This window comes from Myodes glareolus, chromosome 14 (assembly GCF_982192425.1).
Source record: "Myodes glareolus chromosome 14, mMyoGla1.1, whole genome shotgun sequence".
NCBI classification, from domain to species: domain Eukaryota; kingdom Metazoa; phylum Chordata; class Mammalia; order Rodentia; family Cricetidae; genus Myodes; species Myodes glareolus.
Genome location: NC_142039.1, coordinates 13,965,320 through 14,109,498, shown reverse-complemented (window position 1 = coordinate 14,109,498; position 144,179 = coordinate 13,965,320). Strand labels below are relative to the sequence as shown.

Sequence of the window (144,179 nt, the reverse complement as noted above, 5' to 3'; positions counted from 1 at the left end):
TAACTGGCAAACAGAGATGTTTTACACCTCTTTCTTTTCAATTCCAAATGCCTAGAGAAACACTAGTCATGAATATTGCATTTTCTATATATTTTGAGAGTACTCAGTGACCCAAATCCCTGGCTTTACAATTTTTGCCTAAACATAGACACTAGTACCAGAAGAATTGAGTTAATTCCTCGTCTACAAATAGATAAATTTATAATGCAATGATGTTGGCTGCAAAGAACTAATTTGAATATCAAAAGCCTATGCTGTGTCTATTTTTCTCAAAGAAGCCTGAATCTCTTCTCTGCCCATGCTCTCCTCCCTAGAAGATGGAGGTTGCCAGATGATAAGGCCACGTTCACACACTTCAACCACCTTTGGCCAGATTATACATTTCAAAATAGCAGCACTGCGCAATGTGACCTCATCCAGGGCACTCACATCAAGTGGCAGGACCAGGTTTAAATGCAAGGAAGGCTCCTTTGCTGCATCACACTGACAGTCTCAGTCCAGTCAGGTGCCGCCTGTGAATTCTTCAATCAATGGCAGACCACATAAATGGCTATGACCTCATAGCTGCCCTAGTTCAAGTATACTATGTGAGTATGGGACTTGAAGAGGAAAACAAATACAAATGATACATTTTATGACTGTAAAAGTAAAACTGGCTGTAACCAGTTCTTCTGTTGTTCCCCCCAAATCAACTTTTGTTCCTCTAAGATATTTGGAGCTTGGACTATAACTAAAGATGCTCAAGATAGAATCATACAGATTATGGCTCACCCTAATCCCCGTGATTGTCATCTTTAGAAGATGTATGAGGCTTGCAGATATATGGAGATACAAAGGAATTACAGCAAAATGAGGCCATGTAAAGATGGAGCAGAGGGCTGGGCAGAGGGCTGGGCAGAGGGCTGGGCAGAGGGCTGGGCAGAGGGCTGGGCAGAGGGCTGGGCAGAGGGCTGGGCAGATGGTTTAGTGAATAAAGTACTTCCCTTGCAAGCATGAGGAACTGAGTTCAGTCTCCAGCTCAACATAGAAAGAATCTGGGCTTGATGAATGTACTTCTATCCCTGGTACCAAAGTGACAGAGGCAAAGGATGCTTGCTTGGCACCCCCTGGCCACTCAGTGCAGCCTAATTAGCAAGCCGCTTCTCCTGCCAGAACAGCTAGGTAAATGGCTCTCAAGGCACAACACCAAAAGGTGTACTCCGATCTTTAGATAAGTGTGGACCCACACACATGCATGCACACAGACACACACCATAAAATAATAAAATTTGATTAAAATTACACTGAAATAAAACTTAAAATGGGCTAGAGATTAGAATGATGTTTCTAAAGCTAAGTGACATCAAGAACAGCTGCACCTACCAGACTCCCAGAGGCTGGCAGAGGCATGGCACAGGGTGTCCCACAAGGCACCGACTCCAACGTGTCCATTTCAAATTCCTGCCCTTCGTACTGTGACAGAATATATTTCTGTTGTTTTAGAATACCTAGGGTTGGGGAGGGGGTGGAATTTCTATAGCAACCCTGGGAAACTAACACAATAGCTTATCCTTTCTCTTAAAAATAACCAACGTGAGGGAAGCAAGGCAATTTTCTGGTTGATTTTTTTTTTTAGCTCTCTAATATTGACATTAATAGTGACTTGCAAGGTGGGCAAGGGATTCCTTGTTTCTTTGCATGTTTGTTTATTCCAGATAATTTTAAAGGAGAATCACTTCCAAGTGCAGAAAGAAAACTAGTAAGTAAATAAATAGTAGAGACACCAAAGGACTAACAAAATTCTTTGCCTGGAAATCTGGGACAATAAGAAAGCATTTAATGATATTAAGTAGAGAACTAGCAAGATGGCCCAGTAGTTGAGAGCACTGATTGCTATTGTAAAGGACCTGGGTTCAATTTTCAGCATATACATGGTGGCTTACTATCTTCTGTAATTCCAGTTACTGGGAATCTGATGCTGTTATCTGGCCTTGACGAGCACTAAGCAGGCATTGTATGCTAACATTCATGCATAGAAAACACTTGCACACATAAAATTAATCTTCAAGATACTAAGTAAAGGAATCTCTTTGACAAGGTTATCAGTGGCGTAGTGAATGGCTGAGCGCATGAAGACAATGCTCACTTAGGCAGAAATAACACAGATATAAATTACTGCTAATAATAATGATGCCAGTTATTAACTCCACTGGTCTTGCATCATCTAAATTATTCTTTTACATTTATTTATTTTTTTATTTTATTTTTTTCTTGTGTTCAAACAGAGGCGATAGTCGTATATAAGACGATTACTCAGCAAGCACTCCACAAAGACCCATTGTGGTGTTTGTGATGGTGTCCAGAAAGCAGGGAGTTGAAGAACGTTGTTTAATGCTTGGCTTAGACCTTGTGACAGACCTCCAGAACAACCCTTCTTCCGCGAGATGCAGAATGAGAGCTACATCTGCAGAACAGTAAAATTTCCCAGGACCAAATGATTTAAGCTTTGTTATTCTTTTCACCTTTTTACCTGCTCACTGTTGTTGTCAAAGATGCTTCTCTGTTAGTGCATGCTCAACCTGTTTTATGGCCATAATTAGTTCCAGGAATTCAGCATAGAGAGTGGTCAAAACTATATGTTTGGTTATGAATGATTGTCAATTGCTAGTAAAGCAAGTTAATTAATATGGGTCTACTTGGTTAACAAGTATAAGAGAAGAATTTGGGATTAAGGAAAGAACCATTGGAACTGCAGAGATGGCTCAGTGATTCAAGAGTTTGTCACTCAAGCAACAAAACCAGAGTTCAGATGGCCAGACCATCAATGCCAGGTGGAGACAGTTATCCCTGAAGCGCATTGGCTAGTCAGACTAGCCACTTCACTGAGCTCTGAGTTTCAGTGCAGGACCCTCAGACTTCCACCTGCACATGTGTGCCCAGAGAAAAGGCAACACATCTATACATGCATGGACACTCCACACACATTACCTGGTGTAACCGATATTGTTGATGTCTGCATATGGACTAATGTCTAAGGGTTGGGCTTCTGCAGAACTGCTTAACTGAGAAGGAGGTTTACATGACCCAAGATTTCACTCTCTTTTCTGAGGAAACTCCCTGGCACGGTCTTAGTTTTGATACTCAAACTGCCCTGGGAGCACCTTCATGCCAGACAAAACTGGCGGTGGGTCACGAGCATGAGTCCTTTCATCCTTTGGGTACTGTGGCGGTTGGTCACGAGCATGCATCCTTTCATCCTTTGGGTACTGTGGCGGTTGGTCACGAGCATGCGTCCTTTCATCCTTTGGGTACTGTGGCTTTCACCCTCAAGCCCGTATCTTTATTGCTAAAAAATGACCTCATGCAAATGTATTTGGAGACAGAAAAGGACTTTGTGGGCCTCTACTTAAAAGCCATAAAATGTCCCAGATAGTGTCCAGCATGCTTCCAAATATGCCATGTTGGCTAGAATGTTATTATTTCTTGTCTCAACCAGTCACTGGCAACAGAAAGGAAATGGATGTAACCAGTTCAGCCTAAAGAAGATTCAGCCACCTGAGCTGTGACACTCACCTTTCCTTAGCCCCGTACAGTAAGAAGCCAAGAAGAATTTCTGTAGCAGATGTCCATCAATGCGCCGTTTCATCTTCTGCTTACCTCCCTATTCCATATGCACACCTTAGAGAAGGGAGGTCCTTCCTGTCTACATTTTAGGATACCCAGTGGAAGGAAGGAAGGAGACTTTGCAGAATTTAAAAAGAATTTCCAGATGATTCTGAGATTCTCAGTCCCTTCCCGTTCTGATGAGGAAGAACCCGTGGACACATCTGGGCTGCTGTGCCTGCAGACATATAGCCAAAACACAAAGAGAGTATCCACTCCTAATGAAAATCAGACTGCATCTTGACAGTCCTAGTTATGAGTGATGGGTTTCCTCACATTGCATCCCTCACATTTGCATAGTCAGGGGTGTGTCTATGCACCACCCACCCAGCCCTGTCTAGCACTGAATGGTACCACTTAACGTGGTGCCAAAGACTGTGTGGTGTGGTGCTCAGCAGAGGTCATTTTTATGATCTGGTGCTTATGGAGTGAGCAGCTTTAGTGTTCATATCATGGAAAGCGATTCCCTGAAAGAAACACCAGCAGAATCGCCAATTTATCTATGAAACAGTCCCCATGGGAGGAAATGCTCTACTTTGTCCTCATAAGCCAGCAAGACTCATTTGGAATTCATTTTCAATTTTTCCCCAGATTTTCAAAAGCCAAAACATTGAATTTAAGCTTTGGTATTCTTCAGTTCCAGCGTTTCAAAGATAGTCTGAAGCAGCATTTGAGCTCTAGGTTAAAAAAAAAATTAAACAAAAGTGTCAAACATTAAAGCAGGTCATTTTTCTGCCCAAACCGGTAGATAGCATTGGGAGGTTCTGGAATGACTGAAGTAACACCTTCAATATTGTCAATTGACGGAAGCACAGTGACCCTATTAGTTGCCTTTCCAGGAGATGTGTGCCGAGGAGCTTAATCTGCACTGACTCCCCCTCTCCAGGGCATCCCACATACCATATTGCATCACCAGACTTGAATGCCCTCTACGGATGCAGATATTGGGTGAATATTCTCTGAGTAGGGCAGGAGCCGAGATGGCTGATGGTTTTAAAATAATTAAAAGAGCCCTGTGTGCAAATGTCAAAATAGAAAAAAAATAATAGCGGAGAACGGGTCAAAGTGACAATACAAATGGCCAGATCGCCCTATTATCACTTGCTGTACGTCTCACAAGACAGCTGATTCCTGCTCTGTATGGGTTCCAGCATTCAGTGATTTATTGGGTAATTCAGCATTTGCCAGTATGTCTTGTGCTAATTAAATGCATCGCACTCTATTCAGAAATGTCACAATTGATTTGTCTTCTGCAAGCACTGACTTTATTTCAATCTCTGGAAAAGATTTTATGAGCCTCAGATAACTTATCCTGGCACATTCATCTCCCAGGATAGCTTCTGCAAGTGAGGGCAGTGAGAAAGGGACCCCTTCCTGAACGTTCACTGCAGATACCTTTCGGACATCTTATTTATCCACTGTATGCTGTATATCTGAGTAGTGTGTAGGTTTCGTGAAATTGCAAACTGCTCCATTAGCCTGTAAATACATTTAAACATGACAGAAGTTAACTTGAAATGATATTGGCACAACTTATGGGATAACGTTAGATCAATCCTGAGAACATGCGCTTTGAAAGTATGCTGTTTATTAGGGGTGTTTATTCATTCACAAATTGATTTTGACAGGATTTAGCTGTTAACTAAGTTGCATGCAAGAGGAAGTCACATAATACCATTTCAGGGGTACGAAGAGGAAGAAGTGGAGCAGAGTGGGGGTTTGTGGGGAGTGGAACTCATCTCATACTCTTACAGAATAATAATGGTGGGGGCTGACCAAGGATTTGTTGCCCTGTGAACCCGACAGATTTCCCACTGCACTTTACCCTCTCTTCCCCGTGCCTCCACATGCCAGATGCTCTTCCAGGATGAGCCACTGGGAAAGAGGAGGAAGAACTAACAGAGCCTAGTTCATAGGAATTTGGAATTCAACCACAAATTGCCACGATTTATGAATTGATAGTCTACCTTACAGAAAGAATTGTGTCCGTATCTATCGCACTGGAAAAGAGAGTCACTGTGTCACGGAATGAAGAAAAAGATCGTTCAAAGCAGAGTGACTGCAGTCCGGAGGGAAATGCTCAGAGGCTACTTTTCTCAAAATTGGTAACATGTTAGCGTATGGTACTTCTTTTATCTCTTCTTTTATGTTACTACCTGTGATTGAGTCGGGGGTGCACTAAACAGGACTAATATCAATGAAGTCTGTCCGATCTTCCAATCAAGCCATACTCTTCTTTTAAAATGGAGTATGATGTTAGTCATAAGACCAAACTCTTCACTAGTAAGCAGGTATCTATTGTCTTTTGGTTTCTGTCCGATGTAGGGAAAGTCAATTCCATGTGAGACTAATTTGGATATCCAGAAGGACTTCAAAGCATCCATCACCTGGCTACTCAAATAAAGCAGCCAGGTTTTAAAAGCTATTCTCTGTTGATTTAGTCTCAAAGTATTTAAAAATAACCTTCATGGCAGCTGAAAGATTTTTTAACAACACTGCGGAAGAAAGCCATGACCTAAAGTCTGGGATTTCCTCCATGGTAAACTTGAAAATACACTCTTCCTTTGAGTTCATAGACTAAGTTATCAGGATAAAGATCCCTTAAGGACTATATTCACAAGTGTACAATGTCAAAGGGTCAGAATGGAAGCCATAAAATGCTTTTGGAAGTATAAATTCTGACTCTTCATATTACCATTGACATTGTGTTATAGGATACTCTACAGACAAAGTCCAAGAACTATCAAGAAAGATGGATTAACCCAGAACCAAGTTATTCAGCTTAAAGTAGCCTATTCTTTTTGTTGCTGTTGTTGCGATATTTGGAGACCATCCTAAGCATCCTATGCAAGTTTCCATGACTGAGCCACACCCTGCACACTGGAGTATGATGGGCAATGCAGTGTGCTACCCAGATCTTTTTTAAAGTGTCTTTCATTCCCCAGCCCAATTGCACCGAAGTCTTGCTGGAACCTGGATACCTGTCCAGAGGGCAGCCATGTGAAGAGTTAAGACTTCATACCTTGCAACACCAGCTTGGCCTTGGAAGTTTCTGTGGGCATCACTATGGGCTCTGCTTTGTATTTCTATTTGTATTTCTCTATCTGTCGAGTGTGGTTTCCCTCATTTCCTCACATTTATGACCCCTTGCGTACCTCTTGTGACCTAATCTCCAAAGGGAGCCTGTTCTCTCAACAGTGTATCCTCTAACTATAAACATGACATTGATCCCAATATTCAGAAAGAAACCGGGTGATGGTGATGCACACCTTTAATCCCAGCACTCTAGAAGCAGAGGTAGGCAGATCTCTGTGAGTTCAAGGCTAGCCTGGTCTATAAAGCAATTCCAGGATAGCTAGGGCTGTTACACAGAGAAACTCTGTTTCAGAAATCAAAACAAAAAGTCAGAAAGAACGTCATTCTTTGAGCATATAATAAATAACCCTGCACATGTAGTTTTCTTAGCATTTTTATCTACCATACATCACTGGGGTGGATCACATATACTTTACATTATTATTTTGTTAATTTTATTTGTTTTATAATTAGGTGTGATATATAATTTCACAAGAAATGAAGCAAATTTTTGGTATTGTAATAGGTTTAAAAATTAATAAGTATGTATAAAGTTTGAAACACATGTTTGAGAATAATCATAAATAGCATGTAGAGTGAAATTATTTTTATCAAATTTCACAAAAAAATCATTAGATACGAATTGAATAAACATGCATTCTATTTTTGATTCAAAACTATAATAATGTTTTCTTCAAAGTTTGGGAAATATACAAATAAGTATGACATAATAAAATTAAATAATTATCCGATGTAGAAGATATATAAAATAGCAAGAAGTTCTTCTCTCTCTCTCTCTCTCTCTCTCTCTCTCTCTCTCTCTGTGTGTGTGTGTGTGTGTGTGTGTGTGTGTGTGTATACACTTGCTCATGTGTGTTTGGATGTGAATGTCAAGTGCAGGTGGATGTGGGTGAATGTATATGGTTTGGATTTGGATGCCATAGGTTGATGTTGGCTGTCTTCCTTGATCAGTACCCATTCTATTTTTTGAGACAGAAGCTTCTACTGAACCTGGAGCTCACTTATTCACCTGAACAGGCAGCTGCCAACAAGACTCAGAGCTTTTCATGTCTCCAGCTTTTTAGCATTGGAGGTACAAATAATCAACAATATTTCTTATATTTCTTTTTAAAATGGAACTGAGGCTTGAACCAGAGTCCTCTTGTTTGTTCAACAAGTACTTTATCAACTGAGCTATCTCCCCAGATCACAAGAGTAGGTTCTTTAAAAACTAAATGGAAGCTAAGTAATATATTAAAAAATTGTGAGGCAATTGTTTAAATAAATCTCCCAACAGGTATTTATGATACTTTATTGCTCATTCATGTCAACAAAGACATAGCAAAATTTAAATAGAAAGTATATTCTCTATTTGATGACTCAGTAAAATTTAATCTTAATTGTAAAATATTTAAACGTCCCCAAAATTGGGAAAAAGATAAGGCTATCATCAGAAGTTATATTCAATATCATATAGTTCTAGCAGTCATGCATATGACAAGAATAAAATGAGAATTACAGACTAAAGACATACAAAAGAATGAGAAACAATTATAAGATTATCTAGGCTATTTCTTCTGAGGTTGGCCCTATCAGAAGCTAGCACTTGGGAGGCAGAAGCAGAAAGATCTCTATGAGTTCGAGGCCAGCCTGGTCTACAAAAGCTAGTTCCAGGACAGTTAGAGCTGTGTACAGAGAAACTCTGTCTCGAGGGAAAAAAATAAGTAGCAGAGATTGTGTTGACCTCAAGACTTTACAAACAGTGAGCTCTTCTCACACAGGGTCAGAATGTTTGTGGTCTTGAGTTTATTACATCCCTCTCATCCTAAATCTAGACAAGGTACATCATAAATCTGCCTCACCATTTTATTTACAAATGAAAATTCTTCAGGGGTCTGGAGAGATAACTCTATGGTTAAGAATGTTTGCTGCTCTTTCAGAGGACCTGTGTTCTCAGCACCTACATGGAGTATCACTCCAGTCTCAGGGCATCTGACACTCTCTTCTGGCCTATGCAGAGATCAGGCATGCTCATGGGGCACATATACACATGCATACAAAGAAAATAAAAATATTTATTTTTAATTTTGAAGAAAATTCTTTAAAGGTATATCAGATATATTTCAAATTTGAAGATTTGCTCAATTTCTAAATTCTGCATAGTCTGTAAACTTTGACATTATATTCGTTGACTAACATAATTATGTAATTTAAAGAGCCACAGAGTCATATGCACACAGAACCATGAACAACAACAAAAACATTGTTACAATTGTGACTCTCCATGTAGGTGCTGGGAATGTAGGTCTCCTGCAAGAGCATGCACACAGCCACACAGAGTCACTGTGGAGAAAGTTAAAAGGGTCTCTTTGTCTCTCTAAATGCCTCTACCAAACTTTAAAGCCTGTTCTACTGCTACTTAATAAACTTGAAAACTCTGTTTTTAAAAATTCCATGTAAAATAGCATCAACAAATATAAAAGTCAAAGATAAATTTAAGGAGAGCTATTCAAAGTTTAGACACTAAAACCTCTAAAACTTTATTGGGTAGAATTAAAGCAGTGGAAAGAAGGAATGACACTTTGCAGAATTTAAAAAGAATTCCCAGATGATTCTGCGATTGATGAATATATTCATTGCCTACAGGTTCAATATTATATAGATTTTATTTAATGTCTGCCTAACACTAGACCAGGACCTTCTGGCTTTCATTGTCTCCATTGAGAAGTCAAGTGTAATTCTGATAGGTCTGCCTTTATATGATACTTGGCCTTTTTCCTTTGCAGCTCTTAATATTCTTTCTTTATTCTGTATGTTTAGTGTTTTGATTATTATGTAGTGATGTAATTACTACATTTTCATTGTGCCTAAAACTTGATGCTTTCATCCCAAATATAAATTCTTGTAAAAGTGAAACTTAAAATATTTTCATAATAATAGGATCATGAATAAAAAACAAAAATGAATTGTATAATTAATATAATATAATTATATAATAATATAAATTTAAAAATATATATTTTAATTTAATTCAATTCAAATTTAAGCAAAATTATTCAACAGCCATTTAGTTTTGTAATTTTTAAAAAGCTGAGTCTTAAAACTGAAATTAAATCTCAAATCTACTCATCAAATTAAAAAATTGCAATTTATTTTATTTCATATATGATATCTTAATCAACATTGTAAAGCACTGCACTTATGCTCAGCACACACAGACCAGAAGATCTAGCATGGGGTAGATGTGGGAACTAGGCAAAGGGTGACATAAAAGACAGAGATGGACAAACCAGCCAAGCACATCTGTAGGCATTTGAATCTAAAAGCAGTTGTAAACACTTTAGAAACCTACCAGACCCTATGCTCAAGCCAAATCCATTGTCAGTGGCTGCTCAAAAGCCGCTTTCAACTGTCCTTTGAAATTGTTGACCTGTGCACACACTCTCCGTGCTGAAACCCTTCTGATTGTCACCGTCCTCGGGCTCTAGGGCAATAAGCAGGAAATAGAAAACTGTCTCTGTCCCAGCCTAAAAGCATGACCAAACCCTATGCTGAAGCTGGATTTTGAGAGGAGCATTCTCTTAGTATTTAATGAATCTCTCGCTTTAAAAATTCCTGTTTTAAGGGAGGCTGCAGTGGTCATTACCCCTCTCTGAGTGCCATCATGCTGTCCAAGAATGACAAGAAGAAGAAAGATGCTGGAAAGTCGGCCAAAAATAAAGAACCAGTGAATAAGACTGGTGGCCAGGCCAAAGAGAAGTGGTCCACAGGCAAAGTCTGGGTCTAGCTCAACAATCTAGTCCTGTTTGACAAAGCGCCATAGGGCGAACTCTGGAAGGAAGTTCCCAACTGTAAGCTTATTACTCCAGTTGTGAAGATTCCCGGCTCCTTGGCCAGGGCAGCCCTATAGCAGGACATATGCAGTAAAGGACTTACCGAGCTGGTTTCAAAGCACAGAACCCACGTGATTTTCACCAGAAACACAAGGGGCAGAGCTGTCCCCAGCTGCCGGTGAAGATACGTGAACAGGTTCAATCAGGTGTACATTTGGAAAAGTAACACTTTATTAAATCAAAAAAATGTCTTATTGCTTGGTGAATGTGAGCTTTCTGGGCTATTGCCCCAGACGCTGCTACACTTTCATAGATGTTGTTTCTGACATTTAGGATCATTGTCATCGGCTAAGAAACAGAGCCCCATTTATGAAACCCTGTTTCTAACAACCGAGCATCTGACCAGAATATGTTCTTTTTTTCCTTTTGTCATCTGTGGACTGTCTCTTCACTTATTATAGAATATTATTGGTGCTCGAAAGATTTTTAATCTGATAAGTCCAGTTGTCTGATTTGAGTTTGTGATTATCATTTTGCGACCATATCTCAATAGGCCTATCCCAAGGCATCAAAGATTTACAGCCATGTTGTTTTCTATGAATTTAATGTTTTAGCTCCTTTATTTGTCTAAGCAATATCTTTTAAAATTTCAACTTCTCACATTCAAACTTACATAGGGCAAGATGGTATTTAACAGTATTTATTATTATAGGCTCAGAGTCAAATAAAAACTAATGTATTTTTAACTGTTATTGATTTTTTAAATATTGACCCTTGTGACATTTTCTGACTTGAGAAAGATGAACTTTTCTAATTTACTCTACAGCGTCTCCATGCAGGATTAATCAAGATTTGTCTTACGTTTCACTTAAAGTAGGAAAAACATTGCTTCCTTTATAGCTCAGTCCTGCCCCAGGCTGTCTTAATTTTTCCCAGGCATGGGAACACCTTGAGGCGCATCTCCCTCCCCACCACGCTGCCCTCTGGGCAATCAAATGCCACTTATCTAGTCTCTAAACATAAACAGAAGCAGGAAGTCAGTGACTTGGCCACAAAGGACAGAAGTTCTTAGCACACACCACGAGCTAAGCACGCGGTTAGTGTTCCACTTGTTTATTCTGCAGAATACACTGAGGACTAGAACACCTTTCTACCTCCTTGGATTTAACAAGGAACACTTTCAATCCATTAACTCACCTGTCCAAGGCCATACAGCTGGGTAGTGACTGGGTCACCCCATCCGACTCTGCCTGTGAGACACAAGGCTCCTTATCTTCATCTCTCCCCTTCTTTGATTGCTGTGCACAATGGTACCTTATAAACTGCCATCTCCTCTACTGACTCCATTCCTACCTCAACTCTATATATCCAAAGTGGTTTTTTTTATACTTTTTTTTTAATTTTACATGCAATGTTTAGACCCATTGAAACCTAATACGGCCTTGACATTGACATACTTTAAAAAAAAAAGACAATGAGATACTTTCTCTGTTCTAACATTTAAGCTCACTTCATTAGAAGTTACCAAGAAGTTTAAGCAGGTGGATATTATTTCTTCACAGAGAACGGATAGCATTAGTTCTTATCTTCTATGAAGATCAGGGGATGACTTGAAAGATTAATAGGATTAACTTTAAAAAGTGATGAAATTTTCATAAAGTAGAGTCTCATAAGATGTAAAACAGACTTAAATGCAGTTTAATGAAATTTTCAGTGTCATTTGAAACTGCTCTACCTGAAAAAATTCTCTGGGAAAGAAATAGGCAAAAATCTATGCAAAAAGAACAAAAACTGAGTGAATAGTGCCGAGGTCTAGAATTATCATAACTAATTTTTACTACGCTGATTAACTATTTGATCTTCAAAGTTAATTTCTGGACTTTGACTCAATAATGGTTTAACCTGGATTCAGTGGTTAACCTTTATTTGACAAGTAAACAACGATCCACAGAAGTTGTTCATTTCGAGATGACTCAGTGGTGATCGCTGTCCATTGCATTGCCCTGCACAAAGCAATAACTGTCTCATGATTAACTGCTTCAGGTCCAGTTGGCATAGATACCAAGCAAATGATTAATGAGTCAAGAATTTTCTTTCTTGGTTACTTACAGTTTCTGCGCCAAAAGAGAATGCTATGGCAACCAGAATGTAGAGAACTGGTTGGAGGATGTTGCTGAATTCTGACAAAAACCCCTTTTTAGGAAGTACTAAAGCTATGGGGCAAGAATATGAAAGAGAAATTGAGTCTTGAAGGGAAAAAGTAACCATAAAAGGAGAGAATCAAAGAAAGTTTATAAAACCTTACAGATATAATAGAAAATAAGAAGTTACTTTATGATGCAGAAGTAATAGTAATTCAAAGGCTCAAAGGATTTTGAAGACACAACTGAAATTAGGTAGTTTCTCAGTCACATTCTGGGCACATATGATGTGCTAACCAATTGTCATGTACTATCATCATCACCTTTGAGAAGTGTCTAGGACATGTTAAGCTCACATGCCTGGTATGTTCTGCCTGCTTCTGGCATTACAGGTTTTGGTTTCTGCAATAATTCCTTACTTCTACTTTCTCCCTATCACATTATTCCCTTACACATTGAGTGCATGCGTTTTGTTAGGAAGACAAAGATCATCCAGCATGGGAACATGAATGAGAACAACAATCAGAAATGGTCTTCAGTCTATTACTTAGTAGTTATCCAGAGAATACATCCTGGTAAATAAGCTGAGATGTTAAAATTCAAGATAGCACAGAGGAAAGTTGCTACAGAACTTAATTGACTTATGATAAAGAAAATTCATTTTCATCTCTCGAAAGGCGTACAAGGAGACACAGAAAATTAGCACACTGCTAGAGAAGAGAGGAAATAAGCAAGAATAAACAGAAGGATTTGGGCTAGACCCAAATTTCATGCCACCCTTTGCATATACTAGAGATATGTGGAACCATGGCAGAGTTTATGGGAAGACATTGACCAATAGCAAGGGGAGGTCCAAAGAAATAAGATTGAGTTGATTCTGAAACCCTACATTTGACAGAGAACAGAGAGGACTTTGTGACTTTTAGATTAAAGCATTCCAGAGTGTGATGTTTTCCTAGAATTGCTATTTTCTAAGCATAGAAGTCACAGAAAGGAGGACAGCATTTGAATTTAGGAGTTTGCATAGTTGGGCTATGGAAGATTAGTTCAGTGAACACTAAAGTCAGCATCCAAACAGAAAGAAGCACAAAGAGAAACAAATCCAACTCAATAACCTTAATATGTGGTTTATTTAACAAAATATTTTAACCTTAGTCTTACTCCCTCCTCTAATGACCTCAGGGTTAGAGAACCTGACCACTTATGCTTTAGGGTTCTCTGGAAACAGCACAGTGTTGCCTTCCTTAATGGGAGAGAAATTAACCAGTTGAACAAACCTGTAGAACCACACAAACTCTCATTAATGGCTTGAGTATTTACTCAACAGCCAACATTTAAAGACCAAAGTAGGAGCTTACAGAGCTTGAACTGAAGAAAGGCTTCCTGGTTCAGAACAATGCTGATTAGAAAATGTCAGCAAACAAAAGACTGGGGTTCCTAAGTTTCAGAAAGGACCCCAAGAATGGCTGGTTTGCCTATGGCAAAATACCAGCTAGAACTGGGAAAGGAGGAAGCATGGATATGATTTCCAACTGGGCTGATGTCTAGTAATTGGTCTCTAAGAAGCAACAATTACTTTCCAGGTGTCTGGCAATGAAGACCTAAATGCAGGCTGCACTCTAAAAATTTCCCAACTATTTGTTATCTGCAAATCCATTACTTGAAAATAGCCTATAGCTTCTGGCCCTGAAACACAGAAATTCATCTCCTTCCTGATAAATACCTGAAAAGGAAAGAAGAGGGGATGGAAGAAATATGACTAACCATCACTCAGTCCACTAGGGTGACTATTTCTCTAGACCCTTTGCCGCCTCTCCATGAGTATTAACTACACAGGCCAATTAAGCCTAGCTCGGGATGTCCACAGGGATGCTTTTCATACAAAAATGCAATTCTTTCCAAGAGTCTCAGTATTACCTAATGGCCTGCATAGAATCAGTGTGATGGTCTCTGGCTACTTCCCAGGAGACAAATTGATTACCATGGTAATAATCAGAGGCTCTCATCCTATAGAGGGACAAGGTAAAATCCACCGACCCTTGCAAGAAGCATATTTGATTATCTCAAGAGCTGCCTCCTCAGAGTAGGCTGCTGCCGCCGATTAGGCTGTTCCCACACACGCTGTAGGGTCCGTGCCAAAGTGTGGAGGGAGACATATGGTTGGAAACTGAGCTGGGAAAACATGCCAACTTCTACTGCTGCCCAGCTGCCTCTGCTCCGGTGGTCTGGGTCAACACTGAGTAAGACATGCAGCCCCAGGAAAGGGTCCTGATGTATATTACCAGAAATACAACTGGACAGCAATCAGTCAGCTGCTCCCCTGCCAATACAGTTGGAGGGAAATCTAGGCAAGCAGGTCTTAACAAAAATGCTAGGAAAAGCAGCACGAGTCTAAATCTCAACCTTCCTCTCATTGTGAGGTTACATTTATGATTCTTTTGTGAAGGTCATGACTGCTAAGGAGCAAACTACATTTAATTAAATGTTTTCTGCTATACTGACCCCAAATAGATTATTGACTTTTATTTGAAGCATCCCTCTGCAAAGAATAACTAACTAAAACAGAGATAAGCAGGATAAATGTTTAAGAAAACATGCTCCTTTTGTTTAATCGCTATAATAAAACCTAAATACGTGCCACATAGGACCAAGGGCATTTTTTGCTACTATGGTGTGAAGTCAGTGAGCTCTCAATGAATAACACTGGGCCAGACACAGTAAAGGTGTGCATTCTCATTACTATCATAAGGAGTAACACACACTTCCCTTCATGACTCCGAGTACAAAGGCCTTCGGGGCACACACACTTTTCCTTTCCTTTGTCACTGAAAATTATCTAGGAACAGTTTTCTATAGATCAGCCAGGGAGCAAAATATTTTCTAATTTCTCATTGAAACTTCCTACTCTTGTAAGGTCAAAGGTTGACATACAGCCCCATAAGGCATGGGAGATGTGGACCAGCAGTCAGACCACTTCTCAGGGGGCTCTGTGCAATGAGCTCTGGGTAGAAAAATGGATGCTTGCAGGACTTTAATGAGCTTGTTGGAAGCTGCTGCACTGAACCTAAACACAGAATGGCTTCACAATTAGAAGCTGGAATTGTCTGTTCTCTTACTGTTCTGTCACGGTTTTTGTATTGGGTGTTAATAGGTCTTTCCAACTCATTCTAACTAACACCTTAAATAGACGGCAGTTAAATAATTCAGTGATGCTATGCTGTGTAGGATAGATCATACTCTATATTTCCAAAGCTAAAACCCACCCTTGTCCTCCTTTGTGTTCCACTAACTTGTACTCAGTTAAGTGTAGTGTTGACAGAATGATTTACAGATCTGTGCTTTGCTTAAAGCCATTGCTATTTGAAACACATAGCAGCCAACTTCTTTGATGTGATAATTGAATGAATTTAATCTACATTCTTGATTTGTGAGTCTCAGCTTCCTCAATGCTCAAAGAAATTGAGAGGTGTGTGTGTGTGTGTGTGTGTGTGTGTGTGTGTGTGTATTTCACAGGTTTCTGGTGGGAATTGCATGTTTGCTGGAGTCCTCACTCAGAACCTCAATGGCACTGATGCCTTTCTTCTCATTCACTGAGAATCTTTTTGTCAAATTTTTGTGTTCCGTGTGCTTAAATCATATTGTAAATATGTATAGTAAATGTCCTATTTACTAGATTGTTTTTAAAGTATAGAAAAAGTAGTTTTTAGGCCTTTGGACTTGTGTTTTATTGAGTCCTGTAGAAGCTGAGAAAGACTGCAACCATTTTCACATCCCGGCTGAGACGCACATCTTCCACATCAGCTGAAAGCATCTGGAAACCAAGCCAAGATACACGGTCTTTGAAGAAGCTCACTGTTACTGCATGTGTTCTCAGCTCTTGCACACTCGCTGTTTGGTCCCAGGAAAGTATTGAAACTTATGGGAGTCCCTGACCTTTCAGCAAGCCACAGATAATGCACACCTGTCCTTTAGAATTTTCAAAGACCTGGTTGGAATTTCAGAAATAATGGGATAATGTATGAATCTCTTCCAAGGCTCCATAACCAATACCTCTTTCTACTTTTTCTTAAACAAGTCTTAATTTGTATAAACTTTAGTTCTCATAAATACTGCATATGTACTTGTTTGACAGTTGAAAAAAAGAGCAATTACTCCATAAATAGTATTATTGTCAGGAAACTAAACTAATAAACTACATGTTTAAATCTGGTTTAAACTATAGAAAATAGTACCATATAAAATGCCTATAGTCTATGCAATGTTTAAATCATCCTAAAATATGCCATACCTCAGGGCAGAAATACAAGAACCAACCTCTAGAAATTTGTGCATTTAAATTTTAATCTTAAATATGGAACCACATTTATCTGTGTTGAAAGTTAGACTATAATGAGTTAGGTAGTGAGGTAGTTTTTTTTTTTTTTAAAGAAAGGGTGCAAATGGGAGGGGAAATCTCAGGACAGTTTGAGGAGTGTGTTACCAACATGAGTTTTATTTAACAGACCATGAGACACCATTAATTTAATACTCTTCTTTCTTACTTATACATTCATTTCCTTGGTTTTGGGAATGAACTAATCCTACTCATTCAATGTTTTTTGTGTTTTAACAGATTTATTTCTGAGCAATTTTTTTTTTAAGAAGCTACATCCTTAGATCACCAGTGAGACAAAATAGACTTAAAAAGGCAGTAAGGAATCTAGAAACTACCTTGCTTAATTTGGAGGGAAAAAGCTTGTCTTTCTTCAAAATCAGCTGTCTGTAGGCTAGCTCTGTGTCCCTTAGTAAGACTACAGACATGTGAGGGCCATAAGCAGGCTTATTAAGCTAAATATAAGGATAGATGATTGAAGCTGACACTTCAGTCACTGCAAAAATACAACTGAGAATCCTGGATGGAAGTGAATTCCAGGGAGGGGTCGTTATCAAGCAGAAATTAAGTGGCGATGCAGCCAATCCTGTTACCAGATGAAATCTCTCTTTTGAGAGCAGAGGATAGAGCCGATAGATCTGAGATCCTTTCATCACCACAGAAGCCCTTCCATCCTTCCTTTAACTGAGCCAGCTCAGGATTCGGACAGCAAGTTAATGCAAGAGAATAGGCAACTATGAGGGGACTGTAGACACTCGGCAAATATGCGTGAGAGAGACGTAGGCAAACATACAGTTTCCACTGTAGACCCTGGAGGCATAGGGGGCAGGAGACTCCACCCAAATCCTCATCTTCATGCTGTTTATTTCCTAGAGGGGAGTCATTGTGATAGGTCCTTGTCTCCTGCTGTAAGAATAGAGCATAAAGGGAAAAAAAATGGGGAGTAAAAAGAAAGCATAATTGTGCCAAGAAGGACTTTGTAGAATGAATGCAATTCAGCCTGAATACATCCCTAGACTACTTAACAGTGAAATTTATTCCACAATAAGATTTCACTGGTTTTCTCCAAAGCTCTGCAGTCTATTCATTCCGAGGGCAGCACCTTTCTGCCCCAGTCCCTCTCTAAGTGCCCCCAAATGACCATCTAACTCCATCAATATTGATTGCTTCCCAGGGTCACCACTTACCAGATGTTACATCCATCAAGGCAAACAAGTACCCCTTGACATATTGATTATTTCATCTTTCTTGTCTTTTGGCCAGAACCTCCCTTCTAATTAATGTATTGCTCATTCTATCAGTGTGGACACAAGACCATACTGTCTCCCCAATTACAAATTCAGCTGCCTGATTCTTGCAGCTGCTCTTTCCAGTGCCTGCTTCAGTGGTCTTGAGCCCTGGTTCTTAGAGGCTCACTTTAAGAAAAATGTGACCCCTTTGCAGAGTCCCTATTACCTTATCTCCTGAGCTTGTATTCATATTTTTCAAAGCCATCGTTGGTTTCATCACACATAAGCATCTTTGGCAGTGAATGGCTCTGCCTCCAAGGGCCTGCAGTATCAAATAACCTCTCACTTTCTCTGCGCTTTTCTGCTTAGTTTCTGCTTAGTTCTGCTCACCTGCAAGAATAGTTGCTGGGCTCTGGAGGTCAACTGTATGGGCGTTTGTGTTAATAACCTCAGCAAGTCACCACACATTGATCTCTGGTTTCCTAGAACACTCAGATTTCTCTCCCTGGAATTAGAAGCACAGCTATCTGCCAGGGGACCTCTGCACGGATATGCTGATGTGAACCAGCTGAGGATTCTTCATCATGTTATTATAAAGGACTGAAACCTCAGTGGCTCATAAAGTGCTATCTTGGTGAGAGTTGCTACAGTCTTGCCGTCCAGTCGAACCAGAACCTCAGCCATAGATTGATACCACTGTGCATATCCTTGAAGGGTAAAATTTGTTGTTGGGGTTCTCTCTTTCACAAAGGCTTCAATTCAGTAAGTGGTTAAGATTAAATTATGCAATCACTTCATCTATCTGTTCGAAAGTCTATCATTCCTTTGCCAAATCTGTCAAGTTGTCCATTTCACAGAGGGTCTCGGTACTATGAGGAGTAGAGAAGGGAGCGAGGTGATGCTGGGTAATGCAATTCAAAATACCATGAAACCCGTAAAATGGAGAGTAAGCAATAAATAATTTATATTTATCAGAATGACTGCATCTTATTACAAGTTCCGCAATATGATAGCCTCTCTCAAAGCATGCTGGGGTTGGCAAAGGGATGAGAATTTCAATGCTTTACCAGAGCTGTGTTGAATTCCTGGTGAAAGACGTTCCAACTTGATATGAATCTGGGGTGGGGTTTTATTTCCCTTATCCCTAGAATAAAAGGGGGTGCTTCTCTTACAAATTAGGGGGTGGCAAATAGGAAAAAGAAATCTAATGCAATCTGGGGAAGGTAGTGAAGCGCAGCAATAAGTAACAGCGATAATTACTGCTGACATTTCTCTTCTTGTCTTGCTCCCAACTGTCCCTAAATAAAGACGACTGTCCCACTTGTTCCTTTGGCTTTAATCTATTTCATCAACATTTACCGTCTTGTGTCCTAGATCATATAAGATCCTGGGTGAAGAACCATGCAAGAGGCAACAGTGAGGACAAACTGTGATTTGCTCCTTCAAATAACTTTGTCTCCAATGCAGCACATGCTCTGGACTAATCTTTGGGAAATTGAAGTCCAATTTTACAGAGAAAAAGTGAGTCTGAGGCCAAGCAAAACACTCACTGGTTTGACACATCATCTGTGTTCGAATCTTTCCTTTCTCTCTGTCTAAATCAAACTCAAAAACAGTGAAAAGTCTTCCAACGGAGTTGGGTTCCTGATTCCAAGAGCATTTTTTTTTTGTTTCTTGCAAATGAGCTTTTATTTAACTTAGGGTGTCAGTCAGACACTCCAAACACATATTCCATTATTGTATTTAAAATTCCTTTACATGCATTTGTTAATACATATTTTATAGGGTAATGATTTGAAATCATAATACAGATAAACCAAATTCAAAAGTTGGTTATTAGGCAGTAAGCTGCAGTTAAGTTACAGCTGAGATATAACAATCTGAACTTTAACCTATTTGAAAATTTTTGAAATTAAAAGATTGCAGCATAATATTGCAATTGTCTATAAGTTTCATTAAAATGGGAGGAATTTCATTGGCCTCTTTTACTTATTTATTTTTATTTATTAGAGGAGAGGGTGCCTGAACTGTCCTTGACCCACCATCAAACTGATGATTATCTCGAATATCAACATAGAATCTTTGTCCAGTGACGGATGGAGATAGAGACAGAGACCCTCATCAGAGCAACAGACTGAGCCCCCAAGGTCCAAGAGCAGAAGGAGGCAGAAGACAAGCAAGGAAGTCAGAACTGCAAGGGGTTAGTCCACCCACTGAGGCAGTGTGCCTGTTCTAATGGGAGCTCACCAAATTCAGCTGGACTAGGACTGAACCAGCATGTGATCAAACGGGACTGTCTCAATGTGGCTGACAAGGGGGACTGACTGAGAAGCCGTTGATAAAGGCACTGGGACTTGTTTCTGCTGCATGTGTTGGCTTTTGGGACCCTAATCTATTTGGATGCACATCTTCCTAGGCCTGGATGTAGGGGGGGAGGGACTTGGACTTCCCACAGGGCAGAATTCCCTGCCCTCTCTTAAGGAGGGAGTGTGAGGGAGGAGGGTGAGTGGGGGAGCGGGAGGGGAATGGGAGGAGGGGAGAAAGTGTAAATTTTTGAATCGAAGACCATTTTTAAAGCAATATAACCAGAGGGAAGTCTTTTTTTTTTCTCAAATGAAAAATTGTACTTTGCTTTTGATCTATCTTTGGAAAAAAAATAGAGATAACCAGAGACAGTGGCCTACCTGTCTGAAAACATACCTGCCTGATCTCTTCTCACAAGGCCTAAAAAGTTCAGATTCCCTTTCTTGGGCAGGAAATGGTACTTAGAAAATGCTTGATGAAGCTAGGCCTGGTAGTGCACTCGGAGGCTGAGGCAGGATGGTTATAATGATCTTTCAGGCAGTGGCTGCAGAGAAAAACCCTGTCTCATAGGAGGGGGTGGGGCTGGCAAGATGACTCAGATATTACCGCACAGATCTGAGGACTTTGGGTCGGTTCCCCAGCACCCACAAAGAAGTCAGGCACAGCAGCTTCTTTAGTTCCAGAGCTGAGATGGCTGAAACAGGAACATCGCTGGGGCTTGCTGGCCCATTGGCATAGCTGAAAAGATGAGCTGCAGATCCAAAGACCTGGGCTCAAAACGCAAAGAAGCAAGCAGCGGAGGAGGACACTCAATGCCAACCTCAAGTGATGCACTCAATTAAAAGCAGCCGCCATTTTTTGTCTTTTGTGTATAAGGGGCAGCGGCCCGCTTCAGCAGTGGGTCACTCTGTAAGCACTCTCTAGGCATGTGGCTGCGTTCCCTCTCTGGGTGAGTGCCCAGGGCTTGTTCCAAAGAGGTTATTAAACCAATCATCCTCCAGGGCATGACTGCATAACTTGGAGCATTTCCCTCTATTCCTTCTGCAAGTGCCTTTAAAGAGGTGATCCAAGCAGAAGACAGAGACACAAATGTACAGGCTCGAGCTACTGGATTATAGTGGCTTAGCAGAGCTGCTGCCCTGACCCCTTCCTCCTGTGTGAGTGGAGCATTTGGGCAGTATGTTCTACTGTCTATATCAAAGGTATCGATCACACCACAGTGACTTACAGTTTAATCCCTTCTCCCCTGCACAATCTTGTTAGAATTTCTCAATTTAGTCCTGCTTAAGAAAAGCCATACAATAAAAATGTCACTAAAATTCCCCCCAATCAACAAGCTTCTGTGCCTAGCAAGAAAGAAAAAGAGCAGAGTGTTTAATCGTGTTATTATTTAATAAGAATATAAGATGAATACACATTTTATCTACATTTATAATAAAACAAATGGTTTTAAAAATGAATTTCAAATAATGTTTTGGAGGTAATGACTCACAGATAGTCCCAAAACATAATCTAACCCATCTAGATGAAAAGTCAGACTGCGGCTTCTTGTTTTTGTGAATAAAGCTTTACTGGAAGCAGCTTCTCTATCCATTTGACTGTGGCTACCATTATGATATATAATGGAAGAGTTGAACAGTGGCAACGGGGACGATGTGTATTGAAAGCCTGGTTAGCTTACTAACCTGGCCCTTTTCTAAGTAATACCTGCTCGTCTTTGGTCTAGATCCTTAAACTGCTGATGCTCTGTTGAAAGTGGTTGGATTAACTGCTCTGAGAGCAGAATTCGGATTTGAATGTCCAATTGTTCAGCTGTCACTTGCCTATTCGATTAGACAGCCTGTTGGTGTTTTGATCCATAGTCACCAAATCATATTGCCTCTCCATTTGTTTGCTTTAAATGTCTTCAGAGCTCAGATAACACAACGGCACATAAGCTGCTTAAGCAATAACCAAGCTTCCCACTCCCTAACTCTTTCATCGTGAATACGGACCAGACCGCCTTGTCAGTACAGAATAGCAGTACCTTTAGAAAATTGCCTACCCATTCATGGACTGTCACTTCCCCTTCCTGCTTGCCTTGTCTGAATGTATTTATGGGTATTAGAGAGAAAATAGTCGCTTGGTTCTCTCTGCTAGACATTAATAATTTGTACGGGGAAATAAAATGAAGAACGGAAATCAGGAAGCCGACTTTGCTGATAGAAATGGCACTTTGACGAGGATGGTTTTGAGTGTGCGAGTCTTTTGTTGACTAGGTGGCTGTTTTGGTGTTGTGTGATGGTTCAACGCTGGCTTAGAACTTGCAGTTCTCCTGCCGTTGCCCCCCCAGTACTTTAGTTGTAAGCACACCCTCCCGTGTCAGCTGCTATTGTTTTCTTTTCTTTCTTTTTTTTTTCTTTTGGTTTAATTGGCTAGGCTAAGTTGGACTGGTTGGTTTGGGTTTTTTTATTTTTTTTTTAATTGTTTGACAGTTTCACACTTTTTTGAGACAGGGTCTCACTGTGTAACCCTAGCTAACCTGGAACTCACTATGGAGACCAGACTGTTTTTGAACTCACAGAGATCTGTCTGCCTCTACCTCAGCCTCTTGAGTGCTAGGATTAAAGGTGGATGCCACCATAATCAACTGTTTAAATATATTTACATAATGAATTTACATTATAAAATTAGTCACTTTTACTCCATTCCCTTTCCTCAACCCTTCCGCCTGGCTCCCTTCTCACCAAGTTCTCTTCCTCCTTCACAGGTTTTTCTGTAGGCAGCCCACCCATTAAGTTTGATTAGAGTTGTTTGCCAGAGCATGCGTAGGAGGCTGTTCAGCCGAGAAAGGGCAACTTATGCATGTCTACACCTCTGAAGAAAGTGACTCCCTTTCCCAGCAAGTGATAATTCTGAGAACACATGATAGTGGAATGCACCATCCCACTTGGGGCAGCTGTAACAGCTCCTCCAAGCCTTGGGAAAACTGAGGAAGAGGGAGCAGAATGAATGTAAGAGAATGGTGTGGGAGATCCTTCTGTCTATGTGTTGCTTTTATTGGTTAATGAATAAAGAAACTGTTTTGGTCTCTAGCAAAACAGAACTTAGCTAGGTGGGGAAAACTAAATGGAACGCTGGGAGAAAGAAGGCAGAGTCAGGGGAAAAGCCAGGGAGCTGCTGCCAGAGGTAGACATGCAGAAACTTTGCTGACCATGTGGCGGTACACAGATTAATGGAGATAAGTTAGTTTAAGATATAAGAGTTAGGCAGAAATACACTTAAGCTATTGACCAAACAGTATTGCAAATAATATGATTTCTGTGTGATTATTTCGGGACTGAGCAGCCGGGAACAAGCAAGTGGCTTCTGACTACAGGAGGAGGAATGAAAGGTGTGTAACAAAACTGGACCTCACCCAGCTGCTGCACTCATGAGGTCACCTGCCCGAGATCTGACCGAGACTGGGCCTTGTCACTATTGCAGCATGAATGCGGGGCCGGGGGAGGGTGTGTGAGTATCCTCATCCCAGAAGGACAGTAACTTGCATTTTTTCACACCTCTGTTTCATATACACACAGAGTCAGAACTTTTATCATGTTTGAACAGAGAGCAAATATTTATTGCACAAGTTACCTTTTAAATGGCTACTATTTGCTCCTTGATAAGCTCACACTTGTATATGATGCCTTTTGATCACATTCAACCCCCATTACCTTTTCTTATGCCCTCTTCTCCTTCCCAGCAAATTTCGCTCCTACTTTGTCTTTTGCCAAATCTTTTTATGTAGGACCCCTTTCACTTAACACAAATGTAACATTGAACCTAACATCTAAGCCCAGTGACATTTAACATGGCTTCTGATGTGCAGGAACAGCAATTAGAGTATTCCGTCCTGTCCCGATTTTACTTGCTAACTTGCTGTGGAAACTTAAGTCATGTATTTCCATGCTTTCAGCTTGCCCATATGTATAAAATGGTTCCACCAATGCCTTCTCCATTCAGCTCACAGCCCGATGTCATGATAAGAGAAGGTAATGTTTGCATTTGTCAGGGTGCAATCTAGTGAAAGATAGTTACTATATAATTTCCGTCTTGACTTCTTTCCAAACTATGATGATATTAAAAACATGACGGTCATGAACATCTACAGCCACACTCCATAGTTAACTCTGAAATTCTCCTTGCAAATTTCAGAGTTCAGATTTTATTTTGATGTAATAAATGAGTATAATTAACTTTTATTGTGTGCATTATTTGTGAGAATGTTTTACCTCCTTAAGTATGGTCATATTTTTCAATGGTATACAAGGATTATCAAGCTGAGAAGAACTGTCATTTAAAAAAAAACAAGATGATTTCAATTTGTGATTTGAGTTTGCTTTTATTGCCGAGATTAATAAAATGTTGCTGTTCAAAATGAAATTGTTTTCTTTCCAGTACTTTGTATTTTTGCCTGGTTAAAGAAACAGCAATAACATGATTAGATGTCAGTAATTAAATATCTCTGCTGAACAGTTTCTTAATAGCATATATTTAGAACACAACCATACTCCAAACATTCAATTACATGGATACAGCTTTAATATTTAACAGCTTGTTTCCTAACTACCAACCTTCTGGTGAGCCGATGTTGACGGTGGATGAAGGAAAGCAGGCAGTTTAGTGTCAAATTAAGGGAAGTAGAATATATTATGATGGTACTTTTTATGTTTTGCTGTTCTCATATTCGCCTTAGCATAATGTTTTTATTTAATATATCTAACTATCAATTTATCTTTCTTGTTTTTAGCAATAGAAACCTTCAATTTTCTCTAAACAAAATGAAGGCCTACCCAAGGACCAAGACATAAATAAAATAAAAGAAGTCGTTTTGCGTAAGCATCATGAAAAACAAACAAATGTTAAAAGGCAATAGGTATTAAGTAGGAGAAGCTAGTCCAGTGATAGTCCATGAACTCTTATCTCAAGGTTGGAGACCCTTGTTGCGTGTAACGAGTGAACTGAGGAACCTGGAGGATGAGGCTTGGTCTGGTATCCTTGTGATGATGACCTGAGACCCCCAACTAGACATCTCCAACCTTTGAAAAAACCCCAAGTGGAAAGTGTGATAGATGCTGAATGGGGGTGAGACAGTGAATGAAGGAGTTCTGAAAATCCTGAAAATCCTGCCACTTCCAGGGATGGGACTGGAACACCAACCCAGCAATAAATGCATTCTGCCTGCAAGATGTGTTGGGACTATGGTGGCTCAGAGCTTGTGGGAGTGGCTGACCAAGGACTGGTCTAACTTGAGGCCGATACTGCAACAGGGAGCCCATGCCAGGCATTGCCTGGATAGCCAGGAACCAGAAATTAGAGAGCCCAGCGATCCAGAAAAGCATCAAACGTGATTGGCAAATAAATAAATGAATACTAATATTTTAAGTCAGTGAAACTATTCCTAATGATAGTCCTAATACTAAAAGATTAGTGTTTAACTGAATTGTCATCAGAGAGGCTTCCTCCAGCAGCTGAGGGAGCCAGTGAAGAGACCTACGCCCTGCGGGGGAGCTCAGGGGAATCCTGCAAAAGAGAAAGAAGGATTGCAGGAACCAGAGCAGTTGAGAACAACAGGAGAACACAGCCCACAGAATCAGCTAAGCAGGGCTCATAGGGAGCTACAAAGACTGACGTGACAATCACAATGCCTGCATGGGTTTGCACTAGGTCCTCTGCTATATCATGTAATTGTTTAGGGTTTGTTTTTTTTTTGTGTACGTGTGGGATTCTCAACAGTGTGAGTCGGGGATGTCTCTGACTTGTTTGCCTTCTTTAGGTACCCTTTTCCCCTACTGGGTTGCCTCATCTGGCCTTGATATTAGGGTTTGTGCCTACTCTCATTGTACCTTGTTTTGTGTTTATCAGTTGACATCCCTGGGAGGCCTAAGCTTTCCTGAAAGAAAATGGAGGAGCAGTGGATCTGGGGGATAGAGGAGGTGGGGGTGTGCCAGGACAAGTGGGGGAGGCTGTGGTCAGGATGCATTGTATGAGAGAAGAATGTGTGTGTGTGTGTGTGTGTGTGTGTATGTTTGTGTGTGTGTATGTCTGTGTGTATGTGCATGTCTGTGTGTGTGTGTATGTATGTCTGTGTGTGTATGTGTGTGTATGTCTGTGTGTGCGTGTGTATGTGTGCGTGCGTGTGTGTGTGTGCATGTCTGTGTGTGTGTATGTCTGTGTGTGTATGTGTGTGTGTGTGTGCATGTATAAATAGAAAATAGAAAATTCCAACAAAGTAGCGCTGTTAGTTAACTAAGCACTGACTTGTAGAAAACCATAGTATAATACATCTTGGGAAAGAGAAATGATGGATTTACTTGTTTATTTTTTTAAAGAAAAAAAAAAACTCTGTCTTTTCCTATGGGAAACTAGAACCATCTTTCCTGTCCTTTTTAGTCTCAAACAGGATGACTGGTTTGGAACTGGAAGACCTGGATGCAGCGATAGAGTAGTACTTCAAAAGGCAGTCTGGCCTTCGCCACTGAGCAGAAAAATGGAGCCTGGGTCCTGAGTCCACTTTCACTGTACCATTGTGGGTGGTAGTGTGCATGTGATGTAGAAGGTGCATGGGGGATTTCACAGTCGTGTGTGTGTGTGTGTGTCTGTGTGTGTGGGTGTGACAGGGGTGGTACCCACATTCTCAACCTCCAGTCACTGCAGCTTCTTTTTCCCAGAAAATAGAGGGGTTTGGTGTTGCACTTCATAAACAGAAGTTCTGACTACTGGTACAGCACACGAGACATGTTTCAAAAAACTAATAAGAACAATAATAAAGGAGGGATGCTCTTTAGGTTTGGTTTGGCTTCATTTTTAATTATTCTAAGGAAAACACTGATAAATGGTCACATCACTGATCCTAATATTTTCATCAAGTTGCCTTTTCTGGTAATACGGTTCATATTGTTTAGCTGTAGAGAGAGGAGAGAAAAAAGGAGAGAGAAACCACATAATATGGTTATACTGTAGAGCTGTAGAGAGAAGAAAGAAGAAAGAAAATTCGGGAGTTAGAGGATATAGGAAATAAAAGTAAGCTATTACAAATTAAAAAATACAGGCTCCAAAGACAGAAAAAGCCATAACCCAAACCAAAATTTAAATGCTTGAAAATTGACAAGACAAAAGCAAAGCTCTCTTGTGATTTGTATTGTAGCAGTCTCAATGCCCCCAGAGCATTGTATCAAAGAGTGTCGAAAACAAATATATAATGAAAGCAAATTCACAGTCAAAACCGCAATTTTTAGGTAATTATTTTGAATTGCAAATGGAGAAAATGTAATATTTGAGTGATCTGATAAGAAAGAGATTTGGAAACTGAAAATAGTAAATAAATTAAATGAAAGCAGTCATTTCATATAAGAGTCATGAAAAACAAGTGTTAAAAAGCAATGGGTGTTAACTAAGAGCGCAATGATTGATGTGGGAAGTCCTTTTATATATGTGTTGCTTTAATTGGTTAACGAATAAAGTTGTTTCAGCCAATGGCTTGGCACAGTAAAGCCAGGCTGGAAATCCACACAGAGATATAGAGAGAAAGTGGATAGAGTCAAGGAGATGCCATGTAGCTGTGAAAGGAGACAGATGCTGCCAGAACCTTTACCGTTAAGCCACAGCCTCACGGTGATACACAAACTAATAGGAATAGGCTAATTTAAGATGTAATTGTTAGCTAGGAATATGCCTGAGTCATTGGCCAAACAGTATTGTAATTAATACAGTTTCTATGTGATTATTTTGAATCTGGGCAGCAGGGAAATGAAACACAGCCTCTGCCTACAAAATGGCACTCAACATGCGACCATTGGCTGAAACAGCTTTAGTCATTAACCAATAAAAAGAGCACATATGCAGAAGGACTTCCCACATCATCTGATGGTGTCTGAAAATCAAATGTTTGGACCACTTGGAAGGACACAAGATATCTTGAAAAGTACACAACAAAACCACCCACACTTCTCTTGATGATGGGAGGAATAAAGAATTCAGAATCAAATCAGAGGTCCATGCCTCCATTCTATAAAGGTAAGTGTGAAGGTATAAATACATGAAAATATCCCTAGCTTATACATGTTTACCTTGCTTTGAAAAGATTTACACTTTCCCAAAATTTTTATTTTGATTTCAATTTTCATGGCTGGTTTTTGTATTCATCGGCCTCTGCCTGGGACATTTAAGACTTTTTTTTTTAACAAATGAAAGAGCTAGGTAGTTACTAGACTCCGGAGAGTGAGGACCTTCAAATATCTATGAAGGCAGAAACTATTTCTGGATCCCCATGGTAATCACGATGGGGGGTGTCTAAAGACCAATATGTTCACCAGTTACTGATTCACTGCTGTGGTAGAGAGCAATAAATCAGCCTGCCGGGTACAGCACACAACGCTGAGGCCAAGATCAAACCACCAGCCTCAAAGAGGCACTGGTCATTCCTTTCCTGGGTGACTCCAAGGCATATATCAACTGTCCAGTTTTCACCCTCTTACCCATGGGATGTAAAGTGATCACAGTTTCTAATTCCTGAAAAAAAAAGTCACAGTATTTAAGCCCAGAGTGCATTCGATGCTCAGTAAATATCAGAACAAAGTTAAAATGTTGCTGAAGAAGAATTAAGCAGGACCCACATGATAGCTCATTTGATAAAGTGTTTGCTGTGCAAGTACAAGGACCCAAGTTCGATCTACACAACCCACATTTAAAAAGCCAGGTATAATTGTGGGAAGTGGAGACAGCCAAATCCCTGGGGTTCACTGACTAGTCAGCCTAATCTATTTGGAGAGTTTCAAGCCTAGGATAGACCCTGGTCTTGAGGGAAAAATCAAAGTTGAAGAGTCCCAGAGGAAAGACCCTCAAGGTTGTTCTCTTACCGATGCAGATGCACACTTCACCTGCAAACATGCTTATACACACAGACACCTGCACAAACACAGGAAAGGAAATCAAATGGAGAGGAGGCTGCATATGAGAAAAAGGAGAGGAACTGCCTTGTTTGGATTGCTGCGGATCTTCTGAGGAAGTAAATAAAGAAGAGTGTAGAATAGGGGCTTTTACTAAAATTGAGTGCAAGAGCAAAAATAAGCCACCCCATGACTGACAGGGTGGCACTCCTTATATTCATTACAGTAGGGGTGTGAGCCAGAAATGAGAGGTTCAGTCGACTTCCATTTCACCTTTGAGCTTTCAAACAATGTTCACAGCATGTGGTTTTGATTTTGATGATGATGATGATGATGATGATGATCAGAAGCAGTCAGAGTACATTCAACGAGAAAAGTTGTTCTTAGACCTAAATCGTCTTGTTATTAATTAGTATTTGATGACTATTTGCAAATAGTTGGTATTCTGGTGATCCTGTAACTATTCCAGAGCATCCTCCATTGAGCACTGAGCTCCTCACATACAGGTTAAGAGAGGTCAGAGGGGAAGTGCTTAATCTTTGCAGCATGTGAAGACACTGAGGCCCCAAGTGAGATACCACTGAAAGACTGCATTGTGCAAGCTTCAGTTCATCTGGGTTAAGATGAGCCATGGAGCAGAGGACTGCTCCCTTCTGCCCCTCAGCTGCATTCTCCAGCCAAGATCATAATCAATATTCCTTATCACTGAATGGCCTATCAATAACTGAAATGGAAAAAAAATAGTTTACTTCTGACTTGTCTTTCAAGCTTCGTCCCAGAGCTGGGGCTCGTGATAAAGACGAGCAGTAAACATCCTTGCTGTGCTGAGGCTACAAGGAGACAAACACTGCGTTTTCCCAATCTGTTAGGAGAGAAAACGAGAGCCTGTTGCAGAAGCAATGTTTCTGTTCAATCCTCTCTGATCATTTCCGCCAGGGTCTGCTCAGCTCAAAAGGCACGCTACTTAAAAAGAAAGAAGAGGGGACAGCATTGCTGTGAATAACATGTAAAGGGAAAGGCGCTGGGGAATAAGTCAGAGAGATAGCATTAAAACCCCTTTTCACACTTGACACAGAAGAAACCTTATCTTCCAAAGCAGAACAAAAATGCCTGATGAATATGTGAGCTGCTAATGCTACACCAGAGCTGAGATTCCATCTTGGAGGCAAAAGGAATGATCTCATTGTGGTGCTTTGAAAAGAAGCCTCCAGAGAGTGAAGAGCAACTGTCCCCACTCTAAGATGGGCCACCGTGATACCTCACTCTGAGGTGTCTCTGTTAGAAGCTCTCCTAGCATCCTAGATTTTCATGGGATTTGACAGAAATAGAAGGAATGTGTGGAGATTGCAAGGCGATTGTTGTTTTTATAAAACCCCTGTTTGAAGAAAGCAAACAAACAAAAAATATAGTGGGAAGACGTTACTTCAAAAAGTGGTTAGCTATTTTAAGTGGGTAGTTAGAGCCAAGTCATGATGATCAAACAATGCTGAGGGAAGATGGACTACCTAAAAGTCTGGATCTATTATTTAACTAGCTGTCAACCCACTAGAAATAAACAAACTGAAAACTGTTCAACTTTCACAGAGTATCTTAAATGCAACGCTTTAAAAATACTTTAGTGGGGGCTGGAGAGAAGGCTCAGTGAGGCATTTACTACCCAAGCCCACAGTATTATGGAAAGGGAGAACCAACACTACAAAATTGTTCTCTGAACTCCACCCACTAACTGGAGCACTATAGCATATGCACACACACACACACACACACACACACACACGTTAAACATATATAAAGATCCTTGTTCCCACAAAGAAATATCAGTGCAGTGAAATGGACCAACTAGCTCTCACTTAGATATCTTAGCATCTCCCTTGCCCAGGGTTTCTTAACCATTAGAAACTTGATATCACTTCCCACACATGTTATGATAAAGATGTCCCTAGAACTGTCAGATGTCTCTAGGGAAAGGAATATGTAAAATCAGTTCGGAACCACTGAGGCCCACTTTCCACTGAGCAGTATACTGCTTTCTACACTGATGGCAATACCACCAACTTTTGGAGTATCTCAGGACTCACTTCTCCATAGCTAGTGACTCTGGTCATTGTGGTCCCTTAGACGACCCTTGTACATACAACTTCTGTTTTCTTAACCATATGGCTGACAACTCCAATACCATCCTCTGGGCTTCGGTGTCCCTCTCCAAGTCACATGTTGAAGCCTAACTCCCAGGAAATGATATTAGGAAGTTGAGTCATTGAGGACAACCAGGTTGTTAGTAGGGACCTTACATGAATGAATTTGGACCTTAAAGGAGATCCCAAAGAAACCCCCCCACACACACACCTCTTCTGTCAGATGAGGTAAGAGGATGCTATCCCAAAGGAGGAAATAGGTGGTCATCAGACTCTAAGTCTGCTGTTATCTTTATCCTGGTCTCCCTGGTTTCCAGAGCAGTAGGACAGGCATTTCTGTTGTGTACAATGGTAGTTCATTAGAGATACAGCACAAACTAAGATATCCAGCTAACTGATGACGCTCTCTAGAGAGAGTGCCCTAGTGGAAAATAGACAGCATTCATTGCAGATGGCTGCCTGGGGTTCCGATTTGACCTTTAGAACTCAAAAGACATGGAATTTTTAGTCATTATTTTTCTTTGAGTCTCGGTTTCTTATACAAATACTGTAGTTTTTAAATATCTCTCTCTGTTTCCTGTGTATTTATGTGCACTTGTGTGTGCAGGTACCCACAGAGAACAGAGAAGGTATTAGATCCCCTGAAATGGGAAGCACAGGTGAGTGTATACAGTCAGCCTTGAATGCTGGGAATCAAATTCAGGTCCTCTAGGGGAAGCAAGTGTTATCAACTGCTGATCCATCTCTCCCACTTCACTCTTCCTCAATATTTTAGCTCTACAAAATGTTCTGGATATAATAATCATAACTACCCTATGGCAATATTAATGATTGCTTGAGGTCAAGAGATACTAATCTCATGAAGAATTGAAACATATTGGTTACAGTTTAAGGTTGACATAAAGGTCTGTTTTGAGAAGATTTGAAGAGCCAAGATGAGAATCAAAATCATCTCTGTTGAGAAGTAAGGAGTGGCCAGGAAAGGTAAAGTGGAGCACAAGGGGACTGAGACTACCTGGGCATCTACAGGGAGCTCAGAGACCTCAGCGAGGGTTGGAGGGATGGCTCTGTGGTTAGGAGGATATATGGCTCCTACATAGGACCTGAATTTGGACCCAGATTGAGCAGTTCATAACTGCTTTTACGTCCATGTCCAATAAATCTGCTGCTCTCTTCCAGTATCCATGAGTACGTGCACACACACACACACACACACACACACACACACACACACACACACGCACACTTCAAAATTCAATTTAAATAGTACAATGGGCTAGTCCAGAAAATAAGTCATGGATGTACAAGGATGGAAATAAAAATGGCTGGCACTGAAAGTGAACTCTCATGAGACCCAAATAGATGTAAATTAATCAAGCAACAACAATCCTTCTCTGTTCCATTGTATTTCCCTGGCCAACTCTTTTTACCTCATTGATTTTTTGCTAAATTTTAATTGTGTATTTTCTTGTAAAAGAACTGTCTATTTTCATTAGATTGTACTTGTTCGTTGTTTCGTGGAGTGGCTTGCTATTTCAGAATCAAAACATACTATTGATGAAATCTGACCTTTCCATTGCACTCATCATTGTAACACATGAAAAGGAAAAGGTGCCTGGAAAATATCTTCACTGCATGGAGAGCCCGTATCACTAAGGGAGAGGAAGTGTTATAACCTCAACTTGTTTTAATAATTAGATTCCCAAAATATGCATCGCGTCACTAATTTCATTTAAATAGTGCAATTCTTTTTGTCTACAATAGCACACTTAAAGTAAGAAGGTAAAAGTTGAAAAGTACCCTAGATAGTGTGTTCTTTTAACACAGTATACGTATAAAATCTGTTATTTAACTGGGGCTGTGGTAGTAGGTGCCTTTACTGTGACAATGGTCATGAAAAATATGATTGTAAGGCATCAAAACTGTAAAGGGGTAGCTGACAACTGAATTTTTCTTTCTCAGGCCTTCCTAATAGTCCTGTACAAGCACTATCAGGCCAAGCTTCTGTGAGGAGTGTTGGGGAAATTAGAGCAGACAGGTGTCTCTTTAAGGCACTTGGTACAATTTAGTTTGACTTAATAGGCTCTCTCTCGGGGAGTCGGCCTGGTTGCAGAAGCAGTTTCACCACGCTTCAGGATGGGTTAGTGTGAGAAATGTTGGCTGCCTGGGATCGTGTTGGCTGCTGTGCTGTCCGATTTGCTTTGGCACCAGGCAGGGCTCCTACCTGGCAGTATCCTGCTCCGCTACTCGCTTTGGTCGGTTTCAGCAAATGGGCATCTGACGGCGACTTCCTCCTCCGTTGGTGCGTCTCTGGTTAGTCTGCACAGCTCTCCCTCGCCCCTCTCCTCTGCATCTCCGTGTGTCTCCCACCACATCCATTTTTAGGTGTCACGTATGTTAGCATCTAGTGCCACTCTATTTCCAAACACCTACAAAAGAGAGCTTGTCTCTAAAAATATGGCAAATGGCTCAACTTACTTTTCATCTCAATAGACAAGAATCCTATGCCTTCTGTTTTCAAAGGCCATGTTGCTTTAAATATTCAGAATTATAAAGATTTCATCCACTGTCTATTCTGTTTTTGAAAAAAGATTAAGGTGCATATACACACTGTAAATTGCTCCATGGGAAAAAGATATAAGTGGGGGGATATGGCTTTCTTTTGAATTTTCCATGATAAGTGGTCATGAGTTTCTTTGACTTTTGTATTTTCAATGCATTTCTTTAACACTCAGAAGACACCACCGAAGTTTAGAGTGCTCTTTTCCAATCCAAGCAAATGATATCTACTTTAGTGTTGTATTTTTAACTATTAATGTTAGGTATTAAATTTTAGAAAGGTAAGTTTCTATTTCTGTTTGCTAGCATGAGACATGAGAGTCATTTATTTACAAAATCTTAAGGATAGAGAAGTTATATGTGTAATGAGAGACATTGGTCACACAGGCAGAAGCTATATGATCCCCGGGTTGTCACTCATGGGAGAGTTTTGGTGAAGAAGAAAGTGACTGTATGCTTGTGTATGAGTAAACATGGTACCATTGTTAACGGTGAAACCCCTTAGAGGTAGAAAAAGATTTGCAAGTTCTAAAATCCCAAAGATTATTGCTGTTTTGTTGACTTCCTCACATTCCTGAACATTTTGTCTCCCATGGCATCCCTGACTGCCCGGCTTCAGTAAAAGGATTTTTTTATAAAACCTTGAAACTACCCAGCTACTGACAGGAGACTGCTAGTTTCAACATTGTAGCCAGGAAATCCAGACTCAACTTTTTGTTTTGTTTTGTTTAGTTTTTTCCAGATAGGGTTTCTCTGTGTAGCTTTTGCAGCCTGTCCTGGAACTTGCTCTGTATCCCAGGCTGGCCTGGAGCTCACAGAGATCTGCCTGCCTCTGTTTCCGATTGCTAGGATTAAAGGCGTGAGGCACCTCCACCCAGCTCAACTTTTATTCCATCTGAAAATCTTTTGAAAAAGCTTTTGCAAAGCAGTTTGTGGGTAACAATTTGCTTTATTTTTTCAATGCTAAAGAGTAAAGTCAAGATCATACAAACATTAAACAGGTACTCTGCCTCTGAGCTACATCCCAGCCCTGGAACTTTTGAAATAAAGACGTGTTATGAAGCCCAGAGTGGCAGGCCTTGGGACTTGCTATCTAGCCTACCCTGGCCTCAGATCTGCATCCTCCTGTCTCATTCACTTAAGTGCCACAGGCACGTACCACCATGCCACAACCTAGAAAATGACATTTTTTCTACTTGAACAATTACATTTATGATCAATAAAAGAGGGAATAAGCCCTGGTTTCTAATATTATAAATAAAAAGAATTCATGTCATTTGAACACAGGAACTAATAATAGCTCTCGAAAGTGGAGAGGTGGAAATCTGGTCCTAACGTTCACTGTTTGTGTAAACGTCTGCCTTTTACAACCCACGTTTATGCAGTTCTGCCTTTCTCCCGGAAAGGTGCCCATGGTGCATTCACTTTACCTTGTGATGTTCATGTTGTTTAGCGTTGTACAGGAAGAACTGCTAAAGTCAGAGTTTCTCTTCCTGTTTCTCATGCAGTATCTATTAAAGACGAAATGAGGGTCTGGGGAGATGGCTGGGTCAGTAGGAGCTTGCTATGCAAGCACGAAGACCTGAACTTAGAGCTCCAGAAACCTCGTAAGACTCTGGGCACGGCGGCATGTGCCTGCAGCCCAAGTGCTGGGGAGGTGGGCTAAATGGATCCCTTCAGCTCATTGGCCAGCTAGCCTAGCTGAACTGGTTGGCTTTGGATGCAGTGAGAGACCCCGCCTCAAATTTAAAGGTGATGAGCATTCGACCTATAACCTCGGTATTTGGAAGCAGGAGGATCTGGATTTCAAGGCCAACTTTAGCTACATAAATAGCCTGAGACCAGCCTTGCTGTGTGAGACTTTGTCTCAAAAAACAAACAACAATAAAATAAAGGTCCCAACGTTAACCTCTGTTCACCACATACCCACTTGGACATGTGTACTCACCAACATAAAGTATATGCATGCGCACATAAACTGAAAAAGGTGAGAGAATACTTATATGTAAGGTATAATAAATTACAAGGAGATTGGGAACCTGGATCCACCATCCAGTTTAGGAAAGTATTTGGAGTACTGCTGAAGATAATTTTTGATATATATGATAACATGACATCACTTGGCTTTGCATGATGGCACACCCATCCTCCGCAGAAGAAATCACTGCCCTGAAGTTTGGTCTGCTATCTGATTTCCTTGTAGTTTGGCATATATGTAGGATGTTTTCGGTCTCTATAAATGGAACCACTATCTGAATTCTTCCGCAACGTGATTTGTTTCACACAATACTTTTCCTGTTTCCTGACTGCATCCAATATGATTTATGTTGTAGTTTTTTTCACTGTTATGTAGTATTTTTGCGGTTATAAACATTTAGTGTGTGTGTGTGTGTGTGTGTGTGTGTGTGTGTGTGTGAAAGAGAGAGAGAGAGAGAGAGAGAGTTGTTCTCACCTTGCACTTTTATATGGACTCTAGATTTCACACTCGGGTCATTGGGCCTCACAGCCAGTGCTTTAACCACTGAGGCATCTTTCCAGCCTGTATTGTTACATTTCTATTTTCAAAAGAAAAATTTTAGTTGGAAGCAGCCGTATGAGTTGGAGGAACCAAGAAGTGAGCAGTTATCTGAGAGGAGTTAGGGGAGCAATGGAAGATAAATATGATCCAAAAACATTGCATGCATGTATAAAATTCTCAAAGTAGTAAAACTGTGTATTTTGTTTTAAAAGACAAATTGAGAACATGTGAGAGATTGGCTGTGTCTTCATTGTTGTTTTAGAAAGTCCCTAACTTTATTTGTTTTCGCTTTAGCTTCTGACTTGATTTTATGCTTCCACTAGAAAACACAACACATGTTGATTATTAGTATTGAAAGGGAATTTAGAGATAGCTTTGCTCACTGGTTTTCCCCACCTGCGTTAACAATGACCTGGTCCCTGACTCAGAGAAGGTTCCAGAACAAATAAACTTTGGAGCATCTCCAAACCTCTGTTCCACAGGGCCTCAAAGGAAAGAAGAGCTCACACTCTGCCAGTCCCTGGCACCTTCTTTATTTTTCAGAAGTAACAGAGAAGCACTGTCCAAACTTCCTTCAAAGCCGCTTCAGGTCCCAAGTCTTAGGGAAAATAACAACACGGGAATCTTCACTGCATGATGTGTTTTCGTGCTTGAAGTCAGTTACTTCATTCTATCATTGCTGTGGATTTCCAACGTGTTCTTCGTCCTTTTCTCTGAAAGAAACTAGTGGTAAAAGCTAGTTAAAAAAGAAAAAGAAAAAGGGAAAAGTAGCATTGCATAAAAATCTCCAAGACATCCAGACATGGAAAGCAGACATTCTGGGAGACTGACTTAGAAGGGTGCTGAAGGGGTCAGCATCAGTACTTCCAACAACTACGGGACAGAGGGGAACCAGTCGTTCAGCCACATTTTTGGAGAAAACGTACAAAGAAAATAAAGTGATCTTGTACATTGTCATGAGACACTAATGTTCAAGACTGTTCTTAGAAGCCATGAATATGATTTTAAAAAAAACAATCCAATATAAGTGTTTTGAAGATGCCTGTGATCTGGGCACTTATAAGACTGAGGAAGGAATACTGAGAGCTCAGGAACAGCCTGGCCTACAGAGTGAATTCAGTCACCCTGAATTATATAACAAGACTCTGTCTCAATAAAGAAAGAAACAGGGGGGAAGTGAGGGCTAGAGTGAGAGAGTAGGGGAGATAAAGGGTACAAGAACAAGAAAGAAGGTGTTAGAGAGAGAAGGAGAGAGAGGCAGAAAGAGAGAAAGAAGGAGAAAGGAAAATAGGAGAATTTTGAAAAAAAGAGATTGGAGAGATGGCTCAGTAGTTAAGAGCACTTGTGGTTCTTCTAGCGGACCCAAATTTGGTTCCTAGAGTCCATACTTGGTTGCTCACAATCACCTGTGTTCCAGCTCCAGGGAGCTCCAACCCCTCTGTCCTCCATAAATATCTGCACTTTTGTGTTCATAATCCCTCACACACACATACACACACACACAGCCACACACATACACACACAAGGCACACACAAATACTCATATTTAGAAATAAAACAAAAAATTAATAAAAAGCAAGAAAATTTTACTCAAAACACAGCAAGGAAATGATATGACCAACAAATATTCTGAGGATAGAGAATAGCCAAACATTACAAAATGTGAAATCTGCTTTCAGTGATAACAAACTCAAGTCTTCTGGTAAGAGTGTTAAGAGAAAATTATTCAGTTCCGAAATACAAACCAATATCTCACATAGCCAGTTCTATTTTTAGAAATGTAGGTAACTACAGGAGAGTTGTCTTGACATCTTGCTTTGGCTCGCTTTTAACTTGCCAGCATCTCAACCTTTTCTTGTATTTGGACAATATTCAGCCAGTGGAAATTGGTGTGAATCCAAGTCTCCCTTTTACTACTGACACTCAAAATACCAAATACTTAACCTTATAGCCTCCCTTGCAGCTAGGAATTGGCCATGAGCATCTGTGAGAACTTACAATCTTGATTAGAATTGGGAGGAGCAGCAACATCTAGCTTCCAGAAACAATATTGTACGAGTGGAACAACACATACAGACATGGAAAAACAATGAATTCGGAATACACAGTTTTCCTTACTTTTCATGTGTAATTGTAGCAAATACCACATGAAGCCACAGACATAGAACCTTAATGAACATCAGTAAGAAGACAAAACCGAGCATCCAAAGAGATGCTCAGCATTGATGAGGAGAGTAATTGCTCTATGAAAGGATATATTGATAAATAATATCTATCATGGATCCATAAACTAATTCTTCTCTTTTATATATCCAGTCCTGCTAAAATTCTTTCTGTGCTTAGAAGTACTGTCTATCTCTAGGGTTCGCAAGGATGTTTCCCACAGATAATCACAGCATTAGCTCTTTTTTTTATTACTTTCTCTTTTCAATGACACTGAGCAGCAAGAGAGAAGGAGAGGTATTTTTCTAGGGTTTGAATGTGTTTATCTCTGAAACAGATGCTTATGGTCATAAGCATAATATATATGATCATAATATCATACCATGCCAGCACTGGGTGCCAGATCCCAAATATCAAACATGTCCCAATGTATATGCATGTGGATCCCTCTAAAGAGCAGGACCCAGCACTCTGGCCTAGATATAGTGCATCAAGAATAGAAAGGTAGCTTGTCCCAGAAGCAGTCATGTCAATGATTCCTTTTCCAAACTTGTGCTGAGGTCCTGCCACTGTGTGGTCTTCCTTCTGTTTCTCTATCATCTTCTTCCTCCCATTCTTCCAAAAAGACAAAGCTACTTGATGCTTATTAATGTAAACTAATTCTTTGCTGCTTAGCTCCAACAAATTCCTTAGCCATCCTTGCACAACACAGGTGCTACAGACATTGCTAATTTGCTAAATGAGAAGGCTTAATGACAGACTTGTGTAGGCTAAAGCTTAGATCAACTAAGAAGTTCCTTTCTTGTTCTTCTTGGAAAATAGCTTTGTATAAATAATTTTTTTTCCAGAGAAATTACAATGTTTCTGTAAAAACCGTCCATCCCGTGGCTGTTTCTGTCCCACTTTGCAGTCTGTCAAAAGCTTATTTCTAGATGACAGAGGATAAGACAGCGAAAGAGCACCGTGCACTTCATATCCGAGAAGCCAAGGTTTGGAAACTTGACAGCCTCTTCTCAAAGCCCATAGCTCCGCTGGATAAATATTCACCAGTTCAAAGTTCTGCTGAACATCCTTGGTAATTTTTAACAATAAACTTTGGGTCCGGAAGAAGACTCTTTTTATTACCATTCTTACTGATGAATACTTGTAATTGTGTAATGCATTATTAGGGGTTTTTTTCTCAGATTTTGTGGTTTTCATGTGAAGCGCCCCTTAAAGGCTCATCATGTGTTTGAACAACTGGCCCCTGGTGACATGCTCATAAGTGGCACTGACTGTCTTCACATGGTGGAAGGGGCAAGCTAGCTTGCTCTAGCTTCTGTTACAAAAACCACTAAATCTTTTAAAGGCATTCCTCCTGGCCTAACCACATCCCATAGACACAAATATTCAAATCATAAAACTTCACAAACACCTTTGTGCAAGCTTGTGTGTGATGGGGGAGTGCAAATATCACAGAATAAGTGTGAGTCTATGATTGTACAAGAACACTTGAATGTGGATTTTATTTTTTTTAATCAAAATAAATGGCTTTAAAGAACACAGGCTTGAAACAGTGGGGGTTTTCATTTTGGCTTTAATGGAACACTGAATGACACGTGGTGTGCAGAGGATGGGCAGAGTGCAGTTGGGCGAATGAGCTCAAAAGCAACACTGTTCAGTCAGTTGTGAGAAATCTCCCAGTGGGGCTGGACTGACGACTTAGCAGTTAAAACAGCAGCTAGGAGCACTGGCTGCTTTTCTGGAGGACCTGGTTAAATTCCCAGGAGTCCCATGGTGGCTCACAACATCTGTAACTATAGTTGCAGGGGATCCAACACCTGTGTGGTGCACAGACAAACATGTAGGCGAACCATCCATTTACATAAAATAATTTAAATTTTTTAAAATAAATCATATAGTAAGGGAGAGTATATAATAGGGATTCCCAAGATGGTGCATGAGACAAAGACCCAGATGGAGGTGAAGGCAGGAGGCAGTGAAGGCAAATTTTGTTCACAGAGATCTTTTGCCTGTGAACAGTCTAGCCAGGAAAGAAAAATTTCAATACTTATTATTTCTGTGAGCCATTAAATTCCTCACTTATTCATGGAGAGTTACGTAAAATATTTTTTTCTCAAGTCCAATGTAAGTGAGCATAATTTCAAGGAACAAAATAGTAGAGATGTTGAAGAAAACAATCAGTGCCTATCACAAACGCTCCATGACTCTCCAAATGTATTTAAGTGTGTGTGTGTATGTGTGTGTGTGTTTCATGTGCATACATGTGCAGGTGTGCACCTCCTTCCATGCCCATGTGGAAGTCAGAACAGGGATGCTCAGTATTATCCATTAATATCTGATATGGGATTCCTCCTCTGTGTGCTGTGATTATTATTAATGAATTAAAAAAAAACTGCTTTGGACCTATAGCAGGGCAGAACTTAGCTAGGAAGAAAAAACTAAGCTGAATGCTGAGAGGAAGAAGGGTGGAGTCAGAGAGAAGCCATGTTGCCCTCTGGAGACAGATGCTGGGGGCTTTACCCCGTAAACGGCAGCCACGTGGCAATACACAGATTAATAGAGAGGGTTTAAATTAAAATGCAAGAGTTAGCTAATAAGAAGCTAGAGCTAATAGACCAAGCAGTGATTTAATTAATACAGTTTCTGTATGATTATTTCGAGGGTAAGTGGCCAAAAACCAACAAGCGGTCTGCCTACTACAAATGTCCGCATTTATGACCTTGAGGCAGGTTCTCTCTGTGGACCACAAGCTTGCTATTTTGGCTACTATTTTGGCTACGCTTCTAACCAGTTGCTGCAGCTGATTGTCTCCATCTATCCTCATGCTGGGGTGACAGGTACACATAGCCAGGCCCAGTTTTTAAGTGGATGCTTGGGTACTCGAACTCAGACCCTCACGTTGCAGAGAATGCACTCTTATGTGCAGAGCTATCTCCCCAGGCCCCACATCAAACATTGTTTCCCTTTTTATCAGAAAACAGATTCACTTTTTTTCTGGTTTTTAATACCATTGCTCGAAAGCACACACTTTTAGATTCTCTGTGTGGAGTTTATTCTTTTAATGGGAGTTGAAGAGTTTTCCTCTGAGGAGCACCCTCAGGGGTCCCCATCTTGGAGCATTGATTTGCTCTGCTAAGTAAAGCTTCAGTGGAGACTGGTGGCGTATATACAAATACCACTGTCATTTTTAAATGCAGTGTGTTTGTTTTAAAGGTTTTGGGGTTCACTGGATGCTAAGAACACTTCCAGCATCCCTTATCTCTAGAACGGGAGCAGCAGTAGGTCCACTCAGTTGGGTAGAGCACCTTAATCCAACAAAGACCCCTGTGACTTTGCAGCTCGTAGCTTTCTGACTGAGGGGACAATGGGTCCTGTTCTAACCAGATTTGTGTTTTGTTTTCCTTCTTCCCACCCACAGTCATGTTTTCTGCCCTAACACTCACATTCAATGAAATATTTTCACAAGGAGTTTCCACTACCTTGTGTCAAAAGGCTCAGTCTGTCCCTTACAGGATGCGCTAAAATATTTGCACCTCATCAAGTGTTAATTAACACGGCAGCTCGCAGCAACTTCTTCTCTTAATTCACTGAAGCTACTTGGGTTTGGGCTAAGGTTAAAAGCATAGGCTGACATAGCCACCCTCCTTTTACACTTACTCCATGTTCTCTGGATGCTGACAGAAATATTTTTTTATGCTGAGAAGTCATGCTGTCTTGTTATCAGAAAGAGGAGAGGAGGCAAGTAAAAAAAAGTCAGGGAAATGAACATTTCCAAGAGTCTACCCTTGCCGAAAGGAAGCAACAACCCTATTTCTGAGGTGTCTTGGTGAAATCTTATTATTGTAAGATCTTGAAGTTGCCCGGATGTTCAGAAAGTAGAAAGTAGGGTCTTTATTACTCTAACCAATGATGTGAGGGGAAGAAGCTTGCCCTTCCTAAAAAGCCCCTGATTCATCTCAACTGTTGTCTTTCAATTTTTTTTCCCTCTTTGTCTGTCTACCCCCCACTGTTGAGGAAGGTATCTTTAGATAAGTCTTTCTGGGGACCCTGAATCTGAACAAGAGTCTCTCAGTGCAGGTGTGACCCCAGGATCAGGCATGGACAATGAACAGACACCTAAGGTTATGTAGCAGATCTACACAGGAGTCTGTGCTCAAGCAAAGCAAGTTGCGGTAGCAACTCTTTCATGAACACCCAGCTGCTTTAACATAAATCACGGTGTATGTTGTTGGAGCAGACATGGAACAGCCGCCAGCATGTCTATTCTGAAGCTCTGAGTCTAGAACACAGAAGCAGAGGCTGAGAAAGATGTGTCAAATTTAGCCGCAAAACTAGAGACATTACTTTCAGACCCTGGATGTCAAAATTTGCTCCCCTCGAAATAGTAAGATGAGTTATTGAACATCGTTGTCTTTCTTTACTGAATTTGGAGAAGGAAAGACAGAGGCAGCACTCCCTTACGTCATCCTTTTATCTATTTCGTTCCCATTTCACGCTCTGACAAAGTCACCAATCTTCTTATCATGAAATGTAATTGGCTCCAGCAGGTCTCTCGTACCCATGACTGATGTCAGCACATTTCCTTGGGAGAACTCAAGTCCTGTTCAGATGGAAGACCTGATACCAACGCCTTCCTGCATTCCTCAGAAATAACAGAGGCACTAAAGGCCACGTGGCAAAGTTATCTCAACCTTAGTTTTCATGTGCATGGAAAATACTATTAGCTGGGGTGTGTGTGTGTGTGTGTGTGTGTGTGTGTACAATACAGGGCTAGAGGAGGGTGACCTGTGTCCTGCCCCATGACCCTCTTACTTGCTTCCTTGAGACAGGACCTCTCACTGAACCTGGAGCTAGGCTGGTGTGCTGTTTGGAGGTTGTTTTCTTTTTCTTTTTCTTTTTCCTTTGTTGCCAACTTGGCACAAGATAGAGATAAGAAGAAGGAAACTCAATTAAGAAAATGCCCAAACCAAATTGGCCACTGGGGCATTTTATTGATAGATGATTAATGTAAAAGGACCCATACCCCTGTAAGTGGTGCCAGCCATAGGCAGCAGGCCCTAGGGTGTAGAAGAAAGTAAACTGAAAAGCCCAGAGGAGCAAACCATTAAGCAGTATTCTTCCTGTAGCCTCTGCTTCAGTTTCTGCTTCTGGATTCCTGCCTTGAATTCAGCCCCTGTTTTCCCTTCAAGGATGGACTGCAGGCTGTAAGACCCTTTCTTCCCCAAGCTGATTTCAGTCATGGTTTTTATCATAGCAATAGAAACAGACTATGAAAGATAGCAATTAGCAAGTCCCTGTCCTCCTGTCTTTGTCCCCGCAGGGCTAAGCTTACAGACCATGTCTGGTGGCCACACCTGAGAAATTCAACAACTCAGGTCCTATGCTCACAGGCCAGGTCGGTTTCCCACCAGATCATCTTCTTAACCCCATTAACAGATTTTAAAGGGAGGTTAAATAAGGGGGGAGAGGGATTTGAGAACAGAGTAAGACAAGTTGAGGACAATAAAGTTGGCAGAAGCTTCATGTTTCATTTTAATAGTGGGACTTGTAACCTATTTCCTGGGCATTTGATATATCATTCTGTCTCATTTCAGAAACAGGATTTCCAATATTCATACATGATTGAATGTTAAAGCATTAACTTATTATATGTCTTATATTAAAAAACAGAATTTTATGAAAATTTCCAAACCATCATCACATTAAATTACTATCTAAATATCACAATAGCAAAAAACAAACAAAAAAAAAACAAAAAAAAAACCTGTTAAAAAAATCTTAAGAAAAATAATGTTAAAGTCTCCCGATTTCTCCAGCACCCTGGTTACCCTGGCAGGCAGACATCTCAGCTCACTCCTGCACACACGCCCTGATTATGAAGTGCCTCCTGGCTCACTCTGCTTCTCCAAGGTCAAAACCTTTCTTGAGACTCCGGGCTCTTTGAGCTGAAAGCCCTGTAGAGTTTGCTTGTTTCTCAGCAGCTGGCCATTTTTTTTTTCTTTTTCATCTCAGAGATGTCCTTTGCCTACTGACATGAGGAGAGGCCCAGACACTAGGTTTCTCTTTTACCCTATTCTTAAAATCTTCTTCTGGCTCTGAAAGTGACCGACTCTGGAGCAATCAAGGAAAGTGTTGGCTTGCCTTTCCAACACCCTTGTTATCAAAGCCTCCAGATTTTTCTCTACACTAGTGGAGAGGAAGAATACTTGGGATTCTGAATCACTTGGCCCCTTGACCTCTCGCTTCTTAAATGTGAGTCAACCTCACTCACTGACGGATTCCCGCCTCCCCAATCCTTTGCCTCCCTCCTTCCTCTGCACATTTGCCACTCGACACACTGTGTATCAGGAGCCAGGCCTCACTGCCTCCAGGTTAACTCAGCTCTCACCTTTCTTCTCGTCTTCCCTGCCAGACAGTCAACCGCTTGTCTAAACACTAACACATTTTTACTGAACCCTCTGCTGTGCATTGGACTGAGCACATTATTAGAGTGGCTGCCTAGCTCTTATGGTTTTACCTGTGGTTTCAGCAAATCCCAGATTTGAACCTCAATTTAATTACAAGATTTTAAGCAAAAACTTTTCACATCTTTGAGAATCTGTAGAATGCAGGCTTTAAAAGTGGCTATACTATACTCACAAAGGCTATGGCTATTAGAATCGGGAGTGGCATACCATCAATAAATGATAATTATTTTTGTTACTATTATTGTCATAATGCAGATCCCACGGCCCTGAAACCATATTGGCCACTGTAGTACAGCAATGTTAAGGAGGAGAGGGGAAAATAAATTTAGCCGTCAGGTAGTCACCTGATAAAAATTACATCATTCTTACAAGCTCCAGAAGTTTTTAGACAAAAAAAAAAATCCATTTAGTTAGCAAACATATTTATAAACAATGAGACACAATTTAAAATCATATTTTAAATAAATATTTTAAAATTGTACGTGTGTAATGTTTGTCTGTGTGAATGTATGTACACCAGAAGCGTGTATTGCCCTCAGAGAACAGAAACGGGAGTCGAGTACCCTGGAGCTTTAGTTCGAAGCTTTCTTGTGCATGCTGGGCACAGAACCCAAGTCTTCTACAAGACTGATACATGCTCAGTGGATGAACTATCTCTGCACCCCAAAACAGACAAGTTAGCCAAAGTGTCCTAATTCACTTGCTTATGGGTTATCTGCAAGCAGCTGTTTGGGGTCGAGGACTTTTTGCTGACAAGAGATAGTATTTCACCATTATAACTTTTTGAAGTGTACGTTCAGGGGCAGTAAGAGCATTTGTGCTGCTGAGCAGCTATCACGCATGCTCATCTTTCTGAGTTTCTCATCATCCAAACTGAAACTCTATGCCCAATACGCACTTCTGCCTCTACCATTCCTTTTATCCTATCACCTAGCAGCCACCATTCTACCTTCTGTCCCTATGATTTTAGCCATTCCAAGAAAATCATACATGTAATATATGTCTTTGTGTGTCTAGTTTACTTCAGCTTGAACAATATTTTCACAGCTCAAGGTTTAATCTAAGTGTAAATAGCATTCCACTGTGTGCAATTAGCAGTTAGTATGCACTGTGTGTACATAGCAGTTAGCTATCCACTGTATATAAATAATAATTTGTTACTCACTGTGTGTACTTAACAGTTAGCTATCCACTGTGTGCACATAGCAGTTTGCCATTCACTATGTGCACATAGCAGTTAGCTATCCACTGTGTGCACATAGCAGTTTGCCATTCACTATGTGCACATAGCAGTTAGTATCCACTGTGTGCACATAGCAGTTAGTATCCACTGTGTGCACATAGCAGTTAGCTATCCACTGTGTGCACATAACAGTTAGTATCCACTGTGTGCACATAGCAGTTAGTATCCACTGTGTGCACATCCAGTTAGTATCCACTGTGTGCACATAGCAGTTAGTATCCACTGTGTGCACATAGCAGTTAGCTATCCACTGTGTGCACATAACAGTTAGTATCCACTGTGTGCACATAGCAGTTAGCTACCCACTGTGTGTATATAGCAGTTAGCTATCCACTGTATATAAATAATCATTTGTTACCCACTGTGTGTACATAGCAGTTAGCTATCCACTGTGTGTACATAGCAGTTAGTATGCACTGTGTGCACATAGAAGTTAGTATCCACTGTGTGCACACAGCAGTTTGCTATCCACTGTGTGTACATAACACTTTGATATTCACTGTGTACATAGCAGTTTGCATTCACTGCATGTAGTTAGCACTTTGCTATCTACTGTGTGAACAGGCCCAATCTCATCTGATATCAGAAGCTAAGCAAGGTCAAGCCTGGTTAGCACTTGGATGGGAGGCCAAAATATATTTTGAGACAAACTGGCCACTGATCCCTAAGAAACACTGTATAATTACCTGTATGTTTTGCTCAGTAAAAGTTTCACTCAACTGTAAGTTTATGTTTTCAATTTAATTTTTAATAGTCAAAATAATTTAATTTATTTTTCCTTTATTTTCCTTACTATGATTATTATTATTTGAAGTGCTGTTGATTGAATTTAAGGCCCTGCACACACAGCCTTACTTAATTATTAGAAAGGAAGATAAAATATGTTAAACAGTTACTTTGGGGGAGCAGTTATAGAATGGATAGGAATTTAACTGAAAAATGACACAGTGAGATTTGAGGGTCTGGTTCTTTTATGAAGTGGTCTCTAGTATGCATCCTAGAAATGACAGGAATAGTGCACCACACTATGATCAAATTAGAACTAAGAAGGTCCCAAGCCCCCTGTAAATGCTGGCATCCAAGTAACAATTAAGCCTGGCAGTAACAGCGTGTCAAGCTCTGATGTTGTTGGGTGTGCTTCCCATTGTTATCAACCTGATGCTTTTCTGGATTACTCTGGGTTTCCTCCTCTAGACGGTTTCTATAAACTGTGTGTGTGCATAATTAAAACAGCTAACGAGGACTGTGGAAAACCTGCGCATTTTTTGCATTTTAACCCAAACAGCAAGGGGCTATGAAGGTCTGGGTTTGATTTCATCCTCTCTCTGCCAATTTAGCATGTCTGAGTACAGGTATGGTTGAAATTCAAAGACCCTGTGAGAACGAAAAGCAGACGCTGTGGAACTCAGAGTGTGTTTGAACTAAATCCTTAACTGGGAGGTTGATTTAGAAACCTTTGGTTTCTTAATAACGTGATTTTCAAATTCAGCTTTTCGCCATTGGCATTGTTACCCCAAGATTAAAATATATCACCAAACTAAGTTTCCCCAGAAAGATTTAACAGTGAAGTGGAGCACAGTCTGATGCTAGAGTATCATTTCTGTCTGTTAAATATCACAACACTTCCTTTTCAGTCATGCTTTTGTTTTGTTATATACAGAGCTAATAGATTCTGAGATCAGCAGGAAAGTTGTTTTTTTTTTTAATTTGAGATTTTTCAAAAAGATTTAGGGCATCTGCTGTGACATAGTACCTTCTACACATGACAGGGAAGTTATACCCACTCAATCTCAACAATATGGCTGCCTAAACAAGATCCAAAACAGACACTACCAACTAACATGTCAAAGTAGATGGGAGGAAGTGTAAGCAGAGGCAGAATTTTTCTTTTGTCCTGACCACTGGTCTCAAATAATCACATAAAGAGCTTATATTAATTACAGAATGTTTGGCCTATAGCTCAGGCTTAGTATTAACTAGCTCTTAAATTAACCCATTAGCTTAAATTAACTTAGCTTAAATTAACTTAAATTAAATTAGCTTAAATTAACCCATTTCTGTTCATCTGCATTTTGTCACCTGACTTCGTGGCTTTACCTGTTCTCTAGCACATCTTTTTCCTCTAGCAACCGCCTTGCATCGTCTGACTCTGCCTTTCTCCTCTCTGTATTTCTAGTTTGGTTTTCATCAAAGGCACTGATGGGTGAATCTTGAATAGACGAGGTGGGAGGGCTCCTGTCCCAGGATATCTCTTGTTAATGCTAGGCCTTTACAATGTTTGTCGCTGCCATTTTTACTCTGGTATCTGGCATGATGTGCATGGGCATGTAGAGATCCTCACCGCCTTTAATGTAGCGTGATTATCTCATGGAAGTATCCCGTTCCACTGAGCATTTTTACCTGTGGATTATTATGAAGATGGTTTCCTCCTAAGTTACACTGTTTAAATGGTGCAATGATTTTCTACAATAATAGTGTTCATTTAAATAGGATTTTGATGATCGAGGGGCTTTGATAAATATAGTAAGGGATTATAATAGAGGTTAGTTTAGTGGAAAAAATAGTATAGGTAAAAGCAAGATATATAGTATAAAAAGATATATACTATAAAAAGTATAGGTAAAGAGGCAATAGTGTTGCCTCTACCCCTGATAAAGCAGGAACTGCAGAAGAGGAAAATGAAAAAAAGGAAATGTCACACAGCTAGTTTCTCTTGAGGAGCTGATTAAACTGTGGCTTAGGTTAATGATTAAGAAAAAAAAAAAAAACAATTGTGTCCCAGAAGCTAAATTAGCCCAAGTTCTTTTGTTTGTTTGTTTGTTTGTTTGTTTCTCAAGACAGGATTTCTCTGTGTTGCTTTGGAGCCTGTCCTGGAACTAGCTCTTGTAGGACAGGCTAGCCTGGCACTCACAGAGATCCATCTGCCTCTGCCTCCCAAGTGCTGGGATTAAAGGCGTGCGCCACCACTGCTCGGTGTTCAAGTTCTTTTCATCTTAGTGTTGAAAGGTATGTTCACAGGCTTCTGTGTGCACCGCAGCTAAAACAAAGCTTTAAGTAATGACTTAAAGTTGGGTTAAGATGTCTTTGTTAGTAACTGTTGTGTCTGAGTTCCCAGATCCCCCAAGAAGACTATGTCAGAGTCACACTTCTGAATGAAAAAGCAAGGTTTTGTTTATTAAGTTCAGGCTAGCATGGGTCCTCTGCCTCACAGTCTGACACAGCAGATGGAGGGAGAAGGACCCCATCTACTTTTGTAAAGGCTTTATAAAGACAAAATCCACAAAGCAGTTACAAGGTTATAGTTACAAAGTACAAAATTACTTATCCTATATCATAATTAGCTAAAGGTTAGGTAAAGCTTAGCTGTTGTTCTCTGATAGGCTGTTGTTGCTTAGGCAGGTTTCTTTGCCCTGGTCATGTACTCAGGACATCTGTTGACCCCTTGCAAACATAGGGTCTGCCTGGAGACTTATCTGATTGGTCCATAATTACTCAACCAGCAGGGAAAATTAGATGGTCAACATTCTATGTATAACTATGGGTGGGGGAATGGGCTGTAGTCAGAAACTTTGTGTAACCTAGGCTTTCCATTAGTGAATACTTACCCAAAAGCAAGGGTTCCGTGGCCTTCAACTTATCCTGAGGGCTAGGATGCAGTTTCAAAGTTCCAAAAGGACTCAGCACAGACATGGAATCCCTCCCAGCCTTTCAGTAACTTTGAGGTTAAAAAAAAAATCTTGGAAAACAATTTGAAGGCATGCTTTTAATAGCTGAGCAAGGACTTGTTGGGGTCAGGGAGCAGGAACAATGGTAGTTTGACAAGCGCTGACTAAGGCCGCTTTTGTGTAGTGGGTTGGTGATCAAGGGTGATGATTAATTCCTTGAACCTATTTCTGTCCTCAGCTTCCTGATTTAAGAAAAAAAAGAACTGTTTATGAGTGGGTATGTACCCTAAGGAATTAACATGGAGCTGACACCTTTTCATAAATGAATTCTTTTAAAATTTTTTATAAGATTACCTTTTGAGATAAATAATAAAATGATTGGTCCTTTCTTTGTAACCACAAAAATGCAGCCTGTCTGTAAAATAACTGGCTGAGAAAAACACCTTGCTTGCTTACACTTTGTTAATCCGTAACAAGTTGCTTGGGTGTGAAAGCATGTGGGTTCTTGGAACAACTTGTTTTCCATCTGTAATACATAAAATGTTTAATCATGTAAGGGATATGGAAAACAGGTTGATTTTTTTACTTGTATTCATTGTAATCATTGACTTAAAAAGTAGATTGTAACTATGTTCTAACTTTTTTTGTTATTCTGTGTTTTGTTTTTCAAGACAAGGTTTCTGTGTAGCTCTGGAGCCTGTCCTGGAACTAGCTCTGTAGATTTGGCTGGCTTACAACTCATAGAGATCCACCTGCCTCTGCCTCTCAAGTGCTAGGATTAAAGGTGTGTGCCACCACCACTTGGCCCTCCACTGCAATTTTCATACTACTTGAAATATTTTACTGAGTTATGTAAGATGTAAGGGAAAAAATAGAAAGAAACATCAAGAGAGACAAAAGAGAAACACCAGGCTGGAAAAACAAAGAGAAAAGGAATAGAGTAGAACAAGAAACAAATAAAATAATAGGTGTGAGTCTGGGACTCCGAAGGTGTAGACTGGAGCCAGAGACCTTTGCAGGACCAAGCCCAACCCGGTGACCTCCATGGGAGTGGGCCCAGACCAGGGACACCTACAGAAACAGGTCTGAGTCAGCAACCTAGGCGGGAGCAGGCCAGAGACACAGAACTCCACAGGAGTAGTACAAGGGAGCAACCACCGAGGGAGTAGGCAGGAACCAGAGAACTTTGTGGTTCCAGGTCAGAGGTCTTTTGGACCTCCAAAAGAGTAGACCTGAGCCAGGACCTCTGTGGTCTGGGTTCGAGTCTGGGACCTCCAAGAGAGTAGACTAGAGACAGAGACCTTTGAGAACCAGGCCCAAGCCAGGGACCTCCACAGGAGTGGGCACAGTCCAGGGCATCTACAAAAACAGGTCTGAGCTAGCGACCTAAGCTGAAGCAGGCCTGAGACAGCAAACACTACAGGTACAAGGGAGCAACCACTGAGAGAGTGAGCCAGAACCATAGACCTCTGCAGGTCCAGGGACAAGTCTGGGACCTCTGAGGGAGTAGGCAGAAATCAGAGACCTCTGCTGGTCTGGGAATGAATCTGGAACCTCCAAGGGAGTAGATCTGATCCAGGACCTCTGCCAGAGCAGGCCCAAGGCAGTAACCTCACCAGAAAGAGCCCCAAACAAGCAATTTCCACTGGAGCAGGTCCGAATGACTCCTGGTATTGCAGAGCAAAGCCCAGGAGCACCAAGCAACCTCCAGGAACACAGAATGATCAACGGGGTAACTGGAACAGTGGCCCTGACTACACCATGAGGAGCAACCATCTGAGCCTTGGATCCACTGGCACCTGGTAGATTGATCACAAGAGTCACAGGCAACCCCCAATTACACCAATCAGAGGGAAAGATGGGTAGACAAAATAAGAACACATACAACACCACTAAGCAACACAACACTAGTAAAAACTAGTGGCCCTAAAACAGCAAGACTTGAACAACCAAATATAGATCAAGCAGAAGAAAATGACCTAAAAAATAACTGTAGGAGAATGTTTGAGGCCCTTAAAGAGGAAATGAAAACTTCCCTCAAAGAATTGGAGAAAAAGACAAACAAAAAAATTAGAAGACAACAACAAATTCCTTTAAAAATTTAGAAAAAAACAATCAAACGTATGAACAAAACTATTCAAGACTCGAAAATTGAAATAGAGACAATAAAGAAGACACAAGTCAAGGGAATTATAGAAACAGAAATCATAAGAAAACAATCAGGAACCACAAATACAAGCATAAACACCAGAAAACGAGATGGAAGAGAAAATCTCAAGCGCTGAAGATACAACAGAGGAAATAGACTCAACGGTCAAAGAAAACATTAAATCTAATAAAAGCTTAACACAAAGTATCACCATGAAAAGACCAAACCTAAGAATAATAGGTACAGAAGAAGGAGAAGTTCAACTCAAAAGCATAGAAAACATATTTAACAGAATCATAGAAGAAAACTTTGCCAACCTAAAGAAAGATATGCCTATAAAGATACTAGAAGCTTACAGAACACCAAATAGACTGGATCAATAAAAAGTCCCCTTGCCACATAATAATCAAAACACTAAACACACAGAATAAATAAAGAATATTAAAAGCTGCAAAGGAAAAAGGCTAAGTAACATATAAAGGCATACCTATTTTAATTACACCTGACTTCTCAATGGAGATAATGAAAGCCAAAAGGTCCTGGTCAAGAGTTATACAGACATTAACAGATCATGGATGCCAGCCCAGAGTACTATACCCAGCAAAACTTTCAATCATCATAGACAGACAAAACAAGATATTCCATGACAGAACCAGATTTAACCAATACCTAGCCACAAACCCAGCCTTACACAAAGTACTAGAAGGAAAACTCCAACCCAAAGAAGTTGGCTGCATCCACAAAAACACAGACAATAGATGATCTCACAGCAGCAAATCCCAAACAAGGGAAAAACACACACAAAATAACATCACCAACAACAAAATCTAAGATAACAGGAGATAACAATCACTGGTCATTAATATCCCTTAATACAAATGGACTCAACTTATCTATAAAGAGACACAGGCTAACAGATTGGATATGAAAACAGAATCCATCCTTCTGCTGCATACAAGAAACACACCTCAACCTCAAAGATAGACATCGCCTCAGAGTAAAGGGTTGGGAAAAAAATTTTCCAATCAAATGGACTTAAGAAACAAGCTGGTGTAGCTATTCTAATATCTAACAAAATAGACTTCAAATTAAAATCAATCAAAAGAGGCAAAGAAGAACACATGTTAGTCACAGGAAAATCCAATAAGAGCAAATCTCAATACTGAACATCCATGCCCCAAATTCAAGGGCATTCTCTTATGTAAAAGAAACACTTCTGATGTTTAAAGCACACACTAGACTCCACACACTAATAATAGAAGGAGAGCATTCCCCTCTCACCACTGGATAGGCCAGTCAGACAAAATATTAACAGAGAAATAAGAGAACTAACAAATGTTATGACTCAAATGGACTTAACAGACATCTATAGAACATTCCATCCAAACATAAAAGAATATAACTTCTTCTCAGCACCTCATGGAACCTTCTCAAAAACTGACCACATAATAAGTAACAAAACAAACTTCAAAAGACACAAAAAATTTAGGAATAATCGCATGTATCTTATCGGAACACCATACCTTAAAATTAGAATTCAACAAAAACGCTAATTCCAACAATTCGTGTTCAAACATAAACACATGAAAATTAAACAATGGTCACCTGAAGCATCAATGGATCAAAGTAGAAGTAAAGGAAGAAATTAAAGACTTCCTAAAATTAAATGAAAATGACCACACAACACATCCAAATTTATGGGACACAATGAAAGCAGTGTTAAGAGGCAAGTTCACAGCACTAAGTGCCTACATAAAGAAGCTGGAAAAATCCCACAGTAGTGAATTAACAGAACATTTTAAAACTTTAGAACAAAAAGAAGCAAACTTACTCAGAAGAACTAGACAACAGGAAATAATCAAATTGAGAGCTAAAATCAGAAAAATAAAAAAAGCAATACAAAGAATCAATGAGACATAGAGTTGGTTATTTGAGAAAACCAACAAAATAGACAAACCATTATCCAAACTAACCAAAAGCAGAGAGAGAATATCCAAATTAACAAAATCAGAAATGAAAGGGGGACATAATATCAGACACAGAGGAAATCCAGGGAATCATCAAGTCATATTTTGAAAACCTGCACTCTACAAAATTGGAAAACTTAAAGGAAATGGTAACTTTCTTGATAAATATCACTTACATCACAAAAATTACATTAAGACCAAATAAGCAAATTAAATAGACCTATAACTGCTAAAGAAATAGAAACAGTCATCGAAAGGCTCCCAACCAAAAAACTCCAGGACCAGATGGTTTCAGCTCAGAATTTTACAAATTTTCTTTTTTTTTAAACCCTTAATATCATTTTATTTAATGATGACACCATAGTGATTGTAAACAGATCAGTGACTGCCAATCATCTCAGGTTCTGGTTAGGTGAAAGAGGATAATTTATTATTATAGAGCTACTTTGTATGACATTTAAAAACTAATACAACTATACAGCACATAAATTTAACTTAATGTATGTGAATAAAAAAATTTCTGACTGGAGTTAAAACTTCTGAAATCACTCTTTGTAGCAGATGACGATGGTATGTCCTGATGATGACACGTGGAAGAGCAAAGCGTGTTTACTTTGAGCCTAAAAACTGAGAGAGAGAAAATAGAGTGAAATCTCAAAAATCCAATCAATTTGAAACACTAATGACCTAAATTGTCATTCCACTAGGCCCTGGCTCATAAATTTTTTAGTACCTTCCAACAGAACTAAGATGAACATCAAAACATACTGTACAGGCCTTTGATGGGAGAGGCATTCCAGATCTAAACTGTAGTATAACATGAGAAGACTGAGTCATGAAATCACCATAAAGTCAGTTCCACAAATTTTCAAAGAAGAACTAATACCAATACTCCTCAAATTGTTCCACACAATAGAAACAGAAGGAACATCGCCAAACTCTTTTTATGAGGCTACAATTCCCCTGATACCTAAGCCACAGAAAGACATTACTAAGAAAAAGAATTACAGATCAGTCTCACTCATGAACATTGATGCAAAAATACTAAATAAAATACTGTCAAATCGAATACAAGAACACATAAGAAAAATCGCCCACCGTGATCAAGTTGGCTTCATCCCAGAGAGGTAGGAATGTCTCAACATATGTAATCCACTATATAAACAAGCCAAAAAATAAAAACCACATGATCATCTCATTAGATGATCTTCAACAAAAAACCAACATCCCTTTATGATAATGGTCTTGGAGAGAGCAGGAATACAAGGAACATACCTAAACATAATAAAGGCAATATACAACAAACCAACAGACAGCATCAAACTAAATGGAGAGAAACTCACAGTGATCCCACTGAAATTAGGAACAAGACAAGGTTGTTCATTTTCTCCTTATCTATTCAGTATAGTTCTTGAGGTCCTCACTAGAGCAATAAGACAACAAAAAGAGATCAAGGAAATACAAATCAGAAAAGAAGAAGGCAATCTCTCACTATTTGCTGATGATATGATAGTTTACATAAGTGACCCCAAAAATTCTACCAAGCAACGTCTACAACCCATAAACATTTTCAGTAATGTAACAGGATACAAGATTAACTAAAAAAAAAAATCAGTAGCCCTATTTACACAGATGATAAATGGGTTGAGAAAAAATTTGGAGAAACATCACCCTTCAAAATAATGACAAATAACATAAAATATTTGGTCAGAGTAACTCTAACCAAACAAGTGGAAGACCTGTATGACAAGAATTTTAAATCTTTGAAGAAAGAAAGTGAAGAGGACACCATAAAATGGAAAGATTTCCATGCTCTTAGGTAGATAGAATTAACATAGTAAAAATGGTAATCTTACCAAAAGCAATCTACAGATTCAATGCAATGCCCAGCAAAATCCCAGCAAAATTCTTCACAGACCTCTAAAGAACAGTACTCAACTTCATATGGAAAAACAAAAAACCCAGGATAGCCAAAACAATCCTGTACAATAAAGGAACTTCTGGAGGCATCACAATCCCTGACTTCAAGCTCTACTACAGAGCTACAGTACTGAAAACAGCCCGGTATTGGCGTAAAAACAGACAAGAGGACCAATGGAACTGAATCGAAGCCCCAGATATCAATGCACAAACCTACAAACACCTAATTTTTACAAAGTAGCAAAAAATATAAAATGGAAAACAGAAAGCATATTCAACCAATGGTGCTGGTATAACTTGATATCAACATGTAGAAGAATGAAAATAGATCTATCACCATGCATAGAACTCAAGTCCAAGTGGATCAAAGACCTCAACATAAAGCCAGCCACACTGAACCTCATAGAAGAGAAAGTGGGAAGTACACTTGAACGCATTGGCACAGGAGAGCACCTCCTAACAGTAACCCCCATAGCACAGACACTGAGAGAAACATTTAAAAAATGGGACCTCCTGAAACTGAAAAGCTTCTTTAAAGCAAAGGACACAATCAGCAAGACAAAATGACAACCTACAGAATGGGAAAAAATCTTTACTAACCTCACATCAGACAGAGGGCTGATCTCCAAAATACACAAAGAACTCAAGAAATTGGTCATCAAAGGAAAAAATAATCCAATGGAAAAAAATGGAGTACAGACCTAAACATAGAACTCTCAACAGAGGAATCTAAAATGGCTGAAAGATACTTAAGGAAATGCTCAGCATCCTTAGGCATCAGAGAAATGCAAATCAAAACAACTCTGAGATTCCATCTTACACTTGTAATAATGGCCAAAATCAAAAACACTGATGAAAACTTATGCTGGAGAGGTTGTGGGGTAAAGGGAACACTCCTACGTTGGCAGGAGTGAAAACTGGTGGATGTCAGAAAACTGGTGATTTCTCAGAAAATTAGGAAACAACCTTCCTCAAGACCCAGTAATACCACTTTTGGGTATATACCCAAAGGATGCTCAATTGTACCACAAGGACATGTGCTCAACTATGTTCATAGCTGCATTGTTTGACATAGCCAGAACCTGGAAACAAATGCCCTCAACTGAAGAATGGATAAGGAAAATGTGGTACATTTACATAACGGAGCACTACACAGCAGAAAAAAGTAATGACATTTTGAAATTTGCAGGCAAATGGATGGATCTAGAAAACTTTGTATTGAGTGAGGTAACCCAGACCCAGAAAGTCAAATATCATGTGTACTCACTCATAAGTGTCTTTTAGACATAAACCAAGAAAATCAGCCTGCAATTCAGAATCCCAGAGAACTTAGACAACAATTAGGACCCTAAGAGAAACTACAAGGATCTAATCAACATGGAAAGTAGAAAAAAACAAGATCTCCTGAGTAAACTGGGGGTGTGCAGGATATGGGAGAGGGTTGAAGGGGAGGGGAGAGGCAGGGAGGGTAGCAAAATGTAGCACTCAATAAAAATCAATAAAAATAAAATAATAGAATGAAGAACAAAACTCTGACCCTCAGAAAAGTCCTCCTGTGTCTGTTTGTCTGTCCAGTAGTTTACCTGCTCTGCACCTCTTCAGTTTCTCTGACCTGCTAAAGGCTTGCCAATCCTCAGCACCCAAGGCAGGTTCCTGACATGTTGAATTACATGGTGGTGTGAGTTGTCCAACCTGGGTGTTAGAAGCTGAACTGGGGTCTTCTGCAAGAATGATAGGTGAATCATCTCTGCCCCTATTTTATGTATTTTTAAAATCTAATGGTACTTGTCATTTAGCTAACATTAGTATACAGACCACTTCTAATATACAGCAGGATAACAATATACATCTTGACACAACATGCTAAGAATGTGTCCCTATTGTCCATGGTCTCACTTTGCTGGGGGAATGTTTTAAAGTAAGTAAATATTTTACATATTGATTGGAAATTTCTTTGTTGTTTCCTTCTAAGATAAATAAAATACATGGTCATTTTTCTTTAAAACTCTTTTTATGGAGGGAAAGCCACAGAAGGAAGAGTCTGTCTGTGAGTTCCAACATGAATACTGCTCTATGGTTTATGTGGGCAGCAGAGAATTTAGTAACTTCCAGAGAGACAAAAAAGTGAGTTTTTAACATGAACCTCGTGCATAATTTCATCTCTGGCAGCATGGACTGATAAAACACATAACATTACAAATAATGGACTTTTAGGCTTCTCTTTAACAACCATGGTCAGGTACATATTTGGCTTCGTAGTTACAGAACAGGCAACGAAAAGTGGCAGACAGCACTGAAATCGCTCCAGACGCCTCCCTGGGTCCATCTATTCATTCCAGGGGCTCAGTGTGAGCCCAGCTCATTCCAGCAAGGGCCAGCCCTCCCAGTACTCACAGGAGGGCACCCTGCACTTCCTTACCTCTACATTTATTTTTGTCTCTCTTATTTTGAGGCCCTATGTTTTTTCTCTTTCCTTCTTCTAGAATTTCCCCAGCCACATTGTTCTCAATGTTCGTCCCTCACGATCCCTTTCTCAAGGGCTTCTACTGTAACACTGCTTTTAAAAGTGAATGGGGAAAGAAGCAAAAGGGACTGTGTAACCTCTTCTTCTTAAGTTGAGGTTCTAACTTGAGTAAATTTATTTCCTGCCCTCCAATCAGGGGTCCCTATGAAGAGGTGATAATGTGGTTGATACCAACTAAACTAGACTTTACTATTGGCCTTGAACTTGAAGGCAGCAAGCAAGTTCAGGTTCAAAAAAAAAAAGCAAAACAAACAAACAAAAACCCAACAAAACCAGAGCTCTGTGTTAAGCAGGGGAATCAAAAAATGCAAATTGGAAATGCTCAGGCTCTCTTAAGTAGTTTTGGAGGACACAGAGAAGTCTATCTTTCCAGGCTGTTTTATGAAGAACTGAGACCTGGGGGAAAATTCTGCTGCTTTCTCCCCCCTTGGGTGGGTGGGCTGCTAGCCCAGCCTTCGAGAGCAGCTCCTTAGCTGTAAGGCTGAAGCTTGCACACTAACATGCCCTTCAGCCCTGGGCGGGTGAGCCCAGCCTAGGCCTAAAACCCTGCTTGGTAAAGCAGAAACCTAATGGGCGTGTTCTCAGGGCAGGCTAGAGCTCACTAGGTGTGGCTTTGGGAGGGAGTAGGGCGTGACTTAGGGTCAATGGGCGGGGAAAAGGCTAGCGGAAAAGGCGAAGTGGGAGGGAGGGGGACAACTAGGGGGGGGGAGGGGAAAGCCGACCTAGCTCAAGTTCCCAGGGGAGCAGGCAACGCACGGCAGAAACTTCGGAGCTGGTGCAGGAGCTGTGGGCCGGGTAAAAAAAGGTGGGGACCGAGGCCTGGAAGTCGGGACTCGCCTTGAAAGGCGACACGTGGAGCCCCGAGCAGGAAAGCTGCTCTCTGGCTCCGCCACTTTTCTCTGAGAGGTTTCAAAGACTAGGGGGCCTGACTTCAGGCGCCCCGACCTTGGGGAAATGGCCTGGACTTAGCGGGAGCTGATCTCCCCAAGTTTCAAGTCTCCCAAAGTCTTATTTGAAAGCTCGCGACCCTCGGCGGGTCCTGCGCTTTGCTTGCTCTGCTCGAGTTGACTGCTGTGCTCTAGGGACCTGCTGGGGCAGCTGTGCTGGAAAGGGAGGGGGAAATGGAAGCTGGAGGCCTCCGTTCCTTGCTCGGGTTTCTTTAACAAGCTTTGACATCAGAACCCTCAGCCTGGAGCCTTTACTTTCTTGTCCATATATTCCAGCACTTAAGTGTGTCTCCTTAAATCTCTTAGCGACGTTTCTACAGCCCTGATATTGAGTGGTGGTTATAATGACTTGGGTATAGTGATACCTACCAGGGAGAACATCTTCAAATCTCTACCGACATAGAGGAGGTTGAGAAGCGCTTAATTCCTGTCCTTAAGGTTCATTTACTCACTGCTACAGAAAAGGAACCTTTGTAAGAAGAGGTCCGGGACTGGACACTCATTTGGTTCATTCCTTTACAGTTTACATAGAGAGAAAGGATGTCCAAAAGTTATCCTTGAGGTGTGTTACCAGCTCCCTTCAAAGAAAAGAAAAAGAACCAAGGAAGAAAGAGAAATCAGGAAAGGAAGAAAACCACAGTGCACATTGAAAAGAAATATTTCTTACCATTTCTGACTGTTGATGGGTCAGATAACAATTTTCAAAAAGATAATTTGAATTCCAGATTCACCAAGTGTGTCTTTATGAAATTATGTTTTTATTTGTGGAGGCTGGATATTGCTTTAGAGTTATCAAAGTTACAAAAGCATATATAGTTTTGGAATAAAAGAGCAATGGATTTTTTTTATTTCTATTCCAGGATTCTGAATCCTAGGGATGTTCAAGTGCTTGTTTTTTTGACATTTAGTGGAAGTTACCTACTCGGGGTGGTACCTGAATTTCTATACTCTGATCCATCACACAGCCTTGCTAGTTAGCTTCTTGAGTATGGATGAGCAAGATTGGGCACAGAATGTTCCAGCCACACTGCTAGAAGGTGTTAGAAGGGGGTCTGTTTTTCTGAATCCAAAGTCTATGCTCTCCCTTAGACTGTTTCCACCTTGTATATTATAGTCTTGCCCCACCTCCAACAGAGACTTAGGTCATGACCTGGAAGACAGCATAAGAATCAATTCCAGTGGCCTGGTCTGGTGGCATACACCTTCACAAGCTATTCACGAGGCTAAAGAAGGAGGATTTCAAGTCCCAAGCCAGCTTGGGCTACAGAGTAAGGACCTGTGTTAAAATAGAAAAATTAAAAAAGGACTGGGACTTAAGCTCAGTGGCACAGTGCTTGCCTGGCATGTACAAGGCCTTTTGTCCAGCCCTCAACAATAAAAAATAAAAAATCTCATTTCAAAGAGAGAGAAAGCGGTGGCGGGTTTGAAGGACTTGGACCTAGAATGAGTCTGTCTCCAGCTCTCCAGTCACAGAGCGACCTAGAATGGGTCTATCTCCAGCTCTCCCGTCACAGAGCTTTGTAGAAGTTACTTAGGCTTCCTAGGCACATCGAGGTCATTGATCTCTAAGTCTTGACTCAACCTAACAATCCATGGATTTATGAAAATAAGACACTGCTTTTAGTTAATGATATTTTGGTCACCTCTGGTGTTGAAATTACAAGGTGGTCAGGAAGGGTTACTTTATTCAATCAATAAATATGTACTCTGCGCTTGAGCACTCTCAGGAACTGTAATGAGAGCAGGACAAATAAAAACACCAGATTCGTAAGATTATGTTCTGTTTGAGAGGGAAGGAGCCAGCAAGCAAATTAATCTACAGATACAACTTATAAGTGGGGGTGGGGGGCTGGGATAGATACTGGTGGAGAGGGTGCTGGCTGAATTTGGTGATGGAGATGGCTCACCAATTTAAATCCTGATGTAGGAAGATAAGTAGGATCTAAGGATATTCCTTTCGCTGGCACCTTGTGGGGCGGGGAGACATGAAAGAACTTGATGCATCCTAGGGACTTCTGGAAGGTTTCAGTGTCCAGTTCAAGATGAAGTTGGAGATCTGGTTGGCAGAGGTTATGCCGGGATTTGTGCCACTTGGAAAGGACTGTTGCTTTCCTTGCAGGAAACAGGATTAATACAAAGGTGGGTATGATGAAACCCAATCACAAGCTGAGAACAGGGCTGGCGGCATCAGTGGCAGTGGAGGCAGAGAAATGTCACATCATCAGCACATCTTTCCGATGTGTACCATTTGACTTAGTATTCATTGTATTCATACTCTCCCCATCCCCCCCCCCGATTGCTAACTCCCATATAGCACACTGTATTTATAACTCTGTTATCTATTACCTATTATAATAATGTCTTGTACTTGAGGACTGAAATGTGTCAGAGAGACAGAATCTCCAGATGTAGCCACTGATGGTTTGGTACTTTGCTCTGTAGCCCAAGCTAGCCTCATGCTTGAATATCCTTCCGGCCTATGAGCTGGAATCTCAGGTATGTGCCCCCACAGGGAGCCAAGGCCCTGGGTCTTTTGCCTGTTGCCTCTGCCTCTGTTTCCCCCAGGGGCTGATGCTCTGCTGTGTGTGAATTAAGCTCTTTAGGATTTGCTGAAGGAGTGGGCTTTTTGAGTACCTCAGAGCTGGATTCCGTTGCCCTTGCTGTTGAATGTGGTCATGACAGAAAAGGGGAGAATCAAAGGTGAGTCTCAGTTTGCTAGCTTGAAAACTGAGACGTCGGGCTAGTAATTACTAAAAAAGCAGGACCAATTGGGGGAGAAAATAGAAGAGAAGTTCTATGTGGTAATATGTGGGTTTCATCTTTTCTTTTCCCTTTGTCCAAATACCTGACAAGAAGCAATTTTAAAGGAGGATGCTTTATGCGGGAGGGGTGGGGGCTCACGGTTTGTGGGTGCGGTCCATCATGACAGCGAAGGCATGGCGGTAGGAACATGAGGTAACTGGTTATGCTGTGGTCACTGTGAGGAAGTAGGAAGATGAATGCTGGTGTCAACTGGCTCTCCCCTTTCTTCCTTTTACCCACACTGTCCAGGATCATAGCCCATGAGATGCTGTTGCCCACACTTGGGGCAGGCTTTCCCATCAGTTACTCTCCTGTGGAGACACCATCTCAGAGCAAGATAAGATGAAAGAGATTAATTAAGCTCCATCTTGCCCTCTGAGAATGAGTTAATTTCACTGTGGCTGCAATGAGACACCCTGGCAAGGATAGCTGGGCTTCTTTTGGCTCAGAGTTTAGGATTTTTTTTTTCTATCCTGGTGAGCCTGAGGCAGCCGGTCGCACCGCAACTACAGTCAGGAAGCAGACAATGATGTTGTTGCTCAATCAGCTTCCTTCTTATATAGCCAGCATCCCAGTCAAGGGAGTGGTAACACTTGTAAGGTGAGTCATTCTGCCTCAGTTTACCTCATCAAAATAATCCCGTACAGGCATGGCAGACAACTAATTGGATCAAGATAATTCCTTCTAGGTGTGCCTGGAGCCTTGCCTTCTAACCAAGTCTCTGTTCTTGTCAAGATGACAATCACACGAACCATCATCACGTGGTGTGGACGTATGAAGTGGCCTAGAAATACACTTTGGTTGCCTTTAGTCTCGGAAACTGGAGAATTTCTTGGCGCATCCTCACTTGGGCTGCCTTACAGACTCCAGGAGGTCTGAGTATCATGTATCCAGGAATTCCTGTGTCCTGTTCACCAGATAACCTGAGAGCCGTGTGGAAGGTGCTGTACAGGGCTTTTATTAATTTTTTTTAACTAATATCCATTTCACTGTTGGGGGGATGACAGGCACACTGTATCCCACAGTGCCCCAGTCAGCTTCACGATTTTAAACAAAGATAAAACGAATAGCAGTTAGATCGACGATTCTCAACCTGAGGGTCGCAACCCCATTGTGGGTTGAGCAATCTTTTCGCAGGGGTCAGCTAAGACCATCAGAAAACACAGATGCTTACATTACGATTCATAGCAGTAGCAAAATTACAGTTTTGAAGTAGCAGTGAAAATAATTTTATGGTTGGGCTCACCACAACATGATAAACCCTGTTAAAGCATTATCACAACATTCAGAAGGTTGAGAGCCACTGTTTCAGATGCTTAATTACAGTCTGCAAGCACAGCCAGGGTCGAAGTAAAAATACATACAGACTCAATACCCAGAAAGGGTGGAGATCAGGGCTCCCATTTTTAATTGGAAAAAAGGGGTGTGTGTATGCACTCGTGTGTGTATGTGTGTGTGTGTGTGTGCGCGCGCATGAGTGCACCCTTGTGTATTGCATGCTACCAAGTTTTCCAATATGGAGAAATGATCATGGATGAGTTTTGAAGAGACATTCCTTCCCAAATGTAGTTATCAGTGAATGCATTTCCAGAATTGATTTGTCACCAAAGGATGTTTGAAGTGAATCATGCCTATTTACCATTGACTAATATTTTTTTCATACAGCTTAAAGGGCATTTAAAATACAATTTCCTGACTATCTTACTTGGCTATCAGAGAATCAGATTTGGGCTTTGCTCACTGAATCCTGTAGGCATCATGCTCTCTTTGACGGTGACTTAAACAGAAGTGAAGCAAGGAACATTTTGCTTTGGGCAGAGCCAGGATGCATTCTGAGGGGCGCCAGCTATAAATCCAACCTCCCTAGAGGTTAACAATCAACGGTCTCCCCTCCTTATACTCAAACGAGTAATGTGATGATGATAAATCGCTTGGACATGACTGCCCCGAGCACTGGTGTGATGAATTATGTTGTTCAGGGCATGACCAAAGATTCTCGATTGTCAGTCTGTGATACTCAGTATTGACAATATTCATAAATAGCCTTCTGCCAATTTTGATCTCTGCTTTGCATATTAAATCCTCTGTCTACAGGCCGTGACTCTTGGTTCTTAGGCAACTCTGTGTTCTGATGAGTTCATGTAGATAGTCAGTCTTTTGATTTTTCTGCTCCCTCCTCATTAAGACGGTGTGAGGTGTGCTCAGTTATACACAGTAAACACTGTCTTACTTTTCAGAAACTGTTATAGTAATTATTATCAGTCTTTTTCACTAAATCCGCAGTAATAACAGCTTATCTTCCAGTGGCTTAATTGGGTAATTATTCGGTGTTTGAAAAGCATTTTGAACAGAATATTGGTAAATATTGTTAATTTAATGCTCTTTTGTGTAATTAAAAGCCCATGCCTCCACAAAGTCTTCAGTATTATTGAAAAGGCTTCTATCCTGTTATTGGTTACTACTACGCAAGCTATCCATGTATTGATCTTTAAAATATTCTAAATGTTTTCATTAACTCTTAAACCTATCTCTTGTTTTCCCCGCCACACTGCTACATGTCCTCTCCACTACATGGCTCACATATCTGAAAAGTTAAAGGCTGTCAGTCTTGGTCTCTACAATCCTACAAGCCCCCACCCCGATTCAGGAATAGTTCACATCGCACAGTTTCTGCATACACTGTGTGACATCTGTTTAATTTTTCAATTAGCGTCCTGGTTTACTTGGTCTAAGGCTATGCCCACAACTGTCACCTGATGTCATCAAAATCTGTCACATCGTGTTCTGTTGAATTGCACATGCCTGGCCCATCTTTCCTATAGTTTTCCATTTATAGAACCCTGAGACTAAGGGGCATTTCTGGAGCTTGGTTTAGATGGCCTCCGTTACTGGTTTACATTTGTTTGTTTGATCTACTGTAACAAAATACCACAAACTGAGTGACTTAAAAACCAGAAATGAATTCTCTCACAGCCGAGAGATTTAAAGTTCAAGACGGAAGTGTCAGCTACCCAGGCTGTCTCTTCCTGAGGCTTCTCCCTTTGGCTGGCAGCTGGCCATCTTCTTCCTGGGTCTGCCCTTTGCCCTCCCTCCACCCAGTCCTGTGTGTTAGCGCTACCTTGGCAACCTCATTTTAACAAAGTTCCTCTTAAGACCATTGCAAGAAGCAGTTCTCTTCTGACATGCTGTTAGGACTCTAAAAGCAGGGGTAGCGGGGACAGGATAATTCCAGTGTACTATGATAACGGTCTCTCAAAATGATCACTTTCCTAGTAATTTTCTTTATCAAATATGAGCTGCTAAGTCAGGGATGCAACTCCCTGGAGTCTGCTTTAGTCAAGAATTTCTCTTGAATATTAAAGGAACTTTGTGCCTGTGACTTAACATTGAAATAATTAAATTAAAACTGAAGTGACATCATTCAGTGAATGAGGCAGGATTTATGAAACAACCAAAATATGCATAGTCAACTCTATACCTTATTATCCAAACTGCAACCATTCAAATATCGTACTAATTTGCAACATTTTTTATTCAAGAATATTCACTAAATCAAAAATATACTTTTGTCTATATAGTAAATTCTAGATCAGGTTGGGCTGGTAGTAAACAAATAAATAGAAAAGAAAAAGAGATAAGAAGAAATGAATAATATATACAGCCTGTAATCATGCAAAATTTGATGCTTAAGGGCCAGAAGGAGATGAAGTTTGCATGCACATGTTAAATAATTTTTATGTAAGAAGAATCGTTTTAGTTGTATGATTGTCAGTTTTTGTTTGGAGCTTGATTGAATTTGGGATCACCTAGTAGACTTGCATATAATAAGCTTTTCTCTGAGGGAATTTCCTAAAAGGTTTAGATGAGGAGGGCTCACCCTGAACGTGGGCAGCACCATCTCATGGGCTGGGGTCCTGGACTGAATAAGAAGAGGAAAAGGAGTAAAGGAACTGAATGCCAGCATTCATCTCTCTCTGCTTCCCGACTGTGATGCCATGTGACCAGCCGTGTCTCACTTCCCCTGGTATGCCAGCTCCACTGCCATGAACTGTACCCTCAAACAATGGCCCTGAACAGCTTCTTCCTTCTTTTTATTGTTTCTGGGCAGGTCTCAGCAATGAAGAATGTAACAAATACAAACTAATAGTTGATCCACTGCAAAAGTATTGCTGAAACTCTTATGCAAGACTTCTATAAGAATGGCTTTCCTTGCTAAATGTGTTTGCTTATTTTCTGTCGTATGATATGTCTATTGCTTCCACAACTCAGTGTTTTTCTACTAGCTTTCTGGACTCTTGGGATACAGTTTCTTGAATTAAGCCTTTTATTTGGGAGCCTGTTAATTTACTACTACACTAACCATTGAAAGTCCTGCCCAATGCTGTGTCTAAAATCTATCCCCTGCTGTCTCAGGAGCAGTCTTAGAGGTTGACATTAGGCAAGAGCGTCGATTTTCTGAAGCCCCGTCTCCTTCTGCCCTTGACAGTGCCTGTCCAGTTCTCCCATGTGTAGGACGGGAAACCCCACTGGACTTCACTAGCCTCGCAGCTCTGGGGCCCGGTGTAGGTTTCCATTGATTTCTGTGCTGCCTTGAACTTGACTCAACAACACTCAGCCAAAAGCATTTTTCAAGGGTGGTACTCTTCCTCCTCTAATGGAAAGATCTTGTAGAGACTCAGTTCCTCAGTAGCACAGCATCTTCTACCTCAAACAGTGATGTCACTGAGACTTTGCCGTGGTATTGATGTGGTGGCCATGAGGCACAAAGGGAAGGCTCTTACGTTCAGTGTAGCAGTGGCCATCTTAGTCACCCTTTATTTCTTCTCTGCAGGATTTTTCAACTTTTTGTTTACAAATGTTTTGGGGTAGACAGAGGGAAATATTTCAGAGTTACAGTTCCGGGTATAGAATGCTCTTCGTGAAAAGTCTATGCAGTTCTGTTAGTTTATATTTTTCACTGTTAGACGTGTGCCAGATATATGAGCATCCTCAGCTTTGTTACAGTACATATCTTCATGAGTCTATGTACCACTCGTTCTCTCTGTAGTATGCTCAAAGAGTATATGGGATTTTGCAGTGTATTATTGAAAAATACAATACAGTGTAATAAATGGCATTGTAGGGTACATGTATGTGTATGTATAAGATTGTTTTCATTTTATAACATTTTTGTTTGTAACATCTAACCAAAATAAATTTATATTATTTATTGTCTTTAATGAAATACCTTCACAGCAATTTTGTTTGATTTTTCTGTTTGATTTTGTTTTTAGTACTAGGGATCAAGTTCAGAACTATGGCTACCGTTGTGCTAAACTCCCACCCTCAGACATTATGGAGAATTCTTAAATGTTGTTTCTATACAGAGAATAATGCACAAAACATTGGAGTTTTAGTCTATAAATATTGCAAAGCTCACAAAGTGGCTTAGTGTGTCTGACAATAATGCCTATATCCATATTCTTTAAACCATATATCATATATATATGTCTTTAAACAAACATTGTTTAAAATAATGTCCACAATTATAGGATCAATAAACAGGTCTGAGGGTTGAAATTGGATAATAGCTTCTCTGCCTAGCTAGAAGTCAAGATTATATTTCTGATGAATTAGGGGCAAGGCTAGTAGTTACTTCTCTAACAAGCTTGAAAACGAAGCTTATAAGATGTTGTGGACAGTTGACAATCCTTTCCATTTTCACAATGTAAGTTTTACCCATCCCAGTGAAACTTGGTTCATTGTCCTATCATCTTCAAGAGTATTTGCTATTCTTGTATGCTGTTTTTCAGACAACCAACTATTTAACTTAACCTTTACCTTAATATATATGAACTTGAAACACAATGGTGTTTATTATATTTTTCCTAGAACAGAATGAAATAAGTACTTGATTAAAACATTTTAAAATTCCCATGTACCACCTAAGAATAATTTGAACGAGTAATGAGAAATATATGAACACTTTTAAAACCTTAGCAAAACCAAAGTGGATTATTGGCTTTCTAAAACTGTACATCACTGTCCACTAAATAATAAAGCGTGTATTGGTTGTTTGGTTGACACCAAATCTTCAGAATAGTTACTGTGTTTCTACTATAGTAATTGGCAATTTCTGTTCATTTATGTGTATACACACATACTCATGTATGTAGGCAGATCCTAGGTTACTCTCACAGTTCTTGACAAATAATAGTGTTGAGCTGCTTCAATGGAGCATTTATTTGCGGGCTATGGAATCCATCATGTGTACTGTGCTTTATTTTACTCTTTTGAGCAGTAGTAAGGATAACGAATACTTAACAGTCTGGAACTTCTCGGTTATAAAGTCATTTGATTTCATTCATCTGTTAGTACTAGTCTATGATGACAGTAACTTAAAACTACATACTGTAAAACGAGAATTTAGCCTCATTCATATTCCTAGTGTCAATAGTCTGCATATTCCTTGGAGAGAAGCTTTACAGTTTCTTCTACATACATATCTGTTTTCTCTGTCTGTGTCTGTGCCTCTCTCTCTCTCTCTCTCTCTCTCTCTTTCTCTCTCTCTCTCTCTCTCTCTCTCTCTCTCTCTTTCTCTCTCTCTCCAGGGTTTCAATGGCTGACCTGAAACTCTATATAAATCAGGCTGACCTTAAATTCCCCAAAATCTGCCTGATTGTTTACCTCCTTAGTGCTGGGATTAAAGGTGTGGTTCACCACACCTGGTAATATTCCTATTCCAATTCTCTTAATGTCTAAATAGTAAAGTTGCAGAAAAGCTATAGAAGGCACATACAAAATTACTCTTCAGATACCACCTTAGAACTTGGATCTGTAAGATGCTTCTTATACTTTTTCATTTTGTTAATGAGAAAACTGAGGTCCACAGACTGAGGTCCAAAGACAAGGACCTCATTTAGCATAGTAACTTTCTTTATAATGTTTATGGAGTTGTTAAAGTTCCAGATTTCATTCTTCTTGGGTGAAAGTGTGATGTATGCAGAAGACCATCATTTTCCCAATCTGTGTCCGTTTTCTCATCTTGATTGGTTGTGCTAGTTAGTTTTCTGTCAGCTTGACACAAGTTAGTTACTGGAGAGGAGCCACAATTGAGAAAATGTCTCCATAAGATTGGGCTGTAGGCAGGCCTCTAGGGCATTCTCTCAGTTAGTGATTGATGTTGTACTGACCTGCACATTGTGGGTGGTGCCACCCCGGGTGGTCCTGGTCTTTATAAGAAAGCAACCTGAGCAAGTCAGTAAGCAGCACCCCTTCCATGGCCTCTGCATAAGCTCCAGTCTTCAAGTTCCTACCCTGTCTTGAGGTCCTGTCTTGACTTCCTTTGATGATGAACAAGCCAAATAAATTCTTTTCCCTTCATCTGACTTTGATCAGGATGCTCCATCACAGGGATTAAAACCCTGACTAAGATATTGATTAAGTATATTAAGTTGACAGTAGCTTTTGCTAACATTCAAGATATTTCATCACTATCATTTAATATATCTTATATACCATAACTTACTGAATTGGGAAACTAATCTAATAAATCAGGAATTATTTCCATTCTAAATGGCAAGATATATTATATATAATAAATGTGATTTCTGTTCTTCCATTGACTATGTATGGATTTAAACATCCTAAATTGTTGATTTAAGAAAATTGCATGTATTTATTTGTTATGTGTATATATTTGTGGATATGAATATTGCATGGCATGCATGTGGCTATCAGAGGATAGCTTCCCATGGTCAATTCTGCCCCACTATGTGGATTCTAGGGACCAGATTCAGGTCCTTAGGTTTTGGGGGTAAGCACCTTTACTCATTGAGCCATCTCATGACTCCCCCCAAATTACTGATTCTTTTAACTTGCTATCATATCTAGTAATAGAGCAAATGATAACCAAGTGTAATAAAAGCACATTTTTATACCAGTACATTATGAAAAATGCATGAGATGAATTTACTGGAAAGAATTAGCCAGGAAATGAGATTAAATTTCACAGGATGCCTATACAAGAACCCAAAGCAGAATAGAGTGGCAAGGGCTGTAAAGACTACCTATGAAGTTAAAAATAGCTTCAAAGGAAGGACAGCTAATTCTGTTTATGTAATCGGTTTATATTGCTCTGCAGCTTGTTGGTAAAAGTAACTTTGAGTACTTAGAGAATACATCTTTATCCTTACTGTGTTCCAATTTAAAAAGTGTTATTGTTTTTTGTTTTTTGTTTTTTTTTTTTTTTTTGCTTTTGGAAACTGGAGTCTTAGAGTGATTCTGGGGTCTTCTGGGTGCACACAATCGCAGAAAGGGAAATTAGCCACCACCATCCCTCAGAAAGCTGCAATGTGCCATGACCAAGAAGACAAGCAATAATCTAAGAAACATTGCCAGTTGGTAACTATTCTACTGTTAATGTCACCAGAGACTACATATCTCAAATCTGTTCCCTGTGTTTTCAGACCCACAGTAGCTCTGAAACCCGCACATTCTTTCCAGTCAAGTTAATTTATTCATCCATCCATAAACATTTATAGAATGCCTGCTTTGGGCCAGGCATGGCGCTAAGTGCCGCAGTGACGTCGTTCCCACTTCCACATCGAGCAGGGAAAATTCCTCATGAGTTATGAGAATCTGTTTGCAATTCTCCTGTGGGGTCCCCCGAGAGTACTGGGAGATTAGAGGCCCCTCCAATGAACACAATATCCTGCCAGTCCCTGCCATGTGTGCCATTTGTCATTGACACGATGATCGTCATTTTACTGTGGTTCCAACTCAGGAAACCAAGGAAACCAGTGGGGGATGGGCAGCATTTTTCTCTGTTGGACTCTCCTCCTCCTGGTGCTTGATCTGAAGCAGCCTGAGGAAAGCTGTGCTCTTTCTTCGTCGAGCAATCAATCCAGAGCAACGCGGCTTCCGTTCTCTGCATGGAAAATACTAAAGGAGCATAAAGATTTCAAAAAAAAAAAAAAAAGTTTATTTGGCTTGTGGCACGGGTGACTAGAAAGCCCAAACAGCATGGAAGCAGAATCTGGAGAGGGTTATGTTACTGTGTGTGTGTGTGTGTGTGTGTGTGTGTGTGTGTGTGTGTGTGTGTATAATTTAAAAGTGAAGAGTTAGGGGAAGATTAGCTTGCTTGATTTGTTTATTGATTGATTGATTGACTTAATGTGGATGTGTGTGGCTGGGAGTGCTTGTATGTGCATCGCATGTGTACAGAAGCCTGTGGAGGTCGGAAGAGGGCATTAGATACTCTTGCAGTAGGGGTTACTGTCAGTTGTGAGCTTCCATGTGGGTGCTGAGACCCAAACCTGGGCCCTCTCTAAGAATAGTCAGTGCTTTTCACCACTGGGCCATCTCTCCAGCCTCTGCTCACCCCTTTTAAATAACCCACTTTCACTGAAACTAACCTACTCCTGGGAGATGCAATTCGTCCCACAAGATCAGCCAGCGTTAGCCCCCTCTCAGGATGGTCGTGATTGGTCACCTCCAACAAGGCTCCTACTTGTAAAGGTCTTAAACCCATTTCCGTATTTTTAAATAAGAGACTATGCTCTAACGTGAGTCTTCAACCCACAGCACTGCTTCTATCCTGTGCTTAGGTGCTACTGGGGCCGTGGATCCTGTCCTGTTAGAGTTCTCTTCTCTTCCCAGAGTTAGTGAATACAAAGAAACCACCCTGATACTTATTACACACATTCCATTTCTACCAAAATAGTCATATTTCCTCTGTCCAACTCCTTTCCTAGTTATGACATAGTCCTTCTAGTTGGGGATATGGCTTAGTGGTGGAGCAGTTGCCTAGCATGCAGAAGGCCTTGGGCTCCATCCTCAATACTGCAAATAACAATCAGTTCCTCAGTAGTACCCAGCCTCTAGGTGTTGCCAATCTCTTCAGAGTACATTAATTTTCATGAAAGCATTCAACGCAAGCCCAGTCAAATAGGAACCATGTCTACTTTCACTTTGTCTGTCAGAAAGGCGCTGACCCAGTTCATCACTATTGTTTGAATCCTCACGAACAAACCCCAATCCTAGCATTGGGCAGGACAAATATTGAGTCAAGGTCTGTCTGATGACCTATTGCAGAAAGCTCTGCCCTTTGGAGAAGGTGAACTCCACATGGCTGAGCGTCACTCTTCCCTTTTCTAGCTCGGATACCACAACGACTTGGCTCCATCACAATTAATCTTGTGTGGCAATGCAGTGACAATGAGATGATTTCTCTAGAGAATCTATGCTAATACTATTAAAATGCTCTTACGATGTCAGAATGATTGCGGCGGAGCATGAGGGGACTGCGCTTATGTGATTATGATATTATAGTGATGGGCGATTACCATAGGAAACTACTAATTCAACCCTGCAGGGACTTGCATTATGAAGCCATTATAACATGAGATTATAATGACACAATAACTTGGATGCATATTCGTGATGTGAAAACTAAAAGCTAATTGGAATGCAAGTACTATTTCCATTAAATTGTAATTAAACACTGAGAGCAATGCTTGTTTAAATTTGAGATGGAGGCATGCAATTCAGAAAGGAAAACTGTAGGCTTTAAGAAAGAAGGCATGTTGAGTATAAGCTTAAAAATGGTTAGAAGCCAATTTCAACCCTGCCTTTTAGTACTTACTGCATGGAGTGCTCCCCTCCACCCTGAGAGCATCTCCAAGAACTAGGACCAAGAATCCAAAGTACTGGCTCCAGTTCCCATTCTGTCTCCTTCACCAACTCATGTTCCCAACTCTCTTGTTTCATTTCTCTTACGAACATCATACTTTAATTTGCCAAGTAGAAGAGACTGAAGCAAATTATTTCTCACATAAAAATTGCATGCGTGCATATATTCACGTGTATGTGAAATCAAAAGAAATGCATGTTTGCTTATACTTATTTTCTTATTTTTAAATTCTGTGGATTGAACCCAGGATCTCAGGCATACCAGGTAGGATACCCCTAACCCCAAAGTGATCCATTTTTGGAAAAGATAAGAACAAAGGAAAAAAAGTTTCTAAAAAGTTGCTTTTAAAAGAAACTCCCATCCCCAGAGAAGACCCCCATCCACCTTGGTGCTAAAGATGGAGCCAGGGAGTTTTGCATGTTAGACATGCATTTTATCACAGACCTTCCCTCATAGCCCTATTTTCTATACCTAGTATACTCATCTTTGCGCGGAATTTGCATTTACAACACTTTTATAATATAATTATTGATACTTCCCACTCTTTCCCTTCGCAGAATCAATTTCTTATCCAAGACAATCTAGTTGGTAAATTTTTGTTTGTTTGTTTTAAAGGTCAGCTCAGGCTAGACAATCTCGCATGTCACCTGGAAAGTCATATTTTACTCTTAGCAAATGACGCTTGGCAGCGCTGCTGCTCTGTTACAGGAGACATGCAGGTGGATTCTTCAGGGTCTATCAGCGACAGCAGAGGTGCTCACTTAACACTGCCTCCTGCTTAGGAACTCTGGCTCCTGTGAGGAGGCACTGGATTCTAAATTCGGTGTCAATCCATAATTGTTACGTGGCTTAGGTAAACACAAAACTGAATTATGGAAAAGTAGGAACATTTAGGAGCCACAGAGCCTCTTAGATCTGCAGCCGTGTTAGCTTGCTCGGGTGTTACAGGGACACGGAGTTGCTCCTCTCTGCTCATTCCTAATTATGACTCCAAGTGGTTATTGCTTCTCGGTTTAAATATAGTTGAGATGGGTTTTTGTTATTAAGCATTTAGTTTGCATGTAGCTATGCTGTATGCTTTAGGGTAATTTTTTATTATTGCTTCTTGCAACAACCAAATTAAGTAGGTGAATCCAAATTACTGAAGTCCTTGTTTTTATAATTAGGAAAAGGGACACACTGCAATCCAGTGGCCACTTTGTGTTGCCCTAAGAACAGTGCAGCTGGGGTTAGGTTGTTGTAGCAGTGTTTCTAAAATAATAAATGGTATGTTCTTTGGAGTAGCACTTCCATATTAAGACGATCATGGGAGCTCATTGTGATATTCATATGGCTTAATAAAGCAATCACAAGGTTGAGAAGTTAAGAGACTCAGTTCTGGTTTAGATTTCTGGACCTTTGAAAGAGAGAGGATTCAGTTTTCACATCTGTAAAACAAAGACATGGAATTGAAGGACCCTCATAGTTCCTTTCAGCTTAAAAGCTCTTGGGCACAAAACATTTAACATTAATTGAAACTTAAACATCTTCATTGTAAACACAACTTTTTAAATATTTAATAAAAATATCCAATATTTTAGTTGCTTTAAAATCATTGATCTAAATTCAAAACCATACTTTGCTTGGATGGCATTTCAGATCTGACATGTTTTGGCAGTAGATTTGTGATTTGACTTAAAATGACTTTTTATTCAAGAAACTGAGTAAAATTCTTAAAGTTACAGACATAAATCAAATCTCAAAAAAGAGATTAAAATTATAGTCCTTGGGTATTTTGGAAATTTTGATAAACTGTATTTTAATCTATAATTAAAGGAACTTTCTGTTTAATAATTGTTTAAAAATGAAGCTAAATAATTATGTCCAGTAATCTTAATAAATGAATATATGATTTAGAGGGTCTTAGGAGGCAGTAATAGAAATGCACAAGATAAAATAATTTGCTCAATAAACCTTTGTTTTAAAGGTGTGAGTGTGTGTGTGTGTGTGTGTGTGTGTGTGTGTGTGTGCACATGCGCACATGCAGGGAGACCAGCAGGGGGTGTTGGATCCCCTGAGCTGGAGTGAAGGCACAGGTGGTTGTGAGCCGCTAGGCTCAGGTGCTGGGTTTTCTTTAGGATCAGGATGCATTCTTCTGGGCCATCTGTAATCCCTAGAAAACCCTAACTCTGGTTTCTCCTCCCTCAGCTTCTCCAATCTCCTTCCCACCTCCCCACCTACCCAACTCCATTTCCTTTCTTTCTCACTTTCATGACAAAACAAATACTTGTAGTACATCAAATGCTCGTCTTTCCTCCAAATCCATTCGTGTATCAGGTGCCATGTTCTCTTAGGATAAGCAGATTCTGCCACCTAATTTCTTTCCTGTACAGTTAGTAGCATCCTTCTTGAAGCAGATCTTCCTTAAGCTTGTGCTTCCACAAATTCCCAGTCAGGTTTTGGGTTTTGCGTTCTCATTGTTATGATAACTCAGTACAAGCAGTCACTCTTTAGGGTGCCGCATCCATTTAATGTCAAAATGTTGCCATAAAATTTCCTTGCTTGTATCTCTGTGTTTTTTTTTAAAGACCCTGATGGTGAAAAAAAAATATTGTCACAAAACAATAACGTTTGTCTTCTTTTTGACTGAGGTCTTTATTTCCCTGGAAGCCACAATTTTCTCCTGGGACATTAGGGGGAGTTGAATTGAGTGAATGCTCTCAGTCTGATGAAGCAGTTGGGGTTCTTAAGTTTCTTTATGAGAAATCGAGTTGATTTATCCAAGATTGTATATGACAGTGCACGTAAGTTTGCTCTTCATAGACTGAATTAGGGTCTATACCAGTATAAGCAAGGGAAGAAGCAAAAGAAAGGACTTGTTCCATTTTCTAGTTTGCAATAATCCATCTTCCTGTTACTATAGCAAAACAACTGAAACTGGGTGATTTGTAAAGGAAATAAATCTACATTTGTAGATTTGGAGGTTCAGGCGCATGACAGCATATTCGATTAGTTTGGCCATGAATGTCCATGATGGTCACGTCATTGTGGGTGACATGACATCATTCTAACAGGGAAAGATCCGTAGTCAGAGAGAAAACAGTAGAGACTAGGAAGGGACCAGACTTACTTGGTGACATAACCATCATATACAGGTTAACCTGGATCCCAAGAGAACTCCTCACTTGGCTCCAAGGGCAGAATCCACAATAAGCCAATTCTTTTCACTAGATTCCATCTCTTACCAGCCATCCCACTCCTCACATTGTCATAATAAGGACCTGGCTTCCAATCCTAGGGGTGTACATTTAAGCCACAACCAAACCATGCCATAGGTTTTTCAATATCTAGTCCTATAGTCGGCACTGTATCAACAACATAATCAATCCTACTCATAACATAGCCCCTAACAACTCATCTCTCTGGAACTGAGGTTAACAAGAAATATAGGGAGGATAAGAACTATTCTAGACAGGGAAGTCACACAAGCTGCTTGTGCTGGTTAGTCTAGGTTGACAATTTGACTGGATTAAGTATTGCATAGGTGATTGGTAGAGCACACTACTGGGGGTGTCTGTGAGGGCCTTACTGGAGGCAGTACATCTTAAGCGCCTTGACACAGTGAGCGGGTTAATACCTTGTTGGATTCATAATGCAATGGTACTAAAGGGTGGTGGTAAAATGTAGGAAGTGAAACTGAGTGAGAAGTAACTTGAAGTTACAGTTTGCCCTGCCTCCTCCAGCCCCCTCACCTCAATGCAGTGTGGTGAAGAGCCACTCTCTGCCACGTACTTCTGCTGCCATGATCTACCCAAGCACACAGGACCAACAAGCCATGGAGGGAGTTCTCTGAAATCAGGAGTCCAAATGAATCTCCACTTCTGTATATTCTTTTCTGTCTGATATTTTGTTAAAGGAAAAGGGGGTATTTAAGACCCTTCCCATAAGCAGTTACATGTCATGTACCACAACATGTTGGGATTTGCGTCCTCTGTTTCTTCATCAAGAGCAAAATGATGTATATTTTCGTTGGCACACATTTTAGGTCCTTTTTTTTCTTTTAAATAAATGTTGGTCGACTCTGAAAAGACAAACCTCAGAGGCCAAGGGTGTGATACTATTTTTGAAGGTCTCCCAGGGGATGCTTCCAGAGGCCACAGCAGTGTGTTCTGCCTTCAGTGAAAATGGACTGTAGTTCCTCACCCTTGTCTGAACAAGCGCTCCGTTCCTTCATTGCTGAAATGGGAGCAATAATAAGTGGATTTCATCTCAGAGCACATCCTGTGGTCTAGTCTTCCACTGCTGGGTCCTTTCCGATGACTCACCTCCATCCCTTGCCTGCTTGTCCTGGACATTAGGAGACTTAATTAAAGTGTGCAGAGTGTCTTAAGGTCTTCAGGGAAACACCTGAAATTATTATTATTATAGATAACTATTTTGATGCTCAGTGATCTCTTGAAGGTAATGAAACTAGCTCTATAAAAAAAAACTGGGACTATGATACAGGATTTTATGAAAATACATTCATTTGTACAGTGCTATATTAATGACTGGGTTTTAAGAATTCAGAGTTGCATTGCTGGGGTCTTTTTGGTCTTTCTAAGTGCTTTAACTTTTGTCATCACTAAGTGACATATTTCAGAGATCAGCTAACTATTCAAGTAATGCTGGTTTGAGTCAGCTTTCAAGACTTAGCAGTTTTTCCTCATATGGTAATCTTTTTAACACTTTTCCATACTACAGGAAAAAGAAGAGGGTGCCTGTCCAAGTTGGCATGTACCCTGAAATGTCCCTGAGGTACAAAGGCAGAGCCTTTCGCTTCTTTTCCTAACTCGTCACTCTTGCCTTCCTCTCTCCAGGGTTCGGTCCATGCCCTCCCTGCCCTGCCCATTTAGTTATCACTCTAACACAGGACTCATCTTTGGGTCGTGCCCATGTGTCACTGTGTTTCATAATGAGTGAGTCATGCAGTCCATGCATGAGGCCTTCCAGGGTGCTTGCAAGTCCTAATATGCCTTTTGTTGCCCATGCCAGGTTCCTTCTCCTACTCCAGGAACCCTTCTTGGTGTCCTTCATGTTGGTGATTGTGGCCCAGGCCTGCCCAACAGGATGTCTACCTTGCACTCTTTTCCTGGTGTCACCATTATCCATGATCTCATGAATATCTTATCAATATAGAAAACCAACTGACCTCTCATTGGTGTTCACCCTGTGCTAACACTGTGTCATGGGTTCTGTGGCTTCCTCGTTTGTCACCTTTTCATCTTCACTTTCCTTAATATCTTCCCCTGAATGTGGCAGATCCTTGGCAAACATCGACTACACTGAGTTGAAATGTATTCAGGTAAAAATGGTGTGGCCCTGGAAATCTTGGCTTCCTCATGTTGTCTTCCTATCGCTTCTGAACATAGATGTCAAGGTATCTGATATAAATTATAGCACGATTTCCTGTCTTAAGACTAGCAATGATGGGTTACAAGACTACGTGGCGTCACAATGCTAAAGAGAGCATATGCCTAAAATGCATTCCATTGCAACGGAATTGAAGGATGGAAAACACAAGACTAAATATTAGTTCTTTGGTTATTGAGTGCCTGTTAGCTGTCAATCACAGTAATAAGCGTTGGCATCTACATCTCTGAGAGCAGACATCAACTCTCGTAGTTAATAGTAAAACTAGTTTCTCCCGTTCTTCAGGCATGCTATGTTGGTTGCCACACAATTGTCGAGTTAGGAAGTAGCCAAGCTACCGGATCAGGAGGACAAGGGCTAGAAGAAGGCTGGCACTATCTCTAATGTGCCCTGCTCTGTCTCTTGGGCCTTTTTCTGTATAACTACCCTGTTGTTGTTTTTGTTTTGTTTGTCTTTGTATTTTTTTTCCTCTTTATACCAAACAGGCTCAGCCTGACTGTCTAAAACTATGTAGCTGGCACTGGTTGCTTATTAAACTCTAAATTAGCTAAGCAGAGTAGCAAATCTCAAGCCTTTTTAATCTCAACTTCAAATTAAAGGATGTGGGAAGAATTTATAGGAAGTATCTTTTAATACACAGCTGTGCGATTGAAGCTGTGTTTCAAGGAAGACCTTAAAAATTAAACTGCCTTAAAAAAAGATTCTACTGTGGATGGTCTAGGCTCAATACATTGAAAAACATGAACTGAGGGGCATTTGGGAGATGGCTCAGTCAGTAGAGTGCTTGCCATGCAGACATGAGGTGCCAAGTTCACACACAAGCACCCACATAAAAAAAAAAAAAAAAGTCAGTCTGTAGCATAGACATGTAGTCACAGTACTGAAGATGTGAGGACAGACAGATCCCCACATACTTGCCAGCCAGACTTGCCTAATCAGTGAGCCTCAGCTTCAGTGAGAGGCCCAGTCTCAAAGACGAAGGTAAAACATGATGGAGAAAGACCAGCAGCATCAGCCCCTGCCTCCACATGCACGTATGCACATGCCCACCCCCGGCCACGTCCACGCAAGAAACACAAGCCTGAGTCACTGCTTCATTGTTCTCTCGGTAAAATCATCACGGTGGCCAGGCCCCACTGCTGTGACTTTGCTTGGTGTTCGTGCTTTTCTGGTTTACAGTTGGCTTGCACTAACTTAGCTGGGAATCAGGATGAAGTCACTTACTGTTATTTTTAAGTGTACAAAAGTCATGTATCCCTATATAGTATTGTGTGGGGCACCGAAGAAGAAGCTCAAAAGTTGTGTTCACCGTCTTCCAAGAGCCTGGAGTGTGAAGATACAGGCAAATTGAAGAAACAAACCTGGTTTTCAAATCTGTCACCCAGAAACTGATGGAAAACGTTTTCCATGCTTTTAAATAATTTTTGACATTATGATTCAGGGAAATCATGCAATTCTCAACAAAGAGAATCTTTTACCTGAGATTTCTCTATTGTCAGTTATATTAAATGCTCATTCTAGAAAAAAGTGTGATGTTTTATTAGCAGCTTTTAACATCTGAGGACTATATATTTATGTTGGTGCTTTGTTTCATTTTGTCTTGTTTATTTTGAGATCGGGTCTCTGGTGCAGGTATAGCTCAGGCTGACCTGGAGCTGATTATGTTGCCAAGGCTGGTCTCAAACTCCAGACAGTCCCCTTGCCTCACCCAAGTGTTAGGATTAAAAAGCCACCACAATAAGCTTACAACAGCTTTTTTCTGATCCTAAGTCTACATCTATTTATAATTCTCTTATTTGGGCTTTAATAAAATTTTATTTTTTCCTTATATTTCCTGAATGCAAGCCATTTCTAGACTACGGCTTGGTTATAGCAAAAGCATCTCGATACCAATTGCTCCTGTGTGCAGGCACTGAAGAGAGCTGAGGACAGATAAGATACATGCATGTAGAGGTCAAAGTACAATAGAGAAATAAAACAAGTGCATTGTCGAGATTCTATCCTAGTACCTAAAACCAGCACACTACCCAGACTGCTTGAGCAATATAAAGAAATATCAGAGCAGCTTTTGATTAGAAACAACGCCCAACCCCGTCGTAAAGATCAGGCAGGCTAACCAGGAAGGGTGACGGATATGAGTGAGTTGAGTTTCCAAACTGATTTGAAAAAGGGAGACAACCATTCAAAACATCGAACCAGGTGAGAATTTGTGAAGTCCAGAGGCAAGCAGGTAGCTTAGGGAGTTTAGGGTTGGTGCCCAGAGCATAGATATGAGCTGCAGGTGGGGAAACTATCAAGCTCTAGGTTAGGATTTATTGGGGGGCCTGGAGAGATGGATCAGTGGTTAAGAGCACTTACTGTTCTTTCACGGGGTCAGAGTTTAACTCCCAGCACCTATAGTAAGCAACACTAACTCTAGTCTAGGGGATCTGATGTCCTTTTCTGACTTCTGTAAATAACTGCACACAGTAAAAAAAAAAAAAAAAAAAAAAAAAAAAAAAAAAAAAAGTCTATTTTAAGAGAATGGTATGTGTTCACGTTCCAGAAAGCTTGACAAGACGGGCTGTAAAGACGGAAAAGTCATTAAAAGCTCTCACCTTAGTCCATGCCTACTGTGATGTGACGATGGCTCTCACTGGGATAGATTTCCTACGGCAAGATTAGGAGGAAAGGCTGAACTAAAACCAGTTACCTATGCATTCATAGATGCAGTATCAGAGGGAATGTACACATGTAAACTGTTTGGGGACTAAATTTGATGTCCATGTAAGTACCAAGGACTGAATTTGACACAGAGTGATCATTTGGTAAGGCTGCTATGGTGTTCATTATAGGCTAACCCTTGATTAACTATGAGCAAACTTTCTGTGAGCTACTCTTCAGAATTAATACCGGCATTATTCAAAATAGGCCCTAATTCATCTGGCCAGCCCTGTAGCAAATTTCTTAAATTTCTTTGGCCTCAGTTTCCTCTTGTCACACCAACCCAGAAGCATTAGCAATAGTTAATTAAAGAGAAGAGAAGTAGTGGGCTCATAAGGGTGCTTGGCTCTTGGAAGGAACTCTGTAAACATGGCATAGAAAATGGAGAAGAGTCACTACTGTTGTCTCTTGGCATCGGCGTGAGGGTGCAAACCCCTCTTGCATTTTGTCAAATCTCCCGTTCTCTGTCTACTATAGCACATAATAGATGATAAATATATCTTTATCAGTTCTCCAACAGCTGTCCCTTTATCATCTTTTGTGCTTTTCTGCTGATCTGCCAAGGATTCCCCATCCTTGGGCAAGATGCTCTCTGTGGTCCTTGTCTTGACTTGAGATTTCTCTTGCTTGATTTCTCTTTCTCATTTACACTTGATCTTTTCTAATAATTTTGTTCAAAAATGTCTCCTTGACAGCCCCCATTTCTACTGTTAGGCCCACACAGAAGTGTGTTCAAGTAGAATCTTGGTTCCTGACTGTGTCGATTGTGATATAAGAAAAAATAATATGAAAATTAAAAAATAGCTTCAGAAAAATAATGGTGGTCTGTATTAGAGTCAGAAATTGATTAAAGTGTATGATAAACAAGTTAAAACTATTTTTATTATCTGGCCTTTAGAAGAAAAATAAAAAAAGAATTCTCACAGCCTTGGATATTTTCCAAATTTGTGATCAGAATCCAGAATTTCTACCCTGAGTCTCAGACTTTCATGTCAAGCTGATCCCAAGGTCAGTCCACTGAATACTCAATGAAACCACTTGAGTTTAATCAGTCTGACCCACAGCCGCTGGAAAGGTGGGGATTCGGTGTGAAATATTGCATAAGAGACAATACAGAACATGAGACAGGACTGGCTCTTGGGATCATTTATCACTGTCGGCCTTTGTGTTTACATTGGTGGTTCAAACTGTTTGATTTTTACATGTGATTTTAGTATAGGTGTTGATCTTTTCCTGTTTTATTTTCTTTTACTGATTATAAATATAAAGATGAACATAAAAAGCTAGGGAAAATTTTGTTGTTTTGAGAAATATATGACCTATCTTTGTTTATTCTACCAGCCTACAATCAACACAGTATTTCAGTATGTCTAGCTTTACGTTCTCATGTATATGTATATACTGGGCATGCTTTTATCATATTTTATATGGTTTGTTTTGCCTTTTCGTGTTACAGTACGATCATCTTTCTAAGTGATTAAATAGTCTTTGAAAATGTGAACTGAGGAGATGTCTCAGTGATTACATTGCTGGCTGTACAAGCATGAAGCTCAGAGTTCAGATCCCTAATCCCTGTGTAAATGCTGGGTAGTCATGGTGGCCCACTTTTTAATTCTGGTCTCAGAAAAAAAGATAGAGCAAGTTAATTAGTGAGACTAGCTATATCTGTGAGTTCTGGGTCTGACTGAGAGACCTTGTCTTAGTAAATAAGGAAGAAGAGTAATAAAGAATGACTGTTGGCATTGACCTTGAGCCTCCACATGTACATGCACATACACTACACAAGTGTGCACTCACATACTTGTGCCTACACATATGCATACCCATGCACATACCACACCAAACACACATCACACATGGAAAATATTATTTGAATTTTTTTTCACTGACTATATAAAGTTTCGTAGTATATATATCTCTTCTAAGGTATTTTTGTTGCTTTAAAAAATACATTTATTTAATGTGTATGTATGCTGAATATGTATCTTATGTTGATTCAGTGCCTAGAGAGACAAGAAGAGGCTTAGAAGTTACAAGCAGTTGTGAGTCTCCATAGGCTGGAGCTGGGAACTGAGCAGGGTCTTCTGCAAGAATCACCAGTGCACTTAACCACTACACCATCTCCTCCGCTCCCAAGACCTTGGTGCTGTTCTAGATAATGACAGAATGAAATCATTGTATGTCAATGTTTTGCATGTGCCTAGACATCTCCTTAAAACAGATTCCTAACATCAGAGTAACACATTTCGAACCGCGATTTAGCTAATATTGCTGAAGAGTTTTTCTTTAAAGCTGAGGAACTTTCACTTCTGTGGCTTTCAGAAAGAGGGACCGTGGCATTTCTGCCTTCATTGTGGTGGTGTTTATCATCATAAACTACTCAATGAATTGGCAGATTTGTTGTGACTGTCACCCAAAGGGATTTTTCTGAAGGAACCCTGCAGTGTCAGCACGTCTGCCAACTCGTAAGGACTAAGTTACCATTGCCAATATACAACTTTTCCCTGGTGAGTGGAGCAAGATTCGACCCATGGAAACCACTGGCAGTCATTTGGTAGTGCTGCTGCTGATGTAAGTTAGGGTCTTATAATGATAGACCTTTAAACAACTTTGTACGTTACATAGTACATTTTATTTATTTGTGTGTACATGCATGCATCACAGGGCATAAGTGGAGTTCAGAGGGCAACGTTTAGAAATCTGCTATCTCCTACCTCATGAGCCCCAAGGATCAGGTGGGGGTCATGGGGCTTGGCAGCAAGTGGCTTTCCTTGCTGAGCCTTCTCAGTGATCTGTATCTTTATTCTTTAGAAATGTTCACACCAAACTGAAATGGCATAGCCTTTCCTCTTGTCATGTTTTGGAGTCTTATCTGGTGGCAACAATCCCAAATAAATGCCCTACTTATCTGTCAATGGAACATTTGGACAGCTCTTTGAAATAAAGAGGGGGATTTACATAGTGTTGTACCCCTCTTTGAAAGTTGTTTGTAATATAGCCTGTCTCTTAAAAACTGCAACAATATTTTTGTATTGTTCATAGTCTTCAAAATTGTCTGTCCAGTCAGTGCAACCCCTTTCAAAATGACACATGACTTCTACATGGACCTTAAAAAGACATCTCTAAAAAATGATTACCTTTGGTAAAAGGCTGATTACCAAAACAGTCCTGAACAAAAAGGACAAAGCAGGAGGCATGACACTGCTTGGTTTCACACAGTCCAAAACCACAGTAATTACAGTGGCATGCACAGCATACAGCAGACAAACAGACCACTGTGAGAGCCGGCCTGGAAGCCCACGCGTCCACAGCCAGCTGCTCTTCCTCCAGGCTGCTGAGAGTGTATCCTGGGGAAAGGAAAGTCTTCTGTAATCGGTGCTGTGAGAACCAGATGCCCAAACATAGAGGAGTCAGAGCGGATCCCTCTCTCCCCTCATTCAATCAGCACCTGGAAACGCAAGGCCTGAAATTAGAAAATACACGGAAATTCATCAGGATACTAAAATGGGAGGGCATTTTTTTATTACATTCCAAAAGCACAGAACAAACGCAAACATTTACGAGTAGGATGACATCATCTGCATAGCAAAGGAAATTGACCAGCATAAGGAAGAGAAAGTTTTCCAAAAAGGAGAACATATTTGAAAACTGTGTGTCTGATAGGAGTTGATACCCAGAATGTATAAGGAACTGAACATGGAAAAGATTTGATTGAAATTGTGTGTGCTAGAACTCAACTGGTGTTTCTCAAAACGTGATGTGCAAGTTGCTAATAGATACATGAAAAATGTCTCCTAATTACTAATCATCAGGGAAATGCAAGTGAATTATAATAAAATACTACCTCTCTCCAATGAGAATACCTATTATCAAAAAGACAGAACAAGAGCTGACAAGGATGGGGAGGAAAGGGGACTCTTGTTTACTGTTGGTGAAACAAAAATTAGTCAACCATGATGGAAAACACACAAGTAGCCCCAAGACTAGAATGAGCATTCATCTTACCATTGGACACATATTCAGTGGAAGTGAAATCAAGATGTCAGAGACATATCAGCACCTCATCTTTATGGCAGCACTATTTGCAATAAATGAGATATAGACACAACCTAAGTGATCAATGGGTGAAGGCAAGTCATAAGTACACAGATGTATGTGGACATTCAGTGAAACTCACACGCGCAAACCCAGGAGAATCAGAGTACTTGCCAGGCAGTGAAAGGAGCCAGTCCCTGTCATTTGTGTCAACAGAGGTGGAATCATTGTGTTAAAGCCAAGAGCAAAGACAAACACCACTAGATCTCACTTGTATATAGGATATAAAGGAATTGATCTTGTGGAAGTAAGATGAGAAAGGTGGTCACCATAGACTGGGGAGACTAGAAGGGAGGAAAGAGAAGGGAAACACTGATATTGAAGTCTAGGCCACAGTGAGATGAGACCCAGAAGCTGTGGATGCCATTGCATAGCAGTGTGATTGAGACAGCAGAATCTAATGTGTGTTCCAAACGCTTGAAAAAAAGGATCTTGACATTTTCACCATAAAGAAATTAGAAAATGTGCCTGATTTAGATACTAGCCTGATTTAGATAGTATACAATAGACATATCTCTCAAATGGTTATATGACTCTGCATTGATGTCTGTATTTTATAATTTTTTAATTTTAAAAATATTTTGTGTATATGAGTGTTTTGCCTGCATGGATGTATGTGTGCCACGCGTGTACCTGGTACCCAAGAAGGTCATAAGAGGTCACCAAATCTCCTGGAAGTAGAGTTACAGATGGTCACGAGCCACCATACAGGTGCTAAGAACTGAACCCAGGTTCTCTGCAAGAATAAAAAGTGTTCTTGATTGCTGAAATATGTTTGCAGTCCCCCATTTTTATTTTTAATGTCATTTGCAGTATTTAAAATATATATGACACATGCGAAACTGTACGAAGCTAACCTTTTCCATCAACGGGATGGCATAAGAATTGAATATCACAAATACTTATCAGAAAAGCTACCCAACCATTTTTCACATCCAACATTCAACTAATCCTCTTTATTAGCAGGAAATATTTATAATTATGACTTAATTTGAATAGCATTTTTATTTTTCTGATTTGAAATATTTTTCAACTCTTTCGTTGATTTGTTTTGGGTTTTGCAACAAGCTTTTGCTGGGCAACCCGGGTTGTCCTCAGTTTCCCCAGAGTTGGAATTCTGGATAGGTAGCTTGATTAAACTTTTTAAAATTTACTTATTCAGCATTGCCCTCCACATGTGTTATCTTTTGCAGAATGGCATGCTGCCTGTCTCCATCCACGTGGTGTACAGGAACAAAGTATCGCAGACTTCCTGTATTATACGACAGGCATGCAGTCTCACATGCGACCTCATAGTATAGAAGCCTAAAGTATAAAACAGTCCTTGCGGATTTTTACCTCCTTTGTGGATCATAAAAGGCCCGTCATCTTGTTCTGTCTCTACATGGTAACAGGGGCAACGAAGCTCGGAAATCAACTGGTCTCATTGCAGAGGCCTCTGCTTCCGTAATCTCACAGCTTCTCCAAATCTCCCATATCGTACCGCCACCACTAGTGATAAGGATTTTATCAATAGGGCCTGGGGAAAGATGTCACGTTCGGTTCACAGTGATACCTTAAACCAGAGGCTTCAAACAATAGCTACCTTATAATCTCCCACAACTCTCTAGGTGTACCGTGCCCTACTGAGTCGCACGGTGCTGAGCTTGCAATCATTTGGGACCTCTGTGGACAAAACCACTGAAGGTGGTCATGCAACTTCTGGTACCTCCACAGGGCTGAGTTCACAGGGACTTTATGGCTGGAGCCTCCTCTTTCCACATACTCTCAGGACTGCTTCTTCACACGCAAGCATAGACTCCTGACGCTGTAGCTCGGTTCCCCAAAGCCCAAAGGAAGCGGCCGCTTCGGAAGATTTTGTCTCAGATTGCCATCCGATTGGTCCATCACTTCGCCACATTGTTTTGGCTACAGCGGGTGGCAGGTGAGCTCGGGTTCAGGGGGCCTGGGAACTGCACAGGAGAAGTGACGTCAGGATGCATGCTCACTGAAGGCCATCTGAGAAGACTAACACGCTGTATTACGTACATTCATTTTAACCAGCGTTTCTAGTCGCAGTTCCCGGTGGCTAATGAGGACCTCCCGCGGCTTTAATCGCTTTGGTGGGCATTTCCAAAAACCTAACGAGCTCTGATGTCAATCGCTGTAGTCAATCTACTTTTAACAATCCCGGGTCTCAAGTGCAGGAATTCATTTATAAGCAAATTAAAGCCTCGCTTTGATTCATAAACTTCAACCCCCTATTGTTAGTTTTTAAAAAGAACAAGTTCAAGTCCATTTGGCTGTGGGTACTAAGCAAATATTTGGGAAATAATTCAAGGTTCAAGGTTCATAATAATTCCAAACATTTAGACGGTGCTTTATAATTTGGATAGTGCTTTGGGGTATTCTCTTCCTTGTCTTTCCCCTTTGATCTTTGTGGTAATTCAGGGAAATGTTGGAGTTTTCAAGTGATGAAAATAGCTCATCAGAAGCTGTTAAGTTTTCCTCAGAGAATAAACATTCGAGCCAGGCCCCATTCTCCTGGTGTTCTCTTAAATGTTGAAGGGGCCCGAACCTGAAACCCATCTTCCTACTGTGTGTGTGTGTGTGTGTGTGTGTGTGTGTGTGTGCAAATACATATATTTTAAAGTATTCTCCTTAATGAATAAACTTTGAAACTTGAACTGCACTGGAAATCCGTCTTTCCAACCCTTCATTTCACAGTTAGGAAAACAGATTCAGACTGGTTATGCCACTTACTTAAAGTGATACCATTATATAGTGGAACAGCCAAGAACGGCGGACTCTGAAACCTGCTGTTATTCCAACTTCATTTGTGCCCTTCAAGAATAGATTTCTAAGTAAAATTCTGTGAAGATGCTGGGTGTGATGGTTAATTTCTGTAATCCTAGCACTCAAACACTGAGACAGGAAGATAGCCATGAGTTCAGGAGCAGCCTACACTTCATAATGAGTTTCAGGCAAGCCTGGGGTACTAGGATTCTGTCTTGGAAAACAAAAGAAAGAAGAGAAAAAAGAAAGGAAGGGAAGATGAGAGAGAGAGAGAGAGAGAGAGAGAGAGAAACACATTTCAGACACTAATTTGTGGTTTTCAGGAATTAAATGTAAACACCTTAGTTTTCTATCGATTGAATACAGGTCAGAACCGGCTTTAATGTTTGTTCAGATTATTTCAACTTCTGGGCAACAACCTCTTGCTGCAGAAGCCATCTCTATATATAAAACTCTGAGGGCTAAATTTAATGCAGAGATTTTTTTCTTTCCTTTCCTTTGTGTGTATGTGTGTGTGTGTGTGTGTATATGTGTGTGTGTGTGTGTGTGTGTGTGTATGCACCCACGCACGTGCACGTGTGCACACACACTAGGGAACCACAGCAAGGGCCTTATGGCCTTCTTGTGTAGCTCCCAGTATGAAATATGCTCCGTGATGTAAATAAAGGTGTCACTGGCCTGTCTGGCGCACGTTTTGCTTTCAGGACTGTGGTTAGTATTGAAATCAAAGCATTTCCCCAGTATCCTCCCAGTATCCATGGTGGGGCCTGCTTCTGAAGGAAGGGTGTAAGTTGAGACTGCTAGGTGGCATGGACCATTCCATCTCCCCAGACTCTAGGATGTCAGTGGTGCACATTACACTTTGTTTTGACTTAAGTAAAGACACCACTTTGCTCCCCCTTCATCCTCTCCTCTTCTATTGCCCTCCCCGCCCCACTTCTCCCCTTTTCATTTTATCTTCTTCATGATAAGAGGATGGCTTTAGTTGGTTCACTAAGCAGCCAGCTGACAAAAACAAGGCAGTTACCAGAGTCTGCACAGACTGTGATAGGAAGAGTTGGCCCCATGGCCTACTTTGATGAACCTAGGGTCAATTAGGCCCCAAGCCACATCCTCAGTCATGCACCCTGATATGTGTTTTTATAATATTCTTATATTTACAAATATTTTATAATACTTCTACATTGTCTGTCAACTTTTGAAGTTTAAAGGTTGCCAAAAGATGAGCTCGTGAGTGAAACCATTTTCGTCCAGTTATTACATATGCGCTGTCCTTTGGTCCCTAAATCACTTTGCTTCATGTGTCTCATAGGCTGAAGAATGTACTGACTTCCATTTACATCCTTGTACGTCTGATAGCATCTCTTTCCCTTCCCTGCCCCCACCTCCTGTACTGGACGTGATACCCAGGCCCTGTTCTTCTGCATGTTAAGCAAGGGCTCTACCATTGAGCTACCTCTCTAACCTTTTTTGATTGTTAGTTTGAGACAGAGTCTCACTAAACAAGCTGGTCTCGAACTCACGCTGCAGTCCAGACAGGCCTTGAACTTAGGATCCTCTTGCCTCAGTCTCCTGAGGAGCTGAGATAGCAGGCTCGTGTCACCATGCCCTGCTCCATCTCTCCTTATTCAAGCATCACTACATGGGCTAGAGGAAAGGCAGGGGCTATGTGCAAGATGGACTCCTGGGGTCGCCATTATACAACAGCCCGTTCCGCGCTATTTGGGAGAGGCTGTGTCACAGATTTGAACTTTTAAATGATGGAAGTATTCAAACAAGCTTTAAAAAATATTATATAGCTGTTAAAATATTTTTATCACAAATCAAATGTCAGCTTTAAGTGCAGTGTTTATAGAGTACTGCTGTACTGTGATGTAACACATAAAAAATAGAAGTGTTGATATATTTGGGCCATTTATTTGCAGGGTGTTTTTTTAGTACCAGCAAGTCCAGTTAGAAAGTCCCATCTGCTCTTCTGCTTTTTTGCCATCTCAACTGGTGTCACTTCAGACCAAGCCACCATCTGATTTTTTTTTTCTTTTGGCATTATAGCAATACGTACAGGTCTCTTCAGGGACATGGCCTTGGTTCCATCTCTTCTACCTCATCAGTAAGGGTTTATTCATGGAGAAAAATGGGAGAAATGTAGCAAAGGGGTTTATAAAAGGCATTAGACCTTTCACTGTTGTAGGGGAACTCGGGACAGGAAATTTTAAATCATCTCAGTAAAAATGTCAGTTTGCCAACTTGACCATTATATCTCAGCTGAAGTATTAGTGGCTTCAGTCAGCTCTAGGGCTGGCACACCAGTGTATAAACAGGGCAAGGTATGATGCCTATGGCATGCAGAGGATGTGTGTTTAAGATCCCACTTGTCTGTACGAAGTTTCCAGCCTTCTGGGTGTCCTCTCTCCTCCGAAATGTGAGATTACCAGTGTTCATGCCTTTTCTCACCAATGTGGCAAACTAGGGCATGAATCACCCAAAAAGGCAAAGGAGAGCATTAGTTGTGACTCATTGTTTCAGAGAGTTCAATCCACATAGCCCCTGGACTCTTGATTTGGCTCCAATTGCTGACCATCATGGCTGAGGGAAAAGCGTGCCAGAGGAGGCTGTTCGTCTTATTGTGGCCAGGAAGCAGAGAGGTCAAGTTGTGGGAAGGGGACAGGATAAGCTATGGCCTTGAAGAATGTATAGGCTTCTTCCATGTCGGCCCCACCTCTACCAACTCCCCCAAATGCCATCATTCGTAAATCCTTCAGGGCTTAATCTGTTCACTGGGTCAGAACCCTTATGATCTAATTGGCTCTGAAGCTTCCTCACAGACACACCCAGGTGTGTGACTTACCAATATCCTCAGTGCATCGAAGTCCAATTAGAGTGATGAATTGACCATTCCTGTAACTGAAAATGATATTCAACTTAGGTAAACAGAATAGGCTTAATCATAATGGCCAGATCAAACTAATGGTCAAAATTTCAGTGAAACCGAATGGAAACCAAAATTATATCCAGACTTCTTCCTCCCCATCAGACCTTTGTTCATGAAGCAAATTTTTTATATATCTTATAAAAGTTAGTGTATATATATATATATGTATGTATATATATATGTGTGTGTGTGTGTGTGTGTGTGTATGTGTGTGTGTGCGTGCGTGGGTGTGCATGTGTGTACGTAATTAAATTCCTCCTACTGTCTCTGTTTTCAACTGTGGTGTGGCAGTTTTATTCCATTCTCTTACTCTCTTCTTGTGTTCACTTTTTTGCTCAGTGTTCTCTGTTTATTCAATGCCCAGACTAGATGGGTTGACAGACATGGTGGCTCACACCCGTCTTTCCAGGACATAGGCATCTGAGGCAGGAAGACCATCATGAGTTCAGGCTTATGTAAACTACAGAGTGAGACCTGGTCTCAGAAAACAAAGACAAAGTTTTAGAATGGTTGGAAGGGTTCTGTATTAGTTACTTGTCTTGTTGCTCAGACCGAGGACATGTTAAAAGCAATCTGAGGAAGGAAGGACTTATTTGGGGTTCGAGTGATCCCATTCATCAAGGCAGAAGCACCTGGGCTGTGTCGGGCCAGACTGCTTCCCCAGCAAAGGAGAGAAAGATGAATGGTGGTGTCCAGAGAGCTGCCCTCTGTCCCATGAAGTAGCCCAGGTAGTGTCCAGCTAACTTTCCTCTTTCCCGTGTGATAGCCCAGCCCATGGCATGTCGCTACTCACATCTGGGCTTGAGCTTCTCACCTCAACTAACCTAATCTAGGTAATGCTTTAGCCGCATGCCTGGACCTCGACCCTTGCATGATTCCAGACCCTGTCAAGATGAAGAGCAGTATGAACTCTCATAGGCTGTTGGTTCCTACTCGCAGACTATCCTTTTACACATTATTCAGATCTCACAGGTGATGCGCAACAAAGCTTTTGTCAAATGCGTTTATAGATGTAGCTATCCGTTTTCGGTGCAGGTGTGTGTCATACTGAATTTCCTGTGGGAAGCTCTGGAAAATGCTGGAAGCCTCCTTTGTCGTGGGCGGTCATTCCCCTCTGCACAGATGTGCGCCGCCACCCCCAGCCTTTATCTGCCATTCCAGCTTCTACGAGTGCTGAGTGCCCATCCTTATAGCGAACGACCAGGAGAGCCCTCTGCCTGTGTGCCGGGAGTGACTTCCAGACAGAACACAGGCGAAAAGGGGCTCCTTAGCCACTGGAACCACCAATTCCTAGTCTGTGCCTTGCTCCATTCAAAGCCACATTCCTGCTTAAAGCACTGCTGCCTCCTTTTTGTTCCTTAATCTTTTCTTATCCTCGACGAGTGCGTTCCATTGTATGTGATCACAGAAGAAGCAGCCAGCTCTGTTTGAGAGCATTAGAGGGGTTTCCCAGAGGGGATGACATTTCTTAAATTTTTTTTTTTTTTAAACAAAGACTCACAGCTTGTAAACTTGAAATATACCAAGTTGCTCTTTCAAAGACACATCAATTAAGCATGGAGTTTGGTCCCTTTCTGGTAGACGTGGTAGTGTTTTATCAGTTTATCCTAATTTCTGCCCCCTTCTGTGACTCTCCCAAACTATCTGTAATGCTGTCAGCCCGAAGGAAGGACCCAGAAAATGAACCCATATGGAGGACTGACTGTATTATTAATGGTGCTGTGATCTCATCAACCAAAGGAGTAACTACATACTGTTTATTTTTAGTAGCAAAGAATAAGGCTTTGAACAGTAAGTTCCAGTCTATAGGCAAACCTTTCATGCACCTCTCTTCAGAGATCTCCAATGGAAAACACAGCCTGTGTGGGGACCGGCCATCGAATGGTGAATCTCTGAGCAGCTACCATGCATTCCTCGTGGCCTCCATGTGTGCAATCTAATGTCGGAAGCAGGGCTTGCACAAGGACACTATCAAACAAAACTCATCAGTCACATTGGTCACGGTCCTGAAGTTCCCAGTGAAAAGTATAAATTGGTCACTTATGACTGTCAGCAAATTTTCCCAAACATTCAAGTTCAAGGTCATTGAAGTGCCTGGATAAAAACTGACCCATTATTTGCAAACTTTTTCCTCTGACCTCTGACTTTGTTTTCAAAGTCTGTACGGTACTCATAACATTTTTAAAGTTTTTTTCTTTTATTGAAAATACATTTTTTCATATCATGAAACATATTCTGATTATGGTTTCCCCTCCCCCAGCTGCTCCCACCCAGCTCTGCCCCCCACATCCAGATCCGTACCCTTCCTTTTGCAGAAAGAAGTTGTCTAGTCAAAGCGCAAAATAACTCGACTCTTTGCTGACCACAGACCGTGTGTCATGTGTACCCGTGTTTTGTGTGTAGTATCCTGTCGCATCTGACTTGATTCCTGTGCAATGTAGAGTCTCTGGTTTACTTATGAGAAGCAAGACACCCAGATAATCATAGAACGGGTCTAGAGGATGCTTCAGTGAATAAAGCACTTTCCTTGTAGACATGAGGAACTGAGTTCAATCTCCAGAGCCCACATAAAATAGCCGGGTGTGTTAGTAGGCCTTAGTAATCCCATAGTCAGACTTTGTCATAGGAGGATCGCTAGAGCGTACTATCTAGTTCTTATGTGAGTTCCAGGCCAGGGAGAGACCTTGTCTCTATAAACATGGTGCATGGCTTCAGAGGAATGACACTTGAGTTTGCCCTCTGACCTCCACAGGCTCAAAATTGTGTACTATTCCCACACATACAGAGTAGGCTTCCAAAGATATGGCGGCGGGGCGGGGGGGGGGAAGATAATTTTAGAATGTTGTAGGAACACTGAAAGCTTTCAAAGCTACTATGTTCTCAGTTCCCAGCCTGTTTCTTCCAGTCCCGTGAGCATGGCTAGCCCGTCCTCTGATTGGAGCTCCTGCCCTCAGCTGTGGGGTCACTGTTGACCAAGTTCAGTGCCATCTTCCTCTTCCTCCAGTTCCTTCTGTTAGAAATGTACATGGAACACGGAAGTGCTGAAATTGGAGTTCTTGCTGTCACTGAGAGAAGCTTGGCAAATCCTTAATCTGTGTCTGAAAGGAAAGTATGTAGGGGACAAAGTTGTCTTTGCTCTTCTAGGAACGGCAGCTGATTTCTGTTTCCATTGTGTTCTAGCTTCGTGTCTGTTGCTGTGATAAAATACCTTGACGCAAAGCATCTTCCTTTAGCTCTGGTTCCAGGTGACAGGCTGTCACTGCAGAGAAGTCACAGGGGCGGGCGCTGAGACAGTCTGTCACATTACACCTGGTCAAGCGCAGAGAGAAATGAACACATACACCTTTGTTGCTTGCTTGTGTTTACCTCATTTTCTCTGCTCTGTTATGGTTCAAGATTCCCCTGCCTGGGGAATGAATGTTGCCACTCATGATGGACTGGTTCTTCCTATATTTATGGGCATAATTGTGATAATTCCCTACAGACAAACACACAGTCTAAGCCTGTTTAGACAGTTCCTTACTGAGACTCTCTTTCCAAATGATTCTAGGTTGGGTCAAGCTGACATTTAGCTTTTCACCATCACAGATAACCTTGTTGTCGCTTTCATTAAAAACAATGACGTTTTGCTTTTAAGTATTTTAAAGGGTTACTTTCAAACTCTTGAAAGTGAAATGGTTTGTTTCTTCTTACTTTGGACTTCTAAAAAAGGCAGCTATGCATTTCTCCCTCCCCCGCTTATTCATTGGGTCCCCCCAGTGAAGTCATGCAGGTTGAGGATTTCATGTTATGCATCTGGTGCACGACAGGTTGTCAACAGTAGTCCATCCACTACAGTAACAAGTGGGTAGCACCGTGAGTAGAAGCCCCCGTATATTTTATCTGGGTTAAAAGTGATGACATTATCGTAATATTAATATATGGCTCGCTTTGATGGAAGTTATCGATTATGAAGGAGAATGGTTTTCGTTGACGTACCCAAGAAGCATAAGCTATAACTGGAACAAAAAAAGTGAAATATAAATATAAACTGGATATCAGGAAATTTCTCCAGTAAATAGGGTTGGAATTGCTCTATCAGAAGAGGTCTGGTGGAAGCAGAGAGGACGTCTAATCGAGGCATTTCCCCTTAGAGCAGATGATAAATGAGGTTTTATCTCTAGTATCATTGATCCTCCAGACTGTCACATGCACAACCCCGCTCTCACAGACAGTGTGCATGTTTGTGTTAAATGGTCTAATTCTGTTTTCCTATTTCCTTTTTAGAGCAAACACTTGTGACACTGTCAGAAATGTCTTCCTTAAGTGGGAAAGTGCAAACCGTGTTGGGCCTGGTAGAACCAAGCAAACTGGGCCGCACCTTGACCCATGAGCATTTAACAATGACCTTCGACAATTTTTACTGCCCGCCTTCTCCATGCCATGAAGCTACCTCCAAGGAACCTATCATGCTTAAAAATTTATTTTGGATTCAGAAAAATCCTTATTCCCATCAAGAGAACCTTCAGTTGAATCAAGAGACAGAAGCCATAAAGGAAGAACTGTTGTATTTCAAGGCTAATGGAGGCGGAGCCTTGGTGGAGAACACAACCACTGGGCTCAGCAGGGATGTGCAGACACTGAAGTGGCTAGCCGAGCAGACTGGAGTCCACATCATAGCAGGAGCTGGGTTCTACGTTGATGCAACTCACTCAGCAGCAACCAGGGCCATGTCAGTGGAGCAGGTAAACGGTACTACTTATGACGTTGTTTGTATATAAATTCAGAACAGTCTGAACCCTGGAAATGTCATTGGCTCAGAAGGAACTGGATATGTGACAAAAAATAGCTAGCTCACAAAGACAGCTGCCGGCTAGGACCCAAATTAGTGAGATTCTGTGTCTTTCAAGTGTTGAGGGAGGGGCTCTCGACACACTGGTCATTGACAGCTTCTATGTGTTAATACTTGGTTTGTACAAATTCCATCAGAGCTCAATGGTTTCCCCTTCAGTCTGCTTGTAAACTTCGTTTTTCCAGCATGAGCTTCCATGGTGCAGCTTCGGCATTCCCCTCAAGTTTTATAATAACCAGCAATGAAAATTCACAGTAGGGTGAGACTTGGCAGGCATAGACTTGGTACATTTGCAAATACGGCTTCTTCTCTTATTACAAGCTGGGAGGGGTGGGAGAAGGTCTGTTTTCTTGTTTGTAATATTAAGTAAGAATGGGGAGAATAGAAGGAAGCTAAGCTTGCAGGGCTCTGTTGGACATGTGTGTATTCTCTTGTTAAACACGTGTCAGTTTACATGTGTTTACATATAGTATATATCCCTGTATACTTCCCATAGCCTGTACAGAATGTCAGGTAGACACTTGGTGAAACATCTGCTGATATTTAAAATGGTTTAATTTAAATTTTCATCTGCATTATGTTCCAATAAACTTTTAAATGTCTACATTTATGTTAGTTGAAGACTAAGCTAATAACAATGATTATAAACTTGTCAAGCCATGCTTAAATGCTACTGGACACAGGAACCAAGTAATGTACATATTGTGGGAATAAAGGAGAGAACTATAGAACTTGATAGAGTTGACAGATTCAATGGCATCCATAGCTGCTATATCCAGATTAAAATAAGGACCCCTCTTCTCAGTCTGAACACAGTCTTTTTCCTTGTCCCTACAGAGTGTTAAGCTATGAGTTTCTCAATAGTCTCAGTAAGATACTTAGAATAACTACGTAACTAAATAACTAGCTGAATTTACAAATTAGTCAAAAATGTGTGATTCATTACTCAATCTTAACTAAATAAATGTTGGGGTGTGTGTGTGTGTGTGTATTTGTGTGTGTGTGTGTGAGAGAGAGAGAGAGACAGAGACAGACAGACAGACAGACAGACAGACGAAGGAGAGAGAGAAGAAAGAATGAAGGAAAGGAGGGGGGAGGGAGGGAGGAAAGGAGAAAGAAGAAAGAAAGAAAGAAAGAAAGAAAGAAAGAAAGAAAGAACGAAAGGAAGGAAGGAAGAGGAAGAAAGAAAGAAAGGTTAATGACGTGTGTGTATGTAAGTTGGAGAACAACCTCAGATGTCATCCTTAAGAAAACTACCTCTCCTTTGAGATTGGGTTTCTCATTGACCTGGAGCTAATTGGTGATATTAGGCTAGACCAGTTGGCCAGTGAGCCTTTGGGATCCGTCCATCTCTGTCTCACCAGTGCTGGGGTCCCAAGAATGTACCGCCTCACCCAGCATTCATATGTGAGTGGGGGTGGAACACAGATCTTCATGATTGTGAGACACACTCTTTACTGACTGAGCTATCATCTCTGCTCCCTGACTCAGAATACAGTTTTGAAAGAATACATTTTTAAATAAATACCTCTGTACAGTATGAGTTTGTTTGGATGTATTTCACAATCTATAAAATAGGCTCATTCTCATTCTTCCTCAGCTTACAGATGTCCTTGTCAATGAAATTCTCCACGGAGCTGATGGGACCAGCATCAAGTGTGGAGTTATTGGAGAAATTGGCTGCTCCTGGCCTTTGACCGACAGCGAGAGAAAAGTACTGCAGGCTACAGCTCATGCCCAGGCTCGGCTGGGCTGCCCGGTCATCATCCACCCTGGAAGAAACCCAGGCGCACCATTTCAGATCATTCGTATACTGCAAGAAGCAGGTGCAGACATCTCTAAAACAGTTATGTCCCACCTTGACAGGTAAGTGGGGTACTTTACAAATCGCTGTATGCCACTGTACATTGGAGGGGTTATTAGAGAAATCACCGGTGATGCGGTAAATGAAATACTAATAAGGAGATACAGTGGCTACCTTGAAGATATTTTTTTCCAGTTCTGAGTATTGAGCATAGGGCCTCACACATACAACTGTGACACACACTACCACTGAATCATACCCACAGTCCCTGGAAGGCGGTGTTTATGAAGTCTTGTAATGAGCATACGCTGAAATCAGTGCGGCAGTGTGCATATCCCTCTTGCGTGCCACCTTCTGTCTGAGATGTTTTGTAGAGGGACTTCCTTGATCTTCCATAATTTGTCAGCACAGGTCACTACTGACTGCTCCATTTCTTTCTCTTATGATACACTATCGTGCATGTGCCAATTTGACTTGTTCAGTATTTGCCAACAACTGGGGTGATAAATGCATCTATAAATACAAATAAAGAGAAAACAAATGGTTTCACCCTGAAAGGAAAACCAAAAATGTTCCTGCCACCTGTTTTTTCTTTGCTTCACGTGAATTTTGGAAACTGAAATTATCAAGATAATGTCAAATATGGCTGCCGTAACAATTATGACACAACAACTAACCCAACATGGTGGGCTTTGATTCTCTCATGGTTCTGAAAGAGGAAGTCTGAAACCCCAGTGTCACAAAGACTGCGGGTGCTCAGAGGCTGCAGGAACCCTCACTTGCTTATCCCATTGTCTGGCAGACCTTGCTATTCCTCAGCTTGTGACTGGAAACCTAGTTTCTGCTTTTGCCTTCCCAAGGCCTTGGGTTTATATCTGTTTTCTCTTCCATCTCTAAGGACATTGGATATTGAATTTATGACCCACTTGTAATAGCATGAACTCAAGTTAAGATCCTTAATTATAATCTACAAATCCCTTTTTTTCTGAAATAAGGTCACGTTCAGAGATTCCTAGGGTTAAAACACAGACATGTTTTCAGAATGCGCCACTCAACCTAGTACATGTCTTACGAGAGGCTTGACTTTATAAACAATTGCTTAGCCACTGTTAATGCACAAACATGTAACCAATGCTAATCCTAAACCTTTAGATTAGCTGTATTGAAATTAGCATTAGATTGACAAGATTTATAATATAATTCTTTTTCTTTTTAAATGATTGCACTTCTTCTTTGAAAATGTCATACATGTCTATAGCCAATCTTGATCACACCCATCCATCACTCCCACTCCAACACCTACTTCCAAGAACATTATTTTTAATTCCTTCAGTAAATGTCTGTGTTATAATGTTTAGCTTTTGTTTGTCTAAAAAGAGCCTTATTCTGTTTTTGTGTGTGTATTTGTGTGTTATGGATACTAGGATAGAATCAATCATTTCCAATACTCTGTTTGCAAGTTACTTTCCTAAGCCCACAGTGATCACCCATTTTCAACCACCGTGCACTTTTATTGACAACCAGCTGAAACAAGGTGTTCTTCCTTTAAAATGCTTTCTTTTTTGTTTGTTTGTTCCTTTGCTTATTTGCTGAAATCTTTTACAGCCGTTGTTTTCATTATTCTGCATTTTTTCTATGACCTGACTCATTGTGGTTTTTGCTTGTTTGTTTGATTTGGCTTTGGGTTTTTTGAGACCAGGTTTCTCTGTGTCGTCCTGGCTGCCCTGGAATTAGACAACCCAAGCTGTCTTCAAACTCAGAAATTCACCTGCCTCTGTCTCCCAAGTGCAGGATTTAAAGTGCACACCACCACTACTCTGTTTCACTGTGTCTTTTCTTATTGTGTACTTAAAAGTCATTGATATTCCTGGTAAAAAAAAAAAAAAAGATGTATCTTCCACTACTCCTGAGAAGCTCCACACATTGTCTCTCCAAATATTGCTTATTGTTCATAGCCTAAGTTCCAACCCAGTTCCAACAGGACCTTCACACCTGTCCTCCTTCTCTCTCTCTCTCTCTCTCTCTCTCTCTCTCTCTCTCTCTCTTTCTCTCTCATTGTTCCTCCACTTCTCTCTCTGAACTGTAATTTCTTCAGTTTTAGCTCTTCACTGTGGTCTTCCCAGAAGAATTCATCGCCTTTTGTGCATTTTCCTTACAATATTAACATAAAGTTTTCTTATTAAAATCCACTTCATTACTTTTCAAATCTGTGTTGTTAAATTTAAGAACTTTTATTTCCTTCAACACATTTTCAGTTTGTTCTTATTAAAAAATAATAAGAAGAAGGTCAGGTATTATGGTGTGTGCCTTCAGTCTTATCAGAGGTAGGTGTATCTCCATGGTTCATGGCCAGCCTGGTCTACATAACAAGTTTCAGGCCGGCCAATGCTATGCAGTGAGATACTGTCTCAGAAAAAAATTAAGCCTGCAATACCTCTCTCATAATTGATTAACACAGTTTATTGTCTTTTTCATTGGTGTAGTTTGTAGAAGGGTCCTGCATAGGAAGTGCTTCCGTGTGTCCTAAAATAAAATGTTTTACGTGAGCATATCCCACACTCCTGGAAAATTAATATGACAGGTGAATTATCTTTCCTCTTCTTTAAGCGGGTTATTTATTTACCTATTTTTGAGGCAGAGTCTTAATGTGTAGCTAGGCTAAGTTAAATCCAGACCTTCCCACCTTGACCTTCCAAACATTAGGCTGCAGGTACGCACTCCATTCTTGGCCCTTCTTTTTTGATTTTGCTGAGGTTTGTTTGCTTTTGTTGTTGTTGTTTGTTTGTTTTGATTGTTTCTGGCAGGGAGTTAGGTGTCGTTGTCGACTTTAAATTAAATTTAAAAATGTCTCCTCTTATTTATTATGATAAAATACATGGAGCATAAAATTTATCATCTTAAATATTTGAAGCGTTCCATTCAGTGCTGTTCAGGACACTTTCTCCCCCATTCTACTTTCCCTCCCCATGAATCTGAATGCCAAATACTTCCAATGAATGGAAACACACACAGCATTTTATGATGGTGCACATTTCTGACAGGAGAACCTGTCGAGCATCGCACAGCCACTGTGAGTTCTCACCCTTCCAACAGTTGTGGCTCTAGAGTCTCAGGATTTCTCTCCCATCTTTTCCCACACATCGGCTGAGTTGAAGACAAGCACTGACTCCTGAGAACTCTTTACCTCAAGGTTTCTCCCAACTCCCTTTTCCTGGTGGGGTATGGATCTTGTTTCTGGTGTTGGGGCAGCTTTCCCTGCATCTCCAGACTGATCTTGCTGCCAGTTCAGTCCCAAGCCCTGGCTCCCCCAGTTCCCCAAGTCTGCCATACAGTGCTTGCATTGCCCAGCCTTGCTGCTCATTTTCTCACTTCCCTTGTTGTTTCTGCCCCTGAACAAGTCCTAGCTTTGCTGCAGCCCCAACCAGGCATTTAAAAACATGAAGCTTTTTTTCTGTTCAGTTCTTTTCAGTGTTTTACATAGACTCTGTTGGAAAGGTTTTCTGTGAACGTTTAGTGTGTCACACTGCTTGAAACTAGATCAAGATTCTCCTTAAAGCAGGATCTTACCTTCTTTCTTTATTCACAGTTAGACATTAAGTTAGAAAAATTATGCTGGGAACATATAGGGAATAAGTTTTCGTTGTAAATGGCAAAATAAACCTGAACTAGTATAATAATATTTCCTGGTTTGTAAAAAATCAAACAATATTAAAAGCTACTAGTATTTATTTTCTAGTAGTTGGACTATGTTTTTTACTAGCATAAAACATATATATAATGATAATTTTACATACATATATATATATATATATAATGATAAAGATGTATGAACTGATTTCCATTGGCTACAAGTTCATTACTTTCCTCTTGGATGGCTCATGACTGAATGGAATTGTTGACCTGACACCGCACAAGCCCCAAGCAACAGGCACATCCTGAGACAATTGCTCGAGCAGTCACCCACTCTGCGCCCATGGTATGACTCATTTGAGAGTCTAGTGTAAGAGAAAGAAATACATAGGAATATTTCTATGGGGAAGCAACCAGAGAAAATGGCTTTTGAAAACAAACCAAATAAAGCAACAGAAAAAAGTCAGGAGGCAGATGCAGGAAGCGGTGGCTATTTGAAGTGACTGCTCACAGCAGACCCGTTGCCAGGCTGGAGTTTGCTAGGTCAGCTTCCACAGGCTGGCTGAGCTCTGCTGGGCAGTACGTACAGTCTGATCTGTGCTGGCAGAGCGGGGACTTCAGCTCTTTGTAATGGGGACAGCTCACAAAAGAGCTGGACACAATGTGGAAGACATAAAAAGGAGAGCGTTCCCTAAAACACAGCCTCTAAAGCTTCCCAGAGCAAACATAATGCCATTTCATTCTCCCACCGTGTTTCTGGGCATAGTATAGAGAAGGTTCTAAAGCTGTGCTCTGTTAAGTTTGGGAAGGGGTAGCTTGGGGTAGCCGCTGTGTCTTTTACCTCACTTAGGAACACAGGGGTTTGGAACTGAGCAGGGTGATCTTCAGCCTTGACTACATGCAAAATTACTTTAGGTTTTCCCTTCAAATGTAGATTTCATTTGGGAGAGCACAAACATGAAATATTTTAGTGTGCTTGCAAAACTATGGAAGCAGTGAAATATTCCTGAAGCTTTATGAAATCTGCATGAGGATTTACCCAAGATAGGCAGCCAGAGAAGCGTGTGCGCACACGCACACGCACACACACACACACACACACACACACACACACACACACACACACCACTGCAACAATAAGAACTCTTCTCATGGTTATCCAAAGGGGGTCATTGAAATGCTTAAAAGAAAGAGTTAATAGATGACCATCTCCTTGAAGACCTCCAAGCCACACTGTTACCATGTGACCATTGGTTATCAGCCTAAGGTCATTAACAGGCAACAACTTGATAAAAAGAAATCGGCCATGTTCCAAGCTCTCCCCTAACCATCTGTTTCCCTAAGGCACATGAGTCCGTGGACGAGCAGTTTGAATGCTATGAATTTAACCCTTACGGACATCAAAGGGGGCCGTCCTTGACAGTGGCTACCCAAAGTCAACGTGTATTAGAGAATAGCAGTATCCCTGTGCTCTTGTTTGGGATTTTAATGGGGATTTCTTTGAACCATTAAACATTTAATAATAATTTTACCACCTGCAGAAACTCTAGCCACACTTCCAGGTAGAACCTATCAGCAGCACCACCTTGGGGCAGATCTAATATGGGCTATGTGTGCTTTCAAGAATGCCCCCCACAGTTCTTTTTGTCAAACCTGTTCAAACAGAATTTACTGTCGATGCCCTATTAGAGTAGTTGTAGCCATGCATATACAACAGAATTATTTCTTGACCAGTGAGAGCTCAATGGGGAAAAAATAAAAAAACATCGTCCAAATAACAAATACTTGGGAACTATTTGCCAATTCAAATTTTGAGCCTCCTGGAGGCCAACAGACAGGTGCTGTGTCGAAATCTTTTCTCATCCTGGATATCTATTTAACAAGCCAGAGAGATTTGATGGATGTCCAGGGTCTGATTAGGGGCTGGATAATTAAGTGTAGGAAGATAGCACATCACTCTCTTGGAAAACTGCTCCCTGGGGAAGGGAAAGGAATTTGACCCAAGGGTATCTGAAAGACCAGAAGGGAAAACTCAGGAGTGCTCCAAAAACATTTCGTTCTCTTTGCCTTTGATCATGCATGCCAAATTGGCTGAACTCTTGGAAGGATACAAATCTGACACTTTTTTCCCATGCTGCTAATTAAATGAAAGGAGTGGAATATCACTTCATTCATACAACAAATATTTGAGTGACTGATTACCATATGTATATATCAAACATTAGGCTGCAGTGCTGTCAAAGTGATTATTGAATTATAATTATGGTGACTTTTCACCTTAAGATTTCCTTTGAAAAGGCACAAAAAAAAATTCGGCAGGATCCTTGAAGCTGTACACTTTTAATTCCTACAAATTCTAATGAATTAATTTGAAATCATTGAGAACCAGTTCCAAGCAAATGTCTGGCAAATAGGAATTGAACAAAGCATCTTTGTATTGCTAAATAGTACAGTAGCATTCTTAAAGAAGAGTAATTGGAGCGTTGTGCACCTACAGTGGTGTGCAGTGTTCTAAGGCCTTGTAAATACATCTCCATTTCTTAACAGTTTATAGTTAGGAGGATGCATGCACATGCATTGCAGACATGACATACAAAATGCATTACGACGATGAGGGTGCATTTTGTAGCATGTGCAGCACATGAATTTAATATACAGGAAAAACAATGTTAAGTCTATTTGGCTGAGATCCAACCAGAGTGAGAAATTAAAGAAACTGGTGCAGGCAACAAAGGAGGAGCAAGTGAGAACTCCTAATAGAAAATATTTATGAATAACTCTTTCTTTCCTACAATGACTAATGCTCACTGGCATGGCCTCTATTTTCATTACAATAGAAGATTCACTGTGTAGTATGTGTACGTATATTACATATATGATAACCTAGGTACTTTTTAACATGGCATCTTTGTTGCTTTTGTGTACATGTGGATTCTGGTAATGCATTTCATATAAAATATACATTTTAATAGAGTCCTTACTGATGCAAACCTTGAATATATTTTAAGTGAAAGTTAAGTGATGACATTGGCGACAGTGATTCTTTCATTCATGCAGCACAGATGGGAACTAGAGAGAAGAGATGAAGTTGGGCTCCCTGGTTTCATGTTTCGTTTGCTTGCTGTGACTTTCAAAAAGTTTTTTTAAGCCTCCAAATTTGCTTGTTCAAAGGGGTTAAAGAAAAACATTTATGTATGTGCACATGCCATGTGCACATGGAGGCCTGAGGAAGACATCAGGTACTTCTTGAGACAGGGTCTTTCACTCAACCTGCCGCTAGGCTGGTGGCCAGTAAATCTTAGCAAGTCTCTCGTCTCTAGCTCCCACAGCATTAGAGATAGAGATGTGTTGTCACACCTCGCTTTTACATTGGTTCTGGGGATTTGAACTCGGGCCCTCTTGCTCACACAGCAAGTACTCTTTCCCACTGACCTTCTCCCCAACCAAGAAACATATTTTTAGCCCGTAAAGTGCCTTGTAACTGTCCTTCTATTATTGCTTACCATGGGTTTCCTTGTAAGATGGAGCCTACTTAAAAGATAGAAACAGAGATGGAAAGAAGAAATCCAGCCAAGCCTCTCACAAACTGAAAGACAACTTAACTTCTATGTACAGATACTGTCCAATAAAATGCAATTATGCTATAATGGTATTTGATATTTTCATGTACCCCAAATTGCTGTTTGTGGAACTGCTGGTATCATGGCGAAAGGCTGCCCCAGTCATATGTTCTTCCCGGACCGTTCTACCCACCCAAACCTTGCACTATTCATTTTTTTTTCCTGAAGCAATTTGTCATGACGCTGACACCATTCACATGAAAGGTGACATTTTAACAAATAGGATTGTCGTGTCTGTGAGATTTATCTTCGCTGTCCTCAACACTGTCATCCCCTGAACCGTGGACTGGCGAGCGTGAGAAGTGTCGCCTCTTTAGTGCTGCGTGGCAGCTGCGAGTTCATGGCGAAAAGTCCTTCCTGGGGTGTATAAACTGTGAAGTGCCTTCCTGGGCTGTATAAACTGTGAAGTGCCTTTTCAAATAAAGGTTTAATTACACTTTGCAATTCAGAGCCACCTTCTGGTTTTAGTCTAATTTAAACAAGTGTTTTTCTTCCTTGTGCCCTCTGATCCTTTTACTGAAACCTTAAGTCATAATATTTAAAGTGTGACTACCTATGATGTCATCAAACAGGGACTTGCCCAGCCAGAACTGGCAAGTGTGGAAGATGTTTATCAAAATGTAGAAAAATGGCAGTTGAAATTATTTCCTTCTTAGCTTTTATTCCCAGTTAATCACTAACATTGAAATACTGGCCCATAAAAAGATGTCAAAAAGAATCTTACAAGATATGTACATTGATATTTTAAACACCTCAAATACAGTCATGAGAAATATACTATTCTAATAATGTGCCATGCTAAATGATAAACTTGACTGAAACTCAAATTCTTGGTAAACATTGAACTGAAATACAAAATTGTCTTAAGATCTGGTGGCAATATTTACTCCTCATATTTTTGACATTTACTTTTAATTAATTAAAATTCATTAACTAGTATCTTCCATCCCCATGGTTACAAAAGTAGAATGCAGACCACATGTGAGGCCCTTGGTTCAATACCCAGAACCTTGTCCGAAATTAGAGGGATTTTTTTCAATCTTTTTATTGAAAAGATTGAGGCTGGCGTGAGCAGTGTAGAGCATACATAAGGAGAGTATTTGGTAATTATTTCCATTTCTTGAGACAGGTCTCATGCTGTAACCCACCCGAGTTAACCTGAAATCAACAGCGTATCCCAGAGTAGCCTTGAAATCCTGAACCTCCTGCCTTAGCCTTCAGGGTTCTGGAATTATAGACATGAGCCACCAGGCCTGACTTCAGTATTAATTAGTGGATTATTGTCATTGGATTATAATGAGTTATATATTTGTGTAAAATATCATCAAAGTTGTTAAAATACATTTTAGGTTATTAAATGAAGAATTCTAGTTGAGTTTAGTAATTTAAAGTAGTTATTGAAATTTTTGTTACATAATTAAACATTCCACGTACTCTATCTGTGCAAATATTCCTTGACTTTAAAGTGAAAAATTCAAGGGATCAGGGGAATAAATAAATTACTTTTTTAGTATTTAGTTTTTATAGTGGGCATTTATCAAAATTCAGTTTTTACTAAAGTAGTTGCATGTATGAATGTCTATGTTTGCATGTATGCACCAACTTTTAAAATTTCACTTGATCAAGAGTATACGACTTTGTAGGAAATGCAGTCTGTACTTCCTCCTGTGCTGGCTCTGTGAGTGAGACAGAGCTCTCTCTCCACAGTTCCCAGCCTCTAGCCTTGGGAGTCCATAGACCTAAATGCCTGCTGACTTACGCACAGCAGAAGAGGAGAACACTGGACCCAGGTACTGGACGACCAGGCTTGTCTATGCTTCCTTTGCAGGATCCATGCTTCGGTTTCCTACTTCAGTAATGACATTTTCATGTGTCGTAATTATATATTCAGTTCATGGTGTGCTTCGGAACCTGCTCCTCCCATATTCTTGAAATCACTTACTTCAGCTAATTAGTTGCCCCAAGTTCATCCCCCATCCCTGTCACTGTACTGACGGGCCCTCATGGTTCACCTCAGCAGCTTGCTGCTCTCCTTATTCTCACCGGTTGCAGTGCTATTCACACCAAGACTTTCTCTCTTTGAAGTCCAGCCATACTACCATGTACCCGCCTCACAGAGATCTGCAAACACAGCTTTTCCTATCCACTCTACTCTTATTGCCTGAATCCAGGTCTTCATTTGTCACCTGAATGAACTACTGTGAGTCTCCCCAAAAGGACTCAATTCCTTGACCTTCCTGCAGAATCTGGTCTCTAGAATCAACTAGACACATCTTCCCAAATACATCCCTCAGTATAATCCTTCCTCTGACTTCAAACCCTTCAGCTAGTACCCTTCTGCTTAGATACAAAATCCAAACACTTTGGTCTAAATACTTTGATGCCCACTTCATGCTCTACCCGATCTCCCATAATTCTCAAGAAACTGTTTCAAGTGTCCTGTGCCTCCAAGCTCTCATACAAATGTGACACTCTACTGTAATATTATTATATTTCTTGTGTCTGTTTGGAAGAGTGTTCCATCAACTTGCAACTCACCAAAGTTTTTCCTGAACCATTCAAGATGCCTTTTTGCCTTTCTCTATTTGCTAACCTCATTCTTAGAAGTACTGTTATCATGATACTTGCTAATTCTGTTTAGGTGTCTTTTTTCCTTAGTAGATACTAATTTTTCTGAAGGACAGGACTATGTGCCATTTGTCTTTTGTTTTCCAGCTCATGGGTTATGCTAATAGAAGGCCAACAATATCTTACTAATTAGAGAGATGAATGGATGCTCTACTGGGCACATGGAGAGATGGATAGTTGGATGGATGGACGGATGGATGGATGGATGGATGGATGGATGGATGGATGGATGGATGGATAAGAGAATGGATGAGTGGTTGGATGGATGAATGGGTGGGTGAGTGGATGAATGGATAGATGTTTCCTCTCTCGTGAACTTCATCTCTGATAAGTTATTGCCTTATATTCAAGAGCAATAGGCTCCTTCTTAACTCTCAACAGGTGTTCCTCTGGATGAGCACCTCTTATGCAACACCTGAATCCCACCTAACTTTATGTAAATGAGATACTTCAAGACTCAAATGAATCCCTTCTTTCACTATTCTTTCATGATATCTTGTATTTATTTGCACTACAAAAACTCTGGAACGTTTAATTATAATTATTACTTTAAAACATCTGTCTTCTTCCACTCACTTTGTTACATTGGAGGACTGAAGGTTTTTATTCCTATTTGCATTCCCAGTATAAAAGATAACAAAACAGGTGACAGTAAATGTCTGCTAAGTTAATTCACAGGACATAACTGGACCATGAAATGACAGTGTGCTTGGGAGTTCTGTGACCCGGGAGCCTCCAGACAAAGAGCAGGTGCTGCTGCCTTCTTTGTGGCACCCATGAATCACAACCTTTCCTCTGACTCTTAGCTCTTCTACACAAAGGCCCAAAACCTTGTCCAAATTGTCATTTTATGCAGACATCCCTACCTCCATGCAGGGTATATTTTGACATTATATTAAATCCCTCAGGACATGACAGATACTAGAATACAGAGGGAACAGAAAGAATAAGAAAATCAGTGTTCACATGCATGTTGACTCCAGCCTTGAAACGCTAGGTAAACTGTAAGTATGTTCTGGAAATGAAAAGAGATCACTCCAGATGCCACCTCCTAGGAGGATGACAATACATTCTTTATTTAATATATATTTTCATTAAGTTAATGTGTGTCCCTTCTATAGATATGTTATTTTGTAACTTATAGTATCAATCTACTAGCTGAAGAGCAAAAGTTTAAAGTATACAGCATATGAAATTATATCATAGGAGTGGCGAGAACAAATACTTAGGTCTGATTTTCATGCTGGGATTCCTGAGATACTTCATAAATGGCAAAGAAGTCATTTCCTTCATCAAAAGATCTTGACTATTGAATTTAAGAACTCTTTTAACAATTTTTATTTTACATATACAGAAATATATGTGTGTGTATATATGTAGGTATACATATTTATAGACATGTGCATACCATGGTCTGTGTGAGTAGGTTAGAGGATAATTTGTGGGGGCCACTCATTTCTACAACGTGGGTCCTTGGTATGGAACTCGGGTTGTCAGGCTTGGTGATAAGTGCCATTCCCAGGAAGCAATCCTGGAAGACCAGAAGTTCTTTACATATCATAGATAAAACCTTTATCTTAAAATCTATGGATTCTTGGAGTAGATAAGAATAGAGTTCTTCATGGATATGAAATATGGAAGGCAGAGGACTCTGAGGTTAGCACCTCCACTTATATAAGTTGTCCTCTGAAGTCACTGATGGCTGGAAGTCTCACCTGACAGACTTCAAATAGAGTCCATTTTTCCCATATTGACCTTTGAGAACAACCCTTCTCTGAGTGAAAGCAAAATCATTTGTGTAAACAAAACTGCAATAGTCCAACTCCAGTCTCTGGAAATCATCCAAATGAGTGCCAGTCTCACATAGATAAATGACCCTGTTAAAGTTTAAGGAGCTGTGGGTGGGTGAGTCTTTTAGATGTCATGTCAGGAAGTCTGTTTCTCCACAGAGTAAGAGTCAGTGGCATTGAACAGAGCTTCTCTGGTGAGCAGGTATTCTCAGCATGGATGAGGCTGGTAGACGTGGGTGCCTCCTGAGCACAGACCAGTCTGTGTTTCATAACATAACACGTGTTTCTGGGTATTTATCTCTTCTGAGATTTACCTTTTCCATCTGTAAAATGGAGATATACATATTATATATATTTTATTAAATACCAAGTGTTCTCCCAAAGAGCTCATGTGTTGAAGTCTTGCTCACCAGCTGCTGAAACCATTGAAATGTAATGGAGTCTTCAGGGGAACAACTTCATCCATAGTCTGATGATGAGTTTACAACTGGATGGATGGACAGAAAGTGGTACCTGGTTAGAAGAACTAGGTTGGTGGGTCATCTTCTAATGGATTTATCTTGTCCCTCAACCCATTATCATTCTCTTTATGCTCCATTCTATGATGACAGTCAGACTAGAACAACAGCGTGGAATGAATCAACTTGTAAAGAATTTGAACCAGCCAGTTGTAGTGGCGAAAATCTTTAATCCCAGCACTGAGGAGGCAGAGGCGGGCAAATCTCTGTATTCAAAGCAAGACTGGTCTGCCTAGTGAGTTCTAGGACAGCCGGAACTATGTAGTGAGGCACTGTCTTAAAAATAAAATAAAAAGAAGAGGAAGAGGAGGAAAGAGAGAAAGACAGACAGAGAGAGAAAGAGGAAGAAGAAGAAGGAGAAGGAGGGGGAGGGGGAGGAAGGAAGGAAGGAAGGAAGGAAGGAAGGAAGGAAGGAAGGAAGGAAGGAAGGAAGGAAGGAAGGAAGGAAGGAAGAAAGAATGAGTTTGGGTCATAGTTGTGGAGGTAGAGTCTGAGATCTGGAAGATATATTACCTTGAAACCCTTCTGTTAGAATTCTGAATGTGGTGGGATAATTTAGCAAACCAAATATCTTCAACTCATGAGCAAGCTAAGAATGGAAGAAGGGACTGACAACCAAATACACTCCTCTCAAAGGCTTCACCCAGTTCCTGGAGACCTTCTGCTGTCTTCTACTTCTCTAGGGTTCTCCCTGTTTAGAGTGCCACGAGCTGGGGTCTCAGGCTCTAACGCGTAGGGCTTTGATGTGCATGCTTCCGAACCAAACCATAACATAGTTGATATGAATGGAAGTAAAGAAGGGTGTGGGGTCAGCTAATATTGTGGTAGATCAACAAGTCATCTCATCTGACCTGGCGAAAGAAGATGCCTGTGTTCCCCTTAGCATTTATGAGGAGCATAGGGCAATACGAGGCTCATGTGAAGAATGAAAGCAATCATCATGACTAAGGTTGTTCCTTCTCCTCCCTTGATCACGTTATTAATTTTGTCTAAAATAACTGGGAAGTCTTAATATTACCTATTATACTTATCAAATTATATACCTACTTAGGAAGTAAAACACTCTACAAGCTAATCTTGTCTTGTCCTTCTGGAGTTTCCCCTTCCTTACCCACATACTCCTATTGGTCCCCATTTTTTCACACATAGTTTCAGGATAGTGTGGGAGGAGAATCAGGTGCCGAGCTTTAAAATGACTATACTATACCTGCACTCAGTCCACATAGTTTTCCATTGAGCTAAGAGAGGGTAATGGGGCAAGCTGTGTGGTGTGATGATGATGCAAATAGTGGCTTCCCACTTAGAAATGAGTTCAGCATATTACCTTGATATCAATTCTCTAGTTCATCAATGAAATCAAGAACCTATGGATTGTGGGAAACATCAAATGAGATAACAAAACAGCACAACATCCAGAAGTGCACGTGTGGGTTTGCATGTACATGCATGTGGAGGCCAGAAGTCAGTCCTGGGTGCTGGCCCTCAGGGGCTGCTCGCCTTGCTTTTTGAAACTGGTCCCTCACTAGGACTTGGGACTTGCCAGTTAGACCAGGCTGCCTGGAAGGCCAGCTCCAGGTATCTGCCTCCATCCCCTTCCTCAGCACTGAGATTACCAGCTTCTGCCACAATGCTTGGTTTTTGATGTGGTGCCGGGAATCAGACCCAGGTTCTCGTGTTTGAGCAGCAGACACTTTACCAGCTTGACCCTCACCCAGTCCCTAGTTTTTCTTTCAATTGAAACTAAGACTAAAGATTTTCCTGTGACTTGATACCTACTGTATTTTCTGTTGTTGCCTAACGTGTATGCCTTAATACATTACTTAAAATGTAGAAAACTTTGTTTGGGGCATTGGGCCAAAAGAAGAAAGGAAGAGTCTAATCTGACCTCTCAGTGTCTCCAGCCTCCCTGGCTCCCCTGCACACATTGGGTAATCCACAATTCAAATTTGACTCAAAAGAGAAAATACTAATCTTAATCTCTTCTTCTCCCTGTTATTTTAATTGTGTATATTTTGTTTCTAAACTTAGTTCTTTGGGAAAAACAGAATATGTTTACTACAGAAAAACACATCCTTTTAGCTTAGTAAGTTTGGAAGCAGAAGTCTGTCTCCATGGTGAGAAGATAGAGAAGGAGTGGTGTTAATAGACCTTACCACAGTGGCGGTTCGGGTTTTGAAGCATGAAAGAAAGCCTCCTTAGCCTCCCCCTAAAACAGTACCCTGAGCTATAAGTTGAGTTAAACTGGTGAAAGAGAAAGGAGCCAGTCATACCATGATAACTCAGAATGGCCCGGAAGCATGGGAAGCAGGCACGCCTGACCCCCAAACAGTTTATGGAAGCCTAATGAGTCCTCCACTGTTTAGGAGAAAAACTTTGAAAATATTTCTGAATGCTTAGTAACAGAATCACGGACTTGTAACCATGCGCTAATCCGTGGCTCCTGAGGTTGCCACAGTGGGACAGCATCAGTGTGCATAAGACCCTGCAAGGTAAGAATCAGCTGTCATTTCTGTTTCTTCTCCAGGCGAATTTCGGGCCCCAAGCAATCACTTCCTCTCTAGCCCTTCATGCCATGTCTAACAGAGTTTCTCTCCCTAGATTATTTTCCACACTGTGTTCTGGCAGGGTCTATTTATTCTTTCCTGTTTCTCCATGTGACTGAATGTCTACAGAGTTATTCAGGGGTAATATAATTTATTCCTTTTTAGTGGTTATAGTCTAAATTTCTTTAGCTATCTTTTGCTCTGTCCTTTGTTGCCCTGTTTGTATTATCTTAATTTTTTCTTTCCATTCATTTAAACGGTTGTTCCCTAAAATAAAAAGACTTTTAATATGCCTATTAATCTGACAAGATATTGATAAATATTAAATTTTATTTTAAGAATACATACATATATTTATATTAGTGGTATATTGCTTGTTCATATGAGTATGTAAGTGTAAGTGCATGCATGGACATGTGCCTCTGATGCCAGAGGTTGATGTTGAGTGTCGTACGTGTCCATGAATATGGGCACATATGTGTGTAAGCTCATGTATGGACATGTGCCTCTGATGCCAGAGGTTGATGTTGAGTGTCGTACGTGTCCATGAATATGGGCACATATGTGTGTAAGCTCATGTATGGACATGTGCCTCTGATGCCAGAGGTTGATGTTGAGTGTCATCTTCAGTCACTCTCCGCCTTATTTTTTGAGTCATGTGTTTTGTTTTTGGATTTTTTGTTGTTGTTGTTTTTCCATTGGGACTGGGCCTCATCAATTCAGACAGGCTGGCCACTGAGATCCTGGAGTCTACTAATCCACTACCCCTTATTCCCCACCCCCTGTTCCGGCCCTAGGGCTACAGATCCACTGCGTCTGCACTCAGCCTTTTCTGTTGCTAGGGATCTGAACCCAGGTCCCCATGCTTCTGCTTCAAGCACTTCACAGACAGAGTCATCTCCCCAGCCCTAAATGTATTGCTTTTGTGGATATTTCCCCTTTCAAAACAGTTGCAATGACACTCACCTCACATAGGCTTTGGAGTTAATTTCGGAGTCATTTCTCATGAAAATCACCCTACTGCTGCCATGCAGCAAGAGCTTCCTGTTTCAGCCAGACTGGCATTTACAAACCTAACTGGTCTGGTGAGAACAGATACCAAATACATTTAATAGCTTTCATAGCTCAGTACAGGCTAGTAAAGATTTTTGGAAGGATATGGAACACATCCTAAAAACCATTCTGAAGGAGAGTTATAAATTCTGCTTGGCTAATAGCAGAAAGATGGATGTAAGGACTAATTCCTAAAGACTGTAGAAAGGTAACTTCATTTTCTAGATATGCTTCCATATTTCTGGTAATTAATTGCACTCAGTTTAATTGAACTTGAACATAATAAAGGTCATGGTTTTTAAGACATTTATTTTTTGTATGTATGTGGGCATGATCATCCATGAGGTACAGAGTTCAGAAGGCTCGTTGTGAGAATCAGTTCTTTCATTACACCATGAGCATCCTAGGAACCGAACTTGGGTCATCAGGCTTGGCAATACCCACTCAGTCATCTTTCCAGTCCCTAAAGTATTATATATATAATACTTTTATATATAATATGTAGAGAATATATAATATGTAGAGAATACACGTAGAGAATATGTTTTTAATAACAGCAATAGCAATATGTCTGTCTTATTGTCTCTAGGTCTATATTTAATAAGAAGGAGCTACTGGACTTTGCTGAACTTGGCTGCTACTTGGAATATGATCTCTTTGGTACGGAGCTCCTTAATTACCAGTTGAGCCCAGATATCGACATGCCTAATGATAACAAAAGAATTAAAAGGTAAATATGCTGAAGTCCTTCATCACATTTTCTTCTGCCAGTCCTTTGGGCTTGTCATATCTGGGTGAGTATTAACAAAGATTTGGAAAATGGTAAGCAGGCTGAAGCAGCATTGGCAGGGAAAAAACCTATCTGAGCTGTTCCAGGGAGAAAATCTCTACATATTATTGCAAGAGGAAAATGAGTCATAGTAAGTGGGCTAAAGCTATCAGAGCCTTAGAAGCTCAGTGCAGATGGACAGCTGACAAGGGACAGGCAATGACCTACCTTTGCCATGACAAAGAGAGAACGAAAGCCATTTCCCCTCTTACCCGTAGTGGAATCAGTTCTTCCTTCCTCAGGTTGATCTCCCTCAAGCCAAGATTTTCTGCAACTCTCATTGTAAATGCTTTATTAGATGTGTCCATTAAGGTGGGGATTACAACTTAAATGATAAAATGCCACATGTCAACACCATGCATCACACCGTCCCAACTTTGTCTAATGTGTGATAAAGCAAACCATGACAGCATTCATTCTTTGATGGAGTTGAAGATGGCTTCGTTGTTTGGTCTTGGTCACAGAGTGGCATGAAGATTGAAGATTAAATGAACCAAGATAGGGAGTCAGAAAGGAGAAATATGTCTGAGATTGACAAAGAAGACTTTACTTTGGGAGTATCTTAGTATTGTTATTCCTAAAATAATAACTAATATCAGAGTGTGAAGCTCAGAGCTGGGATCTGGACTGAGATATAAAAGTAGGCATAATCAATTGTTCAAATCTTGGGAAAATGTAAGATCATGGAGAGAAGAAAGAGACCTGTGGGCACAAGTACTGAATGGATGGAATTGGTAATAGCATCTTAGGGACAGGTAGGAAGACATGTTTTCAAGCTGATACCACCAGGGGAAATGTAATGGATCTCAGTGAGAAGACAGGCTTAAGCCAAAAGCTTGGACACCTACAATAAGCAGCAGATATCAAGAAGGATCAAGGCTGAAGGATAACAACTGGATTGCAAATTAGGAGACTCTGATGGTCAGGAAATGTAGTCTCAGTAGAAGGTTTGAGAAATGAGTAGATGCTTAGGAAGCACGCAGGGAACGTGAAGCTACTCTTTGCAAAACTGCAGTAGAAGAGAGAAACAGGAAGGTGGATCAGTGCTGGAAGACAAGAGGTGGGCCATGGAAACATTTTCCAAAACTGAGCACTTTATGAAGCTAAGATCAGAAGTTGGGAGGGACAGAGACAGAAAGAAAATGTCCAAGAAAGAATGGTAATTCCAAGAGATTAATACACAGTTAACATACAATGCGGCACACAGAGTTTTTATATGCATGCCTGGTACTGCTTATGGAAATATTCAGTGAATATTCACACAAACATGTCTGGGAAGAGAAGAAATGTAGAGTCAGGTGCCTAAGGAGGCAAATAAGTGGAATTTGGGGAGTGGGGTGAACATGATTTAAGAGAGCATTTCTCCTTTGTGTTGGAAAAGCAGGACACAAACAATAATGTTGATAAGTGTCTTAGCAAGAATATCCAGAACTGAAGCCAAATACCTTTGTGCTCTCCAGTCTTGGTGGGAGGCAGACATGATTTTTCTCCTGAGAAAGAAGGGGTAGATTAAAGGCAGGGCCTTTTGGAGCATAGGGAAGAGTAGAAATGGGTGCTGGGTTGGATGCATGTTCTGAGACCCATTCAATCCTGGAAATCATGGCTGCATGACTGTGTGTTGGCACAAGTGCTCATGGTTTGCTGATTGCTTTCCCAAAGGAGGTTTTTGATATTGGTAATAGTGTTAGTGGATCACTGTGGGTAGAAGCATTAAATGTGCACATATAAAGAAATCTAGGATTGGGTTTTTGTTTGTTTGTTTGTTTGTTTGTTTGAAGGCTGCAGTTGATAGCAGGGGAACGGTTGAAAAACAAAGGGCAGGGAGTCAAAGCTAGAGGTAAGATATGAAGAAGTGTGTACATATTTAGAAATAACGTAACAGAAAAGTTAAGCTATCGACTTTGAAGAAGTGGGTAAGTGCATGCAGTAGGGCAGGTGAGTGGAGACACTACCAGGAGGATGAGGGGCCAACATGGGAAGCTGAAGACTAAGATTTCAGAGAGAGGGGTCCTGTGATAACAAGGACCAAAGAATGGGTTTTGAGTAGAAAGCTGCTGGAATGGGAATGAGCAAAACTAAAACTGAGAAATAATGTCCATAAGCTGAGCCAGATATCAGCAGTGGAACATGTACACAGTGGGGCTGAAGAGGATATCCCAAGCCCATGTTCATTCCAAACAAGCTGAAGATCGCTCCCTCACATGAAGTGGTCCTAGACTGCTGTATATTGGCATTTGCCTACAGTGATCCCAGGAACAGTAAAATATGCTTCCATTTCAGTATCATTGGTAGAGACAGCTAGCTGATGTGGTTACGTTAGTTGTGTACCATGCAGACTACTCTAAGTGAGTCAAGTACTTCCTCCAACTGCACCAACGAAACTATCATTTCCGTTTTTATACTCAATTAGTTCTTTGGCAAACAAATTTGTTGCCTCTTTTTGTTCCTTTTTCTGTATGCCTGTGTTATATGCATGCATCTTTGAGGCACAGGGTGCACATGAACATATATGCATGAGTATGTGGCAGTCAGACGTTAATGGCAAGTGTCTTCCTCATGGCTCTCTGCCCTATATTCTGAAACAAGTCCCTTGCTGATCCCAAAGTTTGCTGATTCAGCTAGTCTAGCTAGCCAGCATGCTCCAGGGATCCCCTGACTCCACAAGCCATGGCTGGCATTACAAGCAGGCTACCATACCACGTGTTTTCTTATGTGATCTTCATTCTTATGCAGCATTATTTCAAGACAAGACAAAACAAAACAAAACATGGGGCTAGCGAGATGACGCAGCAATTAACAGTGCTTCTGTCTCATGGGGATGGAGTTTGGTTCCCAGCACCCATTTCAGGGACTTACAACCACCTATAACTATAGTTCCAGGGAATCTGATACCTGGTTTTGGCCTCCACAGGCACCTGAATGCACATAGTGTGCTTACACACACACACACACACACACACACACACACACACACACACACACAAATTCTTTTTCAAATAGATCTTCAATAACTCTTTTATGATGAATGTCAATATATTTTAAACTCAGTTTGGAATGAGAGGTTTCCACTCTGGGTCTGACTTTTCTTTCTAAAGCTCTTCGGCCAATGGTGTGTGTCTTTGCATCACTGTGACTTCTGTGAGGTTCCCAGGCCTTCTGGAACAAGAAGGGAGGGGTGATAAGGGGGATGTGATAATGACTGACTTTCCAATTAATTCTTCTTAACTATGTTGGACTATTAATTCAAGAACAAAAAATTTAATTTTGGTTATCTCTTATCGTGCCAGTGTAAGCATTCTTTATGTATTAAACATTTACTAATGTGTATATGTGAGCCTGTAAAAATATCTGTATACGCTATATGTATGCTTGTGTATTTCTTGCTTATTTGTTCTTAAATTAATACTGTGCATTTGTTCAGTCTACGCAGCTCGTGATGATAACTGAGTAACCTTTGGGGTTGTGTGCATCCCCAACCTGCACTGTCCCCATGAGCTGAGCACCTGCTTTGTGTCGTTCGTTCATGGACAGTCTTTTCCCAGCTGGGGGAGTCTGGAGCTCCCCAAGTGCAGGAATGTCGACACGCGCTTCTGCCTACCTCTGGTTCTCAGAACCAGAAATTCTGTGTCTAACACCTGTTTTCAATCTTCTGCTCCATTTCTCAAATCTTATTATATCTCTGCCTTTTCACACTTCGTAGTCTCTCTCTAATATTTGTTTGCAAAACATGAACTCATTTGTATTGCTATAATTGCTGTGATTTTTTTTTGTCTTCTCATCTGTAGCAGTTCCTCCCTTCTGGCAGCTTCTTTGTAATGCCTGTTCTTCTGCACGGTGCTGTACCAACGGAGTTGAAGCTCAGGGTAGGCACGTCCAGGCGCATTCCGCTCCTGATCGGCATGATTGTGTTTCTGGAACCAGAACATTATCATGCCCATGAGATAACACAGCTCTGGCGCATTGTCTGCATTGTGCTTCCTACGAGTTTTCTCCCCTCCCTGCCCCCGAAAATGAATTTATTCATAGTTTAACCAAAATAGGGAGAGAAGTTTCTTCAAGTTTCTCTTCTCCTTTTCTGGGGTGGTGTTACAATTTTGTATGGTTCTCATTTTTAATTAGATGCATTTAATCTATCTATTATTCTCTCTTATAACTTTCCAATAAGAGCCTTGTGTTTCAAGGTGGGATAAAGGTATGCTGTAGGAATTTTTCTGTAGGTATGTCGTCGTAGTAATGACACATCAATATTCTCAGAGAAGCAATGACTCTACTGCTGAGCCACAGCCTCAGCTTGAGGAGGAATGACCCAGCTTTTCTTTTCTTGTTTTGGGGAAACGAAATTTGAAACAGGTCAGGTGGGCAACCCTGATGTGGCCTGAGGCCCGGTAATCCTGAAGTCTCACTCCAGCTCCCCCAACGTCAGCCTCTGGGTGGGATTCCATTACAGACCTGTGTGCTTCCACCACATCCTTTTAGGCAGTGCTGGGGACTGAGCCCAGAGCCTGTGATGCATTAGGCCTAAGCTCTACCTGCTTTTCGGAGCTACACCTGCAACAGGAGATACAGTTCTCAGATAATAAGGAAATATGTACAACCCTGAGAACTGCTCAGGAAAATCAATCAGGCAGCAAGTGCACCCAAAAAGCTCCCCTTACTGTGACATTCCATTCTGATCAGTATCATCCTGGGCTCCGCATTGCACATGTATTCTATCAAACGTCTCCCTTTGTATGATAAATGATCATACAAATGATCTTAACTAATCCCCCCGGAACTACAGGTTTTTCAAAAAGTAACTGCAGATCAGGACTTCAGGACCAATTTTAGCAAGCCAAATAGCATTAGTGGCATAATTGAGATTATGGGTGCCATGCTGCGGTAAGACAGACGTGGCATCCATGTGTGCCTGCTGAATGCTGGTTTCTTCCCCGAGTACCCAGACTGGCTCTTCGCTATGGTGCTTACATTCCTTTGACCTTCAGAGAGGTCTAGTATTCAATTGTAACTTAGTTTAAAGGTTCTCAGAGGGCAGGCTTTTGTGCCATGGATTTGTGTTTGTAGTGTCCCTTGAGTTCCACAGTAGTTATTAGACAGGACTCATGCCCGAGAAAACCAAGAAATGATCCTATCTATCTATCAAAGCAAGAGTTTTCAGTCAAGCCCCAGAGAAAGAGTGTGATCCACCTACCTACATCCGTTTGATAGTCGATCCTCACAAGACTGTACAAAATCCCAGAGAAAAGCCATCATTCACAAGTTGTACCTCTGACATCAAAGGCCCAAAGCGGTCAGGGACAGACACTGCCCAGAGTGCAGACACGTACAGATGGTGGCTGTCAGGAGGTGACTCATGCTGCAGATTACAGCTCTTAACTAGGAAAAGAGGATTACTTTTTTTTTTTTCAATTTATTTTTTACAGTCAGGGAGCTGTCTTTTAGTCAACCGACTATGGATTTAAAGGAGCAGCTTGTTATTTTAGCAGTCCTGTTGACAAGGAAGGTAGACTAAAAAATTTATGGTCAGTTCCCTCTAATGCTCAGAGACTACCACTAAGTCAGAATTCCTGTGTTCAGAGGACCAGATGGCTCGAATACAGAGAACTTCGCCAGCCTGTCTTCATTGACTGCACAACCACATGGCATGGGCCTTGCACTTGACAATCAGCTGATCTTACTCCCAGGATTTTATTCACATGAAGAATCCTTTTGTTTCTATATTTTAATCACAAACGCCCACTGACTTTAAAAGGGGAGAGAGAGAATGGTATTTCAGAATTGAGACTAAGACAAGCATTTTAGGGAGGAGGGCTGAATATAAAATTATTCAATGAACTGCTATTGTGGCCATTCATTCAAACGGTCTGACCCCTGTAAGCTCTCTTCAGTGCAGCATTGCCAGACACTGTCAGAAATATCATCGGGTAGAAATGGCTGTGTGCTCAGAATAAGGATCTCATTCATATTGACGTGAAGTAACACCTGCATCTTTGCCACACAGCGCTCATTTAGAATCTCCTGGTCCATATGCCGCAGCGAAAGGCAGAATCTTTACAAGCACAGTGTGTTCCGGAGTGAAGGGTTATCGTCTAAAATGTGAGTCTGATGACCTGTTACGAGTTAGTGTATTTTTCCTAGGGTCCGCTTCCTGGTGGATGAGGGCTACGAAGATCGGATTCTCATGGCACATGACATACACACGAAGCACCGACTGATGAAGTACGGAGGTCATGGCTACTCACATATTCTCACCAACATTGTTCCTAAGATGCTCCTTAGGGGAGTAGCTCAGAGGGCCGTTGATAAAATCCTCATAGAAAACCCTAGGCGATGGCTAACTTTTAAATAGGGCGGCTGTTTCTGAACACAGGCCTCCGGGATAAGATTTGCAGAGGATATTCAGTGATTTCAAATCTCCTCTGAGACGTTAATCCAAGCTACACGGGACCAGTGACTGATCACTTCCCTCCTCTGAGAAACTGGATACCTATCACAGGGAAATCTCTGGTGGGGACTACTGGGCTCAAGTGAGTCCTATTGCTTTACCTTAATAAAACAAATACACAAGAATATGTTCCTAAACATCTATATCTCCCAAGAGTCACTTTGGATGTCTTCCACCCACCCCCTCGACTCTCATCTACACTACTTGAGAAAAATTAAAGTGTTTCTAGTTAAGTTGCCCCCTTCTGGAGCAATCTAATGTTTCTTGTAATATTGATGATCCTACTAATTATCCTGCTGTTCTTTAATTAATGCTTAATGAATAATATGACATTTTAAAATCACTTTTGCAGCAAGGGAAGTTAAATTTTGAGACTCTCTTTCCCAAAGGAGATGGCAATAAAATTACCAGTTTACAACAATAAAAATATTTTTTGAAAAGTTAACTGTGTTTTCCATCTATCTATGTAAACTTATAATAAATCAGTTTTGCTGACTTTGGCTTTCCAGTCTCCATTTTTGCTGTTAATTGTGTTGTTTTTGCAAAGTCTGTCTAAGGGTCCATAACCATAGTGAGTTATAAAAATGAAATCATAAAAATGAAAATATATTACATAATATAGTTTAATGAATCATTACAGTAATAATAACAAAGGCCACGATTTAATTAATTCATAAGTTATAATGCAAAGAAAAAGAGAAATGCTTGCCTTAGATATAGTCCCTTTATTTCATTTACCTTTTATTTCTTTTTCCTCAGGCCTAAACAGAGAAAATAATGCTTATTTATCTAAGAAAAGGTCAGGTCTATTGGAAATGACAGTCTGTTTGTAAATACTCCTCTTTAGAAGAGATCCAGCTATGAAGTTCTTTACAAAGAAAGCCTTTCAAAATGTTATTTAAAATGTGTAATTGGTGTACACTGTTGTTTGTCAGTAATCCCTTGAATCCTCACTATGTGATTTGATACCTAAGACAAATCTAATCCCTTGCCGCCAATCCATCTTTGATAAATATATGCTGTTAAATAGAAATTAAAACTGTGGCAATTCATTTGTGAGTTACGATACATATTAGAAGGGCCAAATCGAATTAGTCACTACTCCTGATGAATGATCTAAGTGGTTTTTTTAATCATATAAATCATGACAGTTACTCAGACCAAGGCATTTAAACACAGCAAACACCACCTTTAGATGGGAACACCATGCATAACTCTTGGAAAGTTGAGATTTGCTAAACTAAAGCTATTTCAGTTGATCATAGTTGATCAAGCGCTCTGTGTATTAGAACAAAAAGTGCTGAAGTGAAACGAGCCAGGGGAACAGCCCAATTCCTTTAAAGGGAAAAATGCAAATGTCCTTCACCAGTAAAGCAAGCAGATTTTTCAGATCTCTGGTTTTGAAATCTACTTGTCAAAGAGTGTTTAAAGGCAATTAAAAGGGAAACAGATTTTCCATGTTAAGAGGGAAAGTTGTGTGCTAGGAGGAAGTATTCTCATGCATTTTGATCTTTCCCTTAGATAAGAGCTAGCGTTTGGCAGTGCTTTAACTAGAGAGAATGGGTTTGCACTATACGGTCAGCTTCAATCCTCCAGAAAGAAAAGAACTGACTGCTCACATGTGTATGTTCCATAAACATCGTGAAGGAGCTCTGCTTGAATCCTGAAGCCCCTTATTAACGGCCTGCCAGAGAAGGCAGTTCAAATATCGATTGCACATGGAATACAGCAATCATGGGATCGACTAACTCACACATGTGTCTTGTGGGGCATTTGAATCTACTGAGATTTCATTTTCTGGATAACTCTTAAAGAGAACTCACTTTTATTATTTTGCTACTCTATATATTTGTATCATCTAAAATATAGTTCAATCTAAAATAAGCCAAATAATTTGTGCATGGTTCTATGTGTATACATATATACTTTTTAAATTAGCTTTCTGAGCTGTACAGCCACTGTACCTAGTGGACTGAAGCAATGTATATATAATATTTCATCTAACATATATGTATATAAATAAGTGTGTGACAGATATTTATATAAAATATATACACTTTGTTGTCATGTTGGTTCTATGTGAAACTGTTAATTTTGAAATAACCTCAGGCCACAGATTTTTCGGTAACTGTTTGAGGCCTTACTTACTGTCCCCTTGATGACGCATGCAGTAGCTCAAATCAAACCTTTATGCCTTAGGTTACGAACAATCCTTTGTTCCAGAGAAGGCAAAAGCCTCTATCTGACTTCATACCAAAGAATAAATTTCTGTGACTGTTCAAGTGAGTCTAAATGTATTCTACTGACGAAATGGACACGTGGAATTTTTCTAAGTACCATACATAACTACACATTTTCACACTTAGAGGGTAATCCTATGATACAATTTCAATCTCTATTTTCTTAAGACTATCACCAGAAAAGAGAAAAAAGAAAAATCACATAAAAAGAAAAAAATGTGAAAATGATCACAGGCTTGGGAATTCCCACAAATCCAGAAAATTCCAGGTTAAGGCTTGAAGTTGAATCATTCCCAGGTCTAACTCTAAAGTTAACAAGAGTACAAGGCAAACAATATCTTTGGGGACAAGCAGCATTACTTCAATTAGACCTTCTCTTGCAGGGTAAAATGACTCCTCCCCCACACTACAAAGAGACTCCAGGTATCTTAATAAGCAGGTAAACTCACAAGAACCAAAGCTGACACATGGATAAAAGCAGCAAGATCACAGTACACCAAAGTATTATAGATATCGAAGAAATAATTCAGTGTCTTAGATTTTTCTATAAAAATTTGTGGTCTCTATAGGACTTCATTCACACAGACACTAACAATAAGGAGTATTTGCTTTGGCGGTAGTGGATCACACATCTGCTTATCTTGCCTTAAATACTTTTTTACATAATGTGTGTGAGTGATACAGATGTGAGTCAGGTAGCATTTGATCTCCCCACATTTACACAACCGAGATGCCCTGCAATCGGCATCCCCCGGGATCCTTGATTCACTGACGTTAGTCATACGAATCCAGCGTCCAAACTCAAAACAGCAAGCTCAGTTTCTGCATTATCAGTCAGCATAAATAATAAATCCAGAAAAAGTGCTGTATTTGTTGTTGTTTCCTCCATGGGCTTTCCCGCCATCTAATTTGATATAGACTTCGTCTCCTGGCTCCAGGTGAAGGACCACACTGTTACTGGCATAGTCGTAATTCTGATCAGCATCCTGGGCAATTGCACTAGCACGCACCTATGTGGAACAGACAAGAATTAGAGTTTGTAAAAGAGAATTCTCAAGTCGCCCCTTTTGCATAACAGCAGACTTGCTACCCTAGCCTAGAATGCAGAGCAGTGATGCTGCCTTTGTTCCCACAGCTTTAGAAGGAATTTCTGTAACACCTTCAACTATGTTACTAGAGAAGAGAAAATACTGCGTTAGTAAAGGACATTGCAGCAATCTTTTCTATCCTCGTAAATAAAGCATACCAATCCAATTTTCCCTTCGATTACTGCTTTTTCTAATTCCCTGAATCTCCACTTTCAGTCATTTTGTGAAATGGAAATGGAAAAGTATTGTTTTGCATTTTAATTCAAGCCAATTAACAACATCCCAACCAGCTGTGTACTTCAATGGCTCATCACAATTATTAGAAAACTGATATCTCAGGTGGCGAAAGACATAGGGAAATACCACTCTGCTATATAGTTGGGGCAGGGGAGATTTTTTGTTTAGAGCTTTGGAAACCTGATACAAGCCAAGCCCCCTTTAACCATGCTTTTTAAGAAGCAGCGTAGCTCATTTCCACGTCTTTGTTCATCTATCCCACACTTCCAAACTTCCTTTTAAGTGGGTTTTTTTGTCATTTAATCACATATTCCTTTAAATCAACAATATAATCTCATGAGATCCAAAAGTTTTAGAAAGAATTAAACTTGTGACCCACGATTGCTCAGTTCTCTAGGATTTCTGTGTGTATTGTTGCCTAGCTTTTCCTAACCATGTGATTGTAAATATGTCTGGCTCTGAGGATGGGAGCTGGCTATGATCTGCTTATGATCTGCCTTTAGTCTCATTAGAGAGTTGATGAACATTTGCAGACAGTCAAATCGCCCATCCCATCTTGTCAAACAGACATTTCGCCACACTCTGCCCTTCGACTTCACTTAGATATATTTTGATTCCACCATGGGGGGAAACAATCTTTCAAAAGGCAGGCTTGCATGTGATTTATTTCAGTAACACATCTTCTACTCTGTGGCTTGTTTCGGTTCTGCTATAATGGTATTTCCCTGAATAACATAGCAAGTGATTTAGTGGTTTTTGTAAACCTGCACTGTGTAATAATGTATGACTTGGGGTATAATATGCTAGGTTTTATCACTTGGCAAAATGAGAGAAATGAGACATAAGTCAAGAATTTCCATGCATGTCTTTCAAACTCTAACTGATGGGTTTTCAAATTAAATTTTCATGGGAAGATATGTTCTCACATTAATGCTGAAATGCCATAAAAGGAGAAGGCTCTTGGACACCACTGAACTTGGAAAGTAATTTGAGCAGTATTTTAATTTTTTTTCTTTCTAAGTATCATATAGCAAAAGGAGAGAAGGGCTTAAAGGATTTAGAATTACTTATCACTATGCTAACTGGCATTAATATAATGAAACCAATATGTTGTGTGATTATACTAAAAAGCCTTGATTCAAATGTGTGCACCACTAGTGAGGTGATCCATTTTAACCATTACATAATAATGCATTTGGAGTTCATAATATTTCCTAGGAATTAATCTTCAGTTTGTAGAAGCTGAAGGCTTTAGTTCATTTATTTCATCTGGTTATTAACTCCCAGTGAAGAAAAACTACACAATGAGAATATCACCATTATGGCTTGACTTTTAGAACATGTAGACTTTTAATGACTGTGAAAAATTAAAATACAAACTATAAATTATCTGTATTAGCAATATGTTAATTAACCATCAAACTATTATACTTCTCAGCTATTATTAATGAAAATATGGTTTATTCAGCATTTTCAATATTTAGTATATGTTCTATGAATGTTATCCATTATCATTGTTTTCTACATGAAACCTTTAGGAACCAGGACTCATTGAAATCTTTAATTTAGAGGCTGTAATCTTTTAAAAACATACAATACAGTTTTTATTCTATAGAATATAGCCACAAAGCCAAGTAGCATTACCATTTTTAATTCAGTAGGTAAAGCCACAGAATCCTACTAATCCATTAGTGTGATTCCACAGACAAGAAGGTTACCCTTATCATATTTTATTTCCTTTGTTGTAAAAGGCCAGTATGGTGGCTTTATAATAAAGAGCAATTCCCTAAGAATTTAACCTATGCAACGCTAAAGGACTTTTTCAATTAAATACCCACCATCTGCCAGTGTCCATGATGTCAGTAAGCCTGCCCACCCGTCACACTCTCAGAGTATAATGGGACTTGGAATTTCAAGCTCTGATATGTATCCCACTGACTTCAACAATTCTTCCTTGAAGCCATCAAACTATTGAGGAAGGTAATGTGTTCACCCTGAAGGCTATTTTCAGGTTCCGAAATGTGCACCTATTTCAGCATTTTATCAGGGAGTATAATGCATCCTTTTCTCAGCCCGGTATATCTACTTCTTCCTAAATTCTCTTTAATATCTATCTTTTTCTTAGTATGTTAACTGTATCATTTCTGCCTTATCTTTAGTATGTGCGTCTCTGCTTCTCAAGAGAGAACAAATTTGGCGTGGCACATCATCACTCTTTCTGACAAATGAGTATAAAACCACACAATATTCACTCTTTCCGATGTAGTTCACGTCCATTGTTACCATAACTAATAAATTCTTGTGAGCAAAAGGCTTATCTCTAATTATTTTATATGACTAATCTTCTGGCAATTTAGTTTTTATTATGCTGGCTTGCGATAATGACATTACAGTAACTATATTCAGAAATTATTTTTTCCAGGTCTTTAACTACAAGTATGCAAGCATTAAGAATTCTTCCTGTATCTATATAAAGCTATTTTAGCTCCATTTTTTACCTTTAATATGCAATATGATGGTCTCTCCACAATTGATACAATTAAGTGTACGCTAATGGTTTCATGGGGAATATGAAAACTATGGTCCTTTACAGGGAGTGATAGGTTTGTTTTTGAGAATATAATAGGCTGTATAGTTTTAGCATTGTCTTTTTCTTGAGGGATTATCGTTGTACAAAATATTTACAGTAACATTTGCTAATTTAATTAATTGCAACTGATGCTCTGGTAATTTCATTTTCATTGCACTCCCATGGAACCATACACAAAAGGTTAAGTGGTCCATCAGGTTAATTTATTGACCTTTGATGTTTCCATCTGTGACCCTACATTCAGCACAAAGCATAAATAAGATGGCCCTCGTATGGCTCTGATCCAGACACTGCCCCCTCCTACAGTGAAAAACCGCATTCTTCCCTCGGTGCTTCATCTCTGTGCTGCTCACAACCCACTTAATCCACAGAACACCACTCTGACATGGAGCTCTAAGTTTCTGTTTTTATAAAAACAAATTAGGTCAGCTCAGAGGGGGAACCGTGGTAGTAAGAAACAACCATACCGACTATAATTGAAAATCAAGAATAAAATATTTATTTAAAATTAATAAAAAGGAGATTTTACAAGATTTCCCACTTGGCCCTGGCTGCAGCCCAGACTTTACAAAGCAGTTTTATTCTAAAGACAAAACTCCTTAGCTGTAATATTGCCATAACCTTTTTCTAAGACGGCCCACACTGACCTAAGAAGGATGCTGTTTGTCACTAGTCATATGCTTTTCTGAAGTACCTGGTACCCACTTTTGGAAGTAGCAGAAACTGGATAAGCAGCCAGTGAAGAGCATTAGAGGTGCTCTATCCCCTTGCTTTCCCGATCCCCAGAGAATCTGTATGCTCGGGTGACACAGAGGGCAGCTCATGTCCCAATGAAATGGTTTAAAAAACAAAACACATGCATGTTTTCACTTTAGAATCCATATACAGAATGCTATCCTTTGCCTCATGGATGTATGCCAGACTCTACCCTCTAAGCACCAGAGTCTCAACTAACTCCATTGTGGTCCTTCCTAGGACTTCCTGCCTTTGCAATCTCCAAACATTTTAAAAATTACCATTTCTATATCTGTTGACCAAACAGGAATTTTAGTGCATTTCAATGGGTGACTCTAAAAATATCCCCCCAATGGAGTAGTGTTTTATGGACCCAACTTTTAAGTCAGAGTCAATTTATAAATAAATTTTAAAAAAAGTGCCCTATGGCTACCTGCTGGAGGGTGGGGAGGGGTGGCATTCGTAAGCCCTTTGGTCAGGCAGACACAACACTTCTATTTTGGCATGGTTATCTTTGTAACCACATACCTGCAAATACTGCGCCCACTGTTCCAGGAACAATTTTTATCTATCTTAGTGTTATTTTCATGCATAATAACTGTAAGGAACAACCCTGTCAGTGCCTCCTGGTGGCCATGTTTCTTTTTTGTTGTTGTTGCTAGTATCTTGGGGGTTCTTTAAGGGATTTGCCGGAAAGAGGAAGCAAGGGACTTTTAAAAAGTGTATCATACATTTAGGACATTCAGTTTTTAATTTTGAAAATTTTATGGTACTCAATTGGGTCTTGAGATGGGATAAAATGAACAAACAAACAAACAAACAAACAAAACAAGGTGCTCAGTAGAGGACTGGGATTTAGCCAAAATCCGGATTTCCGGGGGACTGAAGACCTGTAGCCCACCTGTTCTTGTGAAGTTAAAATTACTGCCTGAAATGAGGCATCTTGAGGGCTATGGCGGGGTCTTTCTTTCTCTCAGTCGGTAATCAAAGTTTAGGCTCAGGAACTAGGTTCACACAACAGGCTTACAAGTGCCAAGGCCTCACCCTGGTGCCAGCGACTTGGACTGAGCAGAAAGTCCGATTACACTTTTAGGGAGAAGTGTATTTTCCTCCTGTGGCTAAAAGATCAAACCTCTTCGGTTTTGCACTGACTTGCCTTTGACTCTAAGCAAAGGCAGAGTATCCTTGGCGGACTGCAGACCAGTGGCCTCTGTGGCACCTCCCACTAGCTCTGAAGAGCAGCTCCGGGCTGGAGCTCATCTGATGCTATTTGACAGCCAAGGCAAGGCGGCTGCAATCGAGAAGGTTAGGGTTAGAAAGCACCTACCAGAGTACCCCGGGGGTCTCCACGATCGTGAAAATGTTGCACTCTGAACCGCCACCTTCCAACCGCCTCCCTGTGTATTTTCCTATTCCAAACAGTGGAGTGGGGTTCCCGAGTCTGGGTGCGAGCTGCTGTACTTCTACAGCCTAAACCCAACTTTTCCTTTGTCCAGCAGTCGTTCCTTTGGAAACTAACTGGAGTGAGTGTAAAGTGACTCTGAGTTTCACTGCCTAAGACCTCCAGAGGACCAAGCCGTTATGCACGCGCGACAAAGTGCTGAGCCCGGGAGTGCTATCTCAGACTCACTCTTACGGGTCCTACTTTCCTCCCTGGGGTCCAGGTCTATCTCCCCTGGCTCTGGAGCCCCGACACGCCCATTTCGGGCTCCAGGAGCCTTCTACATTCTCAGGGAACGCTGTAAACGACTCTAAGCCGCTGAGGATTTCACCGGCCAGGAATTTTGCCCTGCTCCAGGACTCCCCTTTTACATGAGCTGTCCCAGAGTCAAGTTCCCAGTTTCTCACCCTTCGAGGGTCGTGCTCACAATTGCGCGCGCCGAGCACGGATCTGACACCCTACTACCACCCTCCTCGGGCTCCTCCGCGTACGACCCCCACCTCTCCAGCATGTCACAGAGTCCCCCTAGCCCTCGCTCCCGGGAGCCGGGTTGCCGCGCCCTTCCTTCGCGGCCTCCCACCCCCATTTCCGGGGTCTCCTCCCTCTTGCTCGCACCTTCCTGCACTCGCTCCCCGCCCTCCCCACTGCCTGCTCGCGCTCACCTGGTTGTTTTTGCAGAGATCAGCCCACATGCTGGTGCCGTCCCCTCCGCGCATCAGGACGTGGTAGGTGAAGAAGTAGATACCCGGGATAGAGCAGGTGAACTTGCCCGTAGTGGGATCATAGTGGTTTCCGAGGTTGGTGACCACGTCGTCGAACTTGAGCACCTCGTAGCCTTCGTGTTGCCTTTTGAGGCCAGCGTAGAAGGCAATCTTGGGCACCGTGCTGTAGGTGGCCGCGCTGATAGCCCCAGCCGCGTTCAGGCCGGGCGCTCCAGGCGGGCCAGGCAGGCCTTGGCGGCCAGGTTCGCCCTTCTCGCCCGGGGGCCCTACAGGGCCAGGTGGTCCGGGCTCTCCGGGGGGCCCACGCGGGCCTGCCTTCCCCGGCCTACCGGCCTCGCCTTTGGGACCCTGGATGAAGGTGGGGAGGGACTGCATGAGGCCGCGGTCCGGAGTGGCGGCGGTGCTGGGAGCCTTGGTGCCCCCGTAGGGGTCGCAGACCATGCGGCAGGTACCCAGCATCTCGTAGTGCGCCGACGTGCCGGCCGAGCTCACCAGCACCGGGATGAGGATGACCAGCAGAAGCACCATCACCACCCCCAGCGCCCCGGCTGCGATTAGGCGCCTCCTGCTGCCCACGAGCCGGCTCAGCGCGGGCCGATCCTCTTGTCTGCTTTTGGACAAAATTTTGAAGGTTGGGCGGGGACCTCCTCAGAGCCGAAAACAATCCCCCTTCGAACCCCAACTCCCCTGGGCGGGCGCGCGCCGGTCGCTCTTCTCCGGCTCTTGCTCCCCCCGCTGAGGCTGCGGCTGGGGAGGGAGCTGGGGCGCCAAGTGACTTGATCTGAAGTCCCGAGCGGGGGGTGGGGGCTGGGGGAGGGGTGCTCAGGGCGCCCTCTCGCCTCCAGCCAGCCCCTTCGCACCTGTAGCTGCCGCGGGTGCGGGCACGGCCACCCCACCCGGCGGGCAGAGCCAGCCGCTGCCTCCTGCGCTCGCCCCGGGCGGCTCACACTTTTATGGTGCTGTTGTCGGTGATCGACTTTTCCGTTTTTGCAGACTGCGCCAGTTCGCACCAACTTTCCGTCTGAAGTTGCCTTTTTTTTTCCTGAACCTTGTTTCTTTTCTTTCTCTGGCTGGGTTTGTCCCTTACCTCTTTTCTTCCTTTCTTTCTTTCTTCTTCTTTTGCAGCCACCGCAGTTCTAACAGAATCGCAACCCCAAAGCCCCTAGTGGGCTGAGGGAGCTCAGGTCGGGCGCCCCCGAGATGTGCGGAGCGGTGCCGGTGTGCTCGATCAGCGGCTCAGAGAGGCTCAGGGTTGGAGATTGGAGCTAGCCAACAGCAGCGAGAGCCGAGCGAGAGAGGCTGAACGCAGAATTCTGCCTGGGTACCACCTGCCAGGAGAAGAGGAGGCTGACAAACGCGCGCCGGAGCAATTTATAGGAACCCAAGGCACAGAGGAAGGGGAGCCGCTTTGGCATCTCTCTGCAGCATCTGCTCTGCTCATCCCACTCACACAGAGTTTGGCATTACTCTGACAATGTGGGATTTTTTTTTTTCGGCCTCTCTTTTTTTTTTTCCCTCTCTGCAAGGGATGAACAGTGAAATCCTGAATACTCCCTCATCTAACCCAGGCGATGGCAGCGCCCTAACAGGACATACTAAGGGAGTGAGACAGCTGTGCGACAGCTCTCAGGACTCAAGGGTCACACCTAAATCTATTTCCCAAGAGCCAGCAGCCCTTGTTGGCGATGGAAGTGAAGGTTGAAAGGCGGGAGGTTTGGTGACAATATTTCTCTCCTGGCTCATCCACAATCAGTGCTTCAGGTGTTTTTCAAATGCCACTTTTAACATAAGGAGGGCCCTTTCCAATTTTTCCAGACAGTAGATGTGCGGTTTTTTTAACCTTAGCATTTGCTTCCACAGCCTCCTAAATGAAATAAGATGTTACCCCGAGAACAGTAAAGTGTATTTAAAAATCGAGGGACATTTCTTGATTTAAATGAACATGTCCACCGCCCAAAAGGAGGAGGGCTGGTTTTTCTTATGCGTGCCACACAATGGTGCCAAACAATGAGCGTTTTGACTTACGGGCTTCCAATCGCAGCTACCCTTCAGAATATTCTGTCATACCGTCATTGGACTTAGAGTTGCATTTGCCTAAAGATGCAATACGCAGGAGAAATAATCACTTTCCCTATGCCTTCGAAGGTCTTACAATAAAGCAAATGGTGTTTGCAAAAGTGCCAGGTTTCAGAAGACACAGAGAGAGTTCTGTAGGTGCGATAGCCATTTCCCAGATGTGAATTGGGGGAGGGGAAGTAGAAAATTATGACAAAGAAAAGCCACCACCCCTAACAGTGGAAGCGCTGGATGAAGAAACCATCTGAATTTAGAATATCAATAGAAGACCCCAGAGTGGGCATTAGGAGGGTTATACAACCAACAAATACATTTGACACATAAGAATGGTTTAAAATAAATAAGTAGAATTGATTCCTAAATCATACTTCTGCATTCAGGAGCAATAGATGTCAATCAAACACGGGTGACATTTGCTTGTCAATATGGAATGATGGCTGGGAAGACAGTTACTTATTACAACAGGGTGAGAATCTGAAATGAGAAACAGGAACAAATAATAATATGACAAACAAGTAATAAATCCTGGGTGACTATCAGCAAATGGTGGTCTTGCACATAGGTCCCTCAGCACTGCATCTCCTTCAAAATGCTGCAGGCTCTCCTCACATTCCCCATCCCAACAGTTAATTCCCTTCTTCTCTGATTCAAAACAAAGTAAGGTCAAGTGAGCAGACAGATAGAAACGGATTCATTGATTCCTTGGAGAGGAATGTCAGCAGCTCCTTGAGGGTTTTCAGGGAGAGTCAACACTAAAGAACTGGGCTTTCTTTCCAATGGTAGGGCTGCCTCACGCTCTCTCACCACCAACCAGGCTGCCTTTAGGGCTCTAGCTACCGGTAATGAGAAATGGCCTTCCAACTCTCAAAACCTCAACTCTCATTTTAGGATAATGGTTTTTATAAATGTGCATCAATACCTTTGGCATATATATTCTGTAAGTTTTTGTTCATGTGAGCTACCCGATTTCTATATTTTTTAAGTAACAAACACAGAGACCAATCATTCCAGGCCGTAATACGAACACCGACCTCCCAAACACACCTTTTTGATTGCTTCTTCTCAAAGCTCTTTCTCTGGGATGAGAAACTGGTAAGCTACGATACATGTCCACAGTGTAAAGAAATATACTAATGAAACAAGCTCTTCTTTCAGGTTCCAAAACACCCCCAATTCATAAAGTTTCTTAATTACCAAAGGAGTTTGGTAGAAAGGATGTTTGAAATAAAAAGGAGTTTTTAAAAGATAAAGGTAAAGAAATACTCATCGATAGCCTGGGATGGGACACAAAGGGCTATTCCATTAGAGATGCTCATTCCATAAGAGAATTCACAAAGAGAATGTGGCATACTAGAGTCAAGATCAGCCCTGAGAAATTAGGCTTCATCTTCTCCTGCAGATGGGAAGACCCAGACCTGCGCAGAGTCAGGGCCATTGGGTGAGCTCACTAAGACGATCTCTACAAATTATTAGTACATCAAGCCCAGCCTGAGCAGGACGGTAACATGAGCCATTCCTTTACCGATGTCTTTTTAAGACAACTCCAAGTTTGACATTGCAGGCAAGTGCTCTGACATCTTAGAACTCGGCTGAGGTTTCTGGAGATGTCCAGTGCTGCTTGTTCAGAATGTAGGCACGGAACTCCTAAGTCCCAAGGCTGACAGACTCTGTCCAAGGAGCATTTCTGAGTGCACACATGAGCATGTGGCTTCTTCTTTTCTTTTTGAAGTAAGCTGAAGCCGTTGTCCTCCTCCTTCTCTTCTAGAAATACCCCATCATGTATTTTGGAAGAAGACAGCTTTTGTTTCTTCACGATTTTCAGGGATGACTAGGTAGTAAATGAACGTATGGCTGCTTACTGTCATTTTCTACTGCTCGGGTTCACAGCAACTTCTCTGGAGAGCTACTTTTGCTTCATCTCTTGTTCTGGCAGCTTGAAAAAAAAACATCTGATGTGGCTTATTACTCATCTTTACATATATATATATATATATATATATATATATATATATATATATGGGCAATAATAGGAAATGTGTCAATTAAAAATATTTAGTTTTCTCCAATGCTCATCAGAAAATCTAGTTTTCCCTCATATTTGATATTAGTCTTCAAAATGGCTGTGTTGTCTCGTTTTCACAGCATCCCTCACTGTTTCTGAAAAGAGGGAAAACACGAATGGTGTTCTCACTGCTGCAACTGAGCATTTGGGATGCTTCAGCTGATGTAGCTCAGTCCACAGTGTAGTGGGGTGATGATCTGCGATCTTCATCTTTCCGCTTTCGAGGAGCTAAGCAGATCCTAAGTGCAGGACTCCCACAGAGACCTACGCAGCCCTCCATTTATCTTTATTGAGCACCTACTGGTAGCAGAGCCCCAGCCTGGGCTCTGACAGGCGAACAAATATTTAGTCATGAGAATGACTTCCAAATCAGCAGCACTTGAACAGAAAGAACACTTCTTATCATAGGGAAAAATAACAAATTAATAGATCCAAGCTAGAAAAGCGGGCATGAGAAATCATTGTCTAAATCTGGGACTAGATCAGCCATTTACTTTGGGTGTCTGAGCCTCCAAATTGTGTTTCACAACATATGCTCTTTCGACTGAAAAATATTAAGTTTCTAGGTTTAAAGGGTCTGTTTGAAAATATGTGAGGAAACAGCCTATCCTTATGGTTTGAGAACTAGGCAGCTCTTAGTTTGTTCCCTAGATGTCTTCTGTAGCGGTGACGGACGCGGAAGTGGCTCTGAGCTTCAACTCCTTTTCTCATAAAATGCGAATAGCACTAATATCTAAGTCACAGACTTGTGTAGTGACTTTTCATTTATATTTTAATAAATAAAGTTTGCCTGAAGATCAGAGAGTTAAACAGCCCCACTGGTCAATCTTACAGGCCAGGCAGTGGTAACACACACCTTTAATCCCAGTAGCCACACTAGTTGCCATAGAAACCAGGCAGTGCATACTTTTTAATCCTAGTGGTGCACGCCTTTAATCCTAGCCCCAGAGAGGATGATAAAACGGGAGGAGATAGTTTACAGACACAGTCTCATTCTGAGATTTCTGGAAGCAGGATCGCCATTTCAGACTGAAGTTGAGGTAAGAGCCAGTGGCTGGCTGCTTTGCTTTTTGGATCTTCAAGATGAACCCCAATATCACTCGTTGAGTTTTTATCAATCATGCTTCAGAGTTGCAGAGATTGGAGAATTAATACAGATATTAGCAATGGTACCCCAATTGGTGAGAGCTTAACAAGTATCGGTTTGCACACTGTGCACTGCAGGGTTGTTGAGCAGGGCACACATCTATGAACTGGGTGGTAGAACACACAGTGTAGGGAGGAATTTATAGACAGCTTAAGAGACGCGGGATATAACAGGCAATTAGTGTTCAGACTTAGATATAGGAAGAACATGAAAACTGTCCAGGAGGGTTGCCATGTGTCATCTTCTGTCATCTTAGACAGTGGCTCTCAACATGTGGGTCATGACCCCTTAGCGGTCTAACAATCCTTTCACGGTGGTCACAGATCAGATATCCTGCATATCAGATATTTATATTACAATTCATAACAGTAGCAAAATTAAAGCTATGAAGTAGCAATGAAAATAATTTTATGCCTAGAGATCACCACAGCAGTATTAGAGGGTCACAACATTAGGAAGGTTGAGAATTACGAATCTAAGAGAAAGCCAAAGAACTCAAAATTAGGATGACTTCTCCAAGGTAGGAAAAAGAGTTTCACATCAAGGTCATTTAGATTCATTGCAGATTTCAGATGGAGGATCGAAGAGGATGTACCTTTTCCCCATAGGAAGGCCCTCCCTGAAGTTGACACAGCATGGTCATACTTTAAAATAATTGAGGTAGCTATTTGGAAACTACTGTTTATGACCGTACTCAAATAAGAAAATATGAGAGCTGAGGCTGCCTGAGCATTAGCCAGAAGATCAGTCACTTTGAAGGACTTCTACATCAGCACTGTATCATCAGGTTGAGAATTTGTAATGTACAGGAGAATGGAGTGGAAGGTCATCGGGCAGATCAGTAGTGAGCAAGCTAGTGAATGGGTGGCTGAAGGTAGTAAGCAGTTCATTACGGAAGACTAGGCTGTAACACATGTATTTAAACAGATATAACTGCATCAATAAAGGATACAATCCCCATGATGAATATGATGCCATGTGCTTGTCATGAACATTGTGCTTGGTCCCTATTGCCCTGATGTTGTAGAATAAAAGCCAAGTTACCAGGATTGAGGTATGAATCAGTCTTCTGTGCGGTCTGATTTTCATTGTTGACTTGGCTAGATTTGAAAATACAGAGAATATGGCAAGGTACATCTCTGGGTGTGTCTGTGTTATCAGAAAGAATAGCTGAGCGGAGAGATCAATCCTGAACATAGGTGGCACCATCCTGTGCATTATGAGCCCAGAAGTAATAAAGGTGGCCAAAGGATAAAGCCGGCATAGCACCTCCATTTCCCTGTCCTCTGCCCCCTGGCTCAATGGGATGAGAACAGCTTCTGTCGCACATTCCCACTGTGTTCACAGACAGAGTCAGTCTGCCATGCCTTCCCTGCTATGCTGGGCTGAAACCAAGATGTGAAATCAATCACTCTTCCTCTTTTATTACTCTCAGGTATTTTGATTTGAGCAATTCAAAAGCAACTAATAGGTCCTCTTAAGCCATGGTCACATGAACACAGTCATCCAAAGACAAGGGGTAGACTCAAGAAAGTAAATTTAGCTGACTGTCTAGCAGGAAAAACAAATGGCAGCCACAGACTGGTCTAGTGATGAAAATTGTAGTGGTCTTATTGTTTTGTTTAATAATCCAGGGATGCCGTACATTTTGGGAAGAGAGGTCATAGAAGGCTTTCAACAGAGTTCCATCATGACAAGAGCAGCTGATATTCTATAAGCGGTCCCAAGAGTGGTCAACCCAGGGAAAGTGTGAGCTCCAAAGGCAGATGTGCTCAGTTTCTCGCCTACATGAGTGAACAATGCATGTTCCTATGTAAACAACATGACCCGTGGACAGATGACATGCTTGGTCGTACCCATGTAGACATAACCGGTTTGCCTAATGCAGGGAGAGTTCTCAGCTATATAAGAGTGATCTACTTTTAAACCTCAGTCTTAAAATATACATTGTCAAGGTGTTTTAGAATTTTAAGAATTTAGCTCTGCTTTCATGATCAATAGTTACAACTTAAGTGGGATATTTACCATTGGAAGTAGTTATGCAGTTCGTAATTCAATTGATTAATGAATAACTATTTTAGGCTCTCAATTATGAAAAAAGCCCATATGAATCATACTTAAATCACAACTTTGTGTTTTTCTTTGCTTTTTTTCCCTTTTAACTCAAGACTCAACTGGAAATAAACTTCCATTGATCAGTATCCACAGAAGAGAATGGGTTTCACTCAGACCCTTCTAACAAGATGTCTGCAGCTTAGGTTTCCAGAATGAGCCTTGCCTGATCTGCAAATGGTCCCAGGTGTTTCTGTCTGGTTTTACATGTGTATCTGTGTGGTATATGTGCATCTGTTTGTACGTGTTTGCATGTACATGGACACATGCACGAATGTGTTCATACGCACCTGTGTGTGCATGTGTTGGAAGTTGACATGGTGTCTTCTTTTATATATTGAGCCAGAGTTTCTGACTGAATTCAGAGTTTGCTATTTTGGCGAGTCTATCTAGCCGGCTTATTTAGGGAATTCCTTGTTTCTGCTTCCTTTTTGCTGGGATTACAGGTGGGCCGCCGTGCCCTTTCAGTTTTTGTGTGTGTTTAGGGGATCTGAACTAAGGACCCCAATGCTTGCATAATGAGCACTTAACGCAGTGAACCATCTCCCAAGCCCTATGTCTGCTCTCCCAAGCTTGCTATTGCTATGTTTGAACCATTCCTGTGAAACAGCAACTTCCCAAGGGAAGAGGCAGAAGTTTGTGTTAGCAATAGATGCTTCTGTGAAAAACTATTAAAATCATCTCTTAAATTAGGGGTTGCCTAAACATGTCTTTTACAAAGTAGCTTCTATTATTTATGTGTAATAAATAATAGAAATACATAAATAAATATGTATTTATTTGTGGCTCCCATTATATACTATCTAATCACACAGATCAATATGAAAACATTTATACATATATATATATGTATATATATATATATACATATGTGATTTTTATAGTTAATCTTATTTGCTTTTATAGATGGACAGAAGGTCCATAATTGGGCATGTCCCCGTATAATTTAGCATACATCTGCCATGACAACATAGACAACTTACTAGCCTTTCCTGTCCAGTGTCCCATGGCCAAGCATGGTGTCCATATACCTCTTGGTTTAAAGTCTTAGAATAGAACAAAGGGTGGGGTGGAGGAACCAATTAAAAGGAATTTTACCAAAAGTATATTTCTCAGGGAAAAAAAATTACATCTTGCGTCCAGACAACATGTTGGCTTTTCCTTCTAAAATTCCAGCTGGGTCAGGCCATAATCTAATGTCTTATCCAGTGTTTGACTGCACTGGTGAGAATGACTTCTCTGGATAAATCAGTTCTATTATTTTCTTATTAATACATTCCATTCACTTCAATTCAATTTTGTATAAAACATGTGAGAAGGGACCTGAACACGGTCCATGCCACCCTCCACCCGTCCTTTCTCATCATCTTCTGCAACTGTTCAACGCCTATGTTCACGGTTCAGAAATGAGGACTTGCTCCCTTGGTGTCCTTGAGGTCAGAGATTCTAAGTCCCTAAGCCTCAGTGACTGGTGCAAAGCTTCCTTAAATTCCCAGGCTTGATTTGCATAACTGGCCCTGTCTTCCACATCATTGGCCAATTATCAGCTAATCGTTCCTGAAACAGCCTTGCCATTTCCAGGCTATCTTGAGCACCTTTCAACACCTTCCTCCCCATTCTGGGTATCTGTTCACTCCACTGTTGCCCTGAGCTCCTTCCCTCACGGGCCCTTCCTCTGCATTTCTCAGCCTGTGGTCCTCACTGAGCTCTGTTCCAAACCTTGTCCTCTCCCACTGCTACCTGGAGACGCACCAGGTCTTTTGATCTCTGGCCTCCTGCCATGTTTTTGTCACTTCGTGAGAAAGGCTATGAGAAAGGAATGCTAAATACTAGGAGATATATGGAGATGAGAAATGTATTTAGTCGCAGCTCTGAAGGCTGGCAGACCAAGGCATGATGCTGCCATGCGTTCGGTATCTAGTGAAGGTCTTCCTGCAGCATTATCCCGTGGTAGAAGACAGGAGAGAAAAGAGAAGGAAGTCAAGTTCAAACTTTTAGGAATGAAGGCGGGGAGGAGGTCAGTTAGAGCAGTTGGGAAATTTATTCCCATACCATGCCTGCAATATCTGAACCTGAAAATGGCTAGGTATGAGTGTCCTACTACTTGTATTTTGTTTTTGTTTTTAATGTTTGAGTAAATAAGATGATTGCTGGTCATACCAAAATATCCAATTTTTAAAACAGAAAGAAAGGGCTGGGGAGGTGGCTCGGTGGGTAGTGACTGTTACAGAAGCCCCAGGACCTGCCCCCAAGCACTGAGGTAGGAGGCTTCCAATGCCACCAGGACAAATGAAGAGGTTTTGCAGAGCTGGAAAGATGGAGGAGTGAAGAGGTCTTTGTTGTTGCTGATGTTTTTTTTTTTTTTTTTGCCCTTTTGTTTGTTTTTCTCTTTGTGTTTTCTTGCTTACTTGTTTTGCTTTCATTTTTAAAATTTTCATTTGGGTAAGTACTAAGGGGGTGAGATATGAGGGACTGGGAGGTGAGCAGAATTAGGGTGCCTGATGTGAAATTGCCAAAGAGTCAAAAAATATGTTTAAAAAAAGTTGACCTGGTACTATGTTAACCTCAACAATGGGGGAATAGATAGAGACAGTAGATCCCTGGGGTTCCTTAGTTGCCTGATCAGTTAGTGAGTTCCAAGTTCAATGAGACACTTTGTTTCATTCAACAGCATTAAGATTGCATGGCGGTGAGTTTCTTTTTTAAAAAAAAAAATAGTTTATGATTTTATGTGCATGAGTGTTTTTGCATATGCATATGTCTCTGAACCACGCATGTGCCTGTTGCACAAAAAGGACAGAAAGGGGCATCAGATCCCCTGGGACTATAGTTACATGTGATTATGAGCAACTGTGTGGGTGCTAGGAATTGAACCCAGGTTCTCTGGAAAAGCAATAAAAGTGCTTAACTGCTGAGGCATCTCTGTAGGCCCATGACGGTAAGTTTCAATAGCCAACTTGGTAGAATGTAGACTCTAGTAACAGCGAGGAACTGTCTAAATTGTGTGGGTCTGTGGGTGTGCGCATAAAACATTTTCTTAAGTGGGTTAATTAAGGTGAGAAAACTCACTCTGAATGTAGGCAACATTGTTTCAAAGGCTGGGCTTAGTACTGAATAAAAAGGAGAGAATCAACTGAGCTCAGGCCTATGTGCATCCGTTCGCTCTGCTCTTGACTGCAGATGTGACCAGATGCCTCAAGTCCCTGCCATCTCGATTTTTCCATAAAGGTGGACTAAAACTTGCAACAACCCCCCAAAATAAACTAAATAAACACTTTCTCTACCTTGCTTTCTCTGGGGTATTTTATTATTGGAACAGGAAAGAGAATTAAAACAGGTGGAGGGTAAAGAGGGCCTGACATCAGCCTCAGGTCTCCATAGGCATGCACACATCCCATCAAGAGCATGTCCATGCTTCTCTCTCCCTTCCTCTCCCTCTCTTATTTCTCCCTCCCCCACAAATGATCTTTGTCCTTTATTCGGTATCCTAAACACATAACTACTCAGTTACCCAATGTCCTAACTATGCATCTGGAAGCACAGATCTACTTGCTACAAATATGAATGTCACATTTTGATTTGTTATTTGTAATTAGAGATTTTATTTTAACCCCTTTGACTTCATCAGTCAGGCTACTTGCTAGTTCCAGAAACACAGACAATGCATTCCAGGTAAGACACCACAGCACACTTGAGACAGTAAATGAATTTTCTGAAGTTTTAAGCATGGAGTACAGTTTGAATTTTAATGAGTTTCGGCTCGTCTTAAGTCCATACAAATACAGAAATACATATTGTACGATGCAAATGAACTTGAAGTGGCTTCAGTGGATGATAATGCCATCCCTGTGATGGCTGCATTAATACTCACGGCCAGAAACCACTCAAAAGGGAGCACTTTCCTACCTATGCAAGATAACAGGCAAGCTGCTCTTCCCAAGCAATCAAGAGGACATAATTCAGCTGCAGAAATAAATACTCTTACATGACACAAAAAAGAATGGAACTGGGGAGATAAAAATGCAAGAATAAATACAGGTGGTTAAACCAGTGAAAAGGGAATCTCAATGAGAGAAAATGATTGGCCGATTTCTTTTCTTTGAGTGCTTCACACACCATAAGATTTCTTGGAATAACTCAAGTTTTAAATATGGCGGTGCTTTTAAGTTCAGCCTTCAAATAGCCTTAGCGTCAGGGAATGGTTCTGAAGCACTGTGAGGCTAACTAAAGAACTGGATTCTCTTTGAAGCATCATTTACCTCTTTGTCAGTGCAATTAGAGATGACCAGGGGGCAATGCTGTGGCTGTAGTTTCCCTCTACCTGGTGGGAACATGCTGCTAGCCTCACTCAGGGCTCAGCCCGCATGCTAAACCCGCGCATCACATCGCCTCTCCTTCAGAAACTTGGTGGATGCATGTCATCACCACAGACCTGCGTGGGACTCAATGCCAAATTAAAACTTGTACTCATTTGTTGCCCAGGTGATTCATTTGAGGCTCTCATCCCTTCCATGTACTCTGCCCTTTGTTTCCTGACTATTGGCAACTTAATTTTTTAGCCACGAAAGTGATCATTGTAATTATTCATTTGTGAAACTTTTTAAAATTTAACATAGAAGAGACTTTAATTGAAACTGAGTTTCCTGAAATAAAATGGCCTCTTTGTGGGAGATGGAGGATTTGAAAGGGATTTCAGGTCTTTGTGTGGCATTTCCCTTCCATCACCAGAGCTTGGGGTTAGGAGATGATTGAGGTGTATATACACTGACTCAAATAGAATGGGCGAGATTGAAATTGGAAAACTCCTTTTAGATGAACTGTTCGTGAAAGTGGAAAATTACAGGATTTGTCTCAGTAACATAATATTTGGGGCTATGAGAAGACACTTTCATATTTTATCTTGGCAGTAAGAGCTTGTTACAGAAAATAAGATGGCTGGTTTGAAGGGGGGGGTCTCGACTTTGAAAGCTGTTTGTTTTATTTTGTTCTCTTTAATGCAAAAGCAGGAAAATTATCTTCTGAAATTATTAAGAAGACTGAAGTAAGGGTCCAGAATCTAGAGAACCCCACCGTCTTCAGTGCTCAGGTTGCTCTTTTGGAATGGCAGACTTGATTACGGGGTTGGGTGCTGTGAACAGAACAGAGTAGATCTTTTTCTTTACCGTCTCCCAGAGTCTGTAACCAGCATCTGTGCATCCAAGAAGTCTTTAGGAACAACTTTTTTAGCGAGTAAAGAGAAAGACACTTGCCAGCTGTGCCACTCTTAAAGTAAAGATAAAAACATGTTCGATGGTTATTGTTCAGTGGAACATTCTGGGCCAACCAAAGCAACATCATTAGCTGCAACAGAGGAACCTGCAGAGGTAGTCCACTCACGGTCACTCTTGCTCGGGAAGATTCTGTGAAGGCAAACCTCTGGCGGTTTGTCCCTGAGACTCTTAACCGCCACCTCTCCTTCCATCCCATCTGGTCAGGTAGTTCGTCGCGGGTCAGTCACGTTGGGTTCTCTTTCTTCAGTTTCAAAGTTTAAATATGAAAGTCACAGGCTATCCATTTACTCTTACATTTGGGGAGGGGGGCAGAGACAGGAGGATCACTGTGAGTTTAGGACTAACCAGGTCTCTGCACTGCAAGTGCCAGGCTGGCTATAGCTACAAAGTGAGACCATGTCTTTAAAAATAATAATAAATAGACGTACGTACCATTGACAGGTCCAAAGAGAAATGACCACAGAGGGCTTCCACTGAAGCTCTGGAAGCTTTCACTAGTCCCTCAGACCCTGTAGGGTATACCAGTAGGGTCCACTACTGCTTTTTTATCTGACTTCCTCTCTTATTATGCCACCCAAAATGTTTTTGTGTTGCTTACAAATGTAGACGCCAACAATCAACCATGGTTAGACTTTAAGGGCTTTATGGGGATTTTATGCTTTCTTCTATACCTGCGCAACGCTGTCTACTAGAACCTTCTGGCAGATATGATGGGATGCTCTGCACTTGCCGTGACTGTTAAGGTAGCCTCTCGTCACGAAAGACTGTCACGTACATTAAATATACCCAGAACAAACAGGAAAACACATCTATCATTTTATTTCATTAAAATTTGTTGGGTTGACATAGGTAACTAGTAGCTCTGTGTTTAAAGGTCTGGTGTGTTCAGATGGTAAGGTTTCTTTTTCTCAGGGAAATGTGCATAAATTGAAAGAGTGAGTCATTAGTTGGCTGCAGGCAAAATCTCATAAAATGAGGATCCAGAAAGCCTCCTGGAAACACGGCGCTCAGAAGTGGCCAGGAGTGAGGCAGTCTATTGTTTAGTCGAGGACTGTATAACAAAGTGTCATGCACACAGTAGCTTAATGGAACTTGGTTTTCTCAGAGTTCTGGAAGCTAGAAGTCTGACACCCAAATAACAGCAGAGTGTTTTGTGTCTGTCTTTCTCCTTGGCTTGTAAGTGGTGGCTGTGACAGTTGAAATCCAGAAGGTTGCCCTAAGGCCCACGTGCTAAAGGCTTAGTCCTCAGCTTAGTACTGTTGAAAAGTAATGGGAGCTTTTAAGGTGTGGGCTGTGACGGGAGGTTTTAAATCTTGGTGGTATCCCAACAGAGGAGGAAGTTGTAATATCCTGTTCTCTCCCTCCCTCCCTTCCTCCCTCCCTCCCTCCCTTTCTCCCTCCCTCCCTCCCTCCCTCTCTCCCTCTCTCTCTCTCTCTCTCTGTCTGTCTCTCTCGGTGTTGGCCATAACGTGAATGGCTTTCCATCATGGAGGATGTGGTGGTCTAGATAAGATGATCCCCCATAGTCTCTGCCTTTTGAACATTTGGTCCCTCAGTTGATGGTACTGTTTAGGTGGTTAAGGCGATGTGACCTTATTGGAGGAAGCACATCACTTTGAGGTGGGGTCTGAGAGTA

General features: G+C 41.0%; 2 protein-coding genes, 1 long non-coding RNA gene and 1 pseudogene across 4 annotated transcripts; 3 read left to right on the top strand and 1 right to left on the bottom strand.

Moving 5' to 3' along the window:
• The first annotated feature begins 10,381 nt into the window (after window positions 1-10,381).
• LOC125417587 (small ribosomal subunit protein eS25 pseudogene) lies at window positions 10,382-10,742 on the top strand (annotated as a pseudogene).
• Window positions 10,743-59,583: 48,841 nt separating this feature from the next.
• Pter (phosphotriesterase related) lies at window positions 59,584-121,318 on the top strand. 2 transcript variants are annotated; one of them, XM_048460886.3, is made up of 5 exons: window positions 59,584-59,623; window positions 95,402-95,859; window positions 97,567-97,832; window positions 114,142-114,282; window positions 120,517-121,318. In XM_048460886.3, the coding sequence occupies exons 2-5, from the start codon at window positions 95,428-95,430 to the stop codon at window positions 120,725-120,727; spliced, it is 1,050 nt and encodes a 349-aa protein (XP_048316843.1). In that variant the 5' UTR covers window positions 59,584-59,623; window positions 95,402-95,427; the 3' UTR covers window positions 120,728-121,318. The 2 variants fall into 2 exon arrangements, with proteins under 2 accessions (XP_048316843.1, XP_048316844.1); XM_048460887.3 differs by having other exon boundaries at window positions 59,585-59,613.
• A 110-nt stretch (window positions 121,319-121,428) lies between these two features.
• C1ql3 (complement C1q like 3) lies at window positions 121,429-131,008 on the bottom strand. The gene is made up of 2 exons (XM_048460888.3): window positions 129,817-131,008; window positions 121,429-124,073 (listed from the first exon to the last, which is right to left on the bottom strand). The coding sequence occupies exons 1-2, from the start codon at window positions 130,402-130,404 to the stop codon at window positions 123,894-123,896; spliced, it is 768 nt and encodes a 255-aa protein (XP_048316845.1). The 5' UTR covers window positions 130,405-131,008; the 3' UTR covers window positions 121,429-123,893.
• LOC125417356 (uncharacterized) lies at window positions 129,752-131,793 on the top strand. The gene is made up of 2 exons (XR_007237113.3): window positions 129,752-129,879; window positions 131,002-131,793. It is a non-coding gene; the product is annotated as an uncharacterized LOC125417356 (long non-coding RNA).
• The last annotated feature ends 12,386 nt before the right edge of the window (window positions 131,794-144,179 follow it).

Bases quoted from the DNA above. Each gene is read 5' to 3' on its own strand.
- C1ql3 (XM_048460888.3), bottom strand. From the start codon at position 130,404: ATGGTGCTTCTGCTGGTCATCCTCATCCCGGTGCTGGTGAGCTCGGCC. The intron at 124,074-129,816 runs GTGAGCGCGAGC...TGTTCCACATAG, and splicing joins ATCTCTGCAAAAACAACCAG to GTGCGTGCTAGTGCAATTGC.
- Pter (XM_048460886.3), top strand. From the start codon at position 95,428: ATGTCTTCCTTAAGTGGGAAAGTGCAAACCGTGTTGGGCCTGGTAGAA. The intron at 95,860-97,566 runs GTAAACGGTACT...ATTCTTCCTCAG, and splicing joins GGGCCATGTCAGTGGAGCAG to CTTACAGATGTCCTTGTCAA. The intron at 114,283-120,516 runs GTAAATATGCTG...TATTTTTCCTAG, and splicing joins GATAACAAAAGAATTAAAAG to GGTCCGCTTCCTGGTGGATG.